General features: G+C 40.9%; 3 long non-coding RNA genes and 1 pseudogene across 3 annotated transcripts; all 4 read left to right on the forward strand.

The window, feature by feature from the left end:
- Positions 1–37,929: 37,929 nt before the first annotated feature.
- On the forward strand, positions 37,930–90,402 carry LOC139707894 (uncharacterized). Its single transcript, XR_011709284.1, has 4 exons — positions 37,930–38,277; positions 38,602–38,704; positions 45,406–45,591; positions 90,329–90,402. It is a non-coding gene; the product is annotated as an uncharacterized lncRNA (long non-coding RNA).
- On the forward strand, positions 46,720–47,970 carry LOC139707895 (uncharacterized). The gene is made up of 2 exons (XR_011709285.1): positions 46,720–46,791; positions 46,946–47,970. It is a non-coding gene; the product is annotated as an uncharacterized lncRNA (long non-coding RNA).
- LOC139707893 (uncharacterized) lies at positions 53,540–56,348 on the forward strand. The gene is made up of 3 exons (XR_011709283.1): positions 53,540–53,681; positions 55,037–55,169; positions 55,324–56,348. It is a non-coding gene; the product is annotated as an uncharacterized lncRNA (long non-coding RNA).
- A 34,957-nt stretch (positions 90,403–125,359) lies between the features above and the next one.
- Positions 125,360–126,940, forward strand: LOC139707809 (zinc finger protein 761-like; annotated as a pseudogene).
- The last annotated feature ends 17,239 nt before the right edge of the window (positions 126,941–144,179 follow it).

The following is a 144,179-nucleotide window of genomic DNA, read 5'->3' on the forward strand; positions in this document are numbered from 1 at the left end:
TCCCTGGTAATCCCCAAAACAATATAAAATTTAAAAAAAAATATTCAGAAGCTCTATGTCACAGGCTGATTGTAATTTGTTAAGAGAACAGTCATCAAGCCTGTGGCTCGGGGTCAGGCACCAGCATGTGCTGTGAGTTTATTTGATGGGTAGCCCCAGGCCCCAGGTTAGTGGTGGTGACACAGCAGTGAGTGTGACTGACATGGCCTTGGCCTTATTTCTGTGGAGATGAGACTCACGGGGGACCTTACTGTCAGCGATGACAAATGAGACAGGGTCACCGAAGAGCAAGAGAGAGTATGGGGGCATGGACACCCTGAAGGAGGCATCTGTTATGTCTCAGGTAGGTGCCATGTTGGAGACCCCTTCCCTACCTGCCCTGGGTCTCTCCCAACAAACCAACATGGCCAGTGTCTTTACGTTAGGACTTGGTGATGTTTATGTTTTGCATTGAGGAATCAAGAATATACATCTTGAAACACTACAAGTGTCCTCAATGCAGGGAAGCAGTCTCAGGTGGCCCATAACCAAAGAAGGTAGGAGGGCAGGTCTTACTCCTGGAGAGCATGGTGGGCAGAGCCACCTGTGTTGGAACAATGTTTTCCTCTCTCCCCCACCATACACCAGGAAGAACTTGTCGCAATATAAAACATTACCAGGATGGAACCCCACTTTTTTATTTTTATTTTTTGTACTTGGGTTTCAGCCCAGGGGTGCTTAACCATGAAGCCACATCCTCAGCCATTTTCAGATTTTCATTTTGAGACAGGGTCTCACTAAGTTGCTGAGGCTGGCTTTGAACTCACCATCCTCCTGCCTCAGCCTCCTGCACTGCTGGGTTTCAAGTGTGCACCACCACTCCTGGCCTGGAGCTGCAGTATTGTCACAGACACGGTCGGCACCTGTCATAGCCCCCCCACACACCATGGTGGACGTGCCCATCTCCTGGCATCAGGCGACTTCCAGGTTAGACAAGCATTCTACCACTGAGCAGCCTCCTCAGCCCCTAACCATCATTCACTCCAGGTTCCAGTGGCAATAAGTTACACAACCATCCCTCTACACATCTCCGGAACTTTCCATCATCCCAAAAAGAAGCTCTGTCCTCATTAAATAACTCCATTCCCTTCTCCCCATAGCCTCCAGTAATATCTATTTTACTTTGTCTCCATAAATATTCCCACTTGAGATACCTAAGGCAAGTGGAATCTTGCCATGATTTTGTTTTCTGAGCCTGACTTATTTCACTTAGCATAACGTTTTCAAGGTGCTTCTATGTTACAGCGTGTGTCAGAATTTTATTTTTTATGGCTAATACCCGGTTTGGTGTTAACCACATTTTTTTTTAATCTATTCACCCATAAGTAACCTTTTGGATTGGCTCACCTTCTAAACTCAGTCAGATCCTAAGCAATAATATCCATGAAAACCAAGGACTGGGGATGTAGCTCAGTGGCAGATTACTTACCTAGCAGGTATGAGGCCCTGGGTGGGAACTTTTTTTTTGTACTGGCAATTGAGCCTAAGGGTGCTTTACCACTTAATTACATCTCCAGCCTTTTTAATATTTTATCTTGATATGGGGTCTCACTAAATTTTTGAGGCTGACCTTGAACTTTCAATCTTCTTGCCTCATCCTCCTGAGTCACTAGCATTATAAGCATAGGCCACCATGCCCAGCTCTGGGTTTAATCTTTAGTGCTACAGAAAAGGAAAAGCAAACTAGAGTTGAATGGTAAAATACATTTTGGATACTCACTGAAATAAATATATAACTAACAAAGTAAAAATTAAAAGTGTTCTTGCAACCCCCTAGATTGACACTGTCTGCCACTAGAGGTTCACATTGCACCTCTATGTGACAGTCTGCACACTGTATGCATGTACAGGACAAAAATCAAGACTCATAACTGAGTCTCCAGTCCTACCAAGTATCTACCCAGTGCCTTATAAATGCTCAAAATTATTTCCTGGCTGGTTTAGCTCTGAAGATTCAGAATCTCTCCTGGCCCAGGAAAATTCAGACCTGCATTGAATGTTGGCAAAATCCAGGAATTAACAAGCTTATGCTGGGGCTATAGGTTGTGCAAGGGGCACTTGGGTCTGTGCTGTATCATCCTGGGGATTTCTGGGCCACACCTTTTCCCCCACTCTGACCCCTTCAGCACGCTCCAGCCCAACTTCTGCTGCCTGCACCTGCCTTCCTTTGTCTGTGGCTTTATCTGGGAACTGGGGCCAAGTTTGCCACCATGCAGTGGACTGCCAGGGAATTAATGGCCCCTGGAAATAGCTCTTAACCAATGATTGACAGACCCTCCCCTCTCTGTTGATAATTTTGAAGTGGGACATGTCCTGCACTGGGTCCCACAGTTCCCATCAGGATGGGCAGCAGGATCCATAATACATCTTTTACTGATGGCTCCTCTTCCCCTTAATTTCCCTCTCCCCTCAGGGACATCCTGGCTCCAAGTAAACAACATACACTGAGAACCTTAGCTCATTCTCTGCTTCTGGAGCAACCCACATGGAGACACTGGAGAACATGAGATTTCAGCTCATTTTTTGTACCTAAGAAATTTATTTTTTTTTCCTTTTGGATTTCTTTCAATACAGCAATTTGGGGATGGGGGGAGGAAAGACCAGAAACTGTCTCTCTTTACAGCAATCTCTTTTCCACAGAGGTTACCCCCAACTTGAAGACATAAAGCATTGTAATTAACATATGAAATCCTTACTTCTGATATTATAAAATTTGTTACACTTATACAGTGCAGAACATATTGAAAAGGCAAATTAAAATATTATGTGTTAATAAGCTTGGATTAAATTGGGCTTTGAGAACCCAGGAAAGGAAAGTTGGTTCCACGTGGATGCTGAATGGAGTTTTGAATGAGCCTTCCCTCCCCTTGAAGTTGCCACCACTGAAGTTACTCAAGAACAGGCTGGATCTTAAGAGGAACCCCCGCCCCTCCAACTTGGATCCATAAGTGCGTTTCAGTGGAGTGTATGTTTAGAGGTTGGTTTCTCTACGCTTCATTCCCCAGACAGGAGCATGGAAAGAGGAAGAAGAAATTGAGAAAGCTCTTGAAAGGTACAAGGAAAAAAATGAAAAAATAAAACAAACCCATTCCCAAAAGAGTAAGCACAAGGAACAGGGGCCACCTATGTGAGGAGCCCCTCTCCCCACAAGCTCTAGGTGATCCGTTTCCTAGGGTTGGAGAATTTGCCTGAACATTCTTGGCCCAGGGTGAGGGTGGGTTGTCCTTTGTCTATGGGAGGATGGACAGTCAGCCCCACCTTCAGGTTCCGTATCCACCAATTGGACCGTGGAGAGAAAAGATTTTTAAAAATAGAAATGCAACAAGAAAACATGATTTAAACAAAATTGCACTATAACAGTGATTTCCATAGCATGTGTATTGAATTAGCACTGTAAGTCCTCTAGAGGTGGTTGAAAGTACACAGGAAGTAGACACAGGTGACAACAAAATACTGTGCCATTTTGTTTAAGGGACTTGAGCACCCAGAGATTTTGGTATCCATGTGAAGACAGGGAGGGTGTCCAGGATACTGAGGATTGACATCACTGAGGAAAGTCCTCAGCCAGAAGAACTTAGAAGACTGAAAACTTGGAGCTACTCTCTCAGCAAGGCCACCATGGTGCAACTGGGGACTTTACAGTCCCCTCTCAGTCCATGGCTTTCCAAAGCTCTCCCTCTCCCAAACACTACTCTGTTCCCTAGTTTCTTTCTGCCTCTCTGATGGCTTCTCCTAGGCCACCTCCACTGTGGTCTTCTTTCGGGCTCTTCCTCAGCCCTGTACTCTCTCTGCTCCATGAACTCTTCCCTAAGTTTCTTTTCCCACCTCTCCCTCTCCTGATCTTTCTCTTTTAACCTTCAAACCTTTATACCCATGGTTCACAGGCCACCTTCACCCAAGACCCCTAAGCTCAACGTCCCCCAAGCAGATTTGAAGTTGCTCCTCTTCCCCATGACAGTTCCCCATCTTGAATCTCATCTAACCTAACATCCAAACTGGAATCCAGGGATCCATTCATAATGCGCTATTAGTGATGTTTCTCTGTTTCAAATGACCTTAGAAATTAAAAGTGGCATTAACACAATATGTTAAATCCTCTTCCACATAGGCTGTGGGTCAGAAATCAGAGTGGCTCAGCTGGGTGCTTCTGGATCAGTCTCTCATGAGGCTGCAGGACCGCAGTTGTCTGAGGGTTGGACTGGGGCTGGAGGATTTGCTGTGGTGTGGCTCGCTCTCTGGGCTGTTGGCAGGAGGCCTCAGTTCCTCATTATGCTGTCTTCTCCATGGGGCTGCTTGAGTGTCATCATGACAGGGTCCCTGGCTTCCTCCTGAGCCAGTGATCCAAGAGAGAGGGGAGCAGGAGGAAGAGGCATGACAATTTTTTGTAGTTATTTGTTTTGGGTGGTGCTGAGGATGGAACCCAGGGCCTTACACATGCTAGGCAAGCTCTCTACCACTGAGCCCTACTCCCATCCCCAGAATGCTATTTTGTTAAGTTATGAAAGTTATAGGAGTTCATTGCAAAAAAATTAGAAAAGTAGAAATTATAGAAAAATGCCTCTAATCCTACCACCTGAATAAATGCAAAATACCGGGCTGCCATTATGGCTCAGTGGAGAGCACTCACCTAGCATGTGCGAGGTCCTGAGTTCGATCCTCAGCCCCATATAAAATAAATAAATGAAATAAAGGTATTGAGTCCAACTAAAAATAAATAAATAAGTGCTATTTACAATTTGAAGTGTTTCCATCTAGACCTGTGTGTGTGTGTGTGTGTGTGTGTATGTATGTGTGTGTGTAGTTGTATCATTTGGGGGGTGAGGAGGGGTGTTGCCAGAATGCAGTGAGTTCTGGAGCTGTGGCAGAAGGGCCACCAGGAGTTGTGGCCTTACCTAGAGGGACTCAGAACACCCAAGAGAGAGGAGCCTGGTTGAGGGGATCTGCAGTATTAGGAATGCCAGAGGACAGAGAGGTGAAGAGAGTAGGTAGAGATGGGAGGAGAGTAAACTGCACAGGAGGTAAGTACATTTTAAACAAACTGAAGACTGTGGATGTATCTCAGTGCAACTGGCCCTGGGTTCAATCCCCAATACCACAGAAACAAAAATAAAAAATAAAGAAAGAAAGATCAAGGTGCTGGACGTGGTGTTGCGAACATGTAATCCCAGAAATGCACCAAAAAAACAGCACGTTCAAGGCCAGCCTCAGCAACTTAGTTTGACCCTTTCTCAAAATTTAAAATATGAAAAAGGCTGGGAGTGTAGCTTGGTGGTAAATCACCCCTGGGTTCAATTCCCAGGACCAAAATAAATAAATAAAATAAAATAAATTGAGATTACAAGAGGGATGTCAATCAGTGAGTGGTAGAGCACTCGCTCAGCACACTTAAGGCTCTTTCTGAGACCACCAAAGTAAAGAAATAGATAATAAGGAAATAAATTGGAGTACAGTTTGAGCTTTCTATTTTAAGCTGGGCTTAAAATACATTGTAAGAATTTTTATATCCCATATTTTATATACTACAATACATATTATTATAAATGCATAATAATATATATTATAATTTAACTTGTTATAATTTATAATTAATATAAATTAGGGGCTGAGCGTGTGGCTTAGTGGAGGAGCACACGTTTAGCATGAGCAAGGCCCTGGGTTCCATCCCCAGCACCAAAAAATTATATATATATATATATATATATATATATATATATATATATATATATATATATATATAACTTTTATAATACAAATACACACAAATATATATATATAATTTATATTATGTATCTATACATTATTTATGCATTGATATTATGTTCTACATTTATGTTATTTGTATATTTACATTACGTATTTCTGTATTATTACATAATATATAAACATTTTATTTATTATACTTCACATAGGTTTTGAAATGTTAAATGTATTGTAGTATTTAGATTTTTTTTAATTGTATATATATTATAAGAATGTTCTTCCAGCCCAGGCACAGTGGCACATGCCTATAACACCAGCAACTCAGGAGGTTGGTGCAAGAGGATCACAAGTTCAAGGCCGGCCTCCGCATCTTGGTGAGATCCTCAGCAACCTAGAGACAGGTCTGTCTTAAAATAAGAAACATCTTTAAGGGGGTTGCTGGGGATGTAGCTCAGTGGTTGAGCACCCCTGAGTTCAATCTCCAGCATCAAAAGAAAGTAAGAAAGAATGTCATTCAAACGCAAGATATTTAAGGACTGCAGACCATTTGAAGGACAGCGCTTATTGACCCCCTCATGGAGCCTGTCCTGTCTTCCCCACATCAAGGTCCTCCCTGAACCCTTGCAACAACTGCTGATTTTCCCACCCATCTCTGGCTCTGGCTCCTTCAGTTCCTGCTCTGCCCATCCCTGCAGGGCTCATCCTGAGACACAGATCTGGTCACGCTATTTTCCAGCAGAAGTCCCCTCCATGGCTCCCTACTGTTCTTGGCCTGAACTCCAGGCTCTTCCATGTGTCTGGCAGGGGTCTTCAGGCCCTGGCCCCCTGCCCCCCTACAGACGCAGCTCCAGCCCTCCCAACTGGCACCACATGGTTCAGCCACGCTGGTCTCTCCTGATAGGAGGCATTGTGGTATAATGGCTGGTGCCTGGACATTGGGTACAAATCTCAGCTCTCCTTCTTGCCCACTTTCTGACTTTGTAGAAGTTCCCCATGCTTCAGGATGATGGGGGGACTCCATGAGTTTCTGCATAAAGAGCACTCAGAATGGTGTTGGCATGTGACATAAGTGCTCCTAGGATACATCAGATGTTTTCATCATCAGCAACCCTCCCTGAACACAGTGGAGCAGTTCCCCAATCAGAGCCCCTGGAATCTGGGTGGGCTTAGGATGCTTCATCCAGTAGAATGCAGGGGGAGTTCTGCCTGTGACTTCCAAGGCTGTCACACAACGCAGTGCAGAGCCTCTTCTCTAGTGCAATGCTTCCTCTCCAAGTCACCCTGATGGGAAAGAGCCCATGCCACACCTGTGGGAGAGGGGCTGGCAGTCCCAGTCTCTGGGTCACCCTGGCCAGACACAGGAGATATCAGATCATTTCAGCCTCCAGTTTTTAAGTTGCTCCAGTCTCTAGTTTTCCTACTGAGACCTCAGACTCTAAGGAGCAGAGACAAGCTCCCTCCACTCTGCCCTGCCCACATTCCTGACCTACTGACTGTTGTTTTGTTTTGTTTTGTTTTAGTTGTAGATGGACACAATACCTTTATTTCATGTATTTATTTTTATTTGATGCTGAGGATGGAACCCAGGGCCTCACATGTGCAAGGCAAGCACTCTACCACTGAGCCCCAGCCCCAGCCCCTGACCTGTAGACTCTTAAGAGCATAATAAGATGGTTCCTTGAAGTTGTAAGTGGTGGGTAATTCGTTACACAACAATATATAACTCTTTTTCTCATGGCAAACTCCTACACATTCTTCAAGACCCATAAAAATGTTGCCTCCTCCTCTCTGAAGCCTTCCCTGATTCCTCCTTGCCTTGGTGGCTTTCTGTGTGTGAGTCTTCAGGAGCCCATTCCTCACCATGTGGACCTGTTTCCTCATCCATTTCTCTCCTCAGACCAGGCACTCAGCAGGTCCATCTTCATGTCCTAGCACTGCGGCTGCTTAATGGAGGTTACATTTGATGAATGAATGAATGAATGAATGACTGTGGCCAGTGCTGGCCTACCTGACCAAAGTATCGGGAAGATATTCACACAATTACATTGTGGGACTTGATGGATGTTGGTATAGTGGAATTCACTTTTAAACAGCTTTACTGAGGGTTAAACAATGTGCAATCAACAATACATATTTTAAAATGTTATTTTTAGTTGTAGTTGGACATAATACCTTTATTTTTATTTGTTTTCTTATTTTTATGTGGTGCTGAGGATCCAGCCCAGTGCCTCACATGTGCTGGGTGAGTGCTCCACTGCTGAGCCTCAACCTCAGCCCCAACAATACATATTTTTGACAGATAGTCAACTACATATTTTAAAGTGAACAATTTATTATATACATCCACAAAACCATCTACACAATCAAGATAGTGAACTTCTCCATCACCTCATCATCCTCAAATTTTCTTTCTTTCTTTTTCTTTTTTGATACTGGGGATTGAACTCAGGGGTACTTTACCATTGCATTACATTCCCAGCCCCTTTATTTTATTTTATTTTATTTTTTTTACTTTTTTTGTTTTGAGATAGGGTCTTTGCTGAGGGTCTCACTAAATTGTCCAGGCTGGCCTCAAACTTGTGATCCTCCTGCCTCAGCCTCCTAAGTGTCTGGGATAACATGCATGCACCACTGTACTCTGCCCAAAAGTTTATTTATGCTACCTGTAATTGCACCCTCTGAGCACAAGTAACCACCAATCTGCTGACATTATAAAATAGTTTATGTTTTCTAGAATTATATATAAACAAAATCCTGTGATATGTGCTTTTAACAGAAATCTGGCTTCATTCACTCATAAAAATTTGTCCACCCTGCTGTGATATAGTCATAATCTATTCCTTTTTCCTGCTGAGTAGTATTATTCCATTGTATAGATGTATCACATTATCCTCCATTTTAAAAATGAGGAGACTGAGGTTTGGAGAAGTGAAGCAAATTGCCCAAGGTCATTTTGCTGGTGAACTTGAACCCAGGTGAGTGCCTCCAGAGCCAACTAACTTAACTGCCACCTGTGCCTTCTAACTGGGGCATGGTGACTTTTTTTCACTCTCTCTCTTTTTTTTTTCCAGTGCTGGGAGGCATGGTGCCTTTTGCTGTGGTAGACAGAATAATGACCCCCCAGAGACATCTATGTCCTAATTCCTGGAGTCTGTAAATATGTTATATAAGGTGGCAAGGGGGAATTAAGTTTGCAGATAAAATCAAGGTTGCTCTAAGATGGCCTCAAGACAAAAAGATGCCCTTGGTTTCTTACACTGGGGGCCAGGGCAGGGTAATCACAAGGGTCCTTTGAAGTAGCAGAAGCAGGCAGAAGAGGAGAGGAGGGAAGAGATCTGCAGATGCTGTCTTTGAAAATAGAGGAAGGGGCCACAAGGCAAGGAATGCAAGAGGTCTTTAGGACTTGGAAATGGCCAGGAATGCTCCAGAAAGAATGGAGCCCTGCCAATACTGGAGGGCAGGGGAGGAGCTTGGGGCCCACTTCTGACTTCTGGCCTTCAGGACTGTAAGATAAGTTTGTGTTGCTTTAAATCCCTCATTTGTGCAAATTTGTTACAGCAGCAACAGTAAACTAATGCAATGACTTTGACCATTTGTTCTAGAAAGTATGAGCCCTTGGACGAGAGCTAGGGGCTACTGTGGTGTCCAGGGAGAGTTGGGGGAAACTGAGCCTATCAGAGGGTGTGGGTCTCTGGGCAGAGTGGTCACACCCCTATTCCCTGCCATAGGCTCAGTCCCAATTTCTGGGTAAAATATTCCCAAGTAGCGAGCATGGCTCGACGTTGGGAGACCTTGAAGCTCAGACCTGTCTAGGCTGAACAAATAATTTCCTGGTTCTTTGAAGTCCTGGGGTAAACACAAGAGATAGGTTTTCTCCACCAACTGAGCCCAACAGATCCAGGCCCCAGCTGCAGAAGTTGCTGGGAATGTGGGCATGCTGGCCCAATGTCAGCCTTGCCATGGATGCTCAGAAAACAGAGATGATCAAAGCCCTTGGAGAAGGAGGGCTCGTGGGAGTCCGTAGGAGCTGACGGCAAGTGAGAGTAACTTAGTGCTTATATAACAGAACAAGCAAACTGTTTTTTTCTTCCTGCACTCTCAACAGCCAGCACAGAGGACTTCTGTGGCCAGGTGTGGGGGTTGCTTTCCTGCACCACACATTTCTCCAATGGACATCTGCTGGGTGACCTGCAATTCAGCTCAATTCTGACACCATTGAGAGGTAAGTTAGATTTCACAGGTGAAGGACTCAGCCCCACAAGCCTGCCCCCACCCTAGTCCAGATGCCCCTTGTAAGTCACAGGTTGTCACCTATATGTCACACCAACTGGCTATAATAAATTGGGGTTCACACGGTGCCTACCTCAGGTTTGATAACTAAACAAGAAGGCTCACAGAACTCAGGGGAACTTGCCTCCTGGTTCATTAAAGGATATGATAAAAGACATCAATGAACAGCAAGAAAGAAAAAATGCGAGAGAAGAAAGAACAAAAGTGTAGTCCTGGGGCTGGGGCTGGGGCTTGGTGGTAGAGCTCTGAACCAGTCCTCAGGGCAGGAGCTGCCGTTCCCATGGAGTTGGGATGCATCGCCCTCTTGGCACGTGGATGTATTCACCAATCTGGAAATACCCTGAGTCCCCAGAGTTCAGAATGTTTAGGAGTGTTTTATACTGGAGGTATGACCGACTGGCTTATTGAGCAGAGTTGGGATTTGAACACTGGGCAATTGCTTCATCACTGAGCTACACCCCAGCCCTAGGCCTGCTTTATTTTCAACCTAATCTCCAGCCCCTCTCCCCCCCCTAGAGGATGAGGACTGACATGGAAGGATCCAAACTTGTAATTATGACTTGATCATGTTGGATAGCAGTCCCCATCCAGAAAACTACCAAGAAAGTCACCTCATTAAAGCAAAAGACACCACTATCACCTAGGAAATTGCAAGCATTTAGGAACTCTGTGCCAGGAACTGGGAATGAAGACCAAAATGTGTGTGTGTGTGTGTGTGTGTGTGTGTGTTATAGTACTGGGGATTGAATTCAGGGGTGCTCTATCACTGAGCTATACCCCCAGTACTTTTTTATTTATTTTTTTATTTCATTTTTTAAGAGAGAGAGAGACAGAGAGAGAGAGAGAAAATTTTAATATTTATTTATTTTTTTTTAGTCTTCGGCAGACACAACATCTTTGTTTGTATGTGGTGCTGAGGATCGAACCCGGGCCGCACGCATGCCAGGCAAGCGCACTACCTCTTGAGCCACATCCCCAGCCCGGTACTTTTTTATTTTGAGACAGGATCTTGCTAAGTTACTGAAGCTGGCCTTGAACTTGGGATCCTCCTGACTCAGCCTCTGGAGTCACTAGGATTACAGGCATGCACCACCATGCATGGCTCCAAAATAATTTCTTTATTTATAAATCACAATGTCAGCTGGGAGAGGTGGCGCTTGTCTATAATCCCAGAAACTTAGGGAGACTGAAGTAGGAGGATCCCAAGTTGGAGGCCAGTCTTGGTAACTTAGCAAGACCCTGCCTCATAAAAATAAAATATAAAGAGCCACAAATGTAACTCAGTGACAGAGCACCCCTGGGCTCAACTCAAAGTACTACACAAATTAATCAATCAATCAATCAACCACAATATCATAGTCAGTGGACTTCAAACACAAATCCCTCACTGCAAGGTGATGTACAACTCAGAAGACATGGGTATTACTATAACTCCATTCAATCATTAATAATTAGTTCATTCCACCCTTCAGACATATGGAAATGTTTCCCAGAACTAGGTCACCAGGTTTGCAGGCTTCCATTTGATCTTGTCAGGTTCCAAAAACAGAAGTGGTCTTGTCAAATGGCTTTGTCTTTTTAGGAATCTGCTCTGATTGACCTAAGAGAGACTGTCCTCTCTTGCTCTGAGCCTCTTCAGGTATCCGTGTTCCTTGAATTTCCCTCCTTCCAATCATTTCTTGTCCCTCAGTGATTATTTTTCCTTCTGTCCATTTATGCCCAAACTTTTCTACCTTTGGAAGGACACGAGGTTGGCCACCATCCTGGTCTGGACTTCAGGCAATAATACCACCTTAGCGAGTGTCTGCCCATCAGCTGGCCCCTGTTCTGGGGTAAGGTAACACAGAAGCACAACTAGCCCGGGGCTGTTGTTACCACAGGCCATGCAGATGTGCTTATTGCTGTTTTTTCTTTTAATTTTTTAAAAATCTGTTCTTTTTAGATATACTCTGGTGCACTCACTGTTAATCCCTCTTTTGTCAAAGAAACGACCCACCCTCTAGGCCCTTAGGAACTCTGACCAAGTCCCCAGTGGAGAGGGAAGAAAGAACAAAGTGTAGTCCTGGTGCTGGGGCTGGGGCTCGGTGGTAGAGTGCTTGCCTGGCACCCCCGAGGCCCTGGTTTCCATCCCCAGTGCCCACAAATGTGCACCAGCCTCCTCCTGCCCTGGACTGCATGCTCCTAGCAGAGCAAAATGGTATGTTGAGAAGGTCCCGCTGGCTGTTTGGTGGCTGATCCACAGGAGAAGACCGGAGACCATCTAGGAGGAGAGAGCAGGGGCAGCCAGCCCTAGGGAGGTGGGGGCTAGTTCGAAGGAATGAGATATCTTTGGGAGAAAAAGGGACATGTGACCCCAGGATGAGCCCAGACCTGGCTATGCTGGCTTCAGGACTTGCCTTCCAGAAAAAACTTCCAGAGCCAGCACTGTGGCTGGTTGGACACTATGGCGGTGTGTCAGCCACCACTCCCAGGCTGGCCAAACCCAGATTGGGTGTGAGATGGGAAAAAAACAAGGCTGAAGAGCCCAGTGTTCCTGAGGGGGTTGGAAAAAACTTTTTATTGTCATTGTTTCCTTCTTGGGGCAGAGTTTTTCTTTTGTTGATTCTGGGGAAGGATCCAAGGACCTCACACCTGCTCCTCCAGATCTCTACCACTAAGCCGCCCTCTCCCCCATGAAGGCTTAAGAAAGCACTTCCTGAGGAAGAATAGGAGCTGGAGGAGGCTTCCTGGCCCATGAGACATGCTCTTGGTCCACCTGTGTGGGAGAAAGCATGACTGGCAGGGTTGAGCCCGGGTACCCTGTCCGACCCTGGGGACAGGCAAGGACTGGGGAAACCATCCCCAAAGTGCTGGGCATGAATTTCCATCCCAGGCCCAGATGTGTGAAGGCCTCTACCCGACAGGCTTCTTCCTCATGGATGTGGCCCTGATATGGTGTCCAGCCTTCCTTGGCTCGGGCCTGCAGGACCAAGGGGGCATCTGGGCAGCTGCTGTCTGTCCTCCACCCTGTTCCCTCTCTGTCCCTGCCATGGTAACAGGAAACCACATTTCTCACCACTATGGACCAAATGGTGCCCATTCTGAATTTCATTTTTTGGAGTCCTAACCCCCAGTACCTCAGCATGTGACTGTATTTGGTGACAGAGTCTTTAAAGTTGAGTAAAAAAGAGGCCAACACAGCTCAAAGAGTGGGCATTTTGGGAGTGTACAAGAGGACAGCTGCATCCAACTTCCCCCTGGGCTTCTACACACCCTCTAATTCTCCTGGGACTAGCTGTGCTTCCTCTGCTACAGGTACACAAAACAAGAGCCACTCCCCCCACGCTATTGAGTTGATGTTCCTTGGACACTTCTGCCTCTACTACTGTGTCCTGGTGACTGCTGAGCATGTGACTCTGCATACATTCTAGGGGATAGCCAACCCCACTCCCAGAGCTGAATCACTGCAGGGCTGAATACCTCCCTTTTTTTCTTTTTTATCTTGGTACTAGGGATTAAACTCAGGGGCACTCAGCCTTATTTTGTATTTTGTTTAGAGACAAGTCCTCACTGAGTTGTTTAGGTCCTCACTAAGTTTCTCAGGCTGGCTTTGAACTCACAATCCTCCTGCCTCAGCATCCCAAGCCACTGAGATTACAGGTGCGCCCACTCTTCCCCTCCCTTTCCACTTACCCACCCCCACTCAGGGCAGAACTAATCACTCCAAAGTCTACTTCCTCCTTCTTTCCACACCTGTCTTGGATCACTCCTGATCCCCTGCACAGTTTTAAACTCACAGGGAACTTTGGGTTCCAGCTGTCCTGTTAGATTCCAAGGTCCAGAAATTATATTAATTACAAAGCAAGTTTATTTCTGGGAAAAAAAATAACAAAACAAAAGTCATGGAGAATGGCCATACTTCGATAGGACACATATCTTCATAAGGAGAGGACACAGACACAAACAGAAAGAAGACCAGGTGAAGACACAGGGAGGAGACAGGAAAGGAGGGAGGATGCAGCAGAAACTAACTCTGCCAACACTTGATTTCAGACTTTTGATTGTTTAAGTCATCCGATTAGAAGGAAAGAAAGAGAAAAAAAAATCAGTGATCCTTGTTACATAAGCTCTAGCAAACTAATACAGCCACCATCACGACAATAACAACAGCAAACGCATAACTTTGACCTCCATGTGACAAGCTGATCCTCACTAACTCTGGTAGGTGGGAGTTAGGGACCTTGTTGGGATCATCTGCCACCTATCAGCTATGTGATCTGGTTAAATTACTTTGGTTCTCTGGGCCTTGATTTCTGATTCTATCCCCTGGGACTAAAATAGCACCTACACACCAGTGTGGTATTATAGAATGATATAAAGCATTTAAAGGGTTTAGAGCAATTTCTAGAACTTAATGTTGACTTTTATTATTGATTTATTTGAAATGAGATCTGGGTCCAAACTCTTAGGGTCAAGGAATCCTCCTCTTTCAGCCTCCAAAGTAGCTGGGACTACTAGAGAGGCTCTTGGCTTTAATATTGGCTGTTGTTATTCATCTTATTTTATAGATGTGAAAATAAAGGATCTGAGAGGGTAAATAACTTTCCCAGGGTCACACAGCAAGTGGCAGGGTCAGGATTTGAACTCACACAAGTTGGACTCCAAACTCAAAGATGCTGCCTCCCTTCCCACCCCTCAGCTGCCCAGATGCAAAGGCCACCTTGGTGACTCTTTTTTAATTAATTAATTAATTAATTATTAGTTCTAATCAGTTACACATGACAGCAGAAAGCTTTTTGATTCCTTGTTCACAAATGGAGTAGAATTTTTCACTCTTTGGTTGTACATGATGTAGAGTTGCACCATTCTTCAATCATACATGTACCTAGGGTAATGATGTCCATCTCATTCCACCCTTAGTGTCAGCCTCCCCTGTCCCTGGAAGCCCCTCCTCAGTCCAGCCCAACTGTGAACACTGGACTCTGGACATTGGCATGGGACAGAGCACTGGTCGCATGGCCTCAGGCGTTCCTCCTCAGTTCATTTCCTCTTCCAGATCTCACTGCTGCCCCAGGCTCTGGGCAAGGCCAGGATGTGGCTTACTCCAGGACACACAGCTGATGAGGCAGAGTAGGGAGGGTCCCTGCCCTTCCTGCAGCCCCAGGTCCATCCTCTGGCTCACCCCAACAGGCAGCCTCAGAAGGGAGATGGGACCATGCCTGGGGTCCTGGGCAGGGACCAGAGCCTCTTGATCCTGGGTGGTCTGGTCCCCTGGGCAGAGATTCTCCTTCAGCTGCTGCCCTGATCATGGCCAGGTGTATCTGCAAACTGCTCCATGAGCTCAGAGGCCTGTGAACTGAGGACATATGATAAGAAGGACCCTCAGGGATGTCTTGGGAGATCTGTGGCCTTTGCTGGACAGACTTCATCCTGAAACGCACAAGGTGTCCTTGATATACCTCTTCTCTGCCTCGAAAGTGACCATTCAGCCCACACTTCTGGCATCTTCTGCAGCCCTTGTCCTAGGGCCAGGTTGTTTATGGTCGAAGTGAGAAAATCTAGCCAATGTGGTCGGCTTGGAAGACAACCGTCAGACCCCCACCTACTAAGACCTGATAGGGGGTGTATGTCTCCTCAAATCACAGGCTAAATCAGTAACAGCACAGGACCGATCTTCCTGTGGGTGCCTCGTGCCTCATGGCCTTGTTGGCCTTGAACATCTGAGCTTCTGGCATGGGGGTTGGCACCTGGAATTGAACCCAGGGGTGCTTAAACCACATCCCCATCCCTTTTTAAAATATTTTATTTAGAGACAGGGTCTGACTGAGTTGCTTAGGGCCTCATTAAGTTGCTGAGGTTGGCTTTGAACTCACATCCTCCTGCCTCAGCCACCCAAGTCACTGGGATTACAGGCATGGGCCAGCTGGTTTGCTGGTTTTTTAAGGAGCTGGAGACCAAGAGAAGGTTCCCAGCTCCCAATCTGACTTGTGGAAACAGCTGGGAGTGTGTCTCGGTAGCTGGCAGTGACTTGATCCCAGCTTACCACTTGGGCACAGGTCCCTGTAATCTGGCCTGTGCTCTGTGTGTGTGGGGGGGGGGCGAGGGGGGATAGGGGTGTCTCTGGATCTCCACACCTATCTGGTCACCCTGTCCTACTGTGTCTTGTTTGTCAAGTTCCAGAGGGACACAATAACTTTATTTTATTTATTTATATCTATGCCTAACACAGTGCCTCGTACGTGCTAGCCAGAGCTCTACCACTGAGCCGCCACCCAGCCCCCAGCACTGCATCTATCTGGCAGCTCTAATAGTCCTGGTTCTGGCTCTGCTCCTACTCTGCAGCCTGCAGAGTCCTCTGGCCTTAGTTGGTCCTTAACCCCTAAAACCCTTGTCAGCATTTTCCCATCTCTCCTATGATGAATCAAAGCTTAATGGCCTCATGGCCTGTCCAATCTGGCCCCCACCTCCTGCCCATGCCATGCTGACCCTCGCCCTTCCAATCTTGCCCTTGCTTCCTGGAGTACCCACCTGGGAAGCCCTCTGCCCCCCATGCCAGGTGACATGTGAGATGAAGCCCATCTGCTACCTCCACCCCAGTTCAATTCCCAAGGTCTCTCCCAGGGCTCACCTTCACCTAAGTCTGTTCTAACCTCAGTTGGCCATTCTGCAGTGTGGGGAGGAAGGTACCCCAGCCCCCTCTTTCATTCCAAGGTGCTGAAAATGTGAATCAGTCCATCCGCCTTCACTTGGGGATCTGATTCCTAGAGATCTGCCTGGCTCCCACCTCAAGATAGCTCCTTCTCCGCTGGATTTCTCCCTGCCCCTGACAGTGCCCCAGCTAGCCTAACAGGCCCACCTGTGAGTACTGGGCTGTTGAAAGCATCTATGGAGGCTCACACCTGCTGGAGCCTCCTGGGTCTCCCACAAGACTGTGGAGCAGGAAAGAGCACAGGACTGTAGAAGCCAAGGGGTTGGCTTCGGATAGGTCTTGTCACTGGAGGGAGTCCGATGAGGTCCCAGAGAGGAGGACCTCAATTCGGGACAATGGGGTCCTTAATTTATGTGACAGTAAAGAATTCTAGCCTGTGTCAGACATTGAGGTACACAGATTTATTTAGGAAATCAAGGAGAACACATTCAAGAGAGAATTTGAACCAGGTGTCATGGTGCCCACCCATAATCCCAGCAACTAGGGAGGCTCAGGCAGGAGGATCACGAGTTCAAGGCCAGCCTCAGCAATTTAGCAAGAACCTGTCTCAAAATAAAAAATAAAAATAGGGGCTGGGGATGTAGTGAGTGATTCAGTGCTCCTTGGGTTTAATCCCTGGTACAAAAAAAGGGGGTGGGGTGGGCAGGAATACAGGCTATCTCAAGAGTGAGAGCACTTCAGTGGTTTGGGCTCTTCTTTTAAAGGAAACTTGGTGAGTGTGGGCCTGGGCAGGTATGTGGAGATGACATCAGTCTGGTGATCACAGATGGCTTATGGAGGTCTGGGAGTTCCAGGGATCCTTAGATTGACATCTTCTCCATTATCTGATCAATAGATATGATTGGGAAAGTACCCTATATTATAGGTTTATTATCTCCCTTTCTCAACCAATTTAAAAAATGCATGTATTAGTGGGCTAATTAACAGTGCACAGGGCAGTTTTCTTAAGTGGTGAGTTTCCTGTGACTTGAAGATTGTGGGTGATAATTTGGGAGTGCCAGGTCTGGGAGAAAAACTGGCTTGGGGAGTAAAAGTATGAGGAACTTTACAACAGTGCTTTCAGATGAAAGGAAAAAGTGGTGTTTTTTCCCCTTTCTTTTGTCTCACTTTTACTTGTCTTTTTTATATCTCTTCTATCCTACCTCAAGCTGACATGCCAAGGTACCACTCATGCCTGCCTGAAAAGCTCCATCTTAAAATGATTCCTTGCAGTTGTCTGGGGTCAGGTCAGAAAGCTAGGAGTCCTGGTTTCCCCCAAGCACCAGTTCTGTCCCTCAACCTGAACTGTGGGTGTCTGAACAAAACCTTGCCCTTATCTGCTGTTGGTCATTTTATCCATGCAATGAAAGGAAACGAGTCAGGAATTGGTTTTTGTCTGATTCTCTGTTGAAAAAGTTAGAAATTCAGATTTTGGTATAAAATTTAGATTTTTAGTTGCTAGTAATGAATTCAAAATTGTACACAATACCTCTGGAGATCAATGGAGACACTCCAGGGAGCAGACTGGGCCCAGAGACCCCGGCTTGCTAACTTGAAACTGGAAAGTCTCTGTCTGACATTTAGTGCTGTGGTTTACATCAGTACAACTTGTTGGAAATTCCTGGGTATTTGACTCCATAGTACCCCCAAAGTTCTGATTTAATGGCTAGAAGCAGGACAGGAACATGAGGTACCAGATGCAGGGCTGAATCCTGGCTGCGCTGTGGACCTGAGAAGTATGTTTCATTATATCACTGAGCCTTGTCTTCCCAATATGACCAGAAGTCTGTGGGCAATGTGGGAAGGACTCTCAGGTAAAGCTTTGGCACAGAAAAGGTGTTCAGAGAATGAAGGGGGAAAGCTATCGGCAGCTACTTTTGACTTAGTAACTTGAATCTGGCCTTGGAAAACAAGCCCATTTGCTTTCAGGACTGAGACAGTATAATGTTCCACAGGGATGAGGGTGGGGAGACATGAATCTGGGTTCCATTTCTACCTCTGGTCAGCTGTGAAGTTGGCAGTTTGACAGTTTGATGTTCTCTGTTCTGGGCCTCAGTATCACCTACTTCTTTAACAATGCTTTGGCCAGGGCTGTCTGTTCAATGTGAATGCCAAAATTTCATTGCAGACTTATTTGTGGGGGCGGGGAGGGGTGGGGGTTGACTGACTCAACCAATTCAAAGCTTCTATCTGGAGGCTGAGGCAGAAGGATCACAAGTTCAAAACCAGCCTCATAACTTAAAAATTTATTTTTAAAAAAAGAGCTGGAGATTTGGCTCAGTGGTGAAGCGCTCTTGGAATCAATACCTTGTATCAAAAGCAAATAATAATAATAATAATAATAATAATAATAATAATAATAATAATAAAAAACAAAAAACAAAACAAGAAAAGGGCTGTGGATGTACCTCTGTGGTAGAGGATTTGCCAGGCAAGCAAGAGGCTCTGGGTTCACCCCTCCCACCAAAACAAAGACATAAATAAATAAAAGCAAAAATTACACATGTCCAAGCCTGTAGTGGGCAAGCCTGTAATCCCAGTGACTCAGGAGGCTGAGGCAGGGGGATCAAGGGCAGCCTCGGCACTTTAAGATCTGCCTCAAAACAAAAAGGACTGGGTGTATTTCAGTGGTAAAGTGCCTTTGGGTTCAATTCTGAGTGCTGCAAAAAGAAACAAACAAAAAAATATATTAGCCAGTGACGGGTTCTTGTGCCCCAGCTTTCGAGCCCTTGAAGGACCAACAGAACCTTCCCAGTGTGACCTCAGACCTCCAGAGGAAAGGAACCCAGGGGTCTGTGGAGCCACCGCCCCGCACAGCGGCAGGGGGCGTCCGACCCATCATGTTAACGATTGTCCTCCGGGCCCTCAGAGGAGCCTCCTGGGAGAGTCTCCTGGCTCTTCGGCTCTTCGCTCTGGGAACCCACCTGGGCCGCAGTTCCCACCTCCTGCCTGCCAGGTTGCACCCTGACCTCTCCCCTCCACCACCGGGTCCCTTCCCACACTCAGCCCTCTCCCGCCCCCTACGGGGTGCCCCAGTCCCAGGTGTCCCCCTTGGCTCCCAGGCTCCAAGACAATCCTCCCCCACTCTGTCCCCAGGGTGGCTCCTCAGTGGGGGGCCAGGAACTCTCCCCCCCTGCCCCCAGCTCTGGGGCTCCCCGCCCTGCCTCCCCACCCTGCCTCCCCACCCAGAGGCGGGGCTTCCTGCCCCTCCGGAATTCCTGCTGGAACCTACATCGCCCTCCCGCTCCAGACTGGGCTGGGTGTGCAAGCGAGTGTGCACTCCACTGAACACGGGGTTGCGGGGAGTCGCGGCTGCGCTGGGTCCCTCTCAGCAGTGCATGAAGGTGCACACGTGCGTATTTGTGCATCCCACTTTGTGCCTATGCAGGTGTGTAATTGTTTGTGCACACACACTCAGTGACGCTTGGGGAAACTTTTCTGGAAATCCTGGGCTGGCAGTTTAAATATAAAGAGGCTTTGTTTAATGCCAGAAGCATTTTCCCCAAGTTCCCAGAGTGGGAACCTTCACCTGCTTGCCCCTCCCTTAGAGACCAGGAGGCCAAGGCTTGCTGGGGGTGGGGGGCAGAGTGAGTGGGGACAGATGACTGGTTAAGAGATTTTATTTTCCAAGGTTCGTCCCCATCGCCCCCAGACTTCAAACCTCCCCGGGTCTCTGTCCCTCCAGGCGCTGTTTAACTTTGAATCTTTCCTCTTCGAATATCTGGGAGTGTTAAAATGATGCCAACATCATTCTGGCAGTGGAATTCAAGTTAAAAGCGGCCAGAATGTGGAATGCTGAAAAGCTAGGGGATGCGGTAGGGGAGGGTGATTGGGGCAAAGCAAGGAAATTGAGAGCAAGGGGAGTAGGGTGACCATAGGAGCAGCTGTCCTCACCGTTAACTGCTTTTCACTGAGGGCGATGACACCTGTCTGATGAGGTTGTTTGGAGTTTCTTTCCTGTACTATAGATCTGATGCCTAGGACTGTCTGCTCAACAAAGGTGCTAACAAATTGATCACTTCATTGGGTTTTTATGAGCAGGATAGGAATAAGGTATAAAAGCATGCACATTGGGGTTCTGGGTAGGCGTCCTGGCCACACAGTTTTCTGGTAGTATCATTCCATGTAAATTTCTGCATTCCTCTTTCCTTGTCAGTAAAGTAGAGCCAATAATGGTTACATCTCTCCCAGAGTTATTCTAAGGATTAAATGAGTTAATTTACATAAGCACTAGAACAATACCTGGCACATATTAGTGTTGTGTATGTTTCCCTTTTTTTATTATTGGCATCACCTGTAATTATTTGCCCCTCCCTCACACTAAGAATGTTTTATATATTTGCACATTTTTAAATGTTTGGGCAAGGGGAGAACACTTTTATTTTAGGATGCATGAAATGGAATTCAAGGGTCAGTGTCCATAAATAAAGTTTTATTGGCACACAGCTGCACCCATTTGTGGATGGTTTCCTACTGCGAAGGCAGTTAAATCCTTTCGATGGAGACCTTATGGCCCCCAAAGCCAAACATATTTACTATCTGGTTGTTAGAGGAAAAGTTTGCCGAGCCCTGCTGGACAATATCACCTCCATGAGTGCAGGGAGCTTTGCCTGTGTGATCATTAGCGTATCCCCCTGCACCTGGAACAGTGCCTGGAATATAATGCATACCCAGTAAGTATTTGTTGCATGAATGAGTTTGGCCCTAGGCAGTGGTGGAGCTGTGGCTCTCACATGCCTGAGCTTGGCATGGGAGTCCATAGTGATTCCAGCAGGTGCTCCTTTGGAGATCCAGAAGAGGGAATCTCTCTCCTACCCCTGCTGCAGTCCGGCTGGCTGGGCAAACTAACTGGGGGGTGACGAGGAACTTGTGTAGATTGATACAGCAGGAGTGGGAGCAGTTTATTGTAGGACAGGAGGGGTATATATACATTACACACAGCTTATCTTAATTAACATAAACTAGATACAGCAGTCAACCAATAAGGAATCTCCACACTTAATGGCTCGCTGGTGTTACTTCACAAACCACTCCCTCTGGCAAAATGCCAGGCGCCATCCTGACTTGTTTATAGACCCTAACATTTCCCCTTTTTGTTTAATTTAAATAACGACCATAGTGGTTTTTACACAAACACCATAAATAATCTGCTACAAGCAGAAGGGGAGGATACAAAATGCCACAATACCAAGCCAATTGATGGCTCCATGCAAGAAGCCCTTGGAAAAATTATACCAGCAATGACACTGTTAGCAAAGATACCGAGTTACAATTTGTTGTAGATTACAGTTTGTTGTCTCAGTCCAGGTAAAGCAGTGTCTCAATAGATTAACTCACAGTCCAGGTAAATCACAGTCCAGGTAAGTTATGCAGGCAGCTAGCTTAAATCACAGTCCAGGTAAGTTCTGCAGGCAGCTAGCTTGATCTGAAGTCTTGTCTGGTTCTCAGCAACACTGGAAATTCTTCCACCCTCATCCTCACTGGCACTGGGATGAAGGAAGGAACTCTGGCAATGATGTTAAAGAAAATCCTGTAGTATTCCAGTAGGCACTAACAACTTTCTGAACAATTTAGTACATTATCTTAAGGTTTTTTTTACATTTGAAATAAGCCTTAATGGTGCTAATTATTCATCAGCCTCCAGGTGTGGGTGAACCATTGTAGTTACTGGCCTTGGAAATGATCAAACTTCAGGGACACGGGCCATCTTCCACCTGCATCATCATGGGCAGCCCCAGATGGCCCCAGGGAGAGTCCGGGGAGTGTTCCAGACTCAAATTGCCACTGGGCACAGGGAGCAAGAGCCTGCAAGACTGTGCCTCCGGGTTTGGATTTGGGCTCTCACAGTGGTTCCCCGGGTGGGGGGTGGGGAAGAGCTGGCTGCCACCGCTTGAAAAGTCCTTGCTGCACCATGACCAGCTCGAGCACGTGGCAGCCGCCACGCTGATTCACGCACCCTCCGGTAACGGTAATGAAAAGTAATAGCCTTTTGCTGCAACTTTTTTCCTGATAATCCTTCCTCCTCTGAACTTTCTTCTTTCTGACTAGAGTTCCTGGGCTTCCATCAACACATGCCCTAACTATTCTTGGTTCCACTGAGGTGCCTCTTTCCCTTATCAATTTAATTAACACCCCTTCCATATTTTTTATCACAAAGACAATACAATACACTGAGACAAAACAAGACACAAACATACTGCATCAATCCTCTCCATTTTTTCAAAATGGCCATTTTCCTCTCGGCCTATCTAGGGATGAGCAGATTTGCTCCCATCCTATCTATGGACAGGCAGCTTTTTTCTCGTCACTTACCCCCGAGTGTCCCAGGGCTCCCTGTACGGGCCACCATCTGCCACAGTCCGGCTGACTGGGCAAACTAACTGGGGGGTGATGAGGAACTTGTGTAGATTGATACAGCAGGAGTGGGAGCCATTTCTTGTAGGACAGTAGTGGTATATATACATTACACACAGCTTATCTTAATTAACATAAACTAGATACAGCAGTAAACCAATAAGGAATCTCCACACTTAATGGCTCGCTGGTGTTAATTCACAAACCACTCCCTCTGGCAAAATGCCAGGCGCCATCCTGACTTGTTTACAGACCCTAACATACCCCTACCTTCTCAGAGGTGACCAAGGAATCAGACGGCTGCAGGTAAGCAACAGCTGCCCACTTTAGCCTTGCTTTAGGTTAGGCACTTACCTGGCTCAGGTAGGTGCCTTTCTATAAGCCCAAATGCATGTGTCAGCTGGTCACCAGCAGTAGGTGTGTGTTCTCATGCCTTCACTTCCACTGTGGCAGTATGGGAGCAGGAAGGAGTTGGGAAATGACTTCCCTGACCTTCCTAGGTGGGACGCTCTCTGAAGACGAGGTTTGGGGGACAGCCCTTCCTTTCCTTGTGCCCAAGGATCCCTTAGACCATTAGCCATGATGAGATTCCTCTGGGCCCTGTCAAGAGGCTTTACAAGGATCCTAGTGAAAGGTTCTTGTGAACATGGCTAGGGGAAAAACAGTTACTCCCCACATGAGAACAAGCTGGTGTGCAGCCAGTGGTAGAGTGACCCTGAGTTCAATCCCCAGTATTGCAAAACAAAACCCTCTCCTCAAACCCCAAATAAACATGAGATCAAGCAGACAATGCAGACAATGCCTGGCATTTAGGAAGTGGTAGGTGCCCCAGGTTGGCTGGCCCACTCACGCTGGTTGCTGGTCAATATAGAGGTTTGGAGAAGGAGGTAGCTCTTTCTCACTGACCTTGAGACTGCCAGGACAGCCAGACCTGCTGGCAGACATAGTGTCATTGTGTGAACTCTGAATGAAGTCACCATTAGGGAGTGAGGGGTGGCAAGCTGAGTGATGGAGAGACAGCTTGTGTCCCTCATCATATTACTTGAAACCCTGAATCCTCCAGAGTCTGAACCTGAAACTACAATTCTTTTTGCTGAAGCCAGATTTTGAAAAATCATTTACAGTAGAAAAATTCCGATTTGTGGTCATTGTCATCCCTGTGTGTCCACTCCAAGGCTCCCGAGCCCAGGAGGCACAATGCACTGATTAAGGTGGGCTTTCTACTGTGGAAGAAGGCCATTCAGAATGTTCAGAGATGGAAGTCTGGACTGGGGTGCAGCTCAGTGATAGAGCACTTGCTTAGCAAGGGATGGAGGTGGGAGAGTGAGCCACAAACCTGCCTGACATGTCTAGTGTCTGTTGTTCCTGATGACACCTCTGAGCATCCCCTTCTCAATTCTCAGACGTCCTGAAGGGGGCCAACAGAACCCCAGCACCCCTGAGCATCAGACGGAGCCGCAGATCAGCAGGGCCTGCAGCCTTCTATCCTGGAGGCTCAATATAGCCTCCTGGACCCTTCACTCTTGCCGGTAGCTTTGACCTCCTTCCTACTAAGGTGCCCCTTCCTTCTGGCAACCACTATTCCAAGGAAAGCAGTGCATAAAAGGAAGGCAGAGCCAGGCACAGATCTGTAATCTCAGGGGCTGAGGATGGAGGAATACAAGTTCGAGGCCAGGCTTAGAAATTTTGTGAGGCCCTAAGTAACTTAGTGAGAGCTTGTCTTAAAATAAAATAAATAAATCAATAAAAAGGGCTGGGGATTTAGCTCAGTGGTTAAGTACTCCTGGGTTTAATCCCCAGTATTAAAAAACAAAACCCAAAACAACACCCCCCCAAGACAAAAAAAAACAAACAAACAAAAACAGGGAGACAGGACTGGGTAAGATAAACAAAGAACCGAGTCTCTATCCTAGGGCTAGTGACTTCTTGAGCCTCAGCTTCACTCCTGTAAAATGGGACCCTCTTAGCCTCCCTGCCTGTTCACCATATGACATTTCTTTCGAGGAGTCAGAACTTCTCTCCTGAGGTGAAAATACCTAAATACTGGGGGCTTTTCCTGACATGCTGGATACGAGGGCAGGCCTGTAACCCTATAGGAACTTTCTTAATTAGGAGGGGCTTAGGTCTAGTTGGAGGGGGGTAGAAGTTACCTAGGAAATTTGACTTGAAGCTCTGTCTCTGCAAGATTGAGACAACATTGGTTCCACAACAAAGAAAGTCCCCCCCAAAAAATGTAAAATTTTTTCTTCTATTGGGAGCATATGAAAATCTGTGTACTATTTTCTGCATGTTAAAAATCTTTCAACTAGCTGGACACATGGCACATACATGTAATTCCAGCAGCTCCGGAGGCTGGGGCAGGAGGATCATGAGTTCAAATCCAGCCTTAGCAATGGTGAGGCACTAAGCAACTCAAGTGAGATCCGGTCTCTAAATTAAATGCAAAATAGGGCTGGGGATGTTACTCATTGGTCGAGTGCCCCTAAGTTCAATGCTTGGTACACCCTCTCAAAATCTTTCCACTAGGGGCTGTGGGTGTAGCTCAGTGGTAAAGCACTTGCTTAGCACATGTGAAGCACTGGGTTTCAATCCTCAGCACCACATAAACTTAAATAAATTAAATAAAGGTATTGTGTCCATCTACATCTAATATTTTTTTTAATTTTTTGACTTAAACAAAAGGTTTTGGGGATTGATGGAGATTTGGAAAAAGGGTATCTGCCCCCATCCCATTAACACCTGATACAATTGTCTGTGGTTCCAAGATATCATCTTTATCTCCATCTCTAGCTTAACCTCCACATCTATCTAGCAGTTTATATATCCATCCATCTAAATCGATACATCAATGCTATGCTTCAGGCAAAGTGTAGAAGCTGGAATTAACTAGCTGGAGAGAGGAAATTTTCCAACTTTGGATGGAGATTCACCTGGATTTCAATCCTGGCTTTATCCCTTAAGGACTGTGTGACTTTGGATTAGGGACATAATCAGCCTTCCTGAGCCTCAGTTTTGTTACATGTAAAATGGAATTTATAACAGCACAGTGGGCATCAGCTTAGTTGTGTAGGGAGAGCTCTCTGTAGGGCATCAGGTGGGGCACTGGGAGAAAAGTGTGGGGAGGAGGAGGTTGTCCTTCCCTTAGCCCAGAGGATGCTGCCTATCAATTTGCCCACTTCAGACCCAGGCGAGGTTTCTGTGAAGCACGGGGCAGGGGAGTTCTGTTGGCTTTTTGAGAAAGGCTTGGCGTCTCACGAGTAGTCAGTGTCCCCTCGGGCCACTGTGGGGAGCCTGAGCCAGGAGGCGCACTGGGTGTGGTGAGTGCATTGGGCGTGGCCTGCAAGTGCAGGGTGGGGCTGTGGCTCTGGCCCCGCCCTATGCTCACAGGCCACACCCCTACCCCTCCACTCAGGTCACGCCCTGGCCCAGCTCCAGCACGCAGTTCTGGGAGGTCGCTGGTGGCTCCTTGGGCAGTAGGGAACCCTGTGAGCAGAAAGGTCGGGGGCATGGAACACCTCGATGGATGCGATGGACAAAGGTTCCTACTTCCTCAGGACCACCCCTGCATCTCAGGCACAGCGACGAAGACCCAAGCGCTGAGTGCTCTGAGGCTGAACCAGATGAACCTGCCCACCAGGATGGGGAGGTGGCCAGCTATCAGACTGGGGCCCTCTTTCACTTAAAAACAATTAAACTGCAAAACCTGGTTTTCAACATTTTCCTGTCTCCTTTTGCAAGGGAAGGAGTGCCCTTGCCTTCTCCCATTTTATCAGTTTGGCCCCTGAGTCCAGAAAGTTTCTGACGACCCCCCCACCTTACTCCCTCCTAGAGAAGAGAGATCTAGAATGTGCCATGAGGCAGTGTATCTAGTGAATCCACTGTGTCCCTTGGCTTGCCCCCTCCCCCACTGGAAGTTCCACCAGGCAGGAGACCTTTTTGCTTTGCTCAGCTGCATCCCCTAGCACCTGGCCCAGGGCCTGTCCTAGGAGAGGTCAGTAAACATTCCTTAGGTGAAGAACACAAACTTTAAATTTACAGAGAGTAAGAGGTGATTTTTTTAATCACTGTTCTATGTCCTTGGCTCCTATGCTCCTCACAGCTGCCCTACAAGGTGGAAACAAGCATGTCCTCATTTTCAAAGATGAGGGAACTGAGTTAAATAAAAATGAACTTAACTTACTGGGAGGCAGAGAAGCTGAGAAAGGAATGACATCCGCTCTCATTCAGCAAACTCAGGATGCCAGGGCTCCTCCTTGGACCCCTCTTCCAACATTTCCTTGGTACCTGATGTTGGACTTGAGAATGTTGGCTTCAAAGATCAGCTCTACCATCTGTTGATACTGTGACCTTCTGCAACTCTTCCCCAGACATCAGTTTCCCCATGGGCCTTGGTGAGGGGGTGTCTGATCTTTCCTTCTCTGCCCACAAGCCCTTTAGGAATCCTTTCCTTGGATGGAAGGCAGCTCTGCTCCCAGGGACAGGAGAAGGTTTGGGGTGCAAACAGAGACTTCCTGAATCCTCCCCTCACTCCTGCTGTGGCTCTGGCTCTGGACAGGGGCTCCAGGGCCTCTCCCAGTGGGTGCTGGAGGCCAGAGCTGCCTTTGTCTGCCCCAGGAGGCCAGCCAGCCCCTGCCCAGGCCTGGGAGATGTTTTTTTTTTCCCTGAGTGTTGCAGCTGGGACCGTTTATAATAGGAAAAAAAGAGAATGACCAGGCCAGCCAGCTGGAAAATAAAAAGACTTAAAAAGAAAATGGCTAGGCCTGTTCTTCTCCTGTGGAGGCTTTGGTTAAGCAGAAAGTTTTAGTTCCTTTCTGAAAGGCATTTGGGCTTTTGAAGTCCCCTGCAGGGGCTCTCTCTTGCCCCTGGGAAGCCAGGCTCTGGCATGTCCCAATGTGCATGGCGAGGATGGGGCCAGTCCACTCAGAGAAGGCAGCAGCAGGCCCTGGGAAATGTAGCACCAGACTGGGTCCATTGGGGCCTTGGGCCCCACCCACTCTGCTCCTCTCCCAGTGGGGCCCAAGCCCCATAACCTCCCTTTAGTGGCCTCTTGCCTGAATTTCCTCTGATCCCTCTGGCTTTAAATGCTGGCTGCGTGCCATTTCAGCCAGAGGGTGGGAATGGACTGCTTCTTCATTCAGAGAACCAGAGAGATTTTGCAAACAGGGAGACTGAGGCAGAGAGGGCTTACCCCAGGCCATTCAGGAAACCTAAACATACTGAGTTGTCATTGTCCTGTAAATGTGAACAACAGCTACCATTTCTTAAGCACATATAATATGGAAGGATGAAGTTGATGAATCCAGGAATTCACCTGGCAGAGAAAACCCAGCGATCTGTCTCTCAAGGACACTGCCTGGCTAGCTCTCTTCTAGTCTTATTTAGTTCCAGTCCTTGCAAATGAGCCTCTTCTTTGTGTGGCCACCCATCGCTAGGGTCTCAGCTATATCTATTACTGATGAAGGAGCACTATCAAAATATATCTAATAGCTGGGCATGGTGGTTCACACCTGCCCAACTACTCAGGAGGCTGAGGCAGGATGATTGCAAGTTCAAGCCCAGTTTCAGCAACTTAGTTGAGAATCTGTTTCAAAAAAAAAGGGCTGAAGATGTGGCTCAGTGATAGAGTGCCCCTTGGTACCACAAAATTAAAAGGGCTGGGGATGTAGCTCACTGGTACAGCACTATAATTACCGGTACTGCAAAAAAGGAAAGAAAAAAAAATTAACAACAAGCACCTACCAGGTGCAAAGTGTCGTGTGCTAGACTAGACATGTTCCAGCTTTAGCCCCCTCTCTGCTCTCCACACATCAATGAGCCTGGTCACTGTGGTGCTACCCTTCCAGGGCACCCTCCCCATGACCTACTTCCTCCAACAAGGCAACTAGGCCCTACCTCCTATAATGTCCACTACCTCCTGATGGTTTGTTAAAATATGTAGATTGATTCACTGATAAAGACAGAGCCCTCATGATCCAATCATTCCCCCAAGCCCTGCCTCTGAACATTGCTGCTCTGGGGACCAAGCCTTCAAGATAGGAGCCTCTGGGAAAGGTTTCAGGTACAAAGTGCAAAAGCTGGTAAACAGCGTGGCTGGGATTATAATGCAGCACTGCCTGGTTCTTTACATGATATGAGCCTGTGTGCTATGGGGCAGACCTCTCTGTCCAGTGCCCACCTCTGACCTCTGGGCATTGCCCTGACAGCTACTCCAGTCACCCCTCATTCACTGGGCAGGGAGTAGACACCATGATGAGATTGGGGTATATATCAAAATCTAGGCCTCTGTCCTGAAAGAGTTTTGGTTTACTTGGGTGGGCCAAGCTTTCTACCCCTGGTCCTCTTGTCCATGAGAGAGACTTTATGCGACAGTGCTTGAGTGCACTGTATATGGACCCCTCCTCTATATGCCAGCCAGGATGCTGGTCTTTCTCTTGATGACATCACTGCATTCCGAGCATCTGTAGGGCACAGGGAATGTAAAAGGAGCAGTAGACCCAGAGTGGATGAAAAAATTTCCCTCCTTTCTGCTGGTGGGTATTGGGTCCCCAAAAGCATTCCATGTGTTCATCTGAGGCAGGGACCACACATGCAGACACCTCCTTAATATATTTTCTGGGCCTGTGTACTTAGGAAATTCTTTCTATGACAGTAGAAAGTGGAGGTGCAGGAAAGGGCTATGCACACAGGAAAAAAAAAGTACCCATGCTGGGTGTAGGGGTACACACCAGTAATATCAGCTACATGGGAGGCTGAGACAGGAGGACTGCAAGTTTGAGGCCAGTCTGGGCAATTTAGGGAGATGCTACTTCAGAATAAATGGAAACAAACAAAAGTTTTAATTTTTCTCAGAATGATCTGAGCCAGTTTGGTGCTTCTTGGTAGATTCAGATAACAGTGTTATAAGAGAGGTTAGAGTCAGGTGTGGTCTCCTGCTGCCCTACAACCTCTCTAGCAGGTGATAGTGAAGGCAAATGTTAGACCAAATTTGCTACACAAGTTGACAGTCATAAAACACAGACATTCAGCAGCAAAGTGGGGTATTTTTATTTTGGTGTGTGTGTATGTTGGGAATTGAACTCAGGGGCTCTCAACCACTGAGTCACATCCCCAGCCCTATTTTGTATTTTATTACAGACAGGGTCTCACTGAGTTGATTAGTGCCTCGCCATTGCTGAGGCTGGCTTTTTGAATTCACGATCCTCTTGCCTCAGCCTCCTGAGCTGCTGGGATTACAGGCATGTGCCTCTGTGCCTGGCAAAAGTGGGGTCATTTTAAAGATAAAACAGGACCTAAAGTAGTTTCAACAGCTCAATGAAGTCCCAGCTCCATGTTTCAGGCTATCTGCCCCCTCCCCAGGGTGAGGAGCCCATCACATTCCTAGGCAGGCTTTGGTGTCCTCAGAATTTCTACTCATCGCTGGACACAGGATGGCCTGGGGGTGGAGCTGTGTGTGTAGGGGTTGTGCAGTTACCCCAGCCTCACCTGCATGCAAGGTAGAGAGCATTCTAGACTCTGTTTGTTAAACCATACTCAAAGGCCTTAGACGTCACCAATGAGAGCCCATTTTTAAATCTACCACATTTTTGTTTGTTTGTTTTCTAATGTGATAATTAAATTTATTGGTGGCTGAATGATCTACTCAAGACCAAAGGACATGTGACTAGTCTTGGAGTGTGTCCACTGCCTGCTGGGGCTGTCTACCTGTGCACTCTGAGTCAAAGCTTATAATTCCAGGCCTCATATCACATTTATTATATTGAATTTTTAAAAAATTTGTTTTAAAATTAAAGGAAAGACTGCTGGGTATAGGGGTACATGCTGGTAATCCCAACTACATGGGAGGCTGAGGCAGGAGGATTGCAAGTTTGAGACCAGTCAGGGCAATTAGGGAGATGCTATTTCAGAATAAAAGATAAAAAGGATGGGGGAATGTAGCTGAGTGTAGCGTGCCCCGGGGTCCGATCCCTAGTACTGGGGTAAAAAATGAAAGCCAGTAACCAACATTGTAACAGAGAACAAAGCCACAAGTGAACCAGAGTCCAGCATCCGCAGGCTCCAGTGTGCAGCAGCCCACCAAGGGCAGCTGAAGGTGGTTTGGGCGGAGGCTCCTGGGGCCAGGGCCAGGAGTTTCAAGCTCTCTGAGGGTGTGAATCCACCAGGGACTCTCCCAATGAGTTGCTTCCCTTGCTGCCTTGTGGGTGTTTCCTGTAAATACTGGTGATGCTTGAAGAACTAAATAATTATAATAATGATGATAAAATAGAGATGGCTTTCCCAGCTGAACAGAAACTGGAGAAGACAAGGAGGTTCCCACACACTACTTATTGTTTTTGGCACCAGGCTCCTGCAGCCCCAGGGGGGCAGATGTCTGGGTCTGCTGCTGGCCTCTTTGAGTTGTGGTCATGGGGGGGGGGAAACAATGGGGAACCTCTGGGGAATTTCAGAAGCATCTGAAGGTATTTTTCTCCCCGAAAATTGCAGGCTGAGAACTAGAAGCAAAGAAGGGGATACGCTCTTCTCTCTTGCCTTACCCTCTTGTGAATGCCTAGAAACTTCAAGACCAGCTGGGTGTTGTGGCACATACCTGTAATCTCAGTGACTGTGGAGGCAGAGGCAGGAGGATTGCATGTTTGAGGCCAGCCCAGGCAATTTAGTGAGATCCTGTCTTAAAATAAAAGAAAAGGTGCTGGGGTTGCAGCTCAGTGGCAAAGTGCTTACATGATGTAGGGAGAGGTCCCGGGTTCAACCCCTATGACCACAAAAAATGAAAAGAAGGAGAAGCCAAAACCTCAAGATGAGGAGGCTGAGGCAGGTGGATTGCAACTTTGAAGCCAGCCTCAGGAACATAGGGAGGCCCTGTTTCAAAATTAAAAACAAAAAGGACTGGGAAGGTAGCTCAATGGTAAAATGCCACTTGTTTCAAACCCCAGTACCAGAAGAAAAACCCCCATAAACAACAACAATACAACCTCAAGACCAGGTTCCTGGGGAAGAAACACTCAATCTGCCCAGACACTGGCATACTGGGAAAGAAGCAGCCAGATCCATCCTGGTGGGTGGCTACATGTGTTGCATCTGGCTACCCGACAGATTCAAGGAGAGCACATGGCCATTGCTTCCTTACTGCCCTCTTGACAGGATGCCCAGGGAAACGTGGATTCCACAGATAGATGTATCAATAAATGAAACAAAAACGCACAATGCTGAGGCTCTGGGTTCAATCTCAAGCACAAGTGCACAGAAAGCATACTGTCTCCTTGGTAGACCTAAAGCAGTAATCTTCTACAAAGCAAACACAAGTCTCAAGAGAACATGAGATGGGGGAGTGTCTGAATGAAAGGAGGGAATTTACAGTTATGTGGTTGGCTCTCTCTAAAATGGCGTTGACCTTGGCGGTGGTGAAGGTGAGATATGGGAAAGGAAGAGAGGGAAGTAAGGCCCGGTAACAGCTGTCTCGTGGCCTCTTTCTAGGCCAGACAGGCAGTGCTTACTGACATGAAATTCTCAGGACAATCTCATGAGATCTGTGCTATCAATACTCCCATTTTGCAGATGAGAAACTATAAACACAGACAGCCCTTTGCTTGAGGTTCTCCAGTGAGGCAATGAGGAAGATGGATTGGAAAGGGGATGGGATTGGTTATAATGCCTCCTTTGGTTCTTTGCGGGAGCTGTGACAACTTTTCACTGCAAACAACCAGCTTCCTCTCACCTCAGGCCCTTTGCATATACTATACATTCTATCCTTTTCCTTGACTCCTTCCTTCTCTTCCTTCAGCATGTTAGCCAAACCACTTTTGACCCTTATTTTTCTGGCTTCATTTGTATTATCTTTTTTTTCTTCTCAGGATTTGTTCAAAACTGTTTAAATCATTATTCTCATGATATTCTATTAAAAGTTAGTCTTAGGGCTAACTTTTATACCGCTAAGCCACAACCCCCCCCTCCCTTAGGGGCTGGGGTTGTAGCGATAGAATGCCTGACTAGCATGTGTGAAGCCCTGGGTTTTATCCTCAGAACCACATAAAAATAAATAAATAAAATAAAGGTATTGTGTCCAACTACAACTAAAAAATATATTTTTTTAAAAAAGTTACCCTTAGCTGGGTGCGATGGCACATGCCTGTAATCCCAGCAGCTAGGGAGGCTGAGGCAGGAGGATTGCAAGTTCAAAGCCAGCCTCAGCAAAAGCGAGGCACTAAGCGATTCAGTGGGACCCTGTCTCTAAATGAAATACAAAACAGGGCTGAGGATGTGGCTCAGTGGTGGAGAGCCCCTGAGTTTAACCCCTGGTATCCATCTCCCCAACAAAATCCTCAAAAAAAAAAAAAAAAAAAAAAAAAAAAAAAAAAAAAAAGACTTTTTCATCACCCTAGCAAACAAGCCCCAGCAGGGAAGAGTTGTAATCCTTCTGCATTGTTGTACCCTCAATCTTGGCACACAGTAGGCACACAATCAATAAATAAATGTTGAATAAACAGGTGAACCAAGGAAGTTATAAAGCTTTCTCCCCAAAATGACTGATTCTCAGGGGCTGATGCAAGTTTTCCCCACAGAGAGTGAGACTTTCAAGTAATTAACCAGCAAGCAAAAGTTGCAAATTTCAGATTGCATATATCCAAGTGACAGGTATCATTTAATGTAAGTGTGCATGTGTGTGTGCACATACAAGTAGAAATATGTAGGGGAGAAGGTGGTCACTGGGTCACTTACTGAAAGCATCTTTTTTTTTTTTTAACTGGTATTGGGACTTGAATCCAAAGATGCTCTACCACTGAGCTCTATCCCTAGCCTTTGTGTTTTATTTTGAGACAGTATCTCCCTAAGTTGCCCAGGCTGGTCTTGAATTTATGCCCCTTTTGTCTCAGCTGCCCTGATAACTGGGATTGCAGGCATGTGCCACTGTGCCTGGCTTGCAAAGCATCTCTTAAAAGACTCTGGGAACTCTTCAGGATCTAATTTAGAGGCCACAAAGGGAACTCTAACATAGGATTTTGTTGGGGGTGGGGGGTGGATACCAGGGATTGAACTCAGGGGCACTCAACCACTGTGTCACATCCCCGGCTTTATTTTGTATTTTATTTAGAGTCAGGGTCTCACTGAGTAGCTTAGCACCTCGCTTTTGCTGAGGCTGACTTTGAACTCGCAATCCTCTTGCCTCCGCCTCCTGAGCCCCTGGGATTACAGATGTGTGCCCCTGCGCCGGGCTCTACAGTTTTACAGGTTTGTTTTTGTTGCTGACTGGACTCTTGCATTCACCAGATCGCTCTGGATGATACACTTGCCTCTTCTTGGAAATTCAGAGCAGCAGCCTCACTTGCTCCATGTTCAGAGACACATTCTCAAGATGCATCATTTGGGAGTATGGCAGCTCTTTGGCTTCCCCTCTTCCATCCACATGACAACTGAGGGAAAATGCCTATTTATGTGAGCAAGTCTTCTTTGTTTTCAAAATCATCAACTTGTAATCTTTCTTGCATTTATGATGTTGGTTTCTTACAGTTTACTCTGGGTTTCCCAACCACTTCTCTGAGCAGGGCAGAAGAAGTTGCCTCCTCTAAATCTTGATCCACGTAAAGCAGATGAAATTGAGGTCAGAAAATGCCTTTTAAGTGTTATAATTGCCATGTGCGGTGGCACAGACTTGTAATCCTAGTAGACCTGTAATCCTAGCAGCTCAGGAGGCTGAGGCAAGAGGATCACAAGTTCAAAGCCAGCCTCAGCAAAAGCAAGGCACTAAGCAACTCAGTGAGACCCTGTCTCTAAAGAAAATATAAAATAGGGCTGGAAATATGGCTCAGTGGTAGAGTGCCCCTGGGTTCAATCTCCAGTACAAAAAAGTTATTGTTTCTATTATTATTATTATTATTATTATTATTATTATTATTATTATTATTATTATCATTGTGGATTGAACCCAGGAGCACTCTACCACCAAGCTACATATATAGTCTTTTTCATTTTTTTTATTTTTGAGATAGGCCCTTGATAGATTGCACAGGCTGGCCTCAAACTTGAGATCTTCTTGCCTCCTCAGTTGCTGGAATAACAGGCATGCACCTTGGGCCAAAGGGACCTTTTTAACAAGGGAGGGGCCCTAAACCCTGGATTCCCTGCTGGAGGTAGGCAGATGCTGTAAAATACATCACCTGAAAATGACTTTCTGGTACAGAGTCACCAGATTGGTGAGAAGTAAGGCCCAGGCTTCAACAAATGTCCCTTGAGACCCTTCAGGTATGAATCCGAGCTCAACAGGGCTAGGGTAGTAAGAGGGATAGTACTGGTTTTTTGCAGCTCTGAGATTTTCCTTATAACAACATTTTTCTGGAAGGAGTTTAAAATGAAACAAGCTTTAGAGGAAACAGGAGAAACGAGGCAGGAGGAGGTCGAGCTCCCTCCGCACCCTGGTGCACCCTGACTGTAGCTGACAGGGGCACAACAGCCAGGTCTTGGGCGGGGGCGGGGTGAGGGCCTCTGCACCCTGACTGTAGCTGACAGAGACACAGCTGCCAGGTCTGGAGTGGGGGCGGGGTGAGGGTCTAGTCGCAAACATGCTTCAGAGCAGTGCGGGCAACGCATCCAAAAAAAAAAAAAAAAAAAAATTGTGTGCTGCTCCAGGACCTTCATCCTTGAGGATTAGTTCCAAAAGGTCTTTGGTCATCCCTGCCACCCCCCCACCCTCCCAATTTCCCCCGCGCCCCGCCCAGTCCATTCTGTTACCTCCACCTCCGGCCTCTGAGCCTCCCGCAGTTCCCTTAGGACAGAGAAAGGGCAGAGGCAATGGCGCCCCTTCCCGCCAGATGACCCCCTCCTTTCATCCAACGCAACCCATCCCCACCTCGCTCCTTTTGTTTGCCACTTCTCTCCTGGATGGGTATGATTTGCAGTTTCCACCCCCCCCCCCCCCCAGAACAAGGGCCCTCTCTCCATGGGCCTCGATCCCAGGCGCCAGTGGGGGTGGGGGGGCGGCTGGTTCGGCCCCTCCTTCCTGGCTCTTTCCCAGTCGCCTAGCAAACTCTGCCCTCTCCTGGGCCCTTGGCACTCTTCAGTCTAACACTGGCCATCCCTGGCTGCAGGAGGCGGATCCTTGGAAATGTTGGACATTCTCGGACTCATGACCTGGGGAGGGTGGTGGCTGAGGGTGGCAACCCTATTCCGGAGAAGGGGAGGACCTCGGGGTCTAGGTCTTACTTAGTGGATGACAGGCTAAGGCCTGTCCGGGTATCCTCATGCTCGGTCTCTTCTGTTGGTGTGTTTGCCTGGACATTGCATTTCCCCTGTCACCCCACTGTACCTCGGAGATGGCCTTGGGCGCATGCGCAGGGCCCCCCTGCTTAAGGCCTTTCTCCGCATCTGCAGGCCTGCTCTCCCTAGCAGCAGGGGTGCGGGGTGGCGTCTACCTCAGCAATCAGACCAGCACGGGGTTGGCGAGCAGGGTCCTTCGGGACTGCAGAAGCTAGCTGAGGGGGCCGCGGGCAGGCGGAACTGCGGAGTGCGGGCACCCTGCTTGGGGCAGCGCCGCTTCTGGGCTGGTCCAGCGCTGCTCTCGGAGGCAGCGGTTTTTCCGTGAAAGGTTGCCCTGGGTAACTCGACTCTGAGGGGACACAGCCCTCCCCTCTCCAAGTGGCAAATTATCCATCCCCAAGATTGATAACCTCCAGCTCTGCTCCGTGCACCCGCTCAGCTCTCCAGGCTCAAGGCGCGCAGGCCCAAGGTGGCGCCACTTGCCTGGGAGGGGGAGATGTGGGGGCCTCTCCCCTACTCGGGACCTGGAAGCCTGCAGCTGGCGGGGGTGGTGGACGCTTCAAAGTAAAGGTTTAGGGGAGCCGCCCAGGGAAGACTTTCCTTAAGCATGTGCCCTTCCAGGACCCCAGGACCTGCTAGGAGATCTGAGCCTCAACTAGTTCAAGAACTACAGGGACTTGAGGCGCCCCCTGGCAAAACTTTGTGGAAAGTAGCAACTGGTTTATTTTTGCCAACCTCGGAGGGAAGGGGTGCTACTGCAGTTTTCCTGAGATAAGGTGTTAGAGTCACAGCCTGGAAGTGAGCACCAGGCCCAAGAACCCTACAAATGAGGGTATAGGCTAGCCCAGTGGTGTAAGAATTTGTTGGATGTGGGGTAAAAGTGGTCTTGGAAAACCAACCCATAGTCAAAAGTCAATTGAGAGGGAACAGCTAGGTCTGAGGATAATTCTAGTGCGTGGGGCACAAGAAGCAATGTTAGGGTAGCTAACCTGTTTGCTCCCCCATTCTTTTAATTTTTGCAGTTTATAAACATAATGCATCTGGGTGAGCTTGACAGCCCTAGTGGGCCTTCTGTTCCCTCCTCCCACCCCCATGCAGCCAGAGCCCGCCCCGCAAGCCAGTGCGGTGCCCACGACCCCGCGGTGCCTGCTGCAGCCGCGCCACAGTCCGGTTTTGCTGGCTGCCAAGCCAGCGCTGTCCATCGCTCAGTGCTGTTGGCCCTCTCTCCGTCTGATCCGAGCTGGAGCAGTGCAGGCCGCCCCACGGGATCAGAGCGTTCCACTGCTGGGACTCTGCTCCTCACATCCTCCTGCTGGGACCCGGCTACATTTCCAGCCAAGCCTGGCTTTATTATGTGTCTCTGCAGTGCAGCCCCAGCAGCCGGATTGGGAGGAGGAGAGCCAGCGACCACAAAGAAGACAGGAGGCCTGCAAACTTTGCACAAAAATCCGGCAAGGGGCAGAGGAGGAGGAGAAGGAGGAGGAGTAGAAGGAGGAGGAGGGTGAGGGTGGTGGGGGGTGGGGGAGAGAGGGACGGGCACCTAGGGGCCGGCTGGGGGTAGGTAGGAGGAGGGGGGGGCGTGTTTTTCTTTTATTTTTATTTATTTTTTTTGCATAACTGGGCTAGGCCACTCACCGCAAGTACCCCCGCTGGGACCGGGAGCCCTCGGCTTCTGCATTGCAACAAGCAGGGACCCCGGCGTGCCGGGCCTTCCCCCTCCCCCCCCCCCCCAGAGAGGCCGCCCTGGACTGGCGGTCCGCAGCCACCAACCCAGCTGCAAAAAGTTTCCGAGAGGCAGGCAGAGAAGGGGGAGGAGGGCTGTTACCGCTGTTGACCGGTGATGAGTCCTTGCTTCCCCAGTGTTGAAGAATAACACCAAAGAAGCACGCCGAGGCAAGGTCAGAGTACAAATTAGAAGTTTATTAAAGGACAGCAGAAAAGACTTCTCCCGGAGGAAGAAGGGGACCCAAGAGGTGGAATCCGTGGAAGTGCGGTTGTCTCCCCTTTTTATAGTTTTGGTGATGGAATGTAGGTGGGAAGGCCCAGGGGTGGGACACAGGTGGGCCAAAGAAGTAATCTGGTCAGGAAGGACTTCTGAGTCAGCACCTTTTTGCTGGGGGCTGTTCATTAACATTTCTTTGAGGTGGACTTTGGCCTAGGGCCTTTTCGGGACTTCATTAACATTCCAGGAGTTGTCCTGTGTTTTCCCTGAGTCATTCTCCGCACGGCCTCCATTTTAGATTTCACTCGATATTAGACCTGATTACCTAACTACACTGACTACCTAACTTTAAATCTGGCTTCAGGGCTACCCAGAGCGGGGAAGGGCGGCTGGGGGCCCTGGCCGCGGAGGGCGACGGAGCTCCAGAAGCCTGGGACAGAAGCAGGGGAAGCCGCGCTCAGGGAAAGGTGAGTGTGGGAGGCCCGGAGGAGGCGGGAGGGAAGGAGAGAGGGAGGAAGGACTGGCGAGCGGGTGGGCAGCTGGGGACCCGCGTGAGCGAGGGGAGAGGATGAGGAGGAGGAAGAGGAGGGGGAGGAGGAAGCCAGGAGCGGGAGGCGGAGGCGGTGGAGGGGGCACGCCGTGGACACCCTACCGGCCTGGACCCTCTCCGGGCCTGGAGCCACCTCTAGCCGGGGACCCGGGCCTGGGGTCGCCTACAAGGGGCCCTGGTCGCTCCCTCCTTGTGGCCCCAAGCCCCCCGTCGCCAATCAAGGGGCCCCGCTGACTTGGCAGGGATTGCGGAATCTCGGTGGCAGCGAAAGGCAGGAAGAGGCGGCGAGGACGGGCGCCCAGGAGGCTGGCAGCTTCCAGGCCCCCCTTGCTGGCCCCGGGACTCTCTGGCTTTCTCCAGCCCCCTCCTTGTTGCCCAGGGATGTGGAGAGCAGAGGGAGCGTGCTTCAGGTGCGGCAGTCTGGTCCCAGGCCACCCGGCGCCCCCTCCCCCCCCCCCGTGCCCCTCCCCCCCCGTGCCCCACCCCCCCCAGCCCAGACCGTGCTCCCAGCTCAGCTGTGCACTTCCTGCCTGCTGCACGGAGGCCAACCTGGCAGGGAGCCTCTGCCTGGAGTTCATTGTCTAGGCCAAGGGGACGCAGGTCCCCAGGGAGCGCTGCAGCAGTCAGGAGCGCCTCTCCACGCAGTGTGCCGGGTACCCCACCTCTGGCACACTCACCTTCCACACCCTGGCCAGCTTCCTGCACCGAGTCCCCAGGGTGTGCATGTTTGTGATGAGATATGGATGTATAGGTATGCACATGCACAGCACATGCAGGCACTCCTTCTCCTTGCTTTGCTTTCTATTTACACGAGGTCCCCAGCTCCAGGGGCCCCTGGAGAGCAGAGGCCCTGGGAAGAGGCAGTGCGAGGGCTGAGCCTGCCCTTTTCCCCTAACAGGCCGCCCTCTCCTGGCCTGGCCTGCTGCTTTGTCCCAATTCCAGCCCCTCAGATGGGTGCTTAGCCACCTGGACACACTGAGGGATGACTGAGGAACAGGATGAGAGTGGCTATATGCCTCTGGAGCCTTAAAGTCCTGAGGCCCTTGTCCTCTCCCAACTCCCTTGATGACCTCTGGCCTCAGCCCAGTTCTGCTCTGAAAAGTTCATTTCCGGAAGGCCTGCACTAGAAGGCGGTGGGGCCCCTCTCTCTTCCTGCCAGCCTTGCTCTTGGCTGGAGTGGTTGAGACTGAATCTGGCAACACGGGTGATACACTAGCCACCTCCCTCCTTCTAAAGTCCCAGGAAAGCCAGTGGCAGCCGGCCTGAAGAGATGCTCCCTGTCATCTTAGAAGAAAACCACTCAGTTCAACTTTCAGCAGTGGGACTACACCTCTATTATGCTTTGGGAAAAGTTGGTCTTACTTCTGCTCCTTGTTCTGTATCACAATTCGGAATAGCCTATTGTGTCCCACAGAGGTGGGGGTACCAAGGGAAGGAAACCAGAAGAGAGACTCCCAGAACAGTAGAGGGAAGAAGGGTCAATGTTTGTCCTTTTGCTGAATAGAAGGGCACCCAGAGCTTTAAGTAATATTTGATTTCTTTTCTCTTTTCCTGGCTCATTGCTCACTCCTTCTAGAGCCACTTAAGAAGAAGATATTGGAATTGGAACTACTGGATGCAAATAGAGTTTTCTTTAAATCGGGCAGTTGATTTTGGGTTAAACTTGCAGATTTTTTTTTTTTTTTTTTGGTAAAGATGCAAAGCTTGCTTACCTATAACCTGGTAATGTGTCTTCAGATCGCCTTATTTTAGAAGGCAAGCCACAGAAAGGAAAGGTAGAACAGTTTGCAGTGAACAGATGGGTGGGTGTTTCAGAGTTGCTTGAACTGAATTCTAAAACCACTCTGTGGATCTCAGAGAAAGACTCAAGAATTGGTCTTTAGCCTTTCACGAAATGAGCCTTGAAATGATTTTAAATGAATCTACATGTACATGTGTGTATATGTAGCTGACAATTCAAGCAAATTGAGGAAGGAAGATAGCTAGGTGGGAGAAGACTAGTGAAGGCATTTTGATAAGTGTTGTACCAGCCACACAATCTCTCTGCAGAACCTTGGCATCGGAAGCCCCCTGATTCTTCCCATGGAGCTTTACATTTTCTAAAAGCAGCCACAACCTTTGTCTCTCACCATTTTGCCTTTTATTCAGTTTACTGGAGTGCATAGGGTGGAGATGTGGCCACTTATCAAGGGAGGAATTAAGAGAGTATATAATTTGAATAGATAAGAGTTACAGCAGGTGAGAGATTTATTGCTTTTCAAGAACTGCCCCCCTTCTTGAAAGCAATATTCAAAAGTGTGTTCTTAAGTGTGGACAGCTCCATACCAAGCATTTGAAATGGCAAGGTCTTCACCTTTAAAGATGCTTGAAGGTTCTTCTTAAGGAACAGTGGTGCCTTTTACATTTTAATTTATTTTATTTTGCCTCCACTGCTGTGTGTCAGGGCTAACGTGGTGGCATTGTGGACTTCCCCAGCTCCAAACATTCTGCATTGGAAGTCTCTTGACCATAATTCATAATTGATCTTGGAAATATGAAAGCCCATAGCAGGAAGGAAAGACAGAAATGTAACAATTTTGAATGGATGCTCAGAGAGTGTGATTTGAAAGCATAGGCATTGCTGCTTTGAAAATCAATCAGGCCTCAGGGGGGCTCACTTCCCACTTCGGGGACACAGCCTCCCTCTGGAGTGGGGAATTATTTGTCCCCCCAGGATGTTTGTCCTTCTTTGGAAAACCCAGATTTACTGGAGGGAGGATACCCAACAAATAGAGAAGGGGGCTGGGGTGGTAGGGCAGGGAGTGAGCAGCCTCATTGGTTTTCCAAGGCCTTGTGATTTTGTTAAAAAAAAGAAAAGAAAAAGAAAAAAAAAACTAACAAATCCATGAATGTTACAAAAGTCGTATTTTCTGACTTATTTTCCTACACCCCCTTTCCCCTTTTGTGAGTCCTGGTGGTGCGGCATGGTAGTTGCAATGATTTGTTCCCTTTGATAATTTTGGCCTCATTCTCCAGGCTGTTCCCATCTTGCTCACTGATGTTATTTCGGCTGGCAGTTCCCTCTGTCCCTCAATGTTAAGGACCCCTGTCTCCCTTTACCCTATGGCTGGCTGCTGCTGGCTTCCTCAGATCCACACAACAACTTCTCTCATTTCTTTGGAAAAGGAATACGTCTTTTTTTCCCATCCTTTTAAAAACTTTTGAATAATTTGTACTGCTGTCAGTTTTTCTCCATCTAGCAACTGCCTGTTAATTACAGTTCTTAATATTAACTAGCACTCAGGCTGTGTCCACATACCCCCACCCCAACATCCAAAACTGCCCCCAATGACTTTTCTCTCCTTCCCTCCCCTTCTTTGTCTTCTTCTGCCAGCCCGGAGCTCCTCCAAAGTCCATTTTATAAATTTGGTTGTCTAGGGACCTGGGAACAGTGTAGCTTGCCATTGCTAGTGTTTCCATAGAAATAATTGAGATGTAATAAATAGAGGCATTCTGAGGTTACAGGTTTCTTGATTCATCTGAGACCACATACAAGTGTAAATTGTTGACATTTGTTTGGCTAAATGTACATGATCTTGCGGGAAGGGCAAAACAAATCCTTTGTACATTCCATAGCTTTCTATGTGGATTGGGGTAACTGATATTTAATCCTAATATTAATCCCCCCCAATTAAGTTACCTATTCTTAGCTTTGGAAGGGCCTGTTTCATTCTAGGAAACATTCTTTATGTCTAATAATTGCTGTTTAGATTCTTACACCTGTTTCCTTGCAAAAACTTAATAAGCAATAAAATAAGATAACTATGTGCCTCTGGCAGGAGAATTCTGCTAACATTTAACCATAAGGTGCCAAGTGTGCATTAATAATGAAAGGTGAAAAATGCTGGTGACTTAGCAGTCATAAAGTAATTCCACAGAACTCGCCAGCCCTGGCAAATGTTGTGGCCTGCTACAGCGTGTTCACAGAGGAGGAGGAGGGGGAACCATGCAAGGAGGAAACTGGAGCTAGGCATCTTGGAGTCGGAAGGCTGGGGATATGGCTGGAGTCGGAAGGCTCGGGATATGGTTCAATCTAATACAAAGTTGTAATAATTGCTATGTCAATAGCCAACTCTTCAGCTGGTGGCTGTGGAATTCTTCCCCTGATGTAGGATTTAATAGTCTGGCAATTAGATGCATTGATTTATCTTAACTGTTCATTTGGATGTGTAAACGAAAGGAACTCACCACTGAGGCCAGCGTGCAGACTTGCTGCCTGGCTCTGGAAAAGACTCATTTAGGTAGCAGTGGTGGGAGAGTGTGTTTTCAAGGCAGTGTTAGGACCAGCTCCCTCTTCTTTTAACATTTCTCTCCATTTTATCAATGAAATGAAGGGAGCCTGTTCAAACACTGTTTAAAAAGACACAACAGTGTCTACTTCTGTCTGAAAAAGTAAAAGCAACCATTGCTACCTCTGGTGCTTTGAGAGTAACATCTTTGTCTCAGGGTGACTCGACTTGGTTGCAAACTTTTGGCATGTGGTCTGTTGGATATCAGAGGGACAAAACACTTTGTCTGGGCTCTTCAGCAAAGTGTCTTTCTCTCTTCCTCTCCTCCTTCACAACATTCTAGGACTTGGAGCTACCTGTACCAGGAGCTCTGTCAAGCCCTGAGTGGGGGTGACCTCCTTTGGGTGTTAAGGCCATCATCTTGGACCTTTTGGAAGGCTGGTGGCTGGATACATCAATGATTCAGAAAGTGTGTAGATTATAAACTCTCTTGAACATTAGTTCCCCCTTACTTCCTGCTCTGGGACCTGCAGTTTTCCTGAAGTGTCACTAACTTATGGCATGCAGGCATCTTAACTGTTTCAAGGTAATCTAGTGGTGGATGGCTAGGTTTCCTGATGGCCCCATCCATGTTGCAAGTTGGGTGGGTGGCTTTAGGTGCTTGCTTTTCCTGAACCCTGGCTGAAGTAAAGTCCAAACTTGTCTATGCATGGTACACTGATGTTTGCAAAGAGTATTATCTTTATGTCTTGAAAATATTTGTATAGATATCAGGGTTTCTTCCTATCTGAGTGAGTGTCTAGGGTAATTAAAAGAGAAGAGTACCTTGGAAACTCTTAGTGCCTGTTTATAATAGGTAACCTCAATAGGTGTGGTTGGGCCAATTTGTCAATTTCTGCAAATTCCCATTGGCTTGCAAGGGCGTTTTGTGTGTAGTTATATTAGTCTGTAATCAGAGTAGTTTTGAACTCAAAGTGGACTAGTGAAGCCTGTATTGGTTATATATCCCACTTGAATATTTCAGTGCTGGCTGTCAGTTCCCTTAGCCTGCTGTGGGTGCCAGGCAGGGTGAAGTGAGTGGGGGAGATAAAGATGGAAACTTTGGATTCATAGTGTACCTGCCAGGATGGGGTGGCAGCCAGCGACTGGGGTTGTACACTCAGTAAATAAAAATATTTTACTGCTTTCAAGGATCACCAATTATCTGATTGCTCTGCATGGCTGTCTTTAAGGAGAGTGCTGTTTTACCTATCTTCTTGTACAAAGGTTTGATTTTTAATGTCTTGTGAAAAGGGTTCTCTTTGTCTTGATTGATGTCAGGAATAAAAGCATGATGGTAATATCCCTTTGAAAGCTATTGTATTGTCAGCCCTGCCTGACAGTGGGAGGGCCTCCCAGTGTTATAGATTAGTGCTGTGAAAACACTGACATTTTCTTTGTTACATTGCTGTTGTTCTACTTGCAAAGTCAATTACACAATGTTGGAGCTCATTTACCCAGTTGACTTTGGATGTAGCAGTGTCTTTCACTGTCTTCTTAAAGATATAATTTTGTATTGTTATTGTTGCTTTTTTTTCTCCTTTTCCTTTTGAACCTGCCTCCCTCCCTGGTTACCTCCCCTTCCATGTGCTAACCGCACCCCCCCACGCCCCCTCCCCATAGTCTGAACATGTGTGCAAAGCAAACACTCTGGTTTTAATTGTGACCATCCAAATTCAAAGAGCGCTACATCATTATCTCTGAATTCTTCTGCTCATTCACATCTCAGTAGCTTTTTATTGATATAGTGACTACAGCAGCCAAGATACATAAAAAACCCATCCAACGAGATTATAGTGTTGATAATCTCTTATCAAGTGGGTTGTTCTCTGGATTGGGGGTCACTAAGGTTGGCAAATTCAGAGCTTGCTTTTTAAATATTTTTCCTCCTCCCACTTCCTAGAGCCTGCAATTCGAGCTGAACCAGGTTCCCTGGTAGATGGGACCCTGGCAAACAGTTTATTATTATTATTATTATTATTATTATTATTATTACAGATGTAGCATTCAGCTAGAGTCATTGAGTTTGGGGTTTAGGATCCTGAATGGCCTTTTGTCACGGATGGAAGTGGTCTCATAGGAGAAGCATGCAGTCCATTCTCCCACTGCAGATGACAAATCGGGTTATAAGATGTTGTTCTGAGGGGATTCCAATCTGCCTTTTTGGGCAAACTTGGACTTGGGAAGGATTTACATCCCTGTGTGAAATCTGCTACTGAATGGAAGGAAGCCTCGACATGTCTAAAGCTGAAAATGGTTCCAGAGGGTGTTTTTATTTACCTGCCATCTTCACCATCCCTCCCTTCTCCAGAACATCTGAAAGTCCTGAGTTCCCTAACCTGGTCACGGAAGAGGCGGTCACCTGGAGGAGGGGCTCGCAGAACCGTCTCTCTTGCCCCACAGAACAGGGTGTAGGAGATACGCTGGTGCTGCCCGCCACCACCGCAGACTGCAGATGATGGGCTCCATCAGGAAACTCCGTCCAAGGACACTAATGGTGAGCCCCCGAAGTTATTATTATGAACCACCAGACAAGAGCCTGTGTTCGCCAACAATTTGTCAGAACTAATTTTGTTTTTCTCCAATAATTGAAAATTAAGGTCTTGAAGTGAAAGCAGATGTTCATGTCATCTTCTGAATTGGGATATAAAATGGGGCTCTGTGGATGTGCTCACTAATCTAACAAAATTTCCCTCTCCTCCATAATGGGGGTTGCTCAGCCTATGTCACCTAAGGCCAGAGATTGGGAGCTGAGAGAAGGGGCCCTGGGTGGCACTCCTTGTGCTACTTGGGGGTTTGTTTGGGAGGGAGACTGCACCAATAAAAATCTTTTTGTTTGAGCTCTGAAACTTGGAGAGTTCATTGTTGAGGATGTTCAGTCGCTGGAGACATATTTGCTGAGATAATTCAAAGCATTGTGCTGGGATAGGTAAGGGGAGCCCTGGCAGGGGGAGAGTGGCTTCCTACAGATATGTGGGTCCCCAACTGTCATGTCCTTTCACTGTTGCATGGTGAAGCTGCTTAAAGTCACGCATTCCTGGGCCTGGATCCCAGAGACCTCTGCTCACCTGGCTGACCCAAGCAGGGGCTCAGAACTCTGTGTCTCTCCTTTTCTAAAAACTCTGTGTCTCTCCTTTTTTTAAAAATGGGGGTAAAATATGCATAATATAAAATTTACATCTTAACCATTTTTAAGTAGTATTTAGTGATGGTTGGGGGAAGGCCATCAGTTCAAACTTCAGTCTTCCAGGGCAGATGTGAAAAAACTGGCTCAGAAGATGATGTGGGGTCTCAAAAGCTCACAGTTCTTTTTCTTAGTCCAGAGTGAGAGGTGAGTCAGGTCTGCCTGCCACTAAGAGAGAGCAGGAGCCTAGCCCCATCAGGGCCAGTGGGACTAGGGTGCCAGGGACAAGGACAGGAACTTTCTAGTGATCTGGTGACCATTCCCAGGATTAGAACATTTGCCCTCTCTTTGGGGGGTGCCATTCTTCTGGAGACTAAGCCTGGCTGGGTGTGAGCTCCCCTAGTGACCCTCATAGGCCAGATCTTGAGTGGCTCCCGCACTTGCCTGCCAGTGCCCAGGCAGCATTGGCTCACCCAGCCCAGTGCACTTGGGGCAGGTTTGTCTGCTCCGTCCACGGCCGTCACACCCGTGTAGCAAGATGCCGCTGAGGTGGAAAAACGGCGCAGGATTGGGGTTAGTGCTCTTCGGAGCGAAGCCCCAGGCACTTCCCTTTCAATCTGCATGTTATATGCATCAAAAGGCTCAATCTTGCTATTCCTCTTGGTGGCTTTGGGCTATGGTGTTTATTCTATGTATGTTTTGTGGTCTTCTTGTATCTTTTCAACAGATCATTTTGCCTAATGTCCGAAATACTCAAAATGAAACTAAAACAGCAACTAATGTGTCACATATGATTACTTTACGGAAACTCCTGGATTTTGCCCCTCCTGTGATGCAAGCTTGGATTACTGTGGTAGAAAAAGGAACTGAAGGAAAATCTTTGGGACAATTCCTGGATGCAGTTGAACAAGCAGAGTTATTCATAGATGTGGATGACACAGACCCCATTAAGGCTAAAATAGAAATGCTCAGGGGAAATCCTCACAGTAAGCCTAACAGTTCTACAGAAAAACAGCTCAGACGTTTGGCAATTCCCACACGTTGGATAGATGGGAAATGGTTACAATATAAATTGAAAGGAGGTTGGTGGACTCCCCCTAGACGTCCAGGGCCTAATCATTACCTACACCCCCTTCCTTATACGGGATGGTATGATGCACAGGGTCGTCGGTGGGTTAATTATGAGGGCCAAAGACGGGAATGGCATTCTCTCCCTTGGTCAGAAAGATTGGCACGTACTCGTAAACCGTGGTGTTTACAAAGTGAACAAGAAAGAAAGGAATTAATTGAAATGCTAGAACCTGGCATCTCTTGGCAAATCAGGGAAGCAGAGAGACAATTAGAAAGAGGACGGTATGGTTGGTTACATGCTCAGGACATTAAATATTGGACAGTGGTAAAACAATATTATATGGAAATGCTAGAAGGAAAAATAGCTATAGAAGACCACCCAGGGCTGCGGTAAAACACCAAACACTTAACAATAGGCCTGTGAAAGGAAGTTCAAACAGACATGTGGGTAATGGTGTGAGACTAAGTTCACGGAAAGTTATGTTCTGGCCCCTGCTTAAAAAACCACATTGTTATACCAAGAACAGCTCACTATGTAACAATGTCTCTGTACTTTTGCTTTACAAGATTGTATAATCTGCAGATGTCTGGTGATGTAAACCCATGCTAAATTTCCTTGATTGCATCTCTATATAAACCATGCACAAATCTCAATAAAATTACAGCAGCATAGTCTCTTCATTGAGTGTGTCTGTCTGTCATTTCCTCGCCGATTCCTGACTTCTCCTAGAGCCTTCTCCCTGGTTCTCCCGTGGTCGGTGGTCTCCGGTGGGCCAGTCTGCGGCAGGTGGCGCCCGAACAGGGACGTGAAGGACAGGTAATCCCCTTTTTCCTTTTTCTTAGAAGTCAGGTCCGGTTCTTACCAGGGAACTGCAGTCCCGCCAGTAAAGGATCACTGGTTAAGTGTAAGTAATCTCAGGAACCATGGGGCAGTCCATGACTAAGAATGAAAAAATGTTGGTCACTATGTTACAAAGAACTTTGATGAAGTCCGGGTTCTCAGTGTCATCCAAAACTCTTGTTCAATTTATGTTGTTTGTGAAAAAGGTCAGCCCTTGGTTTGTGGAGGATGGAACATTAACTATAGATGATTGGAAACGTGTGGGCAAAGAAATGCGCCGATATGTACAGCAGAATGGAGAAAAAACTCTCCCTGAGCAAGGCTTCAGTATTTGGTTACAAATGAGGGAAATTTTGTCGGAAACTACTCCATTTGAAGGGTTGGTAAGAGAAACCGCCTCTGAAACAAATTCACCCATATATGATGAGGTATATGATTTGGATGATGGGACGCCTGAAGAAAGTCAGCCAATTAAACCCTCTGCTCCTAAGGTTACTTATGTTTTACCAGAATTTGAAGGAGTAGGATTCGAGGATGATAATGAGGGCGTTAATGATGATTGGGGACTTGATGATCAAATAGCAGAAAGAGAATGGGAGGATGACTTTAGAGATCATAGACATGGTGATAATAAGGTACCCTTAAGAACTGTTCCAAGAAAGGCTACCCGTGGGAGAACCCCTTTGCCCCCAGTAGGATTTAAAGGGGCTCTCCATGAAGCTAAAAAGATGGGGGATGTCTCTTTTATGGCATTCCCAGTAGCAGAAGGATTTGATGATGAAGAGCCCATATGGGAACCTATGCCTTTAAAAACTTTAAAAGAACTGCAAAGTGCTGTAAAAATATCGGGCTCCTCTGCACCATATACTTTACAAGTTCTTGATATGGTGGCCAGTCACTGGCTTACTCCTTATGATTGGCAGCAAACGGCAAAAGCCACTCTTCCTCCGGGAGATTATATTCTCTGGAGGACAGATTATGAAGATAGATGTAAAGAATCAGTTATGCAGAGTTTTAAAAGGCGAGCTCCTAAACCAACTATGGCTATGATGCTTGGCACTGATGAATATGCTACTCCGCAGGCTCAAACTAAAATTCCTAAAGATGTTTTGCGTCTTATTACTGATAATGCTGTTTCAGCTTGGCGCAAACTCCCTCCTCCGGGATCCAAGGGTGGTACCTTAGCAGGTATAAGACAAGGTATGGAAGAATCATACCCAGAATTTATTTCTAGACTTGAAGAGGCAATCACAAGAATGATGCCTCCGTCTGAAGGAACAGATATTTTAATAAAACAACTGGCTTGGGAAAATGCTAATCAATTATGTCAGGATTTAATTCGGCCAATTAGAAAGACAGGAACCTTGCAGGACTTCATCAGAGCGTGCATGGATGCCTCACCAGCTGTCATTCAAGGAATGGCATATGCTGCAGCAATGAAAGGACAAAAGTTTAGCGCCTATGTTAAGAAAACTTATGGGGGAGGGAATAATAACACTCCCAACTGTTTCCAATGTGGAAAAACAGGGCATATAAAAAAGAATTGTCCTGCGTCATCCGGAATCCCAACAAAAGGGGGTCCCGGAATATGTCCTAGATGTAAGAAAGGAAAACATTGGAAAAATGAATGTAAGTCTAAATTTCATAAGGATGGGACTCCTTTAGGGAAAGGATCTAAGAAAGAAAAGGAGGAAAATGAGGATGAAGACTCAAAAAACTAAGTGAGGGGCATGCTCCCAGCCCGACAACCAAGGGAGAAAAAGGAAACATTAAACAAGAATCAAATTTAAGCCCCTTGGCTCCAGAATTTACTATTCATCATCTGCCCAGGGCAACTCCAGGAAGTGCAGGATTAGATCTTGCCAGTGCACAAGATATGATTATTTCTAAATGGGATGGTATCACTCTGGTACCTACGCAAACTAAAGGACAACTTCTACCTCAAACGGTAGGATTAGTTATAGGCAGAAGTTCTAATTATAAGAAAAACTTTGAAGTAATACCTGGAGTGATCGACTCAGATACTAAAGCTGACATTAAAATTATGGTAAGACCCCTATCTGAAACAGTACAGATTTATAAGGGACAAAGGATAGCTCAGTTAATACTCTTGCCTTACATTAATTTGCCTAACATGGTCTTACGAGACTTTCGAGGTGAAGGACAATTTGGCTCTTCAGAAGGGGCATTTTGGGTGCAAAATCTCCAAGATAGACCCTTCAAAGACATTTACCTCAATGGAAAAAGATTTACAGGTTTGTTAGATACAGGAGCTGACAGGACCTGTATAGCAGGAGTAGAATGGCCAAACGCTTGGCCGATTCATAAAACAGGGTCATCTCTTTTAGGTTTAGGCATGGCTTCTGGGGTGACTCAAAGTTCTATGTATCTCAAATGGACGAGCGAAGGAAAGGAAGGATATATTCAGCCATACATTATCCCTTCACTTCCTTTTACCTTATGGGGTCGTGATATTCTCGATTCCATGAATGTAAAATTAGTCACTGCTGACCACATTTGTCAGCCTTTTTCATAGGGGCCACTGAAGAATTATATGCTGATAAGATAGAATGGTTAACTAATGAGCCTGTATGGGTAAATCAGTGGCCCCTAAATGAAGAAAAAATACAGGCGTTAGAAATCCTAGTACTAGAACAATTGGAAAAAGGACATATCATAGAATCTCATAGTCCTTGGAACACGCCGGTGTTTGTTATTAAAAAGAAATCTGGAAAATGGAGATTGCTACAAGACCTTAGAGCCATCAATGCAGTAATGAAAGATATGGGACCTCTTCAACCAGGTTTGCCTTCTCCTGTGGCAGTACCGGAAGGATGGAATATTATAGTTATAGATTTACAAGATTGTTTCTTTACAATAAAATTACACCCTGAGGATTCCGAATATTTTGCATTTAGTGTGCCATCAATAAATTTTAAACGACCTTTTCGAAGGTATCAGTGGGTCACTTTACCTCAGGGTATGAAGAATAGCCCTACATTGTGTCAACAATTTGTAGATAAAGCTTTACAACAAGTCAGATACCAATTCCCTCAAGCATACATAATCCATTATATGGATGACATATTATTAGCATTACCCTCATATCAGGAAGTAGAGAAATTGCTAACTTTTGCAGTCAAACAGTTAACCAGGTTTGGACTTGTTATTGCACCAGAAAAAATACAAAGAAATAAACCATTAAATTATTTAGGTCAATCTATTCATAATGATTTTATTTCCTCTCAAAAAGTTACCTTAAGAAAAGATAAATTAAAAACATTAAATGATTTTCAAAAACTATTAGGGGACATTAATTGGATCAGACCTTATTTAAAAATCACCACAGGAACTCTTAGTCCTTTGTTCTCATTGCTTCATGGTGATTCACATCCAAAATCCCCACGACAATTAACTCCAGAGGCACTTAAAGCCTTAAAAATAGTAGAAACAGCCTTAACTGAAGCTAAGGTAAAACAAGTAAATTATAATCAAAAATGGTCTCTTCTAATTTTACCTACTCCATATACACCAACTGCTTGCCTATGGCAAAATGGAATTTTGGAATGGTTACATTTGCCTCATACTCAATCTAAAATGTTGGCAGATTATCCTTACATGTGTGCTTTATTAATAGGGAAAGGTAGAATCAGATCAAGAGAATTATTTGGACAAGAGCCTCATACAGTTATTACACCCTATAAAAGAAATCAAGTTGATTACTTATTCCAAACTCATGAGGATTGGGCAATAGCTTTCCAGGGATATACAGGACAAGTTCTCTATCATTTTCCAAAGCATCCTATAATAGAATTTGTAAAAAATACAGAACTTATATTTCCAATTTGGTTTTCACCTCAACCGCTTGCTTGCCCTCTCACCATTTTTACTGATGGTTCTTCCTCAGGAAGAGCTGCGGTTTACACTCATGAAGGTGTAACCTTTACAGAGATAGAAAATAAAACTTCTGCTCAGCAAGCAGAAATTAAAGCAGTCATTTTGGCCTTTCAAAAGTTTCCACATGAATTTAATTTATATTCAGATTCAAAGTATGTGGTATCTTTATTTCCCTTTATTGAAACAGCTCTGCTATCAGGGAAATCGCCAATTTTGCCCTTACTTAAAAATTTACAGATCTTAATTCAACAAAGAACTCACAAATATTTTATAGGCCATATAAGAGGTCATTCTAATTTACCAGGCCCTTTAACCCATGGCAATGCCATGGCAGATTTATTAACACAACAAGTAATTGGTAATGTTCAGGAAGCCACTAAAAGTCATGCATTACATCATCAAAATGCTTTGGCTCTTAGAAAAATGTTTCAATTAACACGAGAACAGGCACGTAACATTGTTCGTCAGTGCGGAGCCTGTCCTCCAGTTCCTCAAGTCCCAAAAATGGGGGTTAATCCCAGAGGTTTAAAACCTAACGCATTATGGCAAATGGATGTCACCCATCTTTCTTCCTTTGGAAGACTGGGGTTTATACATGTTACTATAGACACTTTTTCACATTTCATATTTGCCTCAGCTAGGACTGGAGAAGCAGTAAAGGATGTTATACAGCATCTCATTTTATGTTTTTCAACCATGGGTATTCCCTCACATATTAAAACAGACAATGGGCCGGCATACACATCAAAAGCTTTCCAGCATTTCTGCGCACAATGGCATATAGTGCATACTACGGGAATCCCTTACAATCCCCAGGGACAAGCAATTATTGAAAGGGCTCATCAAACACTTAAGACACAAATTGAGAGATTACAAAAAGCAAATTCTTATTTTTCCCCTCATCATCTCTTAGGACATAGCCTGTTCGTATTAAATCATTTAAACATTAATGAAAAGGGATTAACTCCAGCTTTACGGCATTGGGATACTCTTCCTTCTTCAGCCGTGGTAAGGGTCTTGTGGAAAGATCTCCTTTCCGGACAATGGAAAGGTCCAGATATCTTAATCACCTCGGGACGAGGGTATGCTTGTGTCTTTCCACAGGATGCCGAATCTCCCATTTGGATCCCAGACAGACTCATCAGACCAGCCGCACCGGCAGAACAAAAACAAAAAGTGGAAGCTCCGTCGACAACAGAAAAAATTGACGTGGCAACTGAAAAAAATGAAATTGAGCTCGAAAATGCAGCCGGCGATAACGTGGACCAAAGTCAAAGCTCTGACTAAGCAGACAAAACAACTTTTACTCAATCAAGGAAAACCCCTAACTATGGAAATGTACTTTTTGGCATTTTTAGCAATAATTTCTGCCCCACCCCCAGTAGAAGGTGTGGCTTTCTGGGCTTATGTTCCTAATCCTCCTATTCTGCAGCCCGTGGGTTGGCTAGATCCTCAGCCGATCAGAATTTTGACCAATGATACTGATCGTCTCGGGGGATTTCAAGATTCTAATGCACGCTCCTCCTCTTCCTCTTTAATAAATTTTGAAGGACGTGCTGACTCCTTACCAATCTGCATTGCCATTCAAGGAAAAACTCCTGAAGGCTGTGTATCTACTTCTTATAGAACCTTCCTTACTGACGGGCCAGATAAGGTTAGTGCTAGCCATCGGTGGGTCTGGGAAACTCAAATGTTAACTCTTGGAGACAGCAACTATAAAGATAATCATACTTCTGTCTCCCATGTGCCCATTACTTTATGTATTCAAAAATATAGAGATCAGAATCAATTTTGGGACTCTGCCATTAATCGATTCCCTGCTTGGCTTCAATGTGGTTTCGCCAATGCAGCTTCTTGGTATCATCCTAAGGGATATGATTTAAAAATATGGGATTATTCTAACTCTAATTTTCAAGCCAATGTTTATGAAAATTATATAAATTCTCATAAAGATAAATTTAATCAGTATACATTTGTTTCTGATGGAGAGCCACTACGTCGATGGTTCTCTGTGGGGTTTGTTACTCCGATATGGTATGTGTATAATGGAAATATTACTCACTCTTTTCCAGATCTATTTAGATTAATTGCAGCTTCTAATATGTTATTAGAAAAGAGACCTAATCATACTCATAGTGACGCAATTGGTCTTAAGGCTTGTATTTCTTATCCTTTTGCGCTACTTTTGGCCCAATCATCCTTTGTTAATATTACTAAACAAGGTAATTCTTATTCCATTGTTTGCAATTTTTGTAAGTTAACTAATTGTATCACATCTGCTGAACCTAAAGATTTGGGCACTATGATCATTGTTAAAAGACCTCCTTATGTTATGTTACCTGTCGAATTGGGAGACGATCCATGGTATGATAATTCTGCTATGCAAGTGCTTTCAATTTTAAATGATCTTATCAGGCCTAAAAGATTCGTGGCAGCCTTAATATTAGGCATCACAGCACTCATTTCTATCATAACAACTTTCGCAGTAGCAACCACAGCTTTAGTACAGGAGATCCATACTGCTCATTATGTTAATGCTTTAAATAAAAATGTAACTGCAGCTTTGCTTGAACAAGCAGCCATTGATCGTAAGCTTGAAGCAAAAATCAATGTTTTAGAAGAAGTAGTCATTGCTTTAGGTCAGGACATTTCTAATCTTAAAACCACCCTATCCACCAGATGTCATGATAGTTTCAAGTCAATATGCGTGACTCCTTTACCCTACAATAGGTCACAATCTTGGGATAAAGTCCGTGCCCACTTACAAGGTGTATGGAACGATAATGATTTGACTCATAATTTAGAAGGATTACAAAAAGATATTTCTGCTATCAGTCAATCTCATTTGCAACTAGGAGGTTTACAAGATTTGGCATCTGAAATTCAAAAAGGAGTCAAAGCTCTTAATCCTCTTGATTGGATTCAATATTTCATTCTCCTCGGCATATTGGCATTATTGATCATGTTGGTTATATTTCTCTTTCCCTGTCTTCTCAAATGTCTTTTCAGTGCTGTTCGTCAAGTGAAGCAAGATCTCTTTGAGCTACATTTTAATAATAAAAAACGGGGAACTGCTCCGTCCACGGCCGTCACACCCGTGTAGCAAGATGCCGCTGAGGTGGAAAAACGGCGCAGGATTGGGGTTAGTGCTCTTCGGAGCGAAGCCCCAGGCACTTCCCTTTCAATCTGCATGTTATATGCATCAAAAGGCTCAATCTTGCTATTCCTCTTGGTGGCTTTGGGCTATGGTGTTTATTCTATGTATGTTTTGTGGTCTTCTTGTATCTTTTCAACAGATCATTTTGCCTAATGTCCGAAATACTCAAAATGAAACTAAAACAGCAACTAATGTGTCACATATGATTACTTTACGGAAACTCCTGGATTTTGCCCCTCCTGTGATGCAAGCTTGGATTACTGTGGTAGAAAAAGGAACTGAAGGAAAATCTTTGGGACAATTCCTGGATGCAGTTGAACAAGCAGAGTTATTCATAGATGTGGATGACACAGACCCCATTAAGGCTAAAATAGAAATGCTCAGGGGAAATCCTCACAGTAAGCCTAACAGTTCTACAGAAAAACAGCTCAGACGTTTGGCAATTCCCACACGTTGGATAGATGGGAAATGGTTACAATATAAATTGAAAGGAGGTTGGTGGACTCCCCCTAGACGTCCAGGGCCTAATCATTACCTACACCCCCTTCCTTATACGGGATGGTATGATGCACAGGGTCGTCGGTGGGTTAATTATGAGGGCCAAAGACGGGAATGGCATTCTCTCCCTTGGTCAGAAAGATTGGCACGTACTCGTAAACCGTGGTGTTTACAAAGTGAACAAGAAAGAAAGGAATTAATTGAAATGCTAGAACCTGGCATCTCTTGGCAAATCAGGGAAGCAGAGAGACAATTAGAAAGAGGACGGTATGGTTGGTTACATGCTCAGGACATTAAATATTGGACAGTGGTAAAACAATATTATATGGAAATGCTAGAAGGAAAAATAGCTATAGAAGACCACCCAGGGCTGCGGTAAAACACCAAACACTTAACAATAGGCCTGTGAAAGGAAGTTCAAACAGACATGTGGGTAATGGTGTGAGACTAAGTTCACGGAAAGTTATGTTCTGGCCCCTGCTTAAAAAACCACATTGTTATACCAAGAACAGCTCACTATGTAACAATGTCTCTGTACTTTTGCTTTACAAGATTGTATAATCTGCAGATGTCTGGTGATGTAAACCCATGCTAAATTTCCTTGATTGCATCTCTATATAAACCATGCACAAATCTCAATAAAATTACAGCAGCATAGTCTCTTCATTGAGTGTGTCTGTCTGTCATTTCCTCGCCGATTCCTGACTTCTCCTAGAGCCTTCTCCCTGGTTCTCCCGTGGTCGGTGGTCTCCGGTGGGCCAGTCTGCGGCATTTGTCTGTGATGGGGAGAAGGGAGGAGCAGCTGTTACAGGACGGCCACCTGGCTGCCTTGATTTGTGGTGTCCTTGAAGCCCCATGTTGGGCCTGTAGTTCTGGGCTTTGCCTCAGCATGTAGTCTCCTCTCTGCCTCCTCCAAAGTGCTGGGGAACTTTTTCCTTCCCTGATTTCCCTGTAATTGAGATTTGCCCTTTCGCCACCTGGGCATGAATTATTTTGTGCAGTGTTGTCATTCCCTGTCCTGCTGTGAGGTTTATCTATTCTGTTGATCCTAATTAAATAAAACATACTGTTCACCTAACTCCTGTTGCACCAAATTTTACCTGCCTGAAAGCAGAGTGATGGCCATCTGGGCCTGGTCAGGGAGCAGGGCGTTCCTGGAGATAGCGGGGGTGGGGTGGGGTGGGGGGTGGCAGGCGAGGAGCTGTGCCCCTTGGACTGGGTGAGGTGGGACTATGGAACACCAGCAGTATACAGTGTGTTTCTGCTTCCTGAACAAGAGGTTTGGTTTTGTCCTTAGCCCCCATGTGGCTGTAGGTTTGAATTTGGGGAGATGGGAGACAATCACCAGCTCCAGGGACTCCCCAGGGAGAGGACAAGGGAGGAGAGCAGGCTGGCAGGCTGGTGGCTGGAAGATGGAAAAAAGGGATAGTTTCCCATCACCTGAGGTGGAGGCTGCAGAGAGCGCTGGGTTCTCTGGGGATTCGCGAGCAGTACACCTGTTCTTGGTGTCCCAAAAGAGTGTCTGCAGATGCCCTGTTCCCCCCAGAGGGACAGTGGTCAGCCAGGGCCCTGGGCATGTATATTGGGAAGATTCAGGCCTTTACTGTTTTTGCCTTTGAATCTCTCAAAATCCTGAAAACCACGGAAAAGGGACCCTGGAGTTCCTTCATTCAGACGTGTGTGTGTGTGACTGGACCTGAACACTGCTGTTCTCAGGGAGCTCTCTTTCTCTCTCTGTGCCACATCCGTGCATCTTTAATTTCACACATCCATCTGCAATCTGGCTCCCACAATTTAGGTGTGTGGGTACTCGTTCCACCTGTTGGGGCCACAGAGAACCACTCAGGTTCCCAGTCCCCAAAGCAACCCTGTGGAGAGCTGGTCAGGCTGGTCCTGCCTTCCTCATGGGAGAGCACCTTGCCTGGCACAAGGCAGCCTGGGGGGGCCTCCAGGACCTCATGCTCCATCACAGATGAGGAGCCAAGCTGGGATTCTGGACTACTGTGTTTAAAAATAAAAGGACTTCTGAACTGAATGAGTGAAGGTGTAAACTGTTGAGGGAATGAACTGGTTAGCAAGCGAGTAAGTGAATGAATGATCAAGTTGTGGCTAATGAATTTCTAAGAGAAATAGCAAGTGGGTGAGCTCCCAGGCAGGACTTGGGCTCCAGTGGGTGTTACTCTCTCTCGTCTCTTCTACCCTCCTGGTCTCCCTCCGCCTTTTTTCCTGCTCAGGAGGTGAGGCTGCCAGCCCTCATGCCCCAGAGCTAGGGGTGGCTTTTGCCATCCTCTTCCTTCTCAGGTGCTCCATGTGGTGAGACGGTAGTTGCTGCTCACGGGGGGCCTTTGCCCTGTATGGTCCTAGGCTTGAAAAATAGTCTTTTAAAAATGATAAAAGCAATATGAGATTTTTATATTAATTTGAAATAAAACAGAATGCTTGACTCAATAAATTCCCATCCTGCTGCTTATATTCATCCTGCCACAGAGATTCAGGGGTCAGACAGGACATCCTTAACTGGCTTGGTGCTGGCCAGTGCTGGGCAGTTCAGCTACCATTGAGTGGCCTTCAGGACCCTCCTCATCTTTCAGGGAGGGTTTGCCCCAGGATTAGCACTAAGAGTGAGGGGTAGGGTCGGGAGAAGGAAGCAGGAGGGAGGAAATGGGCAGTGCTTTCAGGGAAACCTGCTTCCCAGAGTAAAAAACCAAGGCTCACTCTGAGCTGGCAGAGTGGTGCATGCTTATGATCCCAGCAAGTTATCTCAGGAGTCTGAGGCAGGAGGATTGCAAATTTGAGGCAAGCCTTGGCATTTTAGTGATGCCCTTAACAATTTAGCCAGATCCTATCTAAAAATAAAAAAAATAAAAAGGGCTGGGGATGTAGCTAGGTGGAAAAGCACCTCTGCATTCAATAATCCCCAGTTCTGTAAAAAAAAAACAACGAACAACCCTATCTCCAAGGTGAGGCACAAAATGCTTTGTTTTTCTTGTGGGGGATGGGTGTGGGTTGCAGGCAATGTGTTCCATGATCTGGGGAGAGACAGTGTCCTCTTTCAGTCTTAGTTTTCCTATCTCGAAATGGGATGGAACCAGTTGGATCAGCTGCATGTCTTATGTGCTATAGGATTTTAATTCCTGGAACACAAGAAGTGGCAAACACACAAAACTTGGGTTTTAAAATAATGCAGGCTAAGCTGGGTGCGGTAGTGCAGGCCTGTAATCTCAGCAACTCGGGAGGCTGAGGTGGGAGGATTGCAAGTTCAAAGCCAGCCTCAGCAATGGCGCAGCACTAAACAACTCAGTGAGGCCCTGTCTCTAAATAAAATATAAAATGGGGCTGGGGATGTGACTCAGAGGTTGAGTGCCCCTGAGTTTAATCCCAAGTACCCCCCCCAAAAAAGTTTCTTTTCCAAGTGCTGGGGCCACAGTGGATACATCTGAGTTGACTGCTCTAGGGCATCTGCTGCAGGGCAGCTGGGTTCTTTCTAGCCCTTTATAAGGTTTAGGGTGAGCAACAGATTAGGAGAGGCTTGAGGCTTGATGGTGATGTTTCCAGGTGTCTGAGAGGGAGAATTGGTGGTGATGGGCATCTTTGGTCCCAGCTGGGGGTGTCTCAGGCTCTTTGGCTCCAGGTGTTCTGCAAAGCACTGCTGGTCATCTGGGTGCTGCTATAATCCAGTGGTGACCAGGCCAGACACATATCCATCCAGAGTCACCAGCCCTGATCCCTGTGGAGGACACATGGAGGGACAGTCAGGACCTGGCTCTTTGGGCACCATGGGGCTCTGTCTTACTCTTGTCCCCTGTTCCTCCATGAGATTCTCACAGCAGCTTTCTGATTTACTTATCTCCGTTTCACAGGTGCGCAGACTGAGGCACAGAAGTCCCTTGCCCAAGGTCATACTGCTAGAAGTAGAAGAGCTGGGATTTGGGGGCAGGCCTTATCTAGGTCCAGAGCCTGAGCAGTCACCACCACCTTTATTTATAACTACTCTGTGGCTGTGAAGGACAGCAGAGGCCCACCTCTGGTTTGTATGAGACAGCCATGAATAAAGACACCCAGGGGGAGCCCTCCTTCCCACCCATTTGTCCATCCATGGAGTTCTGCCTTTAGGGCTGTCCATTTTCCAATCTGGGGGGGGGGGGATTGACATCTTAAAAAACAGTCCCGCTCTTTTCCCAGAGCACTAGCATCCTGGGTGCCCCCTTACCCAGAGCCTTTACAGTGGTACCTTTACACTAGACCTGGGTGTGTACACCTGTGTGTGTCAGTTTAAACACAGATGGTGCCTCCTACTCCCTGGCTACACTGACTCTCATTTCATATTTTCACGTAGCAGAGATTTCAGTTTTGGTTGCACAATTAAGATAATTGTAGGCACTCAAAAATAAATAAATAAATAAATAAATAACTTGACCTGGGCCCAGCATCTGGAGTCTTTGAGGAGGGGTTCCAGGTCAGTGTTTCTTTGAAAACTTTGAAAAATTCTGGGAAACTTGAATGTGCAGCCAGGGTTAAGGATTGTTGGTGAAAGAGTTAGCACCACGTGTGCATCACACATCTCCACATTACAGCCAGAGGGGCTCTATGGAGAGGATGCACCAGAATTATTGATTGTTTTAATGGAGTTGGGGATCAGACCCAGGACCTTCAGTACCCTAGGCAAGAACTGGACCACTGAGCTACATTCTCAGCCCTCTAGAACTTACAGTCATCTAGCAGTGGACATACAGTTGCTTTCTACTGTTTTACTGTTAGTGACAGTGTTGCAGTGAGCATCCTCAGGTATCCATTTTTGTGTTCTTGTTTGAGTATTTCTTAGGCTGGACTCCTAGAAGTGGAATTATTGGGTCTAAGTGTATCACTCCAAAAATTTGATACTTTTTTTTGTACTATGGATTGAACTCAGGGGGTACCTGGCCACTGAGCCATATCCCCAGCCCTATTTGATATTGTGTTTGGAGACAGGGTCTCATTGAGTTGCTTAGTGCCTTGAGTTGCTGAGACTGGCTTTAAATTTGTGATCCTCCTTTCTTAGTCTTCTGAGCTGCTGGGATTACAGGCTTGCACCACTGTGCCCAGCAATTTGGTAGATCTTTCTGAGTCACCTTGTGCAAAGGCTGTGCCGGGGAACTCTTCAACAACAGGGCCCAGGTGCATGGCACATTCCTCTGAACCCTTGCCCACCTAGGAGGTTTTCTTTCTTCTCTTTGTTTCTGTCATCCCCCACACCCTTTTTGCTTTTTGCCCATCAGGCAAGCAAGACATTGCACATTGTTTTTGTTTGTACTTCTTTTATTATTATTAGCAAAGTTGACCACTTTGGTTTCATTTCTTCTCTGGGCAGCTTGGCTGCACTGGGTGTAGGGCAGGCTGCACCCAGTAGGCATCTCTTTCCTTTGGTGAGTCCTTCAGTCTTTCCCCCACCTCCCTTGCATACATCCATTCTTCCATCTAAATCCAGAGCATCTTACCAGCTGATCTTAGCCTGGACTCCCAGGAAGATGCTTGAGAACCAAGAGGAAGCCATGTTTTCAGGGAGCCCATAGACTGGAAGGGTATGAGGCCTCAATCCCCAGACCAGACAGGGCAGTCCAGCATTGAGGTCCAGGCTTAGGGCTGGGGGGTTGGGGCAGTTGGGGCAGATTCTTTTTGATAGGGGAAATCAGGCAAAGCATACGGAAAGGCATTTTGTTTTGACCCTGAAGGGTGAAATCAGACCACAAGGAGCAGCTAACATCAGAAGAGCCCTCTTGGTACAGATGCCGGCCTGTGTTCTTTACAGGCAGGGTCTCATTTAATATTGGCACTAATTGACACTTAGGTGGGGCCTCGGGCTTTCTTTTGCATGAGCAACAATGGATCTTGGAGAATCCTCAGCTGAGCATTCTTCTCATATGGATGGTCAGACTTGCCCAGAGAGATGCAAGTCAAGTGTCCAAGGTTATACAGTGACCTTGAGGCAGAACTCTGCCTAAGAGAGGGGCAAGATGTGCTGTGGGAGCTTGCTGCAGCCACTGACCCAGGCTAGGACCCACTTTGGAGACAGCCTGGAGACCCCTAAACTTCTGGAGTGTCGGGCAATTCTGAGCAGATGGGTATGGGCTCCCAACCCTGCTCCCACACACACTTGCTGTGTTACTGCTGAGTCTTAGTTTATTTTCCTCCCTCCCGGGGGAAGTGTGAGGACAACTCCATGGAGCAGTGGTGGTGCAGGCTTATAATCTCAGTGATTCAGGAGGCTGAAGCAGGAGGATTGCAAGATCAAAGCCAGCCTCCGCAACTTATTGAGGTCCTAAGCAACTCAACAAGACCCTGTGTCAGAACAAAAAAATAAAAGTGCTAGGGATATGGCTCAGTGGTTAAGCATCCCTGGGCTCAACCCATAGTTCAAAACATAGAAAGAAATCTTAAGGGAGAGAGAGCTGTAAGTTGAGTAGCCATACAGAGGAGGGTTAGTTATTTCTTCTGGTGGGATCCCACTGCAGACTCTCCCATTCCCTCTCATCTATATCTATACTCAAAATGCAGCGCTGGAGATAATGGGCAGGAAACAACAAACTTTTAATCTGTCACCTGCTGGGTGACACCTAGCCCTCTTGGTGATGCCAGATTGTGCATCCCTCCTCATGTCCATCCTCTCACCCCCCAGAGGACTGCTGCCCATCTCAGGAGCCTCCTCGGCCAGGCACAGTGAAGCTGGTTGTGTGGGAGGGAAGGCGTATGCCCCAGAATGGGTTGCCCATGTGTCTGTGTGTGCATGAGTCCATGTGCTTGTGGCTATGTGTACTTGTATGTGAGTGTATTTGTGCTGGTGTGCTCATGTGTGCTCACACATGCATCTGTACATGTGTGCATAAGTTAATGTGAATGAATGTATATGAATGGCCTTGTGTGTCTGCAGCTGAGGGAAAGGACTTTTGTCATTACTTGCCCGGTTCAGAATCTCAGTACAGGGGCTGTGTTACTTTGGGTACAGTTTGTACCAAAAGTTTGAACTCCTAGGCTCATAGGTTTTCACCTGGGAGAATGCACATGGGTGAATTTACTTTATAAGCATTCATTAAAATAATTGGAGCATCTTCCGTGTGTGGAGCACTGTGCTAGACTCAGTCCTATAAAAACAAAGAAGCAAGTTCTTTCTTCTAAGAATCAGTTGACCATTTATAAAGCTGTGGTCGTGAGGGTGGTTAAAAAGTATTTTCTATGGCCAAATGCATTTGGCAAACACTGGAATAAACAATTAAAAAGTTTTTTAAACCTTTAGGTCTTCTCTGAGCCTTTAAAATGCTAATGTAGGACTCAGATATTTTTAGTAGTTTGTAATTTCCAAACTTATTAGATCACTCTTTGTGGAGTCCTCTTATCTTGGACACAGTTTGGGTTTCAAGGCTTTTAGAGTTGACATTATTTACTGGCTCTTCATTTGTTCATTCATTCAGCCCAAGTGTTTGCTGAGCACCTATTATATGCCAGGTATGCTCAAGGTGTTGAAGCTCCACAGGTGAGAAGACAGAAGTGTATTCTAGTAAAATTGAGTGACCCATCTACAAGTATATGGGTCCATTCATCCTGAAAAGCCAAACCTGGAATAGGCAGGGAATGGTGTGGGAGGCTTTCTGGTTAAGGCCATCCTGGAGGTGACACTTGAGCTCAAATGACAGGGGGGTTCATGAGGGGATTTATGGACCCAAAAGTCTTTGCAGTTGATGATTCGGAGGGCCTGGGAGGGGCTGGGGGATTTTGGGAAAGTCTGGAGAGAGGGCTCTCTGAATCTTGCCCTCACATTCTGGGAGCTCCTGCTACCAACTCAGTATCCTTTTGGTTTCCCTGGTGCAGTCCAGAAACCAGAGAGAGGCTTCCCCTGGTGTTGAGTCAGTTAAACGGGATTGTTGCAGGCATGGGTGCTTCAGGGTTCCAATCTTGTCCTAGGAACCTCAGTGGCTTGGCCCATTTCTCTGCCCTAGACCTATCTCGTTGTAACTCTCACCATGAAAGGAGGAGGATGACTCCTCCCTGGGCCTGCCTGCTGTGCACACCACCCGGCCAAGCACCTTACTTGTGTGCCCACGCCATGTCCCCAGCGCCTGGCACTGGACTCACATTCCTCCCACCCCCCATCTGACAGATGGGGGAATGAGTCCAGGAGGCTCCCCAGACCATTTCCGGAGAGGTCCGGCCCAGAATCCAACCCTTTTCCAAGCCAGGCTGTGACCTGAGGCTGGTGGTGTGTGTGGGGCTGCGCCTCAGTGTTGGGGACAACAGAGATTTCCAGGACGGGATAGCTGAGGCCCCTTAAAGCCTCCTGGTGCCTGTCTGCAGAGTGGCCCTGAAGGGTTTGGGTCCTGAGAGAGGAGCAGGAAGAGTGAGCGGGTGGGAAGTGGGGTAGGAGGAGGGGGATGGAGAAGCCGCGGGGGAGGGGAAGCGGGCAAGGGTGGGAGAGGGCGCAGAGCTGGGGTGGGGTGGGGTAGGCAGTTGGGTAGAAGTTGGGGGGGAGGGCGGTGGCGATGAGACAGAGTTGGGTAAGGCAGGGGAGGGAGCCTGGGGGCTCTTCCCGCCCCTCCACCTGGGTGAGCCCAGCTGGTGCTTGGGAATGCTGCTCCTCCTGGGCCCTTGTCTGCCCAGCTCTCGGGGGGCAGCCCAGGACCTCTTTGAGGCTGCTGTCCTGGGAACGCATCGGGTCTCCCCCTGCCCGGGAGGACTCCAAGGCTGCAATAACTCAGGGCCAGGTTTGGGCACAAAGCGGCAGTGGCAGGGGTCTGGCTGGGAAGGCGCAGGCTGCGTCACTTGCTCGCTCACTTGCACTGCCCTGGTGGGGCTGGCTTGTTCCGTGCTGCAGGGCCGCCTGCTCCTCAGAGTCTGGCGCCCCCAAGACTGCCGAGTCCCAGGCCCCGCGCTGAGGGGCACCTACCAAAGGGCATCTCACCCTCAGCTGGGCGCCGGTTGGTGGGCTGATGCCCCCCGCTGGCCAGATGTTCGCCTTGGGGGAGCCCTGGGGTCGCTGAGCAATGATTGGCCCTCAGATTTGGGGAGGAGTTAAAGGAGGCATGGAGTGCAGCCTGGACCATCCGAATGTATGGCAATAAAAATAAATGCACTTTCCAGGTCCTAGGGACTGTTCTGCGCACTCACTTCATTCATTCCTTAACATGCATTTCACAGTATCTATGAGTAAGGCCATGATTATCCCCGTTTTTCAGATGAGGAAACTAAGGCACAGCTAGGACCAGATAGGATCCGAATATAGGCCTCTCTGACTCCAGAACCATGTCCTCCCTGTAGGGTGTCCAGGCATGCATGGATGGCCTGGGCATCTGGGCATGGGGGCCGTTCTGAGTGCATTTGCACATGTCCAAGAAATTAAAGATAGGTTAGCAGGCAGATCGTAGTCATTCTGTGTTTGCCATTTCAAATTCATTCACAGGCTCCTTCCTCTGAGGGATATTCTGAGTCCGGGCCAGGCCTTTTGCTTTTGTGGGGTCTCTCTACCTTGGGGGAGCAGACAGTCAGTGGGGTGGGGTATGTGGCAGTAAGACCCCAGTAAAGAGTAAACAGTTCCACCAAGAGGCAATTTCTTGCTGAGAGACTGCTCTGCTTATCTGACTTAGACAGGGTCCTCGGGGAGGACATTGTAGAGGACATTAGTGCAGGATGAAGAGAGGTGACTGCTGAGGAAGGTGTTTAGTCCCCTCTGGCTCTAAGTGCCTTCCCCAGGGTTGCAAAGGAGAAGGAGAAGAGGAGGCTGTGGCCGCTGTCTGTAAGGCCCTTAAAGGATGAAATCTGGGGAATCTTGGGCACGTATGTCTGGAAGGGCAGGGACGAGTGCTGACTGGCTCTCCTGAGAGGATTGGAGCCCAGGTGAAGAAGAGCCAGGGCAGGACAGTGTTAGAGACTGCCTGGCATGGGTTGCATTGTGGGATGGCCCTCAGTTCATGCACATAGGGTCTGTCTGAAGAGTCCCCAGGGCAGGCCACCTGGACCTCGAGAATTGACCCTCAAGGTCCCCAGAGATTTTCATTGGTACCTGCGAGTACCAGGGAGTAGGTTGTAGGAATCTTTCTTATTTGTCTAATGAGGAAAGGAGGGCCACAGAGGCCAGCAGCCTTGTCCTGCTGCACCTGCAGCAGGGCTTGTGACCATCTGTCAGTTGGGACGTTCATTTCCTGGGTCTCTAGATCCCATGGAGAGGAGTTTACCAAGGCCTGCCTCCCCCTCACCCCAATGTTAGGGTTGGAGGTGGAAAGGAGATGCTGGTGGGTGCCCCATTACATGCACCTGAGTTTCTGAGCCTGGTTCTAGACTGAGCTACCCCCATCCAACCAGGATCTAGCTAGGTCATTAAAAAAACAGCTGCCCGCATGTGCCCATTGTATCCCCAAGTCCACTTTAATTGGGTCTCCAAACGGGCTTTATTGTGAATTTCCTGTCTGGCTCCAAATACCCATTGCTCAGGCTCTTCTAGGGGAATGGAGAGGGCTATGGATTCCCAGGACTGAGTTTTTTTTTTTTTTTTTTTTCCACTTGGACTTGCTGGGCGAGTCTGAGCCTGTCCCAGAACTTCTCTGTGCCTCTTGTCTTGCTTTATTTTTCTTAGGAGAGTCCCAAGTCTGCTTCCAGGGAGGGAGGTTTGACTTGAGACAAAGGGGACAGGACATTTATCTATAGTGCTCACTAAGGTGTACTCTGGGCCAGCTGCATGCTGAGTGCTTGATGAGCCATTTCTCATGAGCCCTATCAACAGCTCGGTGAAGTTGGTTCCATTATTCTCACCTGTCTGCAGTTGAGATGGCTTTGAGGGACAGCCACGGATCCAAGGTCATATAGGTGGCCTGATGCCACCCACCATGCCTGCCTGAGTCACTCCCAGGACAGCTTCTACATACCTGGTGAACCACTGACATCATGGTCCCCCTCCCCCAGGAGCTTGTCTTGGGGACAGATGAGCAAACAGTTATGAACTCTGAGGCTGGAGACACTGTGTTAACCCTGAGGAGCCAGCTGTGGCCAGCCCCACCCTATCCCCTACTCTGGGCCTGGCAAGCTGCTGAGGTTCAAGTGGGGGAGAAGCAGCTTGGACTGGTCAGTGGTGGGAGGATGAGGCCAGGTTCTGGGACATTTGAGTGGGTGCTGGGCTGGGCTTTACCTGCTTCTTGGTTTCTTGGCTACTCCAACATAGCAGTGTCCATCACTGGGCCCAGCTGGGCCAGCAACTCTGTCCTGCCATGTGGGAGGTGCTTACCTCTTTTAGGGACTTGGGGTGGACAGTCCTCTCTTTTATTCTGTCCCCTTCTATCCTATCCCCCAGGCCTCAGGAGCTCCACTGGCTCAACTTGGAAACTTGGATGTGCTTGGTGAGAGTGTGTGGCTTTGCTGAGGGACTCAAATTGGGGCCCTGCCTTCTGGACCTCTTTCTGCCTCTACCCAAACTGCCCTCTGGTCCAGGGCCTGGCCTGTAAGTCTGCATCATCTTCACTGTGACATCTCTGCAGAACGGGTTGGTGTGTGCCCCCTCCCAATCTTGCTTTCTCAGGCTGCCCTTCGTGGGGCACCCGTGCTGGCTGAGGGGCTCTGAGCTCCAGCCCTTCTCCCTCCTGAAGTCTAGCTAATCGGCCACTGGGTCGACCCTCTGCATTCTCTGCCCTCCGCCCGCTCCTTTGCTGGCTTCCTGGAACCCAGGGACCCTGGAGGTTTCTGGACCCTATAAAGTTGCCTGGGTGTTGTTGTTTTTTTTTTTTTTTTTTTTTTTTTTTTTTTTGGGGGGGGGGCATGCTGAGTGGAGGAGCTGGGAGCTGGGAGACAGGCCGATGACTGGGTCAGGGCCAGCCAGGGGTGGAGGCAGACACCAGCCCGTGTCTCCCTGGATCAAACTGTGATCCCCAGTCCCTTCCTCTGGTGGTCCAGGGCCTGGCTTCCCCACCCTCTTTGGCATTTCCTGTCTGCCTCCATTTCATTTTGCACCCAGGCTCCCCAGGGGTTCCTCTGGCGGGGGGATAGCCTTCTCTAACCTTTCTCCCTGGTGACAGGACCTGACTTGGCCTGACATGGCTGTGGTCCCACTGAGCCTGGGGTTTGGCTTGACCTCGTCTCCCTACATTTCTCCACACCCACCTTCTGGCTGGGCAGCGGGGTCCCAGCCGGGCTCCCCTCCAGGTCTGAGCCAGAGAGCCATGGTCTGAGATGCTCCTCAGAGACCCCTGGGCTGGGGCCAGTCATGCCTGTGGGCTCTGGAAGAGGCTGAAGGATTAGGGATGAGGAGAGGCAAGACTGGCCTTCTGGGGCAGGAGTCGGGACCCATGCCTCTCTGGACTTAATTCTGAGGCGATTTTGAGGACCTCCAAAGTCACAGCACCTCGCTGCTCTCCCCACCCCCCAGGCCCATCCCACACATGGGTTTGCCTTTCCAGGCATCCTCCCCTGGTCCCCTCCCCCTGGGTGCCTTCTTGAGCTCCTTGGGCCCCTCCCCCAGCCCTCCTGGGCGCCCTCCTTCCTCCTTGACCCACTTTAGTCCCCTGCTGCTGGGGGAGGGGAGCGCACAGCTGGCCGCTCTGATCCTGGCTGCCTCCCCCAGCATCCCTTGGGGCGGGCTCTGGATGGAGCCAGCAGGCTGAGCCGGCCTGGCCCCAGGGACTGGCACACTGCATGCTCCTAGTGACAGCCTCCTTGCCCCCTCCACAGACAGACAGTTCTGGACAGCTACCCCTGCACAGGCCCTGCGGAGGCCCTGCCAGGACCCAGCTCCGGTTCCCCCCAGCCCTAGAGAGCAGTGGCTTCAGAGGTTCCTCCTACCTTCTTGCCATGCACCATTCCCAGAGGGGAGGGGGGCAGGGCCAGGTCCTGGCCTCCACCCATCCTTCCCCTAAGTCTCTACTGGACAGCATGAAGCTCCAGTCAAGTCCTGTGTCTGCTGTTAATCTGTGTGACTTGGGGAGCTCCACCAGCCCTCTCTGGACCTCATCTGTGCATTTAGGGCATGGAGCAGATCACTGACGTTTACCAAGCCTCACTGTGTTCCAGGGACTTGGCTGTACATTGATGACCTCATGGTCCCGTGGGAATGCCATGAGCACACTTTCCTATTTGGAACGTGAGGCAACCGAGGCACAGTAAGGGGAAGAAACAAACTTTTGAGGTCACTCATACATGGGGTCCTGGGCAGCCTGATGGGTGACTTGTCTTCACTCTGCCATTCTCTAATTGATCCTGGCACTGGGGCTATTAACTCTTCAGGGACTAGGTCAGGGCCCTCTGAGGACTTGAGATGGGGGCTTCTCCTTGGGGGGCCATTTATTCTGTCCTGCTCAGGTGCCCTGCTGCCCTGCCACATGACAGACTGTGGGAAGGTGAGTCCCCAGATATCCCAGCTGGAGACACCCCCTCCCCCATTCTGAGTCCTAGTCCTGGGGTTCAGGGACCTGACTCCAGCCTGACTGTGCTCTCAAATGAACATCACCCCCAGTACAGGAGGGGTCCTTCTCCCAGCATGCCAGCTGCAGGGCCAGGAGCAAACAGGAGTTGCCTATTAGGACCACAGCAACCCTCCCTCCCATTTCCCAGCCAATGAGAAATGCAAAAAATAGGGTGGGTTGGCCCTAAGGGGCTGTTTGAATTTTGGAATCTGCACTCCCCTCATCTCCACATTTACCTTGACATGTGTCCTGTCTCTGGGAACCTTTTCATGTCACCTCATTGTCTTGCTGAATAAAAGAGGGGGTGGGAGGTGGGAGGGGGCTCTGGGAGCGAAGTCAGGAAATCTTTACTTATTTTCCTAATTTCCTCACTCAAATGTGTCTTGTGATTAAATATTGCTTCATTCTATCCTGTGTGCTTAGGTCAGAGGCCAGGTTTCTCTTCTGAACAGGGCATTGAGAGTATCTGGTCTTTCCATCTTGAGATTTCTCACTCCATTCCCTCTATTTCTCTTTTTTATCTCCCTCTCCTGGAAAAGCCATGGTCTTCCCTTCTGGAACCTATCTCCTCTAGAGAGAGCACATGAGTGGTGCCAAGTGTCAGTCAAAGTCAGTGACCCTTACAGTGCTCACTCAGTGGAAAAGACTGCAATAATTTGGTCATGCTGCCCTCCTTGGTCCAGGGTAAAGCACCGAGCAGATTGGGCAGTGGATATATAACAACAAGTCCTGTGTTCTTGGTCCTGGTCCTTCTGGCCTTGCCTGAGCCTGCACTCCATCACTGTGATCTTTCATGGCCCTTTACATGCCTGCCCTTGGGGGTGATTAAAATACTGTCTATCCTGAGCCTCCTAGCCATGGTCTCCTCTCCTTGTCTTCCTTTCCCAGGTTCATCTTGCAGTCATGCTTATTCAGGAACCTCCATGGCTCCTGTTACAGCTGGGTTAGGGATGGTCAGGGTGAGTCCACTCTTTTAAAAGTAGAAAGAGAAAATATCAGGATGTTACTGACTATGGAGGAAGAAAAACTTTAAATTGTCTTCTAAAACAGAGATAAAATTTACAGAGCTTACTGTATGCCAGACACGGGGCTCAATGATTTGTCCACCCATATCTCTCAGTCTTCCTGAAAATTCCATGAGGTGGGTCCTATTCTTCCCATTTATTAATAATGAATCAGCATAAAGAAGTTAACCTTGCTAAGCACATATGGTCTGGGTGTGTACCAGGGCCTTATCATTTTTCTTGCCCCTTTGTCTCTCTATGAGTTTATTGGCACCAAAACAAGCATGCTAAATGCAGAGTAGGTTTCCTGATAAATTCCCCCAGAAGCCAATCGGGTCACTCATTGCAAACTAATGTCTCTCAGGCCCAAAATGCAGCTCCATGGCTCCCGGGCATACCTTGGTTTTACAAGGATTCTAGTTATGTGGAGTCTCCCATTCATCCCCACAGCCTGTTCTTTGAACCCCAATACCACCATAGGATCCAGAACTGCATAAGGCCCACTTTGCATATGTGGAATGAGCAGGCGGATTGCTGTAGCAATTAGCCAAGGCTGTGGGGTGTGTATGTGGCTGGACTGGAAAACAGACCTAGGTTCTCACAGTTTCTGAAAGCCTGCAAGAGTCACTCACAGGCTACAAAACACTGGAAAGTGACATTATTTTTTAAGCAAAAATAGCCATTGGAGATCTAAATCCTGAGCTTATAATGGAACAGTGAGAACTCCATCTTTTGTTTTTCTACCCACATCTTTCCCAGGAGGTTATTTGAGGACAGAGTCCCACTTTTAATAAACACAGAATGATGGAAGTTGGAATTGCAATGCCTACATATATATAATTAGAGGAACCACCCTCATTCTTGTATTTTAGTCAATATTTAGATTCAATATATCTCAGAGCATTTGAGAGCCTTACAGTGACTATTAGAATCAACTGGGACAATGTAACAGAATTAGTTCATTGGGACTTACATGCAAGACAAATTTTAAAATGTCTCAACCTTATCATACCACTTGATTTTGATTATATTATCATTTCAATCCCTGGGTACCTTGCAAACGCTTTGGTCTTAACCAGATGTAATTCAAATATGGTCACTATTGGTGGTTATGGAACAATGCAACAAACCACAATGAGAAGTGACTTTTGGACATAGGTGAAGTCCAGCCTTTGGCCAATGGAATGGGTGATTCACAGTGCCAAGCTTAGGCACCCCTTCCCCAGGATGTACAATGTGAATCAAGTGGGAGAATGGTGAGAATGGCCTTAGGCCTGGGCCTAAGCAACTCCATTTTAAAAACTCCAGTTTGAAACCTGCAGTCTCACCAGGCACACCCACAGATCCCTCAAGTATGACCTCAGACAATTACTTCCCCTTACTCTGAAAAACACAGTGAAGACTCTGGCAGGCTGTCCTCTCCTGATAAGAAGATAAAGTGAGAAGATAAGGGTGGAGACCACCAGCAGATGGTTCTGACCCCAGGGTAAATGATGTCCTGGAGAAATCTGGTGGTAGCTGATAAGGATTGCAAGGGGGGTCATAAAGCCCCCAAATTTAGTGTAAAAATAGAGCTAATGAACAGGGATTCATCCAACTGAAACAAGGATGCACTTGGGCTTGAGAGCCTGGTGAGGAACTGGACTGACATCTCATTACTTATCATCATTCTCCTGACGAGATCCTCTCAAACTCTATAACCTCATCTGGATGGTGAGAGCCTCAACTTCTTTCTATGACCCTCTCCTCAACAGGTCATCCACTCCATGCCAGGAAAAACCTGCCTTGGTTATGGACCTGATTACTGTGAATCTTCTTCACATGATATCTCAGAATCAAATAAATTAAGATGGACTTGTTCTCATCAAGGAGACAGTATTCTAAAAGCAAAAGCAAAATCATTAAAAAGTATTTCCTGACTAGGTACCTGAAAAGTACTCTTTCATAGCCACACATTTACATAAGCCATAAAAAATAAGTAGAGCCCTGACCCAAAGTTTGGAGAATACATTCTGCATTTGGCTACAGTAGGAGTAAAATCACATTACCAAATTTCTGTACACAGATAAGGCTAAAGGACTACTGCTATTATGGCACTAATTCTGCCTTTTGTAAAAGATGAGGTTTATACAGCTGTTTGGTATCAAAAAATATTTTCAAATTCCCACAAGTACTGTGTGTGTGTGTGTGTGTGTGTGTGTGTGTTTATATGAGTGTAGTACTGATGGATAAACTGAGGGAATATTATTCCTGAGCTATATCTTCAATTTTTTTCTTTATTTTTTTAGTTTTGAGACAGAATCTTACAAATATGATTTCTTGTGTGCCCATAATTTTTAAGTACATATCAAGAACAAATATGCCTGAACCAAAGGCAAATCTTATCTCATTTAGGAGCCATGATTCATCGTTATTTTTAAATTCTCTTAAAAGTTAAGTAGTCACATTTTTTTTTTCAAAAAGGGGGTTACACACATATGGTGGCTCATGTCAGCAATCTTAATAATTTGGGAGACTTAATCAGGAGAATCACAATTTCTAATTGAGCCTAAATATTATGAGAGGGCCCTAAGCATCTAAGCAACACTTTGTCTGAAAATAAAATAAAATACAATTAAAAAGGGCTTGTGATACAGGGGTTTAGGAGAACTATCCTGGGTTAAGTACTCATTCCTCTCCCCTTAAAAGGAAAAGAAAAGAAAAGAATAAAAAAATTACATCTGGTGAACTTTCTATTAAATGGGGATTATATGTTTGAGAAAAACTTCTGAAGCTTATAGCAAGGATTTAAAATAAACTTGGGAAATGGCTGAGAACTGAAGTGAAAATCAAGGACAAGAAACATTTTTAAAATTTCTTATCAGGAGAAACTTAAAAACAGATATATTTCATTAGAGTCATGATAAAAATGCAGCATGGTATGGAAAATGCAACAAAACCACTGTATTTGTATCACAAAAGTTTTATAAATCGAGAATATGAAACATAAAACACTACATAAAAAAGTGAGGGGGAGACAACATTTGTCGCGACCCCTTGCCCACAAGGAAGACGCAACACTCAGGAATCTTCTCTCAGCAGTTTATTCAGGTCCCTTGATATTTCTTATTCTTTCTTCTTCTCTCTTCCCGGATGCCCTCCCAGCCTTAATAAAGCATCCCAAGCCCCAATGCAAAGCTGCCGCGTGGAACTTTATCACAGGGTGGTGAAAAATCATGTGCCAACTCTCTCAGATAAGGAGTTGTTTGTCACATACCACAGCGGAGCCAGCGCCATCTCGTAATGGCGACCATAGTCTGCAGAAATGGCAGAAGCGGCTCACCACAGTTCCCCCTTTCTGTTTTATTAAAACAATACAGGCGAGAGTAGAGGTCCTATCCCACTGTGCAGAAGTGGCTGCATAGTATGGCTCAGTCCTAAGGAGGGCCCTTCCCCAGATCCGAGGCCATATCAGCCGACGCCTTTTTTCGTGGGGCGGGGCGTGGACGCGTCTAACCCGCATGCAATAGGACATGCTCTCCTTGAGGTCCACGTCAAGGATCACTCAAGTGCAGTGCCTTGCCTCGCATCCTGTGTCGTGACGATGGTGGACGAAGGGGGATAGCTGAGGCTGAACTGTGGCTGTATTAATGACAAACAAGTTGACAGCACCCTGAAAGAAAGGCACGGACTTTAAAGCGATAGAAAAGCACTAGTGTGAAAACCCATCTGCGTGCAATGGCAGCAAGACCGGCAGAGTGCAAGGGCTTTCCAACACTAAGAGAATAACAAGGAAAGTCATGTCGATCCCAGTGCAATGTTATAATAACTTGGGGTGCAACGACCATGACAAAGGTTTACTGTTTAAGATGCGCAAGCCAGACTTGAGGTGAGTTGCCATTTTCTAAAGCTGCAAGAGCTTGTATGATCATAGCCTTTTCTTGTGCATGGCGAGTTTTAAGGCAACAGAGAAACCACAAACAAAGTATAACACTGAAGCAACACATTGCACCAAAAATGCCTACCCCCACCCACTCTTTGAAGAAGGAAAAAGCAGAAGATATCCAATCGGTGAATTGACCCAAAGTCACTGGTTCAACGCGGGTACTATTCAAAACAGCAATCTGAGTTAGTTGAGACTGGATCATGTCTTCCGCTGCCATGGACCAATTTCCGGCCAAATATTCGCCAATGATGCGGGAGGCATTTCTGGAATCATTAAATCTGACAGAGGTTATGCATAAATGTGCACGTTGATCAACACAACCCAAAAGCACTAAGTCAGCCAATTCTTCTACCTGAGCTTGAAGTAAATCTATCCTTTGGTTGGCAGCTAAAATCCCTGACAAAATATGTTGATTAATTGAATTTTGGGATTCAAGTATGGTGGAGGTTTGTTGAACAACTTGATTAATAGTGGCAGCAGTTTGTACTTGACTGGCCATGGCTACTCCAGCTGTAACTGCTGCAGCAGCAGACACTGCCACAGCTGTCACTATAGCTGCCGTAATTCCAAAATCTCTGCGGACTCTAAGTAGTTCAACAATGGGGAATTTATCTGGGTCCGCAGTGACTGGGATTGGGACAAAGGTTGGAATTTTCATAACCACTGCTACAGTCCAAGAACCATTCCAACACTCAGATAAGAGACAGGTAACACTAGAACAATCCAGCATCCCCGATGAGGTATTATTAGCCAAAAGGAGCAAGAACGGGGATTGGACGCAGACCATTGCAGGAGGCAATGTGGCATTATATAGCAAAGAGTTGAGCGAAACAGATGTGAGCCTATTACCTCGTTCACTTCTCCTAACAGTGCCAGAAACATTAGCCAGCCAGGTTTTGGCTCCTAGCAATTGAGCCAATGCAGAAATATCAGCTGAAGCCCCCTTCTCATTGGAAATCAGCCATTGAAACCAGGACCAACCTACTCCTGTAGAGGAGTTGGCACTATGGTTAAAATTATAAACATACCTCTTAAGAGAGGGGGAAAAGGAGAAACCCTTAGCAACTTGAAGTTTCTCCCAAGAATGATCCTGACAAGGCGTAAATGTTGGGGGGAAAGCAAGATTAGGGGTACAGTAAGGAGAGGCCTTGAAATGAGTGGCATTGTAAGTACTATTAAAAGAAGGAGGTACTGGTATTAGTACCTTGGAGATCATAGCCAAGGTAGTTATGTTTAAAGCAGAGCTATTTACAGGGGTCCCTGAACCTGATTGCTTCCCCGAAACTACTTGGCTCAGTAGAGCATTAATAATACTCCCTGAGACCTGATTGGACCGCAATGGGTCCTCCCAGTTAGTCAAATTTTTGGTCTTAAGGCTAATGCAATTAGCGTTTCCAAGGCTGAAACAAAAAACTCCTGTGAGATTAACCTGAGATCGATTAAAAATGCTTTCCACGTCCCCTCTAGGAGAGGCACAGGGAGCAGACATCTCACATGAGGTAGAGAAAAGAGTGGGGAGGACACTAGAACTACCATGAACCGGCATCGGCATTGGCCAAGCCTGTGCCACTGCCCACCACTGCATTGGTGTCGTCTGTGCCATCGGCACCAGCACCAGAACCAGAGCACGTAGCAGAGTGAAGATCCTCATCACAGGGTTGCTGTGGTATCTCTTGTTGCTGGTCGGTTGATGTCAAGACTCTTCTTGTCAGGCGTTCAGGGACCCACAACGGCTCCGTGCGATCCTGGGGAAAAACACATACAGATCCTCGTGCCCATATCAGCACGGGGTCGGGGCCGTTCCATTGGCCTGTAAGAACATCCTTCCACTTAACATAACCAATCACAGAGGGCTGAGGGGACACATGTCTATCAGCCACAGAGCGACCATGAATATCCAAATTTAAAAAATTAATGGTAAAGAGAGCTAAGGACAGGCGTTCTTTAGGAGTGTGTTCAGCTCCTATTCCCCCTTTTTGTTTTTGTAAAGTTTCCTTTAAGGTGCGATGAGCACGCTCAACAATGCCTTGTCCTTGAGGATTGTAAGGCAGACCATGAGTAAGTTGTACTCCCATGGTAGAACAAAAGGATGTAAATTGTCTGCCAGTATAAGCAGGTCCATTATCAGTCTTAAGGGATGCAGGAGCACCCCATGCTGCCCATGCTTCTAGGCAATGAGTGATAACATTACGTGCCTTCTCTCCCGACAAAGCAGAGGCATGAATAACTCCAGAGCACGTATCAACAGAAACATGTACATACTTGAGGTTACCAAAGTCAGGTATGTGCGTCACATCCATTTGCCAGACAACCAATGGTTTTAATCCCCGTGGGTTCACTCCATAAGTAGGGGGATGAAGAAATGTGACACAATGAGGACATTGTAATACTATCTGACGAGCATCCGCTCTTGAAATGGAAAAACGCCTGCGCAGCGTTAAAGCATTAACATGGAAATTTTGGTGAAATAATTTAGCCCCCTCTAAGGAGGAAGCCAAGCATATCAACTGGCCTCTAGTGGCTGAGTCCGCACAGGCATTACCCTGTGATAACGGACCAGGAAGAGAAGTATGAGCCCGTATGTGCATTGGATAAAAAGGAGCAGTGCGGCTACAGATAAGTTGTTGAAGCTGATTAAAGTAAGCAGATACATTATGGGCATTACTAATAGCTCCCACGGCCTCCAGGACTTTGAGTGCTTGTACCACATAAATGGAGTCCGAGATAAGATTAAAAGGAAAAGAACACTGTTTAAAAACCTCAATAACAATTTGCAGTTCAACCCATTGTGGATTACCAGGAGCAAATTGATGCTGAACAGGGGGAGAATCATTAATTACATAAGCTCCCATTCCAGACTTGGAACCATCAGTGAAAATATTAACAGCCCCCGGAATTGGATTGGGTGAAGTTACCTTAGGGAAAATGATGGGATGTTCTTTAACAAAATGGAGTAATGGATTATCAATATCCCCTTGAAACGAGCAACATAGAATAGCCCAGTTGTCTAGAGTAGCACACAAAACATTAAGTTGAGCCTTAGTATAGGGTATAATAAGAGAAGAAGGTGATTGTCCGAAAAATTGAATGCTTTGGTGAATCCCTTTAAGTGCTAACGCTGCAACAGCATCAGGATAGTATTCTAAAGATTTTCCTGGGGATATATGTGGATGGATCCATAGTAAAGGCCCATCTTGCCACAGTACTCCAGTAGGCTGCCGCATAGTGGCAAGCACACATAACTGGAAAGATTTATCACTTTGGAGCCTGCATAGAGTAGCATGTTGTATAGCTTCTTCTACTGTTATAAGGGCAGCTCTAGCCTCTTTGGTGAGGCTACGAGGAGAAGCAAGATCTGGATCACCCTTAAGGGTAGCATACAAAGGCTGGAGCACACCATTAGGAATATGTAAATATCCCCTTATCCAATTAATATCTCCCAACAGTTTTTGAAAATCATTTAGAGTTTGGAGATCTTGAGTTCTTATGGTGATTTTTTGTGGTTTCAGTTTATCATACCCAATTATTGCTCCCAAATACTCAATAGAATTTCCCGTTTGAACTTTTTCAGGTGCAATATGTAGCCCATATTGAGCTAACAGCTTTACTAAGTCTTTATAGGCCTCATTAACTATCTGCTCTAACTTAGCGGCCAATAACACATCATCCATATAATGAATAATCTTGATGGAGGAATACTTATGTCTGAGAGGTGCGAGTGCCTTCCCCACATACATCTGGCACATCGTGGGCCTATTAGCCATTCCCTGTGGCAACACTACCCACTCAAACCTAAGATCTGGCTCCTCGTGGTTACACGAGGGAAGGGTGAAAGCAAAACGTTGTGAGTCTTTAGGATGCAAAGGAATAGAAAAGAAACAGTCTTTAATGTCAATAGCAATAATATGCCAGCCCTGAGGAATAGAGGAGAGCAGAGGTAGCCCTCTTTGAATGGGCCCCGTAAGTTGCATTTGAGCATTAACTGCTCGTAAATCATGCAGTAGGCGCCACTTTCCTGATTTTTTCCTAATAACAAATATGGGAGTATTCCATGGAGAAGTAAAGGTTGGATGTGACCCAAGTTTAGTTGTTCTTTAATTAAATTATGGGCCGCTGCCAATTTAACCGAGGGAAGAGGCCACTGAGGCACCCAAACAGGCTCCTCGGTGAGCCATGTTATGGGTATTTGAGCCCCAGTGGCCCCTAGGAAAAACCCAGACCAAATCTGTTAAGCTTTTGATGACCTTGTACAGGATGCCTACACCCCTGTAGGTGTTTTCCTAGTCCTAGACCTGGCCTATACCCCATATTTTGCATAATCTGTTGAGACACCGGAGAATAGTCATTACTAAGAGTGAACCCCATGTCTTTCATCAGATCACGACCCCATAAAGAGATAGGTAAATCAAGTACATAAGGCTGAAAGGTGCCATTGTGTCCTTCTGGGTCCTTCCAAGATAGATGTCTACAGCTGATTTGAGGGGCCTGGGCATATCCCAAACCTCTTAGTGATTGATCTGAGAGCTGCACCGGCCACCCCTTTGACCAGTCCTTTTGTGCTATTATACTATGATCTGCTCCAGTATCTAGCAATCCCAAAATTGATTTACCTTCTATGGTTAAGTTTAAAGTAGGACGGTCATTCATATCTAAGGACAAATAAACAGAATTCCCTCCAGTGACTCCAATCTCATCACTTGTCCTTGAAAAGGAATCAGCAGGAAAGCGGTTATGCAGACTGGGTAGAATTAGCAATTGAGCAATCCGGTCTCCTGGGGAAATGGACACAATACCCCTTGGAGCTTCCACCATAACCTTTACTGATCCTACAGTATCAGGACTAATGACTCCAGGAAAGACATGAAGACCTTGCAATATAGAGGATGCACGTCCAATTAGCAAACGTACAGTGCCAGGTGGTAAAGGCCCTTTGAATTCAGTTTCCACCAATTGGACTCCCATCTTAGGTGTTAGTACGAGTCTGGATGTGGAACAGAGGTCCAATCCAGCGGCACCTGTAGTGGCTCTCCGCGTCTCATGGGATGGCGTAGAGATGGCCATGTCTTGGGTTTGGGTGTGACATTCTCCATTGCCCCATATATTTGTGGGCCCTGGGGTCGGGGGCCCCTTCGGCCGTTTTTTGGCCCAGCTGAAACAGGCTGTCCATAGATGTCCCTCACTGATCTACACTCTTTTGCCCAATGCTTTCCCTTTTTACATTTTGGACACAGCCCCGGTTGACGAAGGCCATTGGAAGGGCCACCGCGAGGGGGTCCAGTAAAATTATCTTTTTTAGGACATTCACGTCTGAAATGACCAGGTTGACCACAATGGAAGCATGTTCTGGCACCAGGACTGCCCCCTTTTGCCATCCGAAGGACAGCAGCTGCAAGACCTGCATTAGTTAAAGGTCCTCCAATCTCTCTACACACTTTCATCCATGCTTCTATGCCCTTATTTTTATAAGGAGTGATTGCTGCTTTACATTCCTTGGTGCACTGCTCAAAGACCAATTGCTTGATAAGGGGCATGGCTCTATCAGGATCCCCAAAAATCTTTCCAGCGGCATCCACCATCCTTGCTACAAAATCTGAAAAGGGTTCTGTAGGGCCTTGTAGAATCTTGGTCAAATTACCAGACACCTCTCCTCTATTTGGAAGCGACTTCCATGCCCGAATGCAAATGTTGTTAATTTGATCATATGCCTCAAGAGGAAATCCTGTCTGTTGATTTGCAAATCTACCCTGCCCTAAGAGCATATCCTTGTCCCAATGGGGATGTCCCGCCGCATGGTTTTGGGTGGCCTGCTCTATTGCGCCCTCTAGCACGAATGCTCTCCAGTCCAGATATTTACCCGGGGAAATGCAAGCCCGAACAAGGCTAGCCCAATCAGAGGGAGTCATACAGTATCTAGATAGATTCTCCACCTGAGTCAGTGTGAAGGCGGCATCCACCCCATAAGTACGCACAGACTCCGCCAGGGTCTTTACAATTTTAAAATCTAAGGGTTCATGGACTCTTCCCCTGTTGTCATCCTGAAAAACTGGATAAGCAAGACCCATCTCAGCGTGAACAGCCCTCCATGTTTGGGCATGGAAAGCTCTCCCCGTAGTGCCCCCACCATACGGCGGTGGATCCGGGGGATCGTTCTTCCTGAGCCCTTGTTTCTTTTTATTCCCTTCTCCTATAGCTAAACTCCCTAGCTGACAAGACAGCCTCCCGAGCTCTTCCTCCTCATCCTCCTCCTCCTCTGACCCACTTTCGCATTGGGGTGTACGCAGTGTACTGAGATCTGGATACAACCATCTCCTCCCCCGTGTCATGCTCCGCACACTCCCCTCTTCCCGAGTCACTTCACTTTCTGCCGTCTCCGACTTTTCCTCATGTAATCGCTCTAAAACCTCCTGTCCTTTAGCAAGTGCTTCCTGGCATCTGCCATCCGTAAGGCAACCACGGACCATTTTCCAAAGGGGTATCACCCCACCCTCTAACATGCCGTGCTCAGATGCAAAATCAAGATCTTTGCCTAATTTATCCCAACTAGGCACAGTAAGGCTGCCCGAAAATGCAAACCACGGTGCAGCGATATCTACCTTCTGTAAAAATCTCTGTAATGTACTATGCTTCACTTCCAGTCCCTTGGAACGTAACAGGCCATCTAGGGCCAGAAGAAGCGGACTTGAAGATGTGGCACCCATGACACAACGACAAAAAAAATACAGACAGCAGAAACACACTGACGCAGCGGAAAAAACACAGAAAACAAAAGCGAAAGTAGAAGCAAAAGTACACGGCGCAGCTGCAATAAAATGCAAGGCTTCCTCTTTCATTACAGAAGAGCTGCCCCGCTTTAGTCGCGGATCCCACTTACCTAGGGACTAACCCCGCTTTGAACGCAGATCCCCCTTACCTGGGGACTAACCCCGCTTTGATCGCGGATCCCACTTACCTGGGGACTAACCGGTGCACCACCCCTGACTACTGAGAGTTCTGATTTCCCGGGTTTCGGCACCACTTGTCGCGACCCCTTGCCCGCAAGGAAGACGCAACACTCAGGAATCTTCTCTCAGCAGTTTATTCAGGTCCCTTGATATTTCTTATTCTTTCTTCTTCTCTCTTCCCGGATGCCCTCCCAGCCTTAATAAAGCATCCCAAGCCCCAATGCAAAGCTGCCGCGTGGAACTTTCTCACAGGGTGGTGAAAAATCATGTGCCAACTCTCTCAGATAAGGAGTTGTTTGTCACATACCACAGCGGAGCCAGCGCCATCTCGTAATGGCGACCATAGTCTGCAGAAACAGCAGAAGCGGCTCACCACAAACATTAAGGCAATATATATAATCTAAAATAAATAATTCACTAAATATCCACTATATAAATATTATCTGGGAGCATGTCTACAAAACAAAACAATACTCCTTGCATAAAGCAGAGGATTTGTGATAGTCTCAAATTAAAAATAGTTTCACATCTGTGGCTGCTGTGTAGGGGCTCATATCAAAAAAGCAATGTTTGGGGCTCAAGCAGTTGAAAGAAGATGTGAGGAACTTTTTTTATTTATTTTTTACCATGTGATTTTTAATTTTTTTTTTTAGTCATACATGACAGCAGAATGTATTTTGACATATACATACATGGAATGTACATACATCAATCATATTGTCTATTCTGCTGCCCTTTCTATCCTCCCTACTCCTGCCCTCCTGTTCCATCCTTTCTCTTTATTCAATCTAATGTGACACACTGCCACAGTCTGTCTGGGCACAAATAACTAAGCCGCCACAAAAGCCTTGTAGGCTCAAACAGCAAGTCTTTATTCCCGAACTCTCACTGACTCTCTACACACACTTCTCGGAAACACACAACACACTCCCTCCACTGGGCTCCGTGTGCCAATTCTTCCTGAACACCCCCCCCCACCCCCTCACCCCCGCGAGAACTCAACTGGAACTCCAAAGTAGCAGGTGCCCAAGGCAGCAGGATCTGCCCTAATCCTGGAACTGCCCTATTCCTGAAGCAGGGTCACCTTTCAACCATTCCCTCTAGCAAAATGCCAGGTGTCATTCCAACTAAACTGTGGCTCTCAACAACACACTTTTTTTTTCTTTTTCTCATCACAACATCATATATGTATTCTGTATAACAATGAGGTCCTCCTTCCATCTTCCATGCAACTCCCCTTCTCCTTCTTTTTCCCTCCCACCTCTCTTCCTATTTAGTGGTAGTCTTCTTCTCATGCTCTTCTTCCCTATCCCATTTTGAGTCATCCCTCTTATATCAGAGAAGACATTCAGCATTTATTTTTTTTAGGATTGGCTAACTTCACTTAGCATAATCTGTTCTAATTCCATCCATTTGCCTGAAAAAATCCATGATCTTGTTATTTTTTAGTGCTTTGTAATATTCCATTGTGTACAAATGCCACATTTTTTTAATCCATTCATCTACTGAAGGGCATCTAGGTTGGTTACACATTCTAGCTATTGTGAATTGTGCTGCTATAAATATTGATGTGGCTGTGTCCCTGTAGTATGCTCTTTTTAGGTCTTTTAGGTATAGTATGAGAAGGGGAATAGCTGGGTCAAATGGTGGGTTCATTTCCAGCCTTCCAAGGAATCTTCATACTGATTTCCAAATTGACTGCACCAATTTGCAGTGCCACCAGCAACATATGAGTGTATCTCCCCCCGCCCCATCCTCGCCAGCAATTATTGTTGTTTGACTTCATAATGGCTGCCATTCTTATTGGAGTGAGATGGTATCTTATAGTAGTTTTAATTTGCATTTCTCTGATTGCTAGAGATGGTGAGCATTTTTTCATGTATTTGTTGATTGATTCTATATCCTCTTCTGAGAAGTTTCTGTTCAAATCCTTGGCCCATTTGTTGATTGGGTTATTTGCTTTTTTGTTGTTTAACTTTTTAAGTTCTTTGTATACTCTAGAGATTAGAGCTTTATCTGATGTTTGAGGGGTAAAAATTTGTTCCCAGGGTGTAGGCTCCCTATTCACCAGATGTGAGGAACTTTTCAGATGGTAGGCTTGCTGCTTCTGAAGGCAGTAATAGCCCATAACCAGCCTCTAGCTTCTATCCCTCAGCCCCCAAAGTTATTAAATAGAATTTTTTTATGCAGGTCAGACAAAGAAGGCATATCAACAACATTTGACTAATGTAAGAGCATGCTCACACACAAATGTTTTTGACCCTGAGTACATACATTGAATCTGAGTGTTTATGACCTTGGCTACTTTCTAAAAACATAGCCCTCTGGAAGCTGTACTAACACAGTTGGTCTTTTTGGTCTTTTTTTGGCCCCAAATGCCTCATGGAATTGAGCATTTTACAACTTCTACTGTAAGGAGCAATGCTAACCTCACCATTTATAGGGTGCAACACAAAATGCTGTTTATCTCTAATTCTAACATACAAAAAATAATAATCTTGCTCTCTTGATACCTGGGTAAATTTTTTTTTAAGTCCATCAGTTCTGGTTAACAGGTAAAATAGGTTAAACTTTGATACCTGGGCTGGCCATGCCAGTTGTTCATTGGAGCCATTGGCTACTGTTGTTTCTTTTTATGCATCATCCAATGACTGGACTTGAAGGCCTTTATCCTTCTTCTCTAGAGACTCAACATCACAATGGGGAAGGTTGATAGGTATTTTCAAAATACAGAGATCTTACTCTACTGGATGTATTTTGGATTCCTAGACCTCTTGACTATCTTGCAATTCCTCATTCTGGTAGTCTCTCATACACTTGCATCAGTTTTTGCTCTCAGATCTATAGAAACCATTCATCCCATGGCCAGAGCAGCTGCACATGACTCATTTGCCTACTTACCCAAATCATCTATGCCACTGCTGCCACTTTTTTCTTTGGCCAGGGGCTGGGGCCTAGGCTTCAACACTTAATTGACACTTCAACTTGCAGGGTTCATGTTTGCCCATAGTGCAGTCAGAATCCTTATTTCTGCTTACAAGGAACTAATCCCATTATATCACAACTCTCCATAGGAGTCCACTGTAATAGGACTGAGGCAACTAGGTGTTGTATGCTTTTAGGTGTCCATAGGTGCCACCACTCCCCTAACAACCTCTGTTAATCTATCAGGACTGAGATATCTCTCACCTACAAATATCCTAAAGACTTTGCCAGTTGCTGTGTGGATGTTGAGACCCAGGATGTAAAATTTGGGTCTCTAGCAATTGAGAGATGTGAGGCAGAGTTGGCAGTGTGGTCATGCTTATGCAAAAAAAACAGAATAGCTCCCAGACAGCCCAGAACCTTCAGCCCTTAGATTCCTGCATCATTCCATAGGACTTTTCATATATAGGACAGAAAACAAAGGTGAATGGTCAATATTTTACATAATGAACACATGCTCAAAAGAAAATGTTTATGACAATGAATGAATACACTAAATCAGGGTATTTATTACTTCAATAAATAATAATAATAATAATAATAATAATAATAATAATAATAACAACAGCAACAGCAACAACAACAATAACCTGTTGGAAGCATCAACAATAGAGTAGCTATAGCCATGTTGGGCCTTTCCAATCATCCACACTTTTAGGATTCATCATCAAAAAATCTACACACCTGAAGTCTTCTGCAATGATCTATTAGCAAGGAAGTAAGAGCTCTGCATCCACAGGCCACAAAAAATACACTGTATTGTGATATGACTAGAACACAATCCCCCTGCCTAGGATTACTAAAAGCATTGTCCAGATATTATTCTGACAAGCTCATCATTCTTTCAACTTATCATTGATCAACTGCTGTGTGGCTGCAACTAAAGATGTAATATATATTGAAGTAATACTGATATTATTTTGGTGATCTAGAATATGCATACAACTGGATATGGCAGAAATCCATTCCTGTGCTGCTGTTAACAAACCAAGTGCCATGTGGTTTTGCAACACAACTTTTTGTATTTGATATTTTTCTTTATTAACTAGAGATAGAGCCTGCTTTGTATGATTTAAGATTTGGCTGTGTACTCTATCTTATTCACCAAGGATACATAAAAAAATAACAAAAAAATACCTCATCCTCTTTAGTTTAAAATTTTATTTATCATATAGTCTTTTCTTTAGCTATAACCACACCTTAATTTTCCATAGGCTGTAAGGTTTGAACCTAGTATCCTAATAATGCCAGCAGAAAAACCAGAAGTTCAAATATATTGAATAATCTTTTAAAATTAAATAAAAGTTTAGGCAGTAAAAAAAAAATGTCTGGATAGAATGGAGATCAACAGACTGTTGACTATAATAGATAATGTTACCTTCAATATACATTGAAATATTGGTTTCAATATTTAAACCTTAGGAAATAAGCTAGAATTAACAAAGGGGTGATTTTAACAGCTGTTTTTATGCTTAGCATTTCAATTTTGCCTGTTAATTTCATAAACCAGGAAACAAGAGCCAATATTGTAATACATGTCTGTAATTTCAGTGACTCAAGAGGCTGAGGAAGAAGGATTTTAAGTTCAAGGCTAGTCTCAGCAACTCAGTGGGACCTTAAGCATCTTAGTGAGAACTTGGCTTGTCTTTAAAAACAAATGGGCTGGAGATGCGATTTGTGATAAAGTGTTCTGAGTCCAGTCCTTGGTACAAAAAAAAAATTCTGCTTTTGTGTGCCACTATCTAACTTCTAAGACAATAATGAAAGATTTATAAGATCAATTTTTTGGTCCCTTCTTTTCTTTTCTTTTATTTGGTACTTGGAATTAAACTCAGGGGAATTGAGCCACATCCCCAAACATATTTTGTATGACATTTAGAGACAATGTCTCACTGAGTTGCTTAAGGCCTCACTTTTGCTGATGCTGGCTTTGAGCTCACAATACACCTGTCTCAGCCTCCCAAGGTACTGGGATTACAATTGTGCACCAACAGGTCCAGCTCTCTTCTTGTATTTAAAGAAAAACATGCTAAAGTTTTGGTAGGAAAATAGTATATGTTAAATTGAGTTAAAATAGTTGTCTTTGTAATGATTAGTTTTATTTATGCACATGCTATTTTATGTGCTTTTGTAAATTTTTATTTAGTTTGTGATAAGTTCCACATATTTTCCTTGAAATCCATTATACATGTGATGTATTTAACAGATGTAACTTCAGTATAATACTTATGTGGTATTTTGTACTCTAATTAAACCAAAAATCTTTCTGGGCTCCAGAAACCATTTTTTCTCAAACTTTATTATTTTTTTCTTTTCTGAATCATTTCCTCTTTCCTCCTAGGCCTCCTATTTCTACTGTATTGACAAGTATACCTCTAGTCTTATGGTATCACATACTTGTACACTGTCATGGTACACACATACTATAATTTCTACAGGTTTAGGCTGCTTGGTGAGGAGTATTTCATATATATATATATATGCCTTAGCCTCACAATCCAATGGGATTAGAGGTGTGTGCCATGGAACCTGGTTCTATTTTATTTTTATATTGAAATATATATTACTTCTGAAAATAATTTATTCTTGATATTAAGAAAGCATAGAATACCATTTTCCCCCACAAATAACTCCCCCTTTTTTTGGGAAAAGATGTCAGTAGTGCCAGATGTATAATTTATTAATGTCTAAATGGCAAGTGTATTATTATTATTATTATTATTATTATTATTATTATTATGCTATGTATTAGTTACAAAACTTTATCTGTTCATATTATTATAAGGTATATACTCTTTTCTATAACTTCATAGCATACATCATTGTGTATCAAAATGACCTTTTGGGGGTTGGGAGGTGAGGGGAGGGATCATGGGGTTAGACATGATGGTGGAATATGATGTATATTGTTATATAAAGTATATGTATAAAGAAGTGAATTCATGTAAATATAATTTGTATAAAACCATAGAAATGAAAAATTGTGCTCTATATGTGTAATAAGAATTGTAATGCATTCTGTTGTCATATAATTAAAAATATTTAAAAATTAAAGATAAATGATGGTATTATGTTCTGACTGAAAATAAGTACTACTACTTTTAAAAATTGAAAAAAAAAAAAAAAAGATCTGCTCATCAGTTGCAAACTTTATAAAGTACAAAATGTATCCTGAACTTTTGGTAATACATAAACCTAGATGTAGGTATTTATAGTGTCAGCAAAATTTAAAAAAAATTACTGTAGAGTTCATTTTTTGCAATGTACACTCATAATTATATGAGATGCATTTTGTACATATACATGTATACTACCATTATATATAATTAATAAATGATTACTACATCTCACATTAACTACATTTATTTCAAATTAATTTGTTTTTTGAAAGCACCAATATATGACACTATTTGATATATACACTTGGTGTTCTTCAAATTTGTCACTTTTATGTATTATGTTCTTTTTTATTCTCCTTTTTATAGAATTTCTTTTTCCAAATTATTGAGATTAATGAATTTTAAACAATTCAGTTTAACAGTGCAGTCTGTAGATTCTCTTTTTTAACCTAAGACAAAATACATCCCAATTTTAATAGGCTTATTGTTGTGTATATATAACACCCTTACCTGACCTTACTCTGGACTATTGATATCTGGGTGGAGGGGATCTCAAAGTGATCCATGGAAAAGGCAGAACAGGGATGGATCAGGATGTGAGATTAGTGGATACTGAGTATATAGTAGTGAGTATTTATGAAAAAGTATTTGTGGAATAGGTACGGGTAGAGAAAAAAGTGCTGTGAAGGAAAGAAGGAAAGAATGACCAGCTCAAGAGTTCAGATTTAAAAAGTCTAATGGTGGATCAATGGTAGTATGAGGGTAAAGGGTAATTTCATTGGAGGCAGAAATAAGGTAGAAGTGAAAGAAGAAGGTAACTCTGGCACAGTCCCCAAGAGAAGAAAGAGTCAAATGAACACTACCCTCTACCCTCTATATTCATTATATATATATATATATCAAACTTCTATAACATTAGATTAAAGTCAGCCAGCCTCAGCAACTTAGTGAGGCTCTAAGAAAAATAGTGAAACCCTTTTTCTTTAAAGAATAATTTATTAAAGGCTGAGAGTGTTTCTTAGTAAAAAAGCATTTCTGATTTCAATTTGTCATGAGAGAGAGAGAGAGAGAGAGAGAGAGAGAGAGAGAGAGAGAGAGAGATCTTGAAAAAATAAAAAAAAGTAATCAGTGACAGTCTTAGTGTCAAGGATGTAAATAATTTAAAAGTAATAGTGAGCTGCTTGGAAAACTCATATAGGTTATTAACTACTGCTTGGGAAGTTAGTATACTCTCCAAAATATAAAAGTGAGAGAGGAATTCTTTATTAAAGTGTATATAAGAAAAAAGAGGACTTTTGACAGAGCTTTTAGTTGATCCAGACTGGGTCAACTTTAGTGGGTGATTAGGATTCTGCAAAGATGATAAATACTTGAGTTATTTGGAATAATGTGATTTTATCTAGTCTTCATAAATGAAGATTGAGGTCTAATATAAAGCATGCTTGGTAAAGGAAAAACATTTCAATGAAAAGTAAATGTATGAATAAACACATATAACAATATTTAACCAAAAGTCAACATTCAGAATATTTATGCAATTATGTAATCACCAGTAATGTAAAAACAATGACAACTAAAGAAAAAGTGAATTAATAAAAAAACAAATTATTAAGGTAATGAATGAATTAATTAATGAATAGCTAACAAGTGCAAAGATGTAATGTGACTGGAATTGTCAAAATCAGCTTGTAGCCATGAAAAAATGTAAAGGTACATAGAAATGGTGTTTTACTACTTACTGAGACATACCCTATGAACTATAAATTCCACTCCTAGGTGGGAAGAGTTGAACAGAGAACCCATTCACCTGGCTCTCTCACTTGGGAACTGTGCAAAAAATTACCTTTTTCTTTCCCTCAAATTTTATTGCTGCTTCCAAGAACACTACCCTCTATATTCACGCTATCATTATAGACTTGTAGCATGTGAACCCCTCTACTGTTGAAGTTTTTCTTGTTTTTTTCATTGCTCTTTTTCTCCCTACCCCCATATCATCCACCAATACTTATTTTGATTAGCAAAATCTACATACTCAGCAATCACCAGTCTTATATCTTACTATATTCATTTCCTACCTTGTGCATGACCACTTTGAGATCCCCTACATCAAAACATCTATAGTCCAAAGTGATCAGAATGGGGGTAAAATTTGCAGAATATTAAAGGTCAGTAATACAACAAGAAATCTATTTATTCACAAATTGCTTTAACCCTATAAACAGTTATAAGTGTCAATAAATTTTTCTCTGGGCTAGGTCCTATTATTGGAAGAAAACTTTGCCTTAAAATAACCCCATACAGAGACATTTAATGCAATTAAAAGGCTAATAATAATAATGATGATGATGATAATAATAATAATAATAATAATAATAATAATAATAAGTGAGTGAGGTGGGGAGGATTTCAGGGTTGTGAAGCATAACTGTAATATAAGTTACTTGAAAGGACATCACAGGAGAATTTTATACACTGTCTGAAGAAATATATGTATATATTATTTATAAAAGTGTTTATGAGTTCTGTAGTGAGGGTGCACCAGTGCAATACACATTCTTTTTTTTTCTTGAAAAAAAAAAAAAAAAAATATATATATATATATATATATATATATATATATATATATATATATATATATATATATATATATATATTGTAAATGGACACAGTATCATTAATAGTTTGTTTGTTGGCTTTTAAAAAATATTTATTTTTAGTTTTTGGTGGACACAACATCTTTGTTTGTATGTGGTGCTGAGGATCAAACCTGGGCCACCCACATGCCAGGCGAGTGCACTACTGCTTGAGCCACATCCCCTCTTGGGTGGCTTTTTAATGCGGTGCTGGGTGTTCAACCCAGTATCTCACGCAGGCTAGGGAAGTTCTCTACCACTGATCCATAACCCTAGTCCCCAAAGTCCTTTACTTAATTTTTTTTTTCCTTTGGTGGGGGGAGAGTTTATGCGTGTAGTGCAGGGGATTGAATCCATGGCCTTATATCAGCAAAACAAGCACTCTACTGACTAAGCTATATTCTCAGCCCTGATCTGTAGTCAGTTAACAATGACAATGGAGCAGCCTGTCATTCAGACTTTGATTCTGTGCCCATTTGGCTCAGGTTGGAGGCAGTGCCTGAAGCCTTGACCAATCAGTCACTTAGGTGAGAACTGTCCAATCCTCACACAGCCAGTGATGAGGGGGAGGGCTTCCACAATCTTCTGTTCCCTTGGTGTCTGGAACCCGCCATTTTTAAAATCTTTTTGTAGGCTTCTGTCCTGGATCCAGAGCCCAGGTGTCTGTGCTATGCAGAATCTGAAAACAAACCACAGGGAGAGCGCTGAGAACCCTGAGAGCCAGGAGATGGTAAGTGTGCCTTGTTATATTGAGACTGCATAGGAAGGTGGCTTAAAGCTGACAGGAGTGGCAATGGTGGAAACTGGCAGTCATGGCTATGGACTCCTCCTGGTTCTCTCCAGAGTCTTGTGGCCAGAGGGTCTCTCTGGGGTAGCTTAGCCTTCACCTTCCTCTGACTAGTCTAGTGAGGCTTAGACCAGCAGTTGAAAACCTGGGCATTTTGTTCCATAATTGTATGGTGTTTTCAGCTTCTTTCTAAAGCCCTTTGTGGGCTTCCATGTGCCATGAGTCCAGCATGTCTCCAAATTGCATAGTGAAGACTGAGATAATTATCAAGAGAGAACTCCAAATCCATTTATTGTATTCATGCATGAGAGAGGCTGTTAATTTTAGGGCTTGTTACTCATGAGGGTTTGTTTGTTTATTTATTATTATTATTATTATTATTATTATTATTATTATTATTATTATTATTTGTGTGTGTGTGTGTGTGTGTGTGTGTGTGTGTTGTTTTCTTTTTGGTACCAGAAATTCAACCCGGAGTTGTTCGTCCACTGATTCACATTCCCACCCATTTTTTAATATTTTTATTTAGAGACAGGGTCCCTTTGAATTTCTTAGGGCCTCACAAATTTCATGATGCTGGCTTTTAACTCATTCTCTTCATGAGTCCTGAGATTTTTAAATGTAGCAGAAGCAGTATCTCAAATCCAGAACAAAAATCTGAAATCCAGAACTTCAGTGTAGCTCTCCATAGGTCTCAGAATAAACCCCTAGTTTTCTAGCTCTCTGTTCACATATCCAAATCTAGGGTTCTCTTTTCACAGAGATTAAATATAAAATAGAACAGATAGTATAATGACCATGTAATGTGGATAATGGGCCTCACTCAAACACACCTGGTGGCTAACTGAAAGATGTTATTGAGCACCAATAAGGCCTATTTCAAATGTAAAAGGCCTTGAAGCCAACTTGTGGGAACACCTTCAACAAAGTCCTTTGTCCCAGGGGTGATTCCTGATTGAATTTGAAGAAAAAAGGATGGGTCACAAAAGAATGAATGTGAACCCATATGGTAGTCAGGATGCCTTTTTCAAAGCCTATTCTAAATGCATTATGCTCCATGTTCTGCCCTAAACCATCTGTAAACTTCTAAGATGGTACACAAAAATGAGTTTTTTTCTTTTTTCTGGTATCATTCCTCCCTCATACCACATGGTAGGCATTCTATTCTTCTTGCTTAAATAGATTTTTTTTCTTCAAAATTTATGAGACAAGCACCCAGATTCAATTGGCAAACTGAGAAATTTTGGTTCATCTCAAAACTCCACATTCAGCATTATTGATCATTATTTTCCCATGTTTTATTTCAAAGGTATGCATAATTTATAATGTTTTTCTTCAAGAACTGGAGGACATTTTTAAAAGATTTAATTTATCATTCTGAGATTTTTCTCATGAGAAGAAAGCAGAATAAAATTAGGTGACATTAAAAAGAATGAATCTCTCCTAAATGAGGTTTATGTGTCCCAATTAAGGATTTTTCAAAACTGTAATGGGTCATCAATTGAGGGTTTATTTATTTATTAATTTGTTTGTTTGTTTATTTATTTATGGTCAGACATTCTGGGGTTGTGGCTCAGTGATAGAGCACTCACCTAGCACGTACAAGGTCCTGGGTTCGATCCTCAGCACCACATAAAATTAAGTTAATAAATAAATAAATAAATAAAAAACCAACAAAAACATTTCAGGAAACTTTTTTATTCTGGTGTGGCAGAAAAAAATAAAAGTGGGACTAACTTGAATTTAAATTACATGCAATTTCAATCTCTCTCTCTCTCTCTCTCTCTCTCTCTCTCTCTCTCTCTCTCTCTCTCTCTCTCTCTTTCTCTCTGTACTGGGGATTGACCCCAGGGCCTCATGCTTAGAAAGCAAGCACTCTACAAGCTGAACTATTTACTCAGCCCCATTTTTTGGGGGGGGTGGGAGACCAGGGATTTAAGTCAGGGGCACTCTACCACTGAGCCACATCCCTACCCCTATTTTGTATTTTACTTAGAGACAGGGTTTCACTGAGTTGCTTAGTGCCTCACCATTGATGAGACGGGTTTTGAATTCATGATCCTTATGTCTCAGTCTTGTAAACAGCTGATATTACAGGAATGCATCACCATGCCTGGCCAACTTCAATCTTTTTTTTAAGAGAGAGTGTGAGAGAGAGAATTTTTTTTAATATTTATTTTTCATTTTTTGGCAGACACATCTTTGTTTGTATGTGGTGCTGAGGATTGAACCTGGGCCGCACGCATGCCAGGCAAGCACGCCACCGTTTGATCCACATCCCCAGCCCCAACCAACATCAATCTTAAGAGCTAAAGTACACGCAAATTAGATAAAAGTCCATGTCAATATCTTGGTAGTATTTATATGAAGTTGTTGATAGACCTTATATTTTATTTACTTACATGTGGAGCTGAGAATTGATTCGAGAGCCTCACATGTGCCAGACAAGTGAGCTGCACTAAGCCCCAGCCCCAGCCCCCTGGTACATTTTTATGGGGGATATTGGAGATTCAACTCAGGAACACTTGACTACTAAGACAAATCCCCAGGATTTTTTTTTTTTTTTACTTTATTTAGAGACAGGATCTCACTGAGTTTCTTAGCACCTCACTTCTGCTGAGGCTAGCTTTGAACTTTTGATAATTCTTCCTCAGCCTCTTCAACAACTGGGATTACAGGCTTGCACAAACACACCCAGCCCTGATAAATTTATAATACCTGTTTTATGTAGATTTTAACCAGTATCCTTAACTTATTTTCTAATATATATTTGATTTGAATCCATAACCCAGAAATCAGTGAAACAGAATCTATTTTTTATCTCCAACACTGCTTTTGGTTATGTCAGTGTCTGAGTTAAGATTCTCCATTAAAGAATTTACTATATCTTGTGTTCTTATTCTGACCTCCCATAGGACCTAGTCCTGAGTTTTAGAATATCTGAAACAAGGTTCCCAGAGATTCCAAATTTTTTGAGTATAAAACACCACCCTCTGAGTCTTGCCTTTTAGGGACCAGTTTGAATTTTAAGTGTGTAGCTTCTGAAGGGATGGACTAATTGGATGCTTTGCAGAGGGAACACATTTTCTGATATAATTTCTATCTAAAAGATACTTTATTTGTTTCCTTTTATTAGATACTGTGAATAAAGGTACAATAAAAATAGATGTGTGGCAATATATTTAGCAAAAGGATTCCAAATTTTTTACATATATACCCAGAGTTATTATTATTGGATTGTATGGCTTTTTTTTTTACCAAGAATTATTATTTATATTTTTTTTATTTATTGAAATACTGGAGATTAACCCCATGGCACTTTACCAGTGTGCTACATACCCAGTGTCCAACACTTTTATTTATTTATTTGTTTTTGAGAGAGGGTTTTACTGAGTTTCTTAGGACCTTGCCAAGTTCTTGAGGCTGGACTTTAACTTGAGAATGAATTCCTACTTTTCTACCTCTTTTTCTCCTAAGCCACTGAGTGTACAGGCATGTACGATTTTGCACTGCTACCCCAAATTATTACTAGTGGATTATGTGGCATTTTTATTTTGGGCTTTTAAAGAATCTTAACACTTTTATAAAAATATATTTATTACATTTATATTGTCACCAACATTTATACATATTTGTGTACCATGTAATCCCTATTAATTATGAGATATTTGCTTGGTTTTCTATGGTTTGGTGCTGAGTATTGAACCCAGAGATGCATACCACTGAGATACATCCACATTCTTTTTTATGTTATATTTTGAGACAGGCTCTCATTAAGTTGATTGTAGCTTTGTTATATTACTGAGGCTGTCTTTGTACTAACAATTCTCCTGTGTCATTTTCCATAGATTCTAGAATTTCAGCTTTATGCCACTATACATGACAATTTTAAATTTTTATAATAGCCATTCCAACAGCACTGCATAGGCTGAATAAAATCTATTTGATTACTGCATTAAATCCCTGAGGCAAGTTTATGTGAAGTAGCCAGTGTAGGAGTGTTGTGTAAATATTAGCAAGGATTGTGGAATGAGATAGACATTATTATCTAAAGTACATATATGGAACTGGGGATGTGGCTCATGGGGTAGTGTGCTCGCCTGGCATGCTTGCGGCCAGGGTTCGATCCTCAGCACCACATACAAACAAAGATGTTGTGTCCGCCAAACACTAAAAAATAAAAATATTAAAATTCTCTCTCTCTCTCTCTCTTTCTCTTTAAAAAGATAAAGTACATATATGAAGACAGGAATTGATATGAACATAGTTTATATACAAACAGAGGTATGAAAAATTGTTCTATATGTGTAATAAGAATTTCGATGCATTCCACTATCATGTATTTAAAAAATAAAACAAAAAAACTCTTTATATATTTTGCTGAGAATCAAACTCAGTGATTTGCACATGTTTTTAGCAAAGTAGTCTACCACTGGGACACAACTCCAGCCCATGTACCTACTTTTTATACTCTCTTTGTAGTAATCAGAAACAACTTTAAAAATTAAAATTGCATTTATATCACTTTTCCTAGTACAGTAATGTATTACTAACTAAACTTATTCTTAGTATTTTTAAAAAATAATCTAATGGTTGACTGTTATTTTTTTCAGAGATTATTTTATCACTTCTTTAGGGCTTGGTGAGGGGTCTTTTTTTTCAGAATATTGATGTCTTCTATTATCAAATGGGTCCATGCTAAGTGTGTTGAAAATAGTGATTCTAAAAGTTCACACAATCTACACATTTCTAAGACTATAGGGGAAAGGGAAAGACAATATTCACAACCAAGAAACCATTTCCCATGGAAGCATAGTATCAGTGTCCAACCTGGAGTGTAATCTAGATCTTTCAGTGGTAAGGTTGTTTAAGAACCACAACCATAGGTTTTTGAGATCCTCTACGGTTCACTGAATGGCTTTAAATCACTTTCTCTTCTTCAAAATAAAATTTCTGTTACCTACTTAAAAAATAAAGCACTGTGAATGAGAAAGGTGAATGAGATGTAAGTTCTGTGGAGGTACTGAGGTTGACCTTTAATTATAGTTTATAAATAGTCAAATAAGAAGGGCCTTAGAGTTGTCTCATCTTTTGCAACACATGATAGGGAATACTTAGATGAACTGACAAGAAATAATAAAAATGCATTTCAGGGAAGTGATATCACAGAAATTTTCATGGTAGAATCTTGGAAATGTGGGAAAAACATATTCATATACATATGCATTTCTATAGAAAAAATAAGTGATAAGTACATGAGTATGAGGGTAAATTCAGTGTGCCTCATGCATTGTATGTTGAGGGTAATGATAAAGTAGTAAATGAGGAGATCCAGAACTCTATAATTGTGGGAGACATTAATAGCAATTTAGAAAAAGAAAATATAGTTAAATCCCTTTAAATTTGCCTCAGTCCTCTGTTCCTCTTATGAATTTGATTCTGTCAAATGAGATTATGTGGGTATGGTTCTCTCTGAATTTATGTTTTCTTTTGTTTTTAGGATTATGTCAGCTATGTCATGTAGAGCCCTGTTTTAAACTCACTTTGGAGGCTCTTTTACCTCCTGTTCTGGACTGCAGAGCAGAGACTCACCTCACTCATTCTGTACAATGAATTGACTTTTGTCAATCTTTGCAAATAATGGTTGGAAGAACAAGCATATTGGAGCGTCTTTCATATCCTATAATATGGTTGTCAGACACTGTGGGTTAAAGGGTAGTTACTTGCTATGTTAGAAACATCTTCCCTATGAGAAGGGCTTACCTATATATATATATATATTTTTTTTTTGTTTTGTTTTGTTTTGGAAGCCCCATTAAAAACAGAAGAGAAGCATTTATGGTTAAAAACAAAGGAATGCCAGAAGCCATTAGATATTAGAATATACAAAAATAAAATAAAATAAAATAAAATCTTCTCATAGAGCTCTTTGAGGTAAAAAGTTTATTTCTGTTTTGTGTAAGAAAACTAAAATTTCTCTTTGGCCTGACAATATTTTGATGTTTTAAACTTGCTTGCAATTTCTACCTGTGTTTTGAATTCACCTATGCCTGGCTATCCCTTACCAGATAACAACACTCTCTAAAACCTTACTGGTGCCTCATAAATTCTGGCTCCCACTGACCAAATAACAATTCTCTCTGAATCTCAGTGGCAGCTCATAAATTCTAATGTCTGGAGATGAATTTATTTTCTACCTTGAAATGTTAGTCATGTAGATCCTTAACATGCTATTTGCCTTTGTACTATGATTGTCAAAATATTGTTAGCTGTAAGTACCTTAGACATCCACCTCCTTTGTAACTTTTTGTGTTGTAAAAACTTTTTCCTGAAGATCAGGTGGATGATCTTTAGCATAGAATCTTGTAAGAGGCAGTCCTGGCCAGCTTTTATGTACACAATACAATCTTGATTTAATTTGATTTAAAATTTGAGTTGGTGGTCTTTTCTTTGTGTTTTGGTTTAACATTAACCTTTTTTTGAACTTCACTGTAAATAAAATCAAAGAACACAACAACACTCCTGTAAATGAGCCAGGTGCATGCAAATAGTCATTCTTTACTGAAAGCACAGTATTCATTATAGAAATAATATAAGCTTAAAAATTAAACGATATCTCAAATATCAAGGGAGTTTAGGAGTTAGAAATTTTTTCTTTCAGAATATACGTAGTAAAATAGGACAAAAGAGAAAATGTGAAGCATAAATATATTAAGTAATATGCAAAAAATCACCAAAATATTTATTACAAAAAAATCATATCTACAGAAATGGTTCAAAAAAGCAGTCTTTTTGTCAGGAATAAACATTTGAACAGGAATGGAAATTTTGGTTCTCTTTTTAAGTAGTTTTACTCCTAGTGAATAATCTTTATACTATTTCTGCATTTTACTGGTTGGAATTAATTATAATTTATATATCTGCGAAAAAGGTGCTGAATGCTGAAAAATATTATTGTTCATGTTTAAATCACCTACATTATCTGATCTTTCCCTTTTAAACCAAAAATCTGCATAAAACCATCTCTTAATAAATATCTCTATCTCTCTATATTAGCAGCAACTGAGTTATAAAATTTGCTATGATAACTTGTCTCTTCATATGCTTAAAGACTATGAATTTGCTGCTTAGCACTTAGGTATAATTCTCTATAATGTTCTCTATTTATTTATGTCTCTATGCCAAGTTTTATACCAAGCTCTTAGTATGTGCTTTAAATACTCTGTGTAGCAATGTAGGATTTATGTCTTATTTATGACACTTTGTTCCCAGAACTGTGTCTAAAGGGAAATATATACAAAATGATTATCCAGGAAAAAAATCTATCTAATATTATATTTATTAATATATCTATGTATACATATTTTTATTATTTAGAAACACTTTGTTCTGAAACTACAGTGATACTAATGTATTTTAGCTTGAATTGGTTGTGAGAAACAAACTAAAAAGACTTTTCTCTGTGTTGGTTGGTGATTTCTGCAACCTCAAGAACCTAGTGAATAATAGCAGAAATAAATAAGTAACTCTCTAGTTTGAGCTGGAACCACCAAACTAGATGATGTTTTACTTCTGCTTTCTATCTTGATTATTAGAAACATACCTTTAAATTTACATGGAACACTTTTGGAATTCTGTTCTATTAGTTCTTCTAAAAAATCAATGAAAGTGAAAAATAATGCAGGAAAGATAAATAATTAATTTCAAACAATTCATTTCTTAAAATAAATAATTTTTTTTTCAAATCACCAAAAATTCTGAAATGTTAGAAAAGTTAAAAGCTTTAAAATATCCTAAGGCAATTTCTCTTTAGCTCAGAACAGTAGACTATGTCTCCAACTCATTATTCTCTACAATTGGACTGTGTGCAAATATGAAAAAAAAGTGCTACAATGACCCACATGGCTTATAAGTTTTAAAATCCCGACAGGAGCTTAAATCTGCCATTTTTCTACTTTACAAAATACAAAATCTTAAATTTGTATACTTAACAAACATTTGCAGAAGTGTAATTCAAAATGACCTAAAAAAAAAAGTAAAATATCATTGAAGGACTGACACACTGAACATGAGGGACTTATAATATTTAATCCCTTATATTAAATGTCTTTTTATCATTGTCAAAATTTTCCATGTTTATATTATTAATATATTAATCAAAATGTTTATGCATTTAATAACAAATATCTAATTTTCTATTTTATTCAGTCTTTTAAAAAATTAGTAGTAATTAATATTAATAATTTAATTCTCATACTTGATAAAGTATGAAACATATACTTTAAAAGCTATGGCCATAGCAAATGAAAAATCCAGCCTAATTTCCTTTTAAGATTGGGAGCCATGTCATCACAAAGGTATGAAAAGTTAATTTCTGCTTCATTATAAATTACTGTGATTTGTAAACTTGTTTGAAATCCCTACCAGTGCTTTCAACTCACCCATGTCAGGTTTTCCCTGATGAGATAACAACTCTCACTGAAACTTTAGTGATGACTCATAAATTCTGGCTTTCCCTGACCAAATAACAACTCACTCTGAAACTTTAGTGGTGCATCATAAATTCTGATATTGTGATCTAAATTTACTCCCTAAGTGCTTAACCATTTAGACCATTAACCTACTATGTGTCTTTGTATTATGCTTGTGAAAATCTTGTTATTCGTTTAAGTTCTCAAGTCACCCCACATTTGTAACTTTTTGTGCTATAAAACTACAGTCATAGAGAATTGGGGTGCTGAATTCTTTTCCCATGGGTTTCAGGAGAGATTGTTATGCTCAAATGCGGGACCCCCAAAAGACCACCAGAGACCAAGATCGATGTAAAAACCAAAGAGGTTTTTATTGCAAGCTAGGTCAGTTCTCCACACACACAGCAACTGGTGGCTTAGAGGACCTGAGCCCAGGGTTTGCAGCCGTTTTATAACTCTTTGGGGAATGCAGGTACCCCACATACATCTAGCATCTCTTAGCAAATCATCACACACCTTGGGAAAATCATAAACAACTCTAAAACATGATTTAGCACATTCACTGGTGGGAACAAGTTGGGTAAGTGTGATTGGTTAGTACAAGATGGGGATTCATTTGCACAGATTGGCTTAGGCCATTAGGGGAGTATATGCTGAACTATATGGTTTCCCAAAATGTTATCAACCACCATAAAGTACTGGAAGTGTCATTTGGAATCCCAGGAATTTTCCCTGTCTCATGCTGATTGGTGGCTTCTAGGGGGTTGCTATGGATCTCCACTTAGCCTGATTGAGTCAGGGACAGCAGGCACAGCAGATCTCTCCTGTTATTTGTAGAGAAACAAATCAGTAAGGATGGGTTTGAGCCTAGGAGTGCTTGGTGTGTGTTTCCAAGGACAAGAGTCATGCCCCCTTCCTTGGATAGTCTTTGCTCTGAGGTAGAGGCTGGTTTCTCACCTTATACCTTATGTTTTTTTTTTTTTTTTTTTTTTTTTTTAGCTGTATCTGGACACAATACCTTTATTTCACTTATTTGTTTTTATGTAGTACTGAGGATTGAACCCAAGATCTTGCACATGGGAAGTGAGCTCTCTACTGCTGAGCCACCATCCCAGCCCCTTATGTGTTGTTTTTATTGGGCATTTTTATATTAGGGGTTTTCTTCCCAGTTCAAAGTTCAATCTGTCACCTAAAAAGAGCAGAGATCAAAAAATAAATAAATAAAATTTGATAATTATTGTCATTATTTTATATTAATTCCTGAATAATATGCAAGCATATATAATCCATAAACTCAAATTACTTTATATGTAAGTTTAAATGAAAATGTTCTGCTGGTTGGGTTAGTTCCCACTTATGGGAAACAACCTTGCCTTAAAGTAACAGCAGCCTGAGACTCTGGGGTACATTTCTCAGATTAAAAACAAAACAAAACAAAACAACAACAACAAAAAAAAAAAACAGCACTCAAAGAACTGAGATTCTAGCCCTTCTTCATGCCTGGATTGGATAATATTCCCTGTCACTCTAAAAAGGGTTCACTTCTCTCAGATTCAATGTTTATGATCTAAAGCCCCTTCCAATCAAGAGCATTTTGTGGGAACTGTCCAATCAGGTTTCATCAGGGAGGGTGGGATTTTCACTTCTTATCTCCTGAATCCTCCATTTTTGCCCTCTATAGTCTCACACTTCAGAGTTACATGATGTTCTGTTTTGCAGGAACTGAGCATCCCAAGTAGCCCTACTCCTGAGAACCAGGAAATGGTAAGTGTGCATTGGCCTAGCAAGGAAGGCTGGGGGAGGAAGACTATTGGAACCACAAGACTGGCTGTGTTGAAAACAGGAGCTAGCAGATTGGGACAATGGGCAGTCTCTGGAGTCTGCAGGCTTAACTCCTCCACTGGGCCACTATTTCCTCAGTCCTACTGGCCAACCAGGTGGGGAACATACCAGTGGCAGAGACTTTTTGCTGCCTTCCTTATGCTCAAAGGGCATCCTCAGAATCTGCTAAAATACTATGTGGCAGGTGTGTTCCTACAGCCCAGTGTCTTACCAGATGCTGGAGATTGACCGGTGGAATAATTATCAAAATCAAATCTCCAAGGTCCATTTTCCTGCAGGAGAGGAGCTGTAATTTTGGGGTACCTAATTTTCTTTTGAGCTAGCTAATTTTCATTTTGACATTCTTTTATTTTTAATTTGACCATTATTATTTTGTTAAAGTTAGGTGAACTTAGGAATACTGTACTACTTAGCCATATCCTTGGTAGTGAAGCCAGATTTACAGATAGGTAGTTAGTGTAGTTAGGTAAATTGGGTCTAATATCCAGCAAAATCAAGAATGAACACCATATTGAGAATGGAGTCCAGGATAAGGGGAATTGAAAATGTCCCCAAGGCCCTGAGCCCATCCCTAGGAAATTTTAATGAAGCAGCTCACAGCAAACATGGAGATGTGCCGCAGTCTGGCTGGGCACACAATCACGAGCCACCACACAGCTTGTAGATTCAAACAGCAACTCTTTATTCCCGAACTCACACCAGCACTCTACAATCACCTTCTGGGGAAATCCACGTTCTCTGCCCAAATCCACCCTCACTGGGCTTCTGTCTCCCAAAAAATACTGTCTGAATCCCCTGAGAACTCAAGGGGACTCAGGCAGCAGGATACGCCCTATTCCCAGCAGGAATAACCTTAAACCTGGAACCACCCTAAACCCTGATTGTCTTCCCAAGGGCATGCTGGAAAGGCAGGAAGGGAGAGCCTGGGGACCCTCCTCAGGCAACTTCCTCTCCTATTCAGTTTCCGGAACATCCCTGGTAACACCCTAAACCCGGATCTGCCCTGGTCCTTGAAGGTCACCTTACATGCAATATCACTGCAAAATGTCCTATTTCCACGAGTCCTTCCACTAAGCAACATGGGGTACGCTGGCAAGGAAATTGTCATACCTACTTGGCTAATGGCTCCCAGCAGAGATGCTAATCCAAAAGCCCTTCCAGCCCAAATTACTCCTTCAGCCCACCTGTCCTCCACACTTTGGGCCTTCCCACCTACATTCCAACACTGCAAGATAACAGAACAGAGGACAGGAATGTGACAGGAATGCAGGATAGCTGAAGGAAGACCTTAGCGATAAAAAAGCTAAAAAGACCTTAGTTTAAAAAAAAATCCCTTTCATGGATTTTACCTCTGTGGACCCCTTTTTTCTTCTGGGGAGAAGTCTTTTCTACTGTCCTTTAATAAAGCTTCTACTCTCCACTCTAAATGTGCCCTGGTGCACTTCTCTGGTGTTATACTTCAGCATTGGGGAAGCAAGGACTCTTCATCAGTAAACAGCCCTAACAGGTTTAAATTTACTTTGAGAAAGTCCCTAGCTAAGTTGCTGAGATTATTTTTGTTATGGTTTGATTTATCTAGAATTTGCTTTTGCAATAAAGCATACTGTTTTTACATACATATGTATTCATATGGGGATCTTATTTATATTGTGATTCTTTATTATTGTAATATTATAATTTCACAATATATATGAATAGTAGGCCATGATAAGTTCTTTTTTTGCTCTTATAATTGAAAAGGTTTTTGGCTAAAGTTACATATAACTTTGTAGATGAATTTTAAAAATTTATGCTTTGGTTTCTTACTTCATTTAAAGTAAAGCTTGATGTTTTTTTTTTTTTTTTTTTTTTTTTTTTTTTTTTTTTTTATTGCATTATTCTTGTATTTAATAGTCTGGTTTATTTTGACATAACCATGAAACATGAAATATAATTTGCTCCCCTTCAGTATCCAGTAGTTCCCCTTTCCCTATTCTCCTATTTTCTTCTATCATATATTTATTTATAGTTTTTTGAACTATTGCTTTATAGAATACACGTAAAAGTAGACTTCACTCTGATAAATTCATATTTGTACATAGCAGTTTTGGTGAGATATATTGTCAGTTAATTTTGGGGAAAATTTTCACCTTTGTAATGATGAGTTTTATTATTGACATGGGATGTATAATTCAGTCTTTTATGTGCTTTTTGTGACTTTTATTTTCTCATAAGTTCTACATATTTTGTTTCTAAAAATGTACACATGTGAAATACCAATTGTGTAAGGCACCTATGTAAAATTTATACATAGTGTTTTATGCTCTTTTTTGAACTGGATATATTATGATTGTTACTGGCCCCAGTGACCATTTTTTTTCCTACAGATTATTATTTATCTCTTCCAAGATGTATTTTGTATTGAGCCATGCCCTTGGGCTTCAAGTGTTTGGATGAGTACCATTGCATACTTACATGTTATCATGATCACATATGCTCTAATTTCAGTAAGTCTCTGTGATGGGGAGTATCATGTATATTCAATAGCAAAATAGTTTCCACAAATAGACACTAATTTAAACTCCTTTTGAGTTAATGATTATTAATTTGTTTTAAATCTTCATCAATATTACTTAATTTTTCCCATGATGGGTTTTTATTTTCTGTTTCTTAAATTTCTAAAGATTTTGATTTTTTTTTTAGTTAATAAACATATCTCATGTATAAATTTGAAGTTCAATCTTTTGTCTTTTATATATTTTTGGCTTAAAAGATGATAAAAGGATCCAAAAATGCAGCTAGAGATTGATTTAAAAAAAATAAAAATGTTTAAATTATTTTTTTAAATTGATTTTTTTTCTTTGCTTATCATTTATTATAGGTTTCTTGTATGATTGTAAGGGTAGGTTATTTAAAGTGGATTCTAGGGTTTATCATTGTTAATTACTACAGGAAAAATAAATAAGAAATTTCTCTACAGTATGGCTGCAGGAAAGTGAATACATTTCTTTAAAATCATATGGTAATAAAATTGTTAAATGACATATTTACTAAACATCCACTCTTTAAATTTTTTTTCTGTAATATTTTTGGAAGTGAATCATGAATTCTATTATCTGGACTTTGGAATTTAATATAAAATCATATGGAATAATATTTGGCCAATCCTAGAAATATTCATATATAATTTGCTGTTCACCTAATGACATGTTGTGTAGATAGCAACTAATGAACATATTTATTTTTAGAAATAGTTACATTTTTGCTTTTCAGTTTCTTATAAGCCTTTTAGATTTATTTCCTTATTGATTCACTCAGGGCCACTGATGTGTGTTTTGTTTTTTTTTTTTTTTTAATTTTGTAATCTCCAGGCATTTACCCTTCTAAGAAATCTGTCTTGTGAGCTCTGTTTCTGAAGAGTTTCTTAACATGAAAGAAAAAAAAAAAAGGATTTATGTTTCCCCTGAAATATATTCTCAATGCACTCTCTTCAAAATGGAGAGAAAATAATATTTCCCCAGACTGACATCCCTGTGTCAGGAGCTAACAATACACTGATGGTCTTTGAAGAAACTTCATACAGTTCTGTCTCTGGGTAGTTTTATGTGGGCTGCTGAATTGCCATTTAGTATCCACATACCTATGTCTTTTCATCTGTACTATGGGAATAATTTTAGAGGGCACAGATGAATAATGTTCTTCATGATGCTATGAATACCTATATGTTCTGTAGTGAACAGCTGACAAAGCCCCTGGAATACACTGTGAAGATTCTATTTGGTTAACCATTATCTGCCACTCACATGAATTTTCTTTCAAAAGCTTGTAATAACCTTTTCACTTTAGGCATCCATGTCATCCACATTCTGAAGTATAAAAGTTTGAATCTTTCTTTTCTGGATTCCAGGTTCCATTTCTCTTGTGGTTCAATGTGGTACAAATAATTATGTTTTTTCTTTGTTTTACACTTTGTTTCTAATAAAAATCTTCTCTGCTCTAAACCTATATTTCCCATGTCCAGCTATGTTTAGAAAATGACATAGATAATTGTGTTTGATAATTTATAAAGGAGAGTTGAGAATAATTCTTGCTCGTGTTTCCCCTCCTTAGAAACTGAACCAGAACTGTTTTGGTCCTGAAAAGGGAGGACCATAACCAATCAGATATATAAAAAAAAAAAAAAAGTTGATTAATTGTATATTCTCTTCTAAGAACTCTCTGTTCAGATCCTTGGGCCATTTCTTGATTGGGTTATTATTATTATTATTATCATCATTATTATTATGATTATCATCATCAGCAGCAGCAGCATTATTATCATCACTATTATTATTATTTGCTTAGTTTTTTTAGTTCTTTATGTACCTTAGAGATTAGTGCTCTATCTGATATGTGAGCAGTAAAATATTCCTCCTAAAATGTAGGCTCTGTCTTCACCTCAGAGATTGTTTCTTTTGCTGAAAATAAACTTTTTAGTTTGATTCTATCCCATTTATTGATTATTTGTTTTAATTCTTGTGCTATCAGTGTCTTATTAAAGAAATTGGGGCCTAATCCCACATTATGAAGATTAGAGCCTGTATTTTATTCCATTAGACACAGAGTATCTGGTTTAATTCCTAGGTTCTTGATACACTTGGAGTTGAGTTTTGTGAGAGATAGTGGTTTGTTGAAGGGGCTATCATTTCTCCAGTGCATGTTTTGACACCTTTGTCTAATATATAATAATTATAATTTTGTGGGTTAGTCTCTGTGACCTCTATTCTGTACCATTCGTCTCCAGTCTCTTTTTCTTTTTTTTGCAAATGCAATGCTGTTTTTGTTACCATTGCTCTGTAGTATGGTTTAAGGTCTGGTATAGTGATGCCACCAGCTTCACTCTTTCTGCTAAGGGTTACATTAGCTATTCTTGGTCTCTTATTTTTCCAGATAAATTTCATTGTTGCTTTTTCTATTTCTATGAGGAATGCCATTAGGATTTTGAAAAGAATTGCAGTAAATCTGTATAGTGCTTTGATAGCATTGTCATTTTGATAATATTAATTGTGCCTATTGATGAGCAAAGAAGATATTTCCATCTTTTAAGGTCTTTTTTGATTTTTTTCTTTAGGTTTCTGTAGTTTTCCTTGTATACACCCTTCACCTCTTTAATTAACTTGATTCCCAAGTATCTTTTTTTTTTTGAAGTTATTGTAAATGGGGTAGTTTTCTTCATTTCTTTCTCAGAAGATTTTTCACTGATATACAGAAATGCCTTTGATTTATGAATGTTGATTTTATATCCTGCTACTTTTTTTATTGGTTGTTCAAAACGTTACAAATCTCTTGACATATCATATTTCATACATTAGGTTCAAGTGGGTTATGAACTCCCATTTTTACCCCAAATACAGATTGCAGAATCACATCGGTTACACATCCACATTTTTACATAATGCCATATTAGTAACTGTTGTATTCTGCTACCTTTCCTATCTTCTACTATCCCCCCTCCCCTCTCCTCCCATCTTCTCTGTATACCCCATCTACTGTAATTCATTTCTCTCCTTTTTTTTTTTTTTTTCCATTCCCCTCACAACCTCTTATATGTAATTTTGTATAACAATGAGGGTCTCCTTCCATTTCCATGCAATTTCCCTTTTCTCTTCCTTTCCCTCCCACCTCATGTCTCTGTTTAATGTTAATCTTTTCCTCCTTTTTTCCCTCCCTGCTCTGTTCTTAGTTGCTCTCATTATATCAAAGAAGACATTTGACATTTGTTTTTAGGGATTGGCTACCTTCACTTAGCATAATCTGCTCTAGTGCCATCCATTTCCCTGCAAATTCCACGATTTTGTCATTTTTTAGTGCTGCGTAATACACCATCGTGTATAAATGACACATTTTTTAATCCATTCATCTATTGAAGGACATCTGGGTTGGTTCCACAGTCTAGCTATTGTGAATTGTGCTGCTATGAACATCAATGTAGTACGCTCTTTTAAGGTCTTCAGGGAATAGTCCGAGAAGGGCAATAGCTGGGTCAAAGGGTGGTTCCATTCCCAGCTATCCAAGAAATCTCCATACTGCTTTCCAAATTGGCTGCACCAATTTGCAGTCCCACCAGCAATGTACAAGAGTACCCTTTTCCCCACATCCTCGCCAGCACTTGTTGTTGTTTGACTTCATAATGGCTGCCAATCTTACTGGAGTGAGATGGTATCTTAGGGTGGTTTTGATTTGCATTTCTCTGACTGCTAGAGATGGTGAGCATTTTTTCATGTACTTGTTGATTGATTGTATGTCCTCCTCTGAGAAGTGTCTGTTCAGGTCCTTGACCCATTTGTTGATTGGGTTATTTGTTATCTTATTGTTTAATTTTTTGAGTTTTTTGTATACTCTGTATATTAGGGCTCTATTTGAAGTGTGAGGAGTAAAAATTTGTTCCCATAATGTAGGCTCCCTATTTACCTCTCTTATTGTTTCTCTTGCTGAGAAAAAACTATTTAGTTCAAGTAAGTCCCATTTGTTGATTCTTGTTATTAACTCATGTGCTATGGGTGTCCTATTAATGAATTTGGAGCCCAACCCCATATTATGTAGATCGGAGCCAACTTTTTCTTCTATCAGACAGCGTGTCTCTGATTTGATATCAAGCTCCTTGATCCATTTTGAGTTAACTTTTGTGCATGGCGAGAGGAGGGGATTTAGTTTCATTTTGTTGCACATGGATTTCCAGTTTTCCCAGCACCATTTGTTGAAGATGCTATCCTTCCTCCATTGCATGCTTTTAGCCCCTTTATCAAATATAAGATAGTTGTAACTTTGTGGATTAGTCTCTGTGTCCTCTATTCTGTACCATTGGTCCACCCGCCTGTTTTGGTACCAGTACCATGCTGTTTTTGTTACTATTGCTCTGTAATATAGTTTGAAAAACTGGTATCGCTATACCGCCTGATTCACACTTCCTGCTTAGAGTTGCTTTTGCTAATCTGGGTCTTTTATTTTTCCATATGAATTTCATGATTGCTTTATCTATTTCTACAAGAAATGCCGTTGGGATTTTGATTGGCATTGCATTAAACCTATAGAGAACTTTTGGTAATATTGCCATTTTGATGATGTTAGTTCTGCCTATCCATGAACAGGGTATATTTTTCCATCTTCTAAGATCTTCTTCTATTTCTCTCTTTAGGGTTCTGTAGTTTTAATTGTATAAATCTTTCACCTCTTTTGTTAGGTTGATTCCCAAGTATTTTATTTTTTCTGAGGATATTGTGAATGGAGTGGTTTTCCTCATTTCCGTTTCAGAAGTTTTGTCGCTGATATACAGAAATGCCTTTGATTTATGCCTGTTGATTTTATATCCTGCCACTTTGCTGAATTCATTTATTAGTTCTAGTAGTTTTTTTGTAGACCCTTCTGGGTGTTCTAGGTATAGGATCATGTCTTCCACAAATAGTGATAATTTAAATTCTTCTTTTCCTATTTTTATGCCTTTAATTTCTTTCATCTGTTTAATTGCTCTTGCCAGTGTTTCGAGAACTATATTGAATAGAAGTGGTGATAGAGGGCATCCCTGTCTTGTTCCATATTTTAGAGGGAATGCCTTCAATTTTTCTCCATTCAGAATGATGCTAGCCTGAGGCTTACATAGATAGCTTTTACAATGTTGAGGTAAGTTTCTATTATCCCTAGTTTTTCTAATGTTTTGAACATAAAGGGATGCTGTACTTTGTCAAATGCTTTTTCTGTGTCTATTGAGATGATCATATGGTTCTTATCTTTAAGTCTATTGATGTGGTGAATGACATTTATTGATTTCCGTATATTGAACCATCCTTGCATCCCACGGATGAATCCTACTTGATTGTGGTGCACAATTTTTTTGATGTGTTTTTGTATCCGATTCATCAGAATTTTATTGAGGATTTTTGCATCTAGGTTCATTAGAGATATTGGTCTGTAGTTTTCTTTTTTTGAGGTGTCTTTGTCTGGTTTTGGAATCAGGGTGATGTTGGCCTCATAGAATGAATTTGGAAGAGCTCCCTCTTTTGCAATTTCCTGAAATTACTTGAAAAGTATTGTTATTAATTCTTCTTTAAAGGTTTTGTAAAACTCTGCTGTATACCCATCTGGTCCTGGGCTTTTCTTGGTTGGTAGTCTTTTGATTGCTTCTTCTATTTCATCCCTTGGTATTCGTCTGTTCAAATTGTGTGTATCCTCCTGACTCAGTCTGGGCAAATCATATGACTTAAGAAATTTATCAATGTCTTCACTATCTTCTATTTTATTGGAATATAGGTTTTCAAAATAATTTCTAATTGTCTTCTGTATTTCTGTAGCATCTGTTGTGATATTGCCTTTTTCATCCCGTATGTTAGTAATTTGATTTCTCTCTCTTCTTCTCTTCATTAGCATGGCTAAGGGTCTGTCGATCTTGTTTATTTTTTTGAAGAACCAACTTTTAGTTTTGTTAATTTTTTCAATAGTTTCTTTTGTATCAATTTTGCTGATTTCCACTCTGATTTTAATTATTTCTTGCCTTCTGCTACATTTGCTGTTGTTTTGCTCTTCCTTTTCTAGGGCTTTAAGATGAAGTGTGAGCTCATTTATTTGTTGTTTTTTTTCTTTTTTTGAGGAAGGAACTCCAGGCAATGAATTTCCCTCTTAAAACTGCTTTCATTGTGTCCCATAGATTCCGACATGTTGTGTCTGTATTTTCATTTATCTCTAAGAATTTTTTGATTTCCTCCTTTATGTCTTCTGTAACCCATTGATCATTCAGTAACATATTGTTCATTTTCTATATGATGTAGAATTTTTACTTCCTTCTTTTATCATTGATTTCCAGTTTCATTCCATTATGATCAGATAAAATGCATGGTATTATCTCCACCCCTTTATATTTACTGAGGGTTGCCCTATGGCATAATATATGGTCTATTTTTGAGAAGGATCCATGTGCTGCTGAGAAAAAAGTATATCCACTTGATGATGGTTGATATATTCTATATATGTCAGTTAAGTCTAGGTTATTGATTGCGTTATTGAGTTCTATAGTTTCTTTATTCAACTTTTGTTTGGAGGATCTGTCCAATTGTGAGAGAGGTGTGTTGAATTCACCCATAATTATTGTGTTGTGGTCTATTTGATTCTTGAACTTGAGGAGAATTTGTTTTATGAATGACACAGCACCATTATTTGGTGCATAAATATTGATAATTGTTATGTCTTGTTGGTGAATGGTTCCTTTTAACAGTATATAATGTCCTTCCTTATCCCTTTTGATTAACTTAATCTTGAAGTCCATTTTATTCGATATGAGGATGGCCACCACTGCTTGCTTATGAGGACCGTGTGCGTGGTATATTTTTTCCCAACCTTTCACCTTCATCCTGTGTATGTCTTTTCCAATCAGATGTGTCTCCTGGAGGCAGCATATTGTTGGATTTGTTTTTTTAATCCATGTTACCAGCCTATGTCACTTTATCAGAGAGTTTAAGCCATTAACGTTTAGAGTTACTATTGATATATGATTTGTACTTCCAGCCATGTTTAATTATTTATCTTTTTTTTAATCTAGTTTCTTTCTCCATGATTAGCTTTCTCTCCACCCTCTGTCTTTACTGAGGCACTTCCCACTGATGGTTTTGGTTATTGTTTTTCTTTTCTTCCTCGTATTGTGTTTTGTTCAAGATGCTTTGTAATGCTGGTTTTCTGGCTGCAAATTCTTTTTAACTTTTGTTTATCATGAAAGATTTTTATTTCGTTGTCATACCTGAAGCTTAATTTTGCCGGAAATAAAATTCTTGGTTGGCATCCATTGTCTTTCAGTGTTTGAAATACGTTGTTCCAGGATCTTCTTGCTTTCAGTGTCTGTGATGAAAAATCCATTGTTAACCTTATTGGTTTACCCCTGAATGTAATCTGCCTCCTTTCTCTTGTAGGTTTAATATTTTCTCTTTGTTCTGTATATTGGATATCTTCATAACAATGTGTCTTGGAATTGGTCTACTGTGATTTTGTATGCTCGGTGTCCTGTATGCATCTACAATTTGTATATCTGCTTCCTTTTTTATTTCTGGAAAGTTTTCTGTAATTATTTCATTCAGCAGGTTACTCATTCCCTTGGTTTGAACCTCTATACTTTCCTCTATCACGATGACTCTTATGTTTGGTTTTTTTTATGTTATCCCATATCTCTTGGATGTTTTCCTTGTGATTTTTTACCAGCCTTTCTTAGTTGGCTAGACTCTTTTCAAGATGATATATTTTGTCTTCATTATCTGACGTTCTGGCTTCTACTTGCTCCACTCTGTTAGTGATACTCTCATTTGAGTTTTTAATTTGGTTTATAGTTTCCTTCATTTCTAGAATTATTGTTTGATTTTTTTTATAATCTCTGCTGATAAAGATGCTTAACTTCTTCTTTTATCTGTTTATGTAATTCATTTTCAATGTGTTCTTTCACTGTTTGAATTTGCTGTCTCATATCCTCTTTAAGGTTCCATTCCATCTGTCTAAGTTATTCCTTGAGTTCTTTATTTGACCATTTTTCTGATGACTCTAGGTCCTCCTGAATATTTAGGCTGTACTGCATTGTTTGTACTCCTTTTCTTCCTTGCTTTTTCATGCTGCTCATGTTACTTCTTGTTCTGTTTGACTGCTGAGTTACTGTTTACTCCTATAACTTTATTTGATACTTGGGAGGAAAGGTGTTAGAAGGGAAGGGAGGAAGTCACTGTCGCCGCTGGTTTCAATGAAGTTATCTCCTTCGCCGCATTCTGGTGATGTCAGTTCTCTGCCATGGTGGTATCCCATGCAAATGGTGACAGTTTTTTTCCCTTTGCCGGGTTACCAATGCAACGGGTGGGTCCTGACTGATATATCCTGCTACTTTGGTAAATTTATTTACTAGATCTAGAAGTTTTCTGGTGGATTTTACTGAATCTTCTAGGTATATAATAATATCTGGCATTTGCAGGTAAATGGATAACATTGGAGAAGATAATGCTAAGTAATGTTAGCCAATTCAAAAAAAAAAAATGCCAAATATTAGGAGGCTGACTCATAATGGGGTAGGGAGGGGGAGCATGAGAGAAATCCATGGATTCTCAATAAAGAAGAGGGGTGGAAGGAAAAGAAAGGGGGCAGGGGATTAGCAAGAATGGTGGAAGGTGATAGAGACCATAATCAAAAGTACATGTATGAAGACTCAAATTTGTATCACCATACTTTATATACAACCAGAGATATGAAAAATTTTGTTATATACATGAAATAAGAATTGTAATGCTTCTGTTGTCATTTCTTTAAAAAAATTGATAGAAAAAAAATTTTTCATAAATTGTATACATTAAATATGTGCATGTTATATATAGAATATACACATATAGAATATATGTAGATCTAGGGAAAGGCAAGTCTCTTTCATGAATTTTCAAAAATCAATAATTTGTTCTAACTTGCTAATAGAGCAGAATGCATTTCACTTCATAGTACACAAATGGAGCACAAAATTTTATTTCTCTTGTTGTACAGAAAGTATAGTTACAAAACCCATGTAATTCTACTTTGTGTACAACAAGATATTCATCTCCTTCCACCATCTTACCTACCTCTATACCATCTCCCAACACCTCCCTCCCCTTTGTCTTATTCAGATTTTCTTCATTTCTTCCATGCTAACTCCCACTTCCCTCATTGTGGGTCACCATCCACTTAGCAGAGAAAACCTTAGGTCTTTGGATTAGGAGGATTGGCTAACTTGCCTTAACATGATATTCTCCAACTCCATCCATTTACTTCCCAATTCCATAATTTTATTCTCTTTTAATGCTCAGTAATATTCCACTGTGTAAATAGACCATATTTTCTTTATCCATTCATCTATTGAAGAGCATATAGATTGGTTCTATAGTTTACCTATTGTGAATTGTTTTGCTATGAACATTGATGTGGATATGACTCTCTATTATGCAGTTTTTAGCTCTTGTTGGTCTAAATGGAGGAGTTGGGTAGCTGGGTAAATTTTGGTTTCTTTCCAAGTTTTCTAAGTAATCTCTTTATTCTTTTCCAGATTGGTGTCACAAATTTAGGGTCCTACCAACAATGTAACAGTGGGCCTTTTTTCTCACATCCTGACCAACATATTTTTGCTTGTATTTTTAATAACTGCCATTCTGATTGGAGTAAGATTAAATTTTGGAGTAGTTTTGATTTGCAATTCTTTAATTGCTAGAGATGTTGAACATTTTTTATTGATTGATTGATTGTTTATATTCTAAGAAGTGTGTCTCTTCAGTTCCTTAGCCCATTTCATTTAATGTTTGGGAATTTTGTTTTTTGGTATTAAGATTTTTAAGTTCTTTATATATCCTGAAAATTAGGTTTCTATTTGATGTGCATGTGGTAAAAATTTGCTCCTATCTCTGGTATCACTTTTCCTCTCACTTATTGTTTCTTTTGCTGAGAAGAATCTTTTCAGTTTGAATTCATGCAATCTAGTGACTCTTGTTTCTATTTTTTGTGCTTTAGTAGTATTCTTAAAGAAGCAAAATTTCAAATCCCCTACCTGAGATTACAGGTGTATGACATCATGATAGCAACACAATTAATCTTCATTTCAAGCCCACTTTCTTAAGGGGCTTTCATCCTAGGAAGAAAAAGAAAATGTTATAGACAGGCCATTGGGTCTAAGGCCATGTCGTAAAATAAAGAATAAACCATTAATAAATTTAAATAATAGACTCAAATCTTTGAATCTGGGGGAAAAATACACACACACACACACACACACACACACACACACACATGCCATACACTTTCTGGTGAAATCTCCTTGCCCTGACTCAGGGCAGTTTCTCTCTAGTTGTTTATATCCCAGGAGAAATATTGGTAAAAAATAAATGTATCTTTCACCTATTGCATAAAAAGAAGTGATCATGTCCTTCATCTTCCTGAACTCAGGACATGCATAACTCTCAAATATGGTTCTGTGAACTGAGATTTTCTGGAGTCTTGACATAGTTTTGAGGGTGCTGTTCCAAAAATACATATATTTTATTAGTAATATTTTAAATACATAATGGTAATTTTCACATAGTGGAAATTATGAGTTATACTATAAAATTCAATTTTACTATTTTTATATGAATTCTAAAAAAATAATTATCTTTCCACTTCATATAATTTTAATGTTCAATCTGTTTCCATATAAGAGAAGTTAACTGAAATTTTACAGGATTGTCAACTGTATTTTTCCATCCATAGATGAGATATTTACATATATAATCTACAAATTCAAAGGGCCTCATATGCAAGTTTAAATGCAAATGCTTTTCTGGTTTGGCTGGATTTTACTTCTCCAAGGATACCTTGCCATAAATTCGATGCAGCCTGAGGATCTGGATTTCAATTCCCAGATCCTCAAAAGAAAATAAATATAAAAGTAAGTGTACAGACAAGACCCTACAATTGTGACATCAGTTATTTCTGGATTTGAGGTTATCTCCTGACTCTCAAAAAACTCACTAGTTTCAGATTGTGCATATGAAGACATAAGTTGTGTCCAATCAGGACCCCTTATATAAGCATTGTCCAATCTACACATATTCAGTAAAGAGAAGCAAGTTTTGACCACCTGGTTTGAAGTCTGCCAGAGTGGGTATCCACTTCTAGGCTTCCTCACTTATGTTCAGTGAACCTGATTTTTTCTCCTGTATAGGTACTTTGTGATTTATAGAGAGGACATGAGGTTCCTAAAAATAGAGTAAATGATGAGTGTGCAGTAAAATTCTGAGACTGGATGGTGAGTCTGGTTGAAACTGGCTGCACTGACTGTGGTGGGAACTGGCAATGGTTGGCTAGAATCCCTGGTGTAATCTTTGGTTTCTGCAGTCCTGTGTCTTCTTCTGAGAAAGGTCAGCCATGAATTTCCACTGGCCAGTCAACTGGATCATAAATTAACAGTAGACACTGGAAGTCCTATAGTATTCTATAGAATATCTTCAGCCCCTACTTTAAATTCTATGTGAGAACATTTGTGGCAATATTTCCAAATCTTCTCAGATTGTGTTGTGGATTCTGGAGTGAGGAGATCATCCCAATCACAACTCCATGTATTTTTTTTCCTCCAGGAGGGGGGTGAGATACAATATAGTTATCTCAGTTTTTCTTTCCTCCTGAATTCATTCTCCTTCTTTTTGGAGATTGTGGTATTGTGGATTGAGCCAGAGGTACTGTACCACTTTGCTACATACCTGGTACTTTTTAATTTTTTTTTTTTTTTTTTTTTTTTATCTTCAGACAGTTGCTGAGTGTGATTTTATATTTATGCCCCAGTATTGTGAGTTGTATTTATATATAAAATTTTAGCTTCCTGTTCAATGACAGCTCCCCCTTTCCCAGTATTATCAGTTACATTTTTTTGCAGTATTATCAGTTACTTTACCCATATTATATTTCAAATGAGCATGGTATTTTCAATTGTTATACCAAAAACTGGATGAGACTTTAAATTATTTTTTTCTCTCTGGGTGCAATGATACATGCATATTAATTCCAGAGACTCAAGTGGGCTAAGTCAGTACGATTGCAATTTCAAGGTAAACATCAGGTACTTAGGTAGACTAATTAGACAATTAGAAAAACCTGTCTCAAAATTTTAAAACATGGCTGGGTATGTAGCCCAGAATTAACATGCTGCTGTTTCAAATCCCCAGTACCATAGAAAAAAATCAAAAGAAAAATTTTTTGTTGTTGTTGTTTATGAGCATTTTACATGATTGACAAGTAAAGAAGAATCACTTGATCTTGGAAAAATCATGTGTTTCTATTCTTCCTTTGTGTCTTCAAAGGCAGACAACTTGTCAGAGTGTCTTTATGCTCAGATTTCTTGTTGTGCAATGTATATGAGAGCATTCTGATTCCCTACTCTGGTATTTTCCTGGAACTGTGTTTCAGAACTATGTAATATGAGGATCCCACAGCTGGCACATCTAATGCCTCTAATAAGTCCAGACCAATACTTGGGGCTTTTCTTGTTCAAGAGCATTATAAATGTAGAGAGCTTAGTTTCTCAAAGAAATAACTGATAGAACTCTCAACTCCATTTTTTAAAAATATCTTCACTAATTTTATAGGCTAGCACAGTGTTTCTTTCTTCCATATCCATATAATTGGAGTACTACTTACTATTCTACTTTTTGAGAGTAGCCATTCTAACAGCTGTGCTCATGCAGAAGATCTTATAGTTGGATGGTGCACTAAAATTCTGATGCAAGCTTTTTAGATTCCAGGGTGCCTTATGCTCACTGGAAAAAAATTGATGTGTACCTATTTTAGAAATAAAGAGGCATCTGTGATTGTAACCATTTTTGTTCACTAATATTCGAGATTTTAACCCATTACAATGTTTGCACACCAATGTGAAAACACTCCTTTTTGTTCTAGGGAGATTTGCACCTGCATAGTTAACAGTGCTTTCAATGCTTTGAGGTTTCAGATGTAGTCCATTGAATGGAAAAAGTTAATATTGGGACAAATTACTTACAGAAAGAATTGGTAATTTCTGGTGTAATTAGTAAAGTGAGCTGGGTGAGAGAGCTCAGGAAGTGCTAAACTGCCACTTTGGGTTTCAGTGGTGGTCTGTATTTCCCTGTTAATTTTTGGTACTGTCTAGATAAAAGTTGAACTGTCAGCAACAGCTATTTGCATTTTTAGAGAATGTTGCCAAAGCCCTCTAAGGGATTAAGGGGTTCCCTTAAGATTTAACACCTCTTTCACTCTGGTCTAATGGAATAAAGCCCATGGATATTGCATGGCCACAGAAAACCACTTATTTTTTTTTCCTCACTGGAGTAAATACTCATGTATATCTTATTCCTTCCTCTGTGTGTACAGATAAATTAGCATTTAATCTACAGGCAATATATTTCAAACCCAAATCAATCTTCCTTTATTTATATTAACACTGGATTTGGGCATTTTGTTCCAGTAATTTTGCATATTGCTCAAATTAGGAAAATCTTCAAGTGCATTCTACTTGCCTTATGTAGTTTTCTGTTTTGTGATTTCTTTATCTTAAAATTACTACACTGTTGTAATATTATAACATGCATTAGTGTCAGGTAATGATCACTAGTACATTTGCTCTTATATATGACAGAGTTCTTGTCTAATTTTATATACATTCAACTTTCCAGGAAAATCTTAGAAGTTTTTTCTTTGATTTCTTCTTTAACAAAAATTAAAGAATGGTAAAATTATGACCAGTTATTATTAAAGGGTACCTTGGGGAAAATGATCATTTTTATAATAGTTTTATCCTATGTATATATGTTGAATATTTGAGTCTTTTATGTTCTTTTCTGTATTTTTATTTTCTCAAATACTGCAATTCTTTTTGTAAACATACTTGCATATGAAATGCAACATTCATGTGACATCAGCATAAAATATACATGGTATTTTATTGTATTTGTCAAACTGGATATAATACATCAACAAATATTCTAGCTCCTAGAATTTACATTTTAAAATTTTTAATAATTATTTCTTCCTCTTTAGCCATGCCCCTTGGTTTCAACTCTGGAAGAATGTGGCTGTATTCTCATGTACAGTTGCTGTAATTTTAGTCTCTGATTCCTGTGTGGGTGTATCATATACATATGATTGCAAAACAGTTTCTACAAATGGATAATAGAAGCTTAAATTATTATTTTCCTTTTTTGTGAATGCACTTATTCCAAATATTTATCAATACTATTTAATTCATCTATAGGATGTGATTTTATTCAATGTTACCTAATTTCTAAAGATTTTGAGTTTTCATGATTATTGAACACTTAGATATATCCTTTTTAATGTGACTCTTCAAAATTTTTGTTTTTCTTTCGCAATCTGTTGTATTTCTTCTTCTTATAAGCATTTGATTATATGTGAGGGAATTTGGGTTTTTTTACTTGTCAGTTTTGCAGCATTTAATGTTATCATTTGATGAATAGATTTTTTGTATTAATATTTTGTAATTCATAAGTTTAAGTCTCTTACATTGTATAATTTTGAAAACAAAAAAACCCGTATTTTTGTGATATTAGGAACTCAACCAAAATGTCTTAATGCTGAGCATATTCTCAGCTCTGTTTTAAATTTTATTTCCAGATGGGGTTTGCTCAATTTCTTCAGTTGGCCTTAAATTTTGAACTTCATGCTTTAGACTCCAGAATAGTAGATATTTCAGGTGTGCACCAGCATATGAACCCTATCTTTTGTATGTAAACTTTTGAGCTTTGTACTTTCTTATATATTTCAGTATTATTTATTAATACTTTATATTCTGCATTTAATGTGTCAAAATATGTTGTTATGTTTTATGAGTGATGGGATAAAATAGCATTTTATTATCACACTATTTTCCCAATATCCTAGCATGTTTTAAGAGTTTTGTTGTTGGTGTTTTCTCTAGTTCCATCATTTATTTTATTATGAGGTTTACCCTGATTGATTTTACTTCATAACATCAATCATGTGGCATCATGGTATTCTGGTCAGCAGTAGACTTTATGTACAACCATGTATTTAGCAAATATCTTAGCCATGTACTAGTCTATACCATCTAGATTCTGTCATTGCACTCAGAGAATTGGAAAATTGCAGAAGATTCTTAGGATCAATTTTCCAGAGTGTATTTCCATAAAGTGACAAATCATTATATATGCCTATATTTGCTATACATACTGTATAATTGATATTTTTTTATTTTTTTGAATTTTCAAATTTGCTAGTGCTTTTTAAATTGTATCTGCTTTTTTTTATTTGTACTGAAGATTGAACCCAGGGGTGCTTAACAATAAAGCCACATCCTCCGTCCTTTTTTTATATTTTATTTAGAGACAGAGTATTGCTGAATTTCTAAGTGCCTTACTAAGTTGCTCAGTACAATATATATATAAGACAATATTATATATAATATTGTCTTAGAATTTATGATCCTTTTGTCTTATCCTCCTCAGTCACTGGAACTACAGTTGTCTATCACTAGACTGGGCTCATTTGCTTTTTCAAAGCACCAACATTGATACTGGTAACTCTGTGTTATGTTTATCTTTAATAGCTTCTATTTTTTCTCTTTTGCTTAGACTTTCTTTACTTTTAGTTTTTAAATTTTACTTATTGCTGATATGTAAAATCTAAAGCTCATAAAGTGGGGAAGGGTAAGAAAAAAAAAGATCAGTAGATTGCACAATGGTAAACAAAAAATAAATAAATGAATAAATAAATAAATAAAAGGGACAAGGATAAAAATATAAAAGATATATATCTGTAAGTGAATCCTAGCATCATAACCACCACCAAGAACAGGATTTTAATTAGGATAAGATATATCCCATGCTTGCATAATACCATAAAAATCGATTTTACTGTCAGGTAGAACTAGAAAGATCAAATAAAATAAAATAAATATTATAATTGTTTTAAGAGCTATATGTATATTTTATTATAAATATCATACAATAAAAACATCAAAGTTTGTATATATATAATTTTGTATGTTAAAAATGTTAAAATTATAAAAAGGAAAATTCAAACAGGATTGTTGTTACTATTTTTTTATATTAATAACATACATAAAAACCATAAAATGTTTGAACTTAAATAAGCTATTAAATATTTCCATTAAGTGGTCTGTCAACCTTGTTACATTTCAAAATTTCTCTTATACCGTGCATATTGGAATTACTAGAGATCTCAATACACATTCAGAATAGCCAGCTCTATCAGAGAAATAACAAATAAGATTGTACACATTAATAAATCTTTGATTAGTGGTTGTACAATTAAAATTTGAGGATTTCCTTTTTTAATTGCCATGCTTTTCTCATCTGAAAAATATATATAATTTAGATCAAGATATAAAAAATTACAATATATATATATATATATATATATATATATATATATATATATATATATATATATTGTGATAATGCCTGAGTTTTATATTGTGTTTTATACATGTGGAGTATGTATACTTAAATCACTTTTTCTGCATAAGTAGATAATAGTTTCATTGTGTTCCAAAACACTATGTACATGATAGTCTACTAACTCTCATTTCAACTTTAATTACATTACAGACTGTGCAAATGTTCATGTGGTCAATGTGTTATTTACCTATTCTTATTTTAGGAACTGTTAACATTTATGGATATAGCCATTGATTTTACTGAAGAGGAGTGGGAATGCCTTCAGCCTGCTCAGAAAAATTTATATAGAGATGTGATGCTAGAGAATTATAGAAACTTTGCCTTCGTTGGTAAGATTAATTTCCCTTTGAAATTATTAACTAGTAATTATTATTTAATTTACTTCTGTTGCAGGGTATCTTCTGGGAACTTCTCTATGAGTTTCAGATTTTTGTTTCGAAGAAAGAGACCATTTTTAGTACAGATATTTTACTCACTCTCTCTCTCACTCTCTCTCTCTATCTGTGTATATATATAATTTTACTCTTTAATCTGTCTCTTTCTTTGTGTATTACACATCCTTCACTTTAGATAAGTAGTACCTAGTATAATTTAGTGATGTAAACTATTGTAGACTACACATAGCAGGGGACACAGTTGAGTCATTCAAATGTCAAGGAGAAAACCAAACTAAAAAATGTTGAAAGAGTAGTTATCCAGCAGATGAAATTTTCAGAAGCTTAGATTTATTTATTTATTTTGATTGTAATCATTGAACACATAGTTCCCTATATTTATCACATTTTCAAATTCCTATTTTCTTCTTTAGTGATGTCCCAGTTTTTTCAGATTAACCATCAAAACTTACCTTTTGTTGTGAGGGCCAGCATGATCCGTTTCAAATCTTCTTGTGAAGAAACCTTTAAAGAATCAAACAGAAGAGAGAGACACACACAAAGAGTGAAAAGGACAAAAACTGGACACCCCTCTTAATAGCTGCACATACAATACCCCAAAATTACATAGCTTCTGATACCATGACTACATTCTAACTCAGTGTTTCTTTAACCCCAAGTGCTAGCTAACGAAGATTAGGTACAGTTTATACAAATATAGAGTCCCTTCTTCCTAAGGACATTACCACAGAAACTAGATAGTGCACCTGTAGAGTTGTCTTAATAGCTTCAGGGAGCAACTGCTGGGCATTACAATTTTGGGACTCAGGGTGCCAGTTACAATCACTCCCACACTTGTCTATTCCAAGGTCAGAATACCTAATACCTCCTTTTTTTAAAGGCCTTTTGAATAAATAATATTACTTATCTCCTTAATGCTGGTGGGGGCATAAAATAGGGCAGGCATAGACAACAGCAAGTTCCAACATCAGTAAACATCCACCTATGAATATTTTTCACCCATATGAAATTGAGTAAACATGAAGTAACCAATTCAAAAAGTCCAAAATCCATCATCTTGTTTAACATTATTAATGATATCTTTAAGGTAATCTAAGTCTTTTGAAATAAAATTACTAGTATAACTTAAATTGAAAGAACACATGTTATAAAAACTTCTGATATCCTTTATGATGTAACAATAACAGACAATCAATTGCCACATGATTGTCAAGTATGGCTTAACAATGTTGTTTTTGTTCTTCATTAAGCATATTTACATCCATGGAGGCATGACTAATTCTGTTTATGAGAGCATAGGTGAGTTTCATAGAAGTTTTATAAGCCCGTAGAGCTAGTCCAGGTAAACCCACTAAGGAGAATGTCAAAGCATTAAATTCTGCCTTAGAGAAAAGCTTCACTGAATCATCACAGTTTTTATCAAGAGGCATAGACCTTTTATGAATAAATTTCACAGGATGGTGACCTATTAAATACTATGTGGATGGTGAGGACACATTTTTCTGCTAAGACAAAAATGAATACCATGAGACATTATTGCAGGTATATAACAATTTTATGCAAGTGAGTCAAGATATTGTAGTGGGTTCTAGAAGTCAAGGATTTGACAGTACTGAATTTCCCAGAGCTGGTGTACAAAAACAGGGCAGAATTGTTATTAAGACCAAAGCATTTACAGAGTTTTGTGTGAGTTTAGCAATCCAAGCAGTAACAAAGTTATCTAGAGTACATTCTAACCTCATTTTAGCCAATACCTGTTGAGCTGAGGCTGTTATTGGTTTTATATCCCCCCAAGTAACTAGAATTCAAGTACCTTGGGGTCCTCTTTTAATGCTTCTCCTCTTTTGAGAAGAATGATTATTCTCTTGTTTGGATGAACTCTTATCTTCCAAGGTTAAATGAAACTTAGAAATCAGCTTGTGAAGTCCCTGATGTACATTTATAATTGCTATTTTTCATGCATGAAGGTAGAGTCCAAACAGGACATGTTGGCATAAGTGTAGCAGTCTATGCTTTTCCCAAAATGATCTAAGGCATAGGATCTTGTCATGCTGGTCAGGTGGAACCTCATATATTACATATATATATATATATATATATATATATATATATATATATATATATATATATATATATGGTAATGGCTGTTTGAGAATAAAATGTCTATTCAATGCAGATGACCAATTTTGAGTATTAACTTTATGTTGTATATTGAGCACATTAAATGTAAATAAAAAATATTTAATGCATATTAATATAAGAGAGGCTAGATCTTTGTTTCTGTTCTAAAAGGCAAGTATTAGGATACAATTTGATCACTCAACAAAAGCTAATCCAAAAGAATTATGAGAAATTTTGTGATTTAACACTATATCTCATTGATTAAAATTTGTGCCAAAGAATGAGATGTAAACGCAGGAGCATAATCCATCTTTAAAGAAATAGGGCCTATAGGAGCAGATCATGCTTGGTTTCTTTCCATGCTCTCTGCTGGACCTGACTTGATATTTTCTTGTTTTAGATTCAATTCTGTTAGTAAATTTTTTATTTTGTTTTGTGTTTTGCAATAATGCATTAGTAATCATAAATATTTTGAAGTGAATAAATCATTATATTTCTAGTTTGTAATTTTTTATTTTATTTAATTTTGATTAGTGATTTAATTTCTGGATCATTGTTTTTTTTATTGTGGCATTCTTGGATTCTTTTCAAAAAAAAAAAAAAATATATATATATATATATATATATATATATATATATATATATATATATATATATATATGAGAGAGAGGGAGAGAGAGAGAGTCTTTGACTATAATATCAACCCTACACAAAACACAGTGTGTGTGTGTGTGTGTGTGTGTGTGTGTGTGTGTATCCCACTTCTCTTTATATATCCTATAGGTTTTTAATTTTTACAGTATTTTACAAGTTGCTTAGACTTGTCTTAAACTTGGTACTTCTTGATAAGCCTCTCCCATATTGGTAGAATTTCAGATTTGCACACTAGGAATGCCCCTCTCATTTTTTCTTAAAGAATTATTCACATAAACATTGTGCTCATTGATGTTAATATTTTTCTATTTGACTCTCTGAACTTTTTAAAATAGTTATTTAGTGTTCTTTGAGTAATTCATAACTATCAGCATCCTAATGTTAAATTCTTAATGTTTTTTTTTTTTTCTTTTTTGTCATTTGGATTTATCCATGCTTCTTTTGGTTTATATTTACTGTACTATTTTTTATTTGTTCATTAAAGGAGCCATCAGTAGATAATATAGCCCATTTTCAGAAAAAAAAAGTATAAAACTTTTAAATAATAAAAATAGGCAAGAACAGTGCTGCATCCTTGTAATATTTGCTAATTGGGAGGCCATGCAAAAGTACTTCATGTTTGAGAGAAGTCACAGAAATTTAGAAATAGCATGGCTCTAACAATTTTAAAAAGACTTGTGTTGTTGTTCGTGATATAGAATTTGTGCGGTAATCTCTAGCATTACACATGAAACATTAAACGTTGGATGACCTAAAGATCCAGAATTGCCAGTACTAAATATGTATCCATGAACAATTAAATCAGAAAATTGAAGAGATACCTCTGCTTTTGTGTTTAGTGCAAACATTTTTCTCATTATTAAAGCTAGGGACTCAATGTGTGTGCCCACCAATGTCAAATGCATAAAAATATGTACTTATATACTACTATTATTTAGTTATAAAATATTTTGTCTCTTAAACTGTTATAAGAAATATATGCAGGACTTTGAATTAAGTGAAAGGTGGCAGGCAGGTATTAAGTTGTAGCAGCATTTGATTCACATGTGGAAGTCAGAAATTCAGTGAGCAAAATTTTGCTCACCAGGTACTGTGTTTTGTGTAGGGTTGATATTATAGTAAAAGTCTTCATATTTTTATTTTATTGAGCATAATAGGTTCAAGAGTTTTATTTTACCACATAGTGAGTGTATTATGTTCTTCATAAATACTAGTAGAAGAAATACAATACCTTATAAGAACAAAATTGATAATTATATGAAATAATGATTGTGTTAATGCATTCTATTTAGTCATTTTACCTTGTATATATAGATCAAAATACCATGATATATTTATAAATAAACAAAGTTGTATTTGTCAATAAAGGAAATTCTCATATCACACCAATAAAAATATAAAAATCAATTTATTATACTTGATTGTCATGTGTTGAATTCATCAAAATATTATAGCCATACACTATGCAACATTTTATAGTCTTTTAAAATGTTTTATGAAAAAAATTTATAGACATATATGTGTATATTTCTTAGTAAATTTTTTTGTTCATATTTCTTGTTAAGAGTCCATTGCCTTTTTACCCTTGTTGAATATTTACGGTATTATCACTCAAAATCTACTAGTTATTTTCATGTCTCTATGTCATGGTAGACAAAAACCATTTTTTGGACACTCTTTGAAAAAGCCAGAAACGTTTGTATATGTTTTACATTTCTCTTATTCTACTGACAATGAAGGTAGCTGGTAGATATTTCCTAAATACACAATACTCTCTTATAAAGGACAAAAGGCTGTTAATGATACTTTTCTAATTTTTATTATATTACTCTTCTTACTGATGTACTCCTCTTGGATACTGTGGTCTCTACAAGAATTTGGGTAATATTCTCAAGGTAATTTTTCTGTACATTTTTTATTGAACTAATATATTTTTTTGATTTATGGTGACTTTGAACTTACTAATCTGCTACACTCCTGATGTACTTATTTTACCTTAATTACATGTTATGTATGCCAAATATATATTCACCTAGTCTAATAGGTATTGTTTTTTAATTGTTTTTAAAATTTCAGCCATGACTCCTAATCATACCCAAGAATATTCACCAGAAAAGTGCCTAAAACATATATTTCATGAAGTGATAAGTGCAAAATATAGAATTTGTGATCTTGACTATTTACCACAAAAGAAAATATGGAAAACAACAATTGAGAGTGAACACCAGAAATCATATAAAAAATCAGGCCTTGATCACCACCAGATAATTTATACTGGAGAGAAGCCTTACAAATATAAAAAAAGTTGCAAAGCTATTAGTAAAAAAAAAGGCCTTATTTACCAAAGAGGAACCCACAATGAAGAGAAGCCCTACAAATGTAAAGAATGTGCCAAAGCTTTTGGTAAAAAATCACACCTTATTTACCACAGCAGAACACACACTGGAGAGAAGCCCTACAAATGTAAAGATTGTGGCAAACCTTTTGGTCAAAAATCAAACCTTATTCGCCACAGGAGAACTCACACTGGAGAGAAGCCCTACAAATGTAAAGAATGTGCCAAAGCTTTTGGTCAAAAATCACACCTTATTTGCCACAGCAGAAATCACACTGGAGAGAAGCCCTACAAATGTAAAGAATGTGCCAAAGCTTTTGGTCAAAAATCAATCCTCATTCGCCACAGCAAAACTCACACTGGAGACAAGCCCTTCAAATGTAAAGAATGTGGCAAAGTTTTTGGTCAAAAATCAAACCTTATTTACCACAGCAGATCTCACACTGGAGAGAAGCCCTACAAATGTAAAGATTGTGGCAAAGCTTTTGGTCACAAATCAGACCTTATTTGCCACAGGAGAACTCACACTGGAGAGAAGCCGTATAAATGTAAAGATTGTGGCAAAGCTTTTGGTCGAAAACCAGACCTTATTTGCCACAGAAGAACTCACACTGGAGAAAAGCCGTACAAATGTAAAGATTGTGCCAAAGCTTTTGTTAACAAATCACACCTTATTTGCCACAGTAGAACTCACACTGGAGAGAAGCCCTACAAATGTAAAGATTGTGACAAAGCTTTTGGTAAAAAATCACACCTTATTTGCCACAGGAGAACTCACACTGGAGAGAAGCCCTACAAATGTAAAGATTGTGGCAAAGCTTTTGGTCAAAAATCAAACCTTATTCGCCACAGAAGAACTCACACTGGAGAGAAGCCCTACAGATATAAAGATTGTGGCAAAGCTTTTGATCAAAAATCAGACCTTATTTGCCACAGGAGAACTCACACTGGAGAGAAGCCCTAGAAATGTAAAGATTGTGGCAAAGCTTTTGGTCAAAAATCAGACCTTATTCACCACAGAAGAATTCACAATGGAGAGAAGCCCGACAAATGTAAAGATTGTGGCAAAGATTTTGGTCGAACATCACACATCATTTGCCACAGCAAAACTCACACTGGAGAGAATCCCTACAAATGTAAAGACTGTGGCAAAGCTTTTGGTCAGAAATCATACCTTATTTGCCACAGTAGAACTCACACTTTAGAAAAGCCATACAAATGTAAAGATTGTGGCAAAGCTTTTGGTCAAAAAATCGGACCTTATTTGCCACAGAAGAACTCACACTATAGAGAAGCCCTACAAATGTAAAGATTGTGGCAAAGCTTTGGGTAAAAAATCACATTATTTACCACAGCAGAACTCACACTGGAGAGAAGCCCTACAAATGTACAGAATGTGGCAAAGCTTTTGGTGACAAATTAGACCTTATTTCCCACAGTAGAAATCACAGTGGAGAGAAGCCCTACAAATGTAAAGAATGTGGCAAAGCATTCAGTCAAAAATCACAACTTATTTGCCACAACAGAACACACACTAGAGAGAAGCCACACAAATGTAAAGTATGTGACAAAGTTTTTACTCAAATATTACACCTTATATGCCACAGCAGACTTTACACTGGAGAGAAGCCTTAAAAATATAAGGAACATGGCAAAGCTTTTAGCAAAAAAAAAAAAAAAAAAAAAAAAACAGGCCTTATTTGCCACAACAGAATGCACAATGGAGAATAGCCCTACCAATGTGAATGATGTGGAGACTCTTTTAATAAAAAATAAAACATTATTCACCACAGCAGAAGACATCCTGGTGAATGTGAAATGTGAATAAAGTGATAATACTTTTAAAGAAAGACTAAACCTTGGGGCTGGGTTTGTTGTTCAGTGGTAGAGTTCTAGTCTTGCATGTGTGAGATCCTGGGTTTGATCCTCAGCACCACATAAAAATAAATAAGTGAAATAAAGATATTGTGTCCAACCACAACTAAAAAATAAACACTAAAAAAAGACTAAATCTTATTAATGACAGAATTTATATAGAAAACAACCCCTACAAATTGAAACAATGCAGCAAAGCTTTTAATAAGAAATCAATTATTTTCACCACTAGGCTACTTATTATGTAAAGAAGACATATAAGTGTAGAGAATGTGAAACATTTTAAATTATATATCATATATTACGAGACATCAGAGAAAACACACTGGAGATAAGCTCTACAAATTAGACCATTGTACCATTACTCTAAGAAAGGAACAACATTTAATCCTCACCACAATAACCATAGCATATAGAAAGTTTTGAAATGTTAAAATTGACAATGTGACAATGCCTCCAAAATTTATTCACCAATACTCAGTACCTGTGGGTATATACTGTTTAGAGAAAATACAAATGGAAAAAAATTTGTTAGCCACATGTTTCTTAAACTCTGCTTATTTTGGGAGAATTCATTGTGCCCTGAAACCCTAAAAAGTTAAATAATATTTCCAAAATGTATTTAAATTTTAAATTCATTGAACATCTGAAAACTCATACTATTAGTGAACATTGAACAGATTTTATCCAAAAGGTATGCCTTATATAGCAATGAAATATTTATAATAAATGTGAGAGTATAGTAAAGTTATTGTCTATATATTACACCTTGCTGTATATGAGGATCAGTAAAATACAAAACTCATTTAAATGTAGAAAACAAGTAGTTGTCTTTAACTTTTGCTTAAATTTATTAAGCATTATCAAGTTATTTTGTAGAAATATCAGTCATAAATATCATACATGAATAGTGAAGAAACCTCATCTTTGAAAGAATATAATTGTTTTTCTAAATCAAAAATTACTATTTTCACTTTTGAATACTGAGAAAGAAATTATATGAAATCTATTTTTGATGCTTATCACTGAAGTGTAATATTTTAAACTTTATTTTTTTTTTTGTATTTCAGTTTGTTTAGGTATTTTTATGCACTGAGCCACATTCCTAAGTCCCCTCTCCACTTTTTCAAATTTTGAGACTGTCTTGCTATGTTGCTTGAAACCACACTAAGTTTCTGAGGCTGAATTTAAACTTCTGAAACTACTCAGCTTCCCAATTTGCTTGGATGGCAAGCACGGACCATCATGCCAGGTTTACAGTGCATTATTTTGTACCTCTGTTTACCTTATGTATAAAATATGTCTTTATAACTGAATATTTGTTTATATGTTAACACTCATGTATTGCATCCTGTTGTTAAATGAAAGACATCATAGTGTTCCACTTGACTAAATGTTCTATGTAACAGTAAAACATACTATTGCGTAAATAATACTCTAGCATCTGTTAATACTTTTACACATTTTAATCAAATTTAATGTGGAATACAATTTGCATAAGTCAGATCATTATTTTTTTCTGTTCGTATTTATGGTGAAATTAAGAGTTATAAGAAGAATATAGATATAGGAAAATAAGCCCCAGAATTTCATATCTTGATTTATAAATTTCAAAATTTTAACTTTTTAACATTTTAACATTTACTAGTGATTTTAATAGACTGAATTTCCACAAACCTAAAGGTAGCTCTTACAGGAGAGAAGAGCTTTATCTTTCTTGTGTGCATAATGGCCTTCTAGACTTCATCCTCATTGGAGACATTTCATTTTTCTGTGAATGAGGTCAATGATCAGTGTTTTCATGTACATTAGTAAATTCTGACATCCTTGTAATTCTATGGGTAGTGTTATTTCAGGGCAGGAATTAGAGAAATGGATGTGGAGTCAAGGTTGAGTGAGGCCTTATACTTATGACAAAATAATCAATGAGCTATGTTTTATAGTCTCATTTTCTGAGGACCAAGTAGTAAGAGGTAAACTGAGAAGGTTGTATGTAAAGATTAAGTTTCTTATCATAAAATGTTGGCTTTTCAGGTACAATGGGGCAAAAGCTTCTTATACACAGAATCCATACAAAAATCATATTGAATATCATTCACAATTTTATTAACATTACATATAATTCATGAAGAATTGAGTTTGGTCTGAGGACATTGTACATTCTCCAATATAGACCCATTTATACTAATTTAATTATACATGAAACTACACTAAATGAGAAGAAAAATCAATTGCATCAAAACACAACAATATATAAATAAAAACTTGTAAAGACTTAAGCAAGAGACCAATAGTGGAAGAAGTGCGGTTTCCAAATGCTAGGGGTAAAAAGGACATATAATCAGTTAAAGGTAATTGAAGAAAGATAAGTTACCCACTTTGAGCTACAACAGCCTTTCAAAGAAAAAGAGTCACAAATTAAGCAAAGATTATTCATTTCCATTTGTATACTTTGTAATATTTTCCAAAAGTTTTCTGCATATTTTATTGCAAATTGGGAAACAATCCAGAAAGTTAAAAAAGACAAGTATTGCTCCTCTGGTATTAAAAGCAAGAAAAGGAATAGAGAGAGATTTATTGAGCTAGAAAAATTTACTAGTTAGAGTTGAAAAAAACCTCTAAGATTACCAGAATCTAAGCATAGTGTATTTCAGCCATCCCTGGCTACACAGGGCATTTTTGCTTAACAAAGACTTTGTTCACGTATGTACGCTTAAAGAACATTGCTGTTTTTAGTCAGTCTTATTCATTAATAACAGTGATGTACCTTTCAACAGTTTCCAGCCACAAAAATACACAATTTCAGAAATCTTCTGGTTCATCCTCTATATATTCTGCCACAATATTCACCAGGACAAGATAATATAAACCTTTTGGCAGCCCCATCAAGGCATTCACTTCTATTAATTTTAATGCCAAACATATACTGCATAGAAAAGTATGATACATGGAACAACATAATTTTACTTAGTAAAAATTTTTTTTCATGAAAAATATATCCCAACTCCTTTGTCTTGGGATTACATTAGAAAAATATGAGGTAATTATACTCTGTATTATGACCTTAGGCTATGAGCCTTAAAATTACCTTAAAATAAAAAAGAATATTAATGTTTATTTATAAATATAATTTTTATATTTCAAATATTCAAAGTCTAAAGCAATCAATGATACAAAAACAAGTGCAGTTTGATGTCTCATCATGACATTTCAATACGTGCTGTAGATTGCCTGTGGCTTCCACTTTTAATTTAAAAAAATAATAATTTTCCCATACAATTTGGATGAAGTAGAGGACAAAAATCTCCTGCATTGTTTTCCTGGGCAAGCCATCATACTTGAAACAACTGAACCCCAAATCAAAAATATGTTTATTCTACATTCTAAATATATCAGTTCTTAACTCATCTAGCATAAAACAAATCCACCTTTTTCTGGTTGAATATCTTGAGCTCTAAGATATGGAACCTGGGAGCTAAAAGAAGTATGACATAAATAATGAGGTCTTTTTATGCATAAGGCAAATTGCACTTTTTGTATTTGATTTTTCTCCCTGTGAAGATCTACATTTCTCTTTATATAATGGTATTATGATTGAGGGTGACTTGTGTGATTTCAGAAGGCTTAAAATGCAGGTACATGTGTTTGAGTCCTTTCACTGGTAAAAAAAAAAAAAAATACTATAATTTGTACTCTAATAGGAGATTCAAAATGGTGCTTGCAAACCTGTTTTTGAATCTGCCTGTTTATTCATGGTTTTCTAATGGTTTTGATCTAGTCAGTTCAGACCATTTCTGATTAATGGGTGTCATCAAGATGTAAATTCCCTCTATAATCATTAGCAATGAGACAATTTTTCCCAATAAAAATAAAAACATTCTCATAGAGTCTTTGCTATATTCTAAGGAACCACTCTTGCTTTTTCTTTACTAAACAAAATAAATTCAACATATTTGAGTCCCAAAGTAAATGGCAATACATTAACCTAAGCACCATGAGGAACATAAGAAATAAAAGATATCACCTTTGAAATATAAAAACAAATAAGAATCAGAAATGCTAAGCCATTACCATCTAAACTATACAAGTGCTTTTAAAATGTAATCTTAGATGTTCTACTCACTCTCATAGTAAGATGCCTTAGACTCAAAGATATTTAATCACTCACTAAAGTCACTCAGTGAATTCATAACAGTTCTTATTCTAAAGCTTTTACAGATTTTTTTTTGATAATACATTGCAAAGTCTCACCTGTCTTCTTTAGAAATAAGACACAGAAGTTGTTTTAGTCTGTTTCATAATGTTATAGAAAAATACCAGAAAAAGGCCAATGTATAAAAAGAGATATAAATGCATAAAAATATTTTCTGAGAGGCTGGGGTTGTGGCTCAGTGGTAGACTGCTCACTTGTCACATGAAAGAAGCACTACATAAAAATGAATAAATAAATAATAGAAAGGTATTGTGTCCAACTACAACTTATAAATAAATAAAAAATATTTTTTGAGTACATAGTTCTGAAGATTTAAGTGCACTGTACCAGAATCTTCTCAGCTCCTGTAACAGCTCCTTCACCTACATTACACATGAGGTGGCATTATGGTGAGGGCTCATTTGAGAGGTAGAGGGAACATAATGAGACAGGAAGTCAGAGAAATTCAGAAAAAAAGACTTGGTCTTTTTTAACAACCGGCTTTAATAAGAACTATGTTGTGCCCCATGAAAGTTACATTCACCCTTTCCAAGAGCATCTCCCCCAATGATCTAACCACAATTTACTAGATCTCACTTCTTAAACATTCCACTGTTTTCTAACTCTCTCCCTTTGAAACTAAGTTCCAAACACATGAGCATTTGGGGGACATACTCAAATCATAATGAAAGTAATACGAGAGAGACAATGGTAAAAATGAGACATAGAATGTCATTTCTTTGTAGTTATAAAGATTTTAGGACTACAATAAAATGCTTTAGTGTATAAAAATTATTTTAGGTTGATATTTTATTTTAAAGACAATAGGGAATTTAATTAAATTTCTTTTTGAAGAATGAATGAATTTGAATGTGATAAGACTAATGGGCTAGGTATATTAAAATAAGGGAAAAGTCTGTGCAAAAACTCAATGAATGTTTAGTAAACCATGCCTAGGTATAAAAAGAGAATGCTGGGCTTTCTGATTATGCTATATCAAGCCAAAAGTTTACTGGCTAAAATCTGGTGGCCCTCAAAACCAGAGCAAATATTCCTATAAAAGATGCAGTGGACATCAGTCTCAAGAGCTTCCTACTTAAAATATCTGGTTCCAAAGACTACATGATTCATAGTAATTCTCAGGAGTATTATATTTCTTTCAATTTCAATTTTTAGCTTTCTATATAGTTACCGCACCATCTCATGACCAGATCAATATTTTCTTGAATTTATTCATATATTAATCTATACACTATCTCAGATATGTTTTTTTCTAGATTGTCAGAGATCCCTCCTAGTGAATTCTGAGATGTGTGAGAGGTGGAACATGCATAGAAATTTGCTTATGAAAACTAAATCATGCTGTAGGTGGGAAGTAAAAGGAGAAAAGATGCAAATGTCCTCATATAAACTTGTATGTGCTGATATTACACAAGGTTATTCCAATGATGTCTGATTTGGGTTAGGGAAGCAACTTTTCTTATACATTATGACACAAAGTTCATCAAATATTGTTGTTACAGACTTTTTGAGAACACTTAAATTTTTCTTAGTAATTTCTACATTGAGAAACTACTGTTACCTTTAAACAAAACTGTCCATTCCAATAAATCTGAAATAATTCTTTAATATTGCAAAACATAAAATTGATGGCATTATTCAATTAATGCCAATATTTTCCAATAACACCTCACACCACAATATATGTACCTTATATAGTTAAACGCCTATAGGGATTCTTAACACAATGGATAGATAATTAAAGAGTTAAATGAGACTCAGAAACAACTAATTATAGTAAAAATTATTATTACCTTATTTCAAATACTAGTGCACCCTTTTGCATTTTTCCCCAAAGTTAATTTTTTTTAATCTTTGGTATGATATTTCACTTTATTTAAATAACATGATAAATAGTATTGTTTTTTCATATGTACTCTCTGATGCATCTCAAATATATTTGCATACCCCAAGTCCTTAGCAGATTTCTATACACATTATTCACTAGAGAAACAGTAGTTACTTCTGAAATCTATATTGCTCTTTTCAAATGAGGTCTTGCAGTTTTTTTTTTTTTTTTTAATATCTGAAATAATTATAATGAACTTATTTCTAATTAGCATATAGTAAGTGCCCGATAAATATTTGTGAAAAAGATGAAGAAATAATAAGAGCATTTATATAATCTGTACAATATGGTATGTGGTATTTCATGATTTTAGCTACAATTTATTGAATATTACAATTATTACAATTAATACAATTTATTGAATTACTTACTATGTGAGTAAGATATGGGTATGATGAACCAATAATAAATAAAAATTGCATGCTGCATTGTTAGTAATTCACCAAACAATTTTTTCAAAAACAGACACTGTGATGTGTGGTTTTTGTCAACTATTGTATTATGAATAAATTAAGCTCAGTAAATGAATAATTGGAACTACATACTTGCTTAGGGTGACTATCATTCATTGTTAAAAAACCTTTACCTATATAAAATTTTAATATTGTATGTACCATTGTGATATAATGGAATTTTGATAAAATTACATTAATAATGCTAAAGTCTTTCATTGAGTTTTACATCAGTTTATGAAATCAACTTACTATATATGATTTCCTCAATTCAAAGTGTCTTATGTTTTCAGAAACTGTATGGACAATGCAAATTAAAGTTAACATACTAATAACAAGAGCAGAAGTACCACAGGAAAAATGAAAACAAAGAATTGGGAGATTCCACCATTATAGATATAATTTTCTCAACATCTTTTCAATGTACCTAACCCAGTATTGATACCAAAATTAATGAGCATACTCTTCTCATGCTGATTGTGCATGATGCTATTATATAAAATGAAAACAATTGAAAATGTGTCAGAGATGCATTTTACAACATTAGTTGAAAATACAATTGATTGATCAGTATCTCACTGACCCCAGCAAATACCTTCTCAGTGTGCAAGATAAATGAGTAAAAATTTTTAAAAAAATCAAGTAAAATTTATGTTAAAGAATAACAACTATTTTTTCATAAGGAAAATGTTAATGTCTTTTTGAAACAACATGACAATAAAGTGTGCCCTATCATATAAAGAAAAGCAAAAATTCTGGTAAACTTCTTCATTTTATTCTTTGAATATGCCAAGTATTCTTTGGCAAACTTCCACATATATTGTTTTAATTTCACAGGTGTAAATTATATCTGGTTTTCTCTAAATTGCTACTTATTTAATATAAATTTGTTGAGAAATTATTTCTGCATGTGCTGATAGTGAAATATAGTGAGGAATGGAAGTCATTTAAAGGTCTATGAATTGCAATCCCAGAATGGTGGGAGGAAACTGTATATAATCATGAGAATGATATTGAGTACTATGAATTTGTTCCAGATATTTATTTCCCTTAGTATCCACTTTTCACATAAACTAGTGCTTTTAAATGAAGCTGACTATTAAATATCATAGAAAAAGCCAACAGAGTAACCAGAAGAAAAATTTAAAAGAGAAACAATCAAATCATAAACTTCTGGTTGAAACAAAAACTGGCAAACTGTTGGATCTCAGCTTTTGACTTTACTAAATTTTCTTCTATCATTTTTTTGATTATGACTAAGAGGAAGGTACTTCTATTAAAACTATTACCACAACAATTTATAGCAATTTGTTTTTCTAAAACATGGAGAAAATTGACTTGATAACTCATGATAGAATCTAATGAGTAAATCTTGTTATGGTAAGAAAAAAAAGTCTAACTACTTAACATGAATATTGGCCTTTTCAAGAAAAGAATATTAGGGTGAAAACCAATTTGGTAAGATAGTATTGAATATTTTATATCAAAGAAAAGGCAGAAATATTTAAAATAATTTTGATTATTAGATGCATGTAAAAAAAGTAGTGTCCAGGCCTGATGTGGTGGTACATACCTGTAATTCCAAATATCATAGAGGCTGAGGCAGAAGGATCACAACTTCAAGGTCAGCCTTGGTAACTAAGTGAGACCAGGTCTCAAAATAAAATATCAAAGAATTTTGTATATATATGAGTGATAAAGCACCCCGAGTTCAATCTCCAGTGCCATATAAAAACAGTAGGTTTCAAAATTTACACCCAAATCAGAAGCCTACATTCTATCTGCAAGTATGTAATGTTTAAAAAAAAAAAAAAAAACTAAATTTTGCCATACCTACTACTAGTTGTCTGATTATATTTATCATAATCTTGAAATATATACAAAGAAGATCCTTCACAATGTTTTGGGTGTTCCCATTATTTTTTCTAATTGCAATGAGAAAGGGAGGAAAACAAATTTAACTTATGGGGCCACTTCTTTTTCTTCAGGCCTAATGAATCAAATATTAAAAGGATTTAGCATTTAATTGATTATCATTTATGATATGTGTTCTGTGATTTCTTGCTTAATCTATATTGGACACTTTATTATTTCTGAGTATCAGCATCTGTACAGGCCACCACACCCAACTCTATTTTTTAATAGTTACAAGTCCCTGTGTTCATGCTTCCTCAGTTGGTTATTCTCTTTTAAAAATAATTATGTGTTGCATTCTTTGTCTACAGAAAATTTATGAAGGTTAAAAACCTGTAAGCATTTTCACAAATTTGACTTTAAGATATTTTTCATCACAAAACACACACCAGAAGTAAGAATGATTTCTTTCTCTAATTTATTAGCCTTTCTGACATCCAATATCAGGACATGAATGCTGGTCATGGAGGGATGTTCTTACCATCAAGAACAATCAATACTACTTTCTTCTATCCCATTAAATTTTACAAAAAGTGCACATTTTACTGTTTTTCATATACAGAAATTGGCTTTCCATTATTTGTGTTTAGTGAGTTTTTACTTTCTTTTTTCATCACTTTGTTTTTCCTGTATTTTCTAATATTCAATTTTTTTGTGGTGAGAAAAATAGATCACTAAAATCTTCTAACTTTTGCTACATTCAGTCACTTGACTACTCACTAGCTAATATTTCTATTAAACCATCATTTTAAAGGTAGGACTGAGGTATGCTAACAAAACTATTTTCAAGGTCTACTGCAGAATCAGCATAACTTTCTTGAGCTCTGCAGTTAGAGCCACTGTTTCTCTCCACAAACTCTGCTCCCTTTTTAAAAAATTTTTTCTTCTAGATTGAGTAACTCTCTTTGAAATGAGGCATGGAAAATAGCTTTTTAGATTTTTATTATTTATGAAAATCTATTTTTATTTATGATTGATGGACAATCTGCTTCATTTTAGAATACCAGGTTGAATACTATTTTTCCTTTAAATGTTGAGGTTATTCTATATTTATCATCTATAATCCATCATTATGGATAAATACTTGGGTTTTATTATTGCTTTCTTGAAGCTGACCATGGATATTTTCAGGATATTTTCTTTGTTTTAAGCATAGATACTTGAGAAAATCTGGAGATATATTTAGCATATTTAAATTTTATTTTCTTGATTATAGCATTCAATCAAAATGAAAGATTTCCACACATAATTTTATTTTCAGTATATACATGTAGGAAAATGGATAAAATATGGAAAATAATATATCTGTTTTTCAGACACCAAAAACAGGCATAGCAGGTGAGTGAAACCATAAGCAATAGGTGCAGACTGGTTAGGCAAACTATAACTTTCTTTTAAAAATGGTTCTTAATAATTGCAGCTTGAGAAAATGCTGTTAAAACTTATGGGTAAAGGGGAAGTAAAAATAATCAAAGTATATCACTGTAAGAAATACTTGAAGGGGCTGGGGATGTGGCTCAAGTGGTAGCCTGCTCGCCTGGCATGCGTGCGGCCCGGGTTCGATCCTCAGCACCACATAAAAATTACAAAGATGTTGTGTCCGCCAAAAAAGCTAAAAAATAAATATTAAAATTAAAAAAAAAAAGAAATACTTGAGGTCTGGCACTTGTGAGCAGACTGTGGGGGAAACTTCATTTTATGATAGGAAAGAACCCCACTTTCCCTTCACCCTCTCACCCACTTAACCTCACCAGAAACCACCATGATGCCCAGATTAAAAGGTTTCAAGTTCAATAGTCACACTCTTTCCAACTACAAAAAGCAGTTACAATTCAACTGAACAAAGAAGCTAATGTGCAAAGTTAAGAGGATCTGAGACATCATATAAAAAGTTAGGTTAAAGATAATTCTTTTTTTTTTTTTTTTTTTTTTTTTTTTGTGTGTGTGTGTGTGTGTATTTTGTTTTGTTCCAAGGGTGTGGCTATTCCTTGGTCACATGAACTCAGCAAATAAACTTATTTTGATGAAGTGTTAGTGGGTGACACACATTAAAAACAGACAAATGTTTAAAAAATTTTAAAAAGCCTAATTACAAAAAAAAAAAAAAAAAAAACGTTGCTACTTTCTCCCTCTATATTTTGCTTTTTAAAGTATCTTTTTTAATAAAAAAAAATATTGTTTTTTTTCATTTTAGGTAGACACAATATCTTTTTTTTTTTTTTTTTTTTATTTTTACATGGTGCTGAGAATCTAACCCAGTGCTTCACTCATGCTAGGCAAGCACGCTACTACTTGAGCCATATCCCCAGCCCTAAAGTATTTTTTTAAGTTTTTATTTTTTTATTTTTAGTCCTGAATATTGGAGAGTAAAACAGCTTTGGGGACAATTTACAACCAACTGCATGAGGGTCTGGGAAGCTGAGAGGCTGGAGCAGGGCTGGGAGGAGCAGACTGGAAGTCTGACTAAGGAGCAAACTTCCCTTAGTCACTGGAGGCCAATTATAACTAAAAAAGGGACAAAAATCAATAAGTGTTTGTAAACCAGGAAATGACACAGATTATCAAGTTAGTATCAGTTTTAAATAATTAATATAATCAAGGAAAGAGAGAAATCATGAACAGGATTAGAAAAATAATAGCTGTAAATTTTATTTTTAGAAGCTTATTGGTGATACATAAAAAATAAAGATGAATTTTATATTTTGATTTTAAATGGAAGGCAGAGAGATATGCAAGTCATATAGTACCTTGCAAACCTTACTTCAGTTACAAAAGTATAATCAATTGATAAATTCTACTTATTTTACTCTCTCTTTCTTGGCATTTCACCTGAGGTCACACTTGTATAGTGTGACCAATAACTAAGCAAATAACTAACCAATAAGATAGTCACTTAAGTTACACTCTTTCTCAGAAAACTCCAATCAGTTTCAGAGCAAAGGTGTGATACAACACCTATTCACTTCCTTCTTTGGGAAAAGTTCCCTTTTGCAAATCAGATAGAAGAGGTAATTGGCCAACCTCTATCAAAATATTACTAGAAATAAATATGAGTTATCTTCATTTAGAAGTAAAGTGAAATAAAATAACACCATTGTACAGTATCTTTCAGGATTACCCTTGAAAAATAAAAAATGAAAAAAAAAAACCTCTTTCTAAAGAGCAGAATACTTGGCAGCACACTTCATCCTTAATTTTACATGGAAAAAGAAGTTACCTCAGGTAAGAAGGTACATAAAATAATAGGAAGAAATCAAGACTTGGTCAATGGTTTAGAAGGAACATTTGAAGACTATAAAATTTGGGGGGTACAGTAATAAGGATGGATCTCTGAGAGAGACAATGCAGTGTAAATTTCATGGGATTTCATGCTATCACATACCAAAGCACATACATCATGGACATTGTACACGACAAGCAAGTTGACAACTGGACTTGGGTAGTTGTTTTTATCCAGCCTCTGGTGCTGCACAGGATGAATGAGGACTGAGTACCATAGTTGTTTCCAGTCACCATATTTTATCTATCAAATGCTTCTTCCAAATATCTAGTCAGCTAGGAGGAGAGGTCTACTTCTAGGTTATTGTTACAGCATCATTCTTTTCATCATTTTTTTCAAAATAAATTAACAAGTGGAGTCTTTTAACTGAGAAATAATTTTAACCAGAAAAACCCATTTTTTTTTAAATTTTGCTTTTACAGACAATAAATGTTAAGCAAGTACCACTAATAAAGTGTCAATACATCATGCCTAAAATTGAATCAGACCACACTTAACAAAAATAAAGATATTATTATTGATCTATGACCATGGTATCCACTGTATTATCATCTAAAAAAGAAACAAAAAGCTGCTGGCCTGGTAGAATTCTTGACAGGTGATGGTGTTGCTAACACTTCTTAAATTTCACATCATTATATCAGGTTGTGCTAGCAAGAGACACACTATATAGATCCAGGATCCAGAGTGTCAAAGTTTAAGAGTCTTAACTTGCCATCACTCCTATTAATGCACTTGGCAATTATATTTTCTTATGCCATGCCTCTGCATCCTCCACTTTTAGAAATCCTAATTATTTAAGAGGACATTTTTCCAACAGGATGTCTAACAAAATTCCAACTAAAATTTAAACTGCACCTGAGGACTCTAAATTCTATATAGTAAGAAAACAGAAAGCAAGAGGAGAAATCACAATCCTAGCTAGGTCAATTCACTCTCCTCACTAGAGGGACATTGATTCCATGTTGCAATGCCAAGCAAGTACCACTAATAAAGTGCCAATACATCATGCCTAAAATTGAATCAGACCACACTTAACAAAAATAAAAACATTACTATTGGTCTATGACCATGGTATCCACTGTATCCAAATATAAAAGTCTATTGTATATTTGAAGATAAAAATCAGGTGATTCAATTTGAAAACAGATGATCCAATTCTCTACTTTTTAGTATTCACTTTCCATACAGGAATTGTAAAAGGATCAGTTCAGTAGTTGAATCTTGAGAAAATTATAGTGAGGAGCCTCAAATAATTTTGGGATGAGTATAGAGACCAAAAAAGTATGTTTAGTGGATCTAAAATGAATAGCAGAAGAGACACAAGATGACTATTAATTTGACATTCAGTCTACACAGCTGTCAAAATTGTAATTGATTGCACTGTTTTCCATTCTTATAAGTTTTCTTCAAGCATAGAGTCTCACAAGTACCATAAACTAAGTACAGAACTTAGACTGAAAAGTGAGTTTTTGTGATGTCACTAAAGGGAAATATGCTTTATGGCACAATTAGGACTGAAGGATTCATTTCCCAGACAATTGCTGAAAGTGGTCTTTTCAAAATATTTTCATTAGTAGAAGATCGTTTTTCTGGCTATTACCATTTAAGGCTTCCTAAACTCAAGACTGTTTGAGACTCATGTAAATCACACTCAATGTCTCAAGTAGGAAAAATAAGAGAGTACAAGACAGATCCATAATTTCACTTTGAATAAGTAGAAGCCTCCTTTGACATTAGACTGCAACCCCAGATTCTGTGGGCCCAAATGTGCTTCCTTCCCTTTATTTCCATTGTGCTGATCTGAAGCACACTAACTTATGGACTTCCAAGATGCCTAGTCATAGTCTTAATCCACCCCCTGGGAAGCCCTAATTTGGAACTCAAATGCATCCTTCATCTACTTCCAGACTTTCTGCTTTCCCGAAGTTCTTTGAAGTCTTTTGTCACTGGAGATTACCTCTTTTCATTGTGGATGTTTATCTCATTTTATGCTTCTCTTTGACTGTTACTTTAATTCATTGTGGGTAAAATAGACTTGTATATTTGAAGATACAGATCTCTAAGTCAAATAGTTAGCTTAGTTTATGGGCTTATAATACACAATCAAAAATGTTCAATACATTTTAATATGAATTTAGATCCATGATTAAAATTGGAGGAAATAAAATAGGCTTTATTAGGATGTAATTCTGCACTACAAAATTTCATTGTTTTTCACAAAGGATAAGAATTTTGGAAGATAACATGACACCAAGAAAAAGAATCACTATTTTTTGTATATAGTTGTGCTTGAAAAAGAATAATTATGTCACCATAAATTGATGTTATAATATAAAACAAAAAGCTTTATAACCAAGTTCTCTTTATTTTTGACAAAACATATTTGAAGCAAAAATAACAAATCCATGAATCTCCTCAAAATACTTTAAAGTGAATAACATTTCTACACAAATCATATAATTTTATGATATTATGTAAATTTTCTAGACATAGATGTAGAAGTTAAATACACTAATATTATTTCTCAAGGCACATTTATTTTGAAGCACAGTTCCATAAATCTGCAAATACAATTAAATTTTACTTATTATACACAGATCAGTACCTCAAAAATGACCAAATACCTGGATATATTTCCTTTGACAGATTTCTATTTCCTAGACAATAAGGTCAGCTTTAATATAATATATCTCCTACCTTTTCAGTGAAACAGAATTTTTAAATTTTAAGTAAATTTCTCCTATAGCCTCAAAATTCACCATATAACTATGGTAGTAATACAATTAGTGATGGATGTTACATTAAAAATTCTTAGTTCTTTTAAGACAGTTTTTTGAAATGAAACACTATATCAACACATGATCCTTCAAACAAATTATGATAATGCATGCACAGCAATAAATTTGGAATAAAGAAGGTATAGATATTTATTAGCTACAGGGCTTTGAAAACACATGCTTTGGACCTAAAAGACAGTTATTTTGCTTTGTAATTGCAGCACTTTTTATAGCCATGTGAGGAGTTTTGGGTCTATGTTTTTGTTTTGTGATTTCACGTGCTTCATTTATTCAGATGTATTAATGTAATATATGTTTATATGAGTTATATGCCTCTTTCTAATTATAGAATATTTTTTAGAAACTCTTGGTAATCATACATTTTCTAAATTAGAGACCAATTACCATGCAAGTTAGAAAATGCACAGTGGCTTAAAGAACTCTTCATCCCAGAGTCTAACCTTAGAGTTTTCACATAGTTGATGATCAATAAATTTATATGGTTCATAAAGTTAAGATCTGTTTAATTTTAAAGTAAAGAAATAGGAAGCCAGAGAGGTGCTTCTCCACAGATGTAAAGCTGTCATTACTGGGAAACCCAAGGAGTCCTAGAGGGCAGTCTATCCCTCTGATTGATGTAGTTATGTAAAATTCAAGTCCTGCTTTTCTTCCCCACAACTTTGGCTTTCCTGTGTCATCTTGTTCTTTGTGTTTCAGTGACCAGAGAATGAGATAGGTTCACAATTATTTGTTCATGCTAAAGACAAAAAAAAACAAATAAGAAAAAAAAAAAAAGAACTAAAAAACAACTGAGTTTGTGAAAACATCAGAAATTTAAGTACAGTGATCAGGGTAGGATGAGATTCCACTGACCTAAATGTTCCTTTAAGAAAAATTATGTTCAGACATTTCCATTGTGACAGAAATGGGAAAGGGCATATATGTATGTATATAGTAACATATATATACACACATGAAACTAATACATAAAGAACGAATGAAAACAAATATTCCTCCTCTAAACTTGGAAATTATATTCCTGTGTATTTTTAATCCAGGAATGGGAAATTACTAGTACGTTCATTTGATTTTCAAAAATATTCAGTGTGCTTCCAAAACCATTTATCATGATCCTCTCATTTGTCCTTTCCTAACTGAAAGAGTACAGGATCAGGAAATTTTTAATCTTTTGAGTTAAATTGGACCCAAAGACTTTATGAGAAATACAAGTATTTTATGGCATTGTGATATTGCCTTCTATGAAATGAAGTTTTGAACATAGAATATCATTTCATTCTAAAAACTTAAAAACTTATAATTACTCAAATTATAGAATTCACATCAATAGTAGTTCTATTTTATTTTTTAATATTAGAGAAGCAAGTTTATAAATAAAAAATGCTAAATTACAGATGGAGATAAGGCTCATTGTTGGAGCACTTGCCTAGCATGTGTGAGGTCCTAGGTTTTATCTTCAGCACCACATGAAAATAAAATAAAATAAAAGTTTATAAAATATCAAGTTAAAACTCATGTCTTCTTTTATAATATGTATACAAATAAGTAATTTTTAAAATCTCTAGATGACATTCCATATGTAAGTTGTATCACTAGAACTCATTAAACTTAGAACAAATGGAAAACTAAAATTAATCATTATTACCAATTAAAAAATGACTCATTTTAAGAGCATATAAATTAAAGAAGCATACATTGTTAGAAGAACACATCCTCAATGTATCATACAGCACACAGTCCTCTGGATTGAGTAAAACTCTTGGAGCTGAAGTCTCTGTTCTGCATCTACAAGAAACCTCACTAGTATGCTAAAATTTGCTTTTTCCACAGCCTTTCCATGACCCAACTGCACACTACTTCTGAATCTAAGAATGCAGAGGCACATATCCAGATGGATGATGCAAAGGATGATGTGTGCAGGTAATAGCCTAAAGAGTTGCACATTTTAAGGAAAGACATCTTTAAGTTCTGTCTCTGCAGGCCTATAATATTTTTTAAGTACTTTATTTTATTGTTTGTTTTTATGTGGTTCTGGGGATCAAACCCAGTGCCTCATACATTATAGGCAATCATTCTACCACTGAGCCACAACCCCAGCCAGCCTATAATATTATTGTCTAGAGAAATATGACAAAAATCTCCCCGGTAAACACATAACTGTGACTTTCTCAGTGAAACATGTAAGCTGTCTCTTAATTTTACTTCTTCTTTGGTGGATAACAGCAATACTGGGAGAGCTGGTCTCCAAACATTTTTCTGGACATTTTTGGAAAGGCATCTCAATTGGAATGTCCAAACAAAATTGCTATTACTCTGACCATAAGATCAAATTAGTCCAGTCCAATTAAACTATTTACAATGCCTCAACTTTGGGGTGAGGGATTTCTGGCACCTCCCATGGTTACACCATGGCTCTTAGGGTCCTCTCTCTATCATGTGTGATAGGCTCCTCTTCCCTTGCTTTTTCTCACATGAAGCACCTGGATTCTGGGTAGTGCTGTTTCTGCAT

Source organism: Marmota flaviventris, chromosome 12, assembly GCF_047511675.1.
Source record: "Marmota flaviventris isolate mMarFla1 chromosome 12, mMarFla1.hap1, whole genome shotgun sequence".
Lineage (NCBI taxonomy): Eukaryota > Metazoa > Chordata > Mammalia > Rodentia > Sciuridae > Marmota > Marmota flaviventris.